Here is a 144,179-nt window from a genome sequence, read left to right as displayed (position 1 = left end):
TACAAGGGTGAGTCTCTTTATTAATCCCAACTTCTTCTAAATAATGATATGTGCTTTTAATCATGGTGCTTTTGTCGCAGAGCACAAGCGAAGAGAAGGAAAACCGGCGACCTATCTTCTGCTCTAAAAGTATCTGACGCCTTGGGCACGAGTACCTATGTCCCTGAGACTGATGAGGAGCAAACGACGGCTCATGATATTCCTGCGGATGATATCCTCGCAGCCCAGGATGACTCGCCCGTTATTTTGGGGGAAGCCGCTAATAAGGGTAACCCGCCAAGCCCTCTCAAGGTGACTGACGATCCAAGCGACGTCGTGGTCACCGGTACTGGATACTCCACTCCTCCGACTGCAGTACTTTCCAAGAATACATCCAAGGAAACTCGCCATTCTTCTGATAAAGACACAGACAACCTCAAGCTCCCCCAATACGAGAAGCTGGAATTCGACCAACTTTGTTCCGGCTTCGCCAGTCATCTAGAGAGGGATTATGAGATGAACAAGAGCTTGATTCGTCTTATGAGGATTAGGCATGAGGTACACATGTTCATGTATTTTCCTTCACCCATTAGCCTTCCAAGGGCCGGCTCATCTTTCGAAATATGAGCCATGTCTTGTGAGAAAAATCTTCAACCTGTAGCCCCCAAGGGCCGGTTCCTCTTTTGAAAGATGAGCCGGGTCTTGAATATAAAAAGTCTTCAACCTGTAGCCCCCAAGGGCCGGCTCACCTTTTGAAAGATGAGACGGGTCTAGAATAGAATAAAAACTTCGACCTGTAGCCCCCAAGGGTCGGGTCATCTTTTGAAAGATGAGCCGGGTCTTGAATAGAATAAAAACTTCGACCTATAGCCCCCAAGGGCCGGGTCATCTTTTTAAAGATGAGCCGGGTCTTGAATAGAATAAAAACTTCAACCTGTAGCCCCCAAGGGCCAGGTCATCTTTTCAAAGATGAGCCAGGTCTTGAATAGAATAAAAACTTCAACCTGTAGCCCCCAAGGGCCGGGTCATCTTTTGAAAGATGAGCCAGGTCTTGAATAAAAAGTCTTCAACCTATAGTCCCCAAGGGCAGGCTCATCTTTTGAAAGATGAGCTGGGTCTTGAATATGGTATGATTGTTAAGAAAATGACACATTAGCCCCCAAGTATCAGGAGTATTGCTTGCAGTAATGCTGAAACTTGTTTCCCCCAACTTGATGTGCAGGAGTCTATGACCCAGACTGAGTCGGCTGTAGCCGACTTAAAGAAAAAATCTACCTGACCAACAAGATGCACACTCCAAGTTGGAGAATAAATGTCGCTTAATTCAGGCTGAGCTGGAGAAAATGAGGGACGACCAGCAAAAACTTGAGAAGAATGCCAAAGCTGACCAAGCCGCAATTCTTAAGCATGCTGAGCAGGCTGAAGAAAAATTGGAAGCCGCCCAGCAGGAGCTTTCCGGCTTAAAGAAACATATTTCCAACATGACTGTCGCTATGTTTGGTAAACGTTAACCTTTGACTGTCGAATAATCAATCTGGTATCAATAGTTATCAAATACTGATGTGTCTTTTGCATGTGCCCGAGCCGCCAATCTACCAGATGACTGTATGGTGAAGTTAAAAGCAATATATACCTTCATTGAGAAGTTATACACTCGGGGCGTGCTGACAATTAAGGCAGTGATGGGCAACAAGGGGCCAGTGAGGACCATCAAGAAGATGCTCGGCTTCATGTCTACATTGCCTCCTCAGATAGAGGAATTAAAAAGATCAGCCGCCCGGAAGGGAGTTTTGAACACCCTGAGTCGGTGCCTAGCTTACGCCCCTGAGTTTAAACCCGAAGAAATAGCCGTCGGCTACCCCGAGCTGAAGGATGACGGGTCATAATTTACCAAGGTGGACTATCACCGAGTTATCATAAAATCTCGCTATGCGGTGACCCAACTGGTAGCCAGTTTGGACTTGAACAAATACCAAGCCGCCTATGACGAGAAGAAAAAGATGGTGACGCCTCCTTCATATGAAACTGCTAGCTTGGTTCCTAGTCGACCCAAGAATCGTTTTGATCTTGACATGGACCTATCTCTCTTCCGTGACGATGAAGATGAGTTCGTTGCCTTGTCCAAGTGTAATTGGAAGTTGGGCGACTTATGAATCAAAGGCGGGGAGAGCTCAAGGCAAGGTGACTCGGCGGCGTCCTGATTCGCCCATGGATCCTTCCTTCATTGGGGGATGAGACCCAATTTGGCCACGCGAGCCATGTAATAGCTTTGTTAGTGTTTGTGGAACAACAATTAGGTAGTAGTACCTTTTGATGGAAACACTGTTATTCCTTGAATCAATGCATGACTGGCCTTTTGATGGAACCACTAGCAGTCCTTGAATCTGTGCATGACTCGCTTGCAATTTTGATAAACTAGGGAATGTCATAATGTGACAAACAAGTTTTTCCTGATGTGTTAGGAAAAACAGCATCCGAGTCAGTAAGTGCATGGCCAGGAATAAACCAGCCCCCTGGATTATGGCAAAAAAAAGATATATCAGCCCCCGGGTTATGGCGAGAAATCAATGAGCCCCCGGGTTATTTCGAGAAATAAATCAGCCCGTGGGTTATGGAAAAAAATGAGTCAGGGCTAGTTATAATGAAAAAGCCGACTCAAAGATGTTTGTAAGAAACCTTGTGGTCTTGCCATCAAGAAGTAAAATTTTATCGACTGAGTGAGTTTCGGTAGGATAAGACGAGTTTGCAAAACTCTAGTGTTACCCTTAGAAAGCTTTTGCAAAAAGCCTTGTTTGGTTTTAGACTAGCTGATGAGCCGCGGGTCAAGCTTCCGTGAAGCAGGTTCAATGAACCAATGGTTTCTCTATTTCCCATGTGTGACTGGCCGGTACCTTTTATGTTTTAACCAAGGCGAGTTCAGGGTCCAAATAGCGGATTGACTCGCCACGAGTACATAGGTCCATGTGGCTACTTGTTCAACACATAGTCTAGTATAACCATTTGTAATGCGGTAATTTTTCGCTAGACAAGAGGGTATTCAGGCTGAACTCAATGAGTGGAAGCCCCCAAGTGACCTATGATTTAGGAAGAAACCAGGAATAGGGTCACAGAAGCGTATACGCTCTTATCATGAAACGACTTGGGGACTAGTAGCCCCCAAGTAAGTCGGCTTAATTCTCAAAACCACATAAGGCGCCTATGTTGAACCGTGCAACGTTGGAACATTGGTCCTCTTTGGCTTTATCAAAGCCCAGTTTTGAAGTAAGTGCAGCTTGGCGACTTCTGCTCTTTGACATTGATAGCATCCAAGTTTGGGCGACTTATAGAACAATAAAGGCTCATGCTTTAAAAAGCTGAAACGGCAAAGGACCCCGAAATTCGTGGGTGCCGGCTTTATTGCTTTCATAATTCATGGATTAAAATTTTCTGAAAACTGGTGAAGAAAAAAGGGGGAGCTCATGGCTCTAAGTGTAGTAAGGCCGCAGATGGGCTATGTTCTAGGGGCGAGTTGTCTCAACCTCTGTAGTTAGCCGATCAGGGGGAAGATCCACCAAGTAGTACGGGCCGTTCCGAAGAGCCTTGCTGATGACAAACGGTCCTTCCCATGTAGGTGACAGCTTGTGCATACCAGTATGATCTTGAATCATACAGAGCACCAAGTCGCCTTCTTGGAAAGTCCGGCTCTTGACCCGGCTACTGTCATAACGTCGCAAGTCTTGTTGGTAAATCGCCGAACGTGATGCGGCTAAGTCTTGTTCCTCTTCCAAGGCGTCCAGCGAGTCCTGTCGCGCCAGCTCGTTGTCCTGTTCCACGTAGGCGGCGGCTCTTGGAGAATCGTGTTTGATGTCACTTGGTAACACTGCTTCCGCTCCATAGACCAGAAAGAAATGAGTAAAACCCGTGGATCGATTCGGAGTTGTCTTGACACTCCATAGTACTGACGGTAGCTCCTCCACCCAACATCCTGGGGTACGTTCCAAAGGCACCATGAGCCGAGGCTTAACCCCTCGCAATATTTCCTGATTCGCCCTCTCCACCTGCCCATTAGACTAGGGATGTGCAACCGCGGAAACATCAAATCGGATATGCTCTCGTGAACAAAATTCTTGCATTGCACACTTGGACAAATTGGTACCACTATCAGTAATGATACTATGAGGATATCCAAATCTGAAAATTAGTTTCTTCAAGAATTTGACGGCCGTATCTGCATCACAGCTGCTAACAGGTTTCGCCTCGACCCACTTGGGAAATTTGTCAACCGCCACCAATAAGTGTGTCTTTTTGGTGGAACACATCTTGGAAGGGCCGACCATATCAAGCCCCCAGACTGCAAATGGCCAAGTGATTGGTATCATCCGCAATTCCTGAGCCGACACGTGCATCTGACGTCCAAATTTCTGGCAGCCATCACATCAGCGAACGATCTCTTCTGCGTCTGCGTGAGCCGTCAACCAATAGAACCCATGTCTGAAGGCCTTAGAGACCAAGGATCGGGACCCGGCATGATGACCACAGTCGCCTGCGTGAATCTCATTGAGAATCATGCATCCTCTTCATGGGAAACACATCTTTGAAATACCCCCGAGGTGCTTCGTTTGTGTAACTCGCCATTGTGTATAACCATGGATTTACACCGTCGGACAACCTGGCGAGCTAGTAACTCGTCCGCTGCTAACTCGCCTCTGGTGAGATATGCCATGTAAGGAATTGCCCAGTCTGGAGTAGTATGGAGAGCCGCCACTTGCTGAGACTCAGGGTCCGGTACACCTAAATCTTCCTCTGAAGGCAGTTTCACCGAGGGGTTATGCAATACATCCAAAAAGACATTGGGAGGAACTGGCTTACTTGTGAACCGAGACGGGAAAGAGCATCCGCCGCTTTGTTAAGTCGCCGGTCGATGTGATCCACTTGATAACCATTGAAGTGACCCGCCACATCCGCCACAGCTCGTTTGTAAGCCGCCATCAGAGGGTCTCGCGAATCCCACGTACCAGAGACCTACTGTGCCACCAGATATGAATCGCCCAGACACCGGACTCGCGTGAGATTCATCTCTTTGGCAAGTCGCAAACCATGGATCAAAGCTTCGTATTCCGCTGCATTATTTGTACATGGAAACATGAGTCGATGGACATAGCAAAACTTGTCACCTTGAGGCGAAGTTATCACCACACCAGCCCCCGAGCCTTCCAATTGCTTGGACCCATCGAAATAGATGGTCCAATAAGTGAGATCGGGTCTCTCCTCCGGGATTTGTAACTCGGTCCAATCATTGATGAAGTGCACGAGTGCTTGAGATTTGATAGCCGTCCGGGGCGTATATCGCACATGATGGGATCCAAGTTCGATGGCCCACTTAACAATCCGTCCACTGGCCTCTCGATTTTGTATAATGTCGCCGAGGGGGGCAGAGCTGATGACCGGGATCGGGTGTTCCTGGAAATAATGCTTTAGCTTTCGACTCGCCATAAACACCCCAAAAACCAGCTTTTGCCAATGTGGGTAACGTTGCTTGGAGAGGGTGAGGACTTCGCTGATGAAATACACCACTCGCTGGACCGGATACTCCTTTCCTTCTTCCTTCCGCTCGACAACTACTGCCACGCTGACCGCCTTGGAATTGGCTGCAATGTACAAGAGCATAGGTTCCTTGTCTGCCGGAGCCGCCAACACTGGCGGGTTGGCTAATTGTCGCTTCAAGGCTTCAAAAGCTTCATTGGCTTCGTCCGTCCAAATCAAACGATCAGTTTTCTTGAGAAACTAATAGAGAGGGATACCCTTTTCCCCAAGGCGACTTACAAAGCGGCTCAAAGCCGCAATTCGACCCGCCATACACTGGACCTGGTTAACGTTGGCCGGCTAGCCCAATGAGGTAATTGCCTCAATCTTATCTGGGTTGGCCTCAATGCCACGCTCCGACACCAAGAAGCCCAATAACTTCCCGGCAAGGACACCAAGGACGCACTTGGTGGGGTTAAGCCTCATCTAGTAAACACGGAGGTTGTCAAAGGTTTCCTTGAGATCTCCCAGGAGCGACTCCTTTCTGTGAGATCTGACCACGATGTCATCCACATAAGCGTGGACGTTACGGCCTATCTGGTTGTGCAAGCAGTTTTGGATGCAACGCTGATAAGTCGCCCCCGCACTCTTGAGCCCAAACGGCATGAACACGTAACAGAAAGCTCCGAAAGGGGTTATGAAGGATGTCTTCTCCTGATCCGCCACCGCCATCTTGATCTGATGGTATCCCGAATAGCGTCCAAGAAACACAGACGTTCACAACCCGCCGTTGAGTCAATAATTTGATTAATGCGGGGGAGGGCGAAGGGATCCTTCGGACAGGCTCGGTCGAGGTCAGTGTAGTCGATCCACATGCATAAAGTGTCATTCTTCTTGAGCACCCGGACCGGGTTAGCCAGCCATTCAGGATGGAAAACCTCGATGATGAACCCGGCGGCAAGTAGTCTGGCTACTTCCTCTCCAATCTCCTTACGACGCTCTTAATTGAATCTGCGAAGGTACTATCGAACCGACTTAATTTTAGGGTCAGTGTTAAGATGGTGCTCAACGGATTCTCTCGGTACACCCGGCATGTTAGAAGGTTTCCATGCAAAGATGTCCCGATTATCACGGATGAATTCGATGAACGCGCTTTCCTATTTGGGGTCTAGATCCGCCCCAATAGTGAACTGCTTGGTGGAGTCGCGAGGCGTAAAGTCGATAACCTTGGTTTCGTCCGTTGGTTTAAACTTGAGGGGCGGCTCAGATTCGATGGTTGGCCTTTTAAGCGGCGTCATGTCCGCCGAGTCAACATTAGATTGGTGATACTTGAGCTCCTCCACCATGCAAGCTGACTCGGCATAAGCCGTGTCTCCTTCTTCACATTCTTGGGCTATCTTCCTATCGTCGTTGATGGTAATAGGACCCTTAGGTCCAGGCATGAATCTGGCGTACGCCGGCCGTCCAAACAGCGCATGATAAGGGCTCTTGATTTTGACCACTTCGAACAGGAGGGACTCACTCCTGTAATTTGACTCTGTGCCAAAGGCCACGGTAAGCTTAATCCTCCCGATTGGATATGCTGACTTACCAGGGATGATGCCGTGGAAGACCGTGGATGATGGCATCAGCTCTTTCTCCAAGAGGTTTATCCACCGGAAAGTGTCGAAATATAGGATGTTGATGTTGCTGCCTCCGTCCATGAGGACCTTGGAGAGGGTGTATCCCCCGACTTGGGGAGCCACGACCAAAGCCAAGTCACCAGGGTTGTCTACACGGGGTGGATGGTCTTCCCTGCTCCAGATTATGGGCTGGTCAGACCAGTGAAGGTACCGAGGGAGCGCCAGCACAGCTAGGCTGAAGGTCCTATGCTTCACCTTGTGATCCCGCTTACAGGTGTTGGTGGTGAACACGTGGTACTGCCCGTTGTTCAATTGTTTGGGGTTATTCTGGAACCCGCCTCGATCTTCCTGCCGCTGAGGGTCCCCTTGCGGGGCAGGTTGCTGGAACACTCTCAGCGGGTGGTACTGCTGGTTGGGAACTTGGTACTGGCCAGCATTGGGGTGTGAACTGCCGTGTGGTCCTTGGTTAGAAAAACAGCCGAACGTGACTTGACGTGACCCGGATGCGCTGGGTTGTTCCTGTCGCTGGCCCTGCTCGCCACCTTGACCACTCCTGAGCGCCTCGGCCCGAAACTCCTGCATCACATAGCAATCCTCCCACGAGTGAGTCGCCGGTCCTTCCTTCATGGCATGCTACGGACACGGGCCTTTAAGCATCTCGTCATAATTGCGCGGTTTCTTCCCGCTAAAGTCGCGCTTCTTCTAACGTGGGTTTCTGTTCCAAGTATTAGTATTAGCAACAAATTCTGTGGGACCTTCCTGTTGTCTTTTCTTGCCGTGCCCACCATGGTGGTGGTTGCCCAGGCCTTGAAACTGAGAATGGCCCTTGTGTAACTTGCCCTTCCTAGCGGTAATAACTTTGTCGTCGTCCTCCCCAGGATCCTTGGTGTCGTCCGACTTGGCATACCTGGTAAGGGTATCCATTAACTCGCCCATGTCCTATACTTTTCGCTTAAGTCACCCTAGCTTTAGTACCAGAGGTTCGTAATGGCAGTTGTTCTCTAGGATCAACACCGCCTGAGCAGCCGAGATGCCTTCCGATGAGTGAATAACTTCCGCGACTCGTCGGGTCCAATGGTGGGCCGACTCATCCGGCCGCTGGAGGCAGTGCTGTAGGTCGATGATGGTCATCGGGCGCTTGCAGGTCCCTCTGACATTCTTGGTGAAGCACTCCTTTAGCTCCGCCCAAGTGTTGATGGAGTTGTGTGGCAAGTTTTTCAACCACGCACGCGCCGTACCTTCAAGCATCATGGTGAAGTATTTAGCGCAAACCGCCTCGTTTACGTCGTGCATATCCATGGCAAGTTCGTAGATCTCGATCCATGACCCTGGTTCGAGATCCGGCGAGTAATTGGGGACCTTCCGGGGCCCTTTGAAGTATTTCGGCATTCGCTCGTTGCGCAAGATCAACGCAAGGCACGATACCCCGATGTGCTTGCCCCCAACGTCCAGGGGCGTAGGAGGCGACGGTACGTAAGCCGGGTAAACCTGACCCACCGCGGCTGTTGGCTCTACTTGACGCGCAGCTCGTGCTGCATCCACGATATCTTGGGCTCGCGTGTCGGGCATCCCGAGCGGGTCGTGTTGAGGGAATCGCCGCGGCCCACTGGTTACTGCGGGGAAGTCCTCATGGCGACTTCTGGTGTGACTCGCCTGAGGCGTGGAGCGCAGCCAATCGAGGCTATGAGAATATTGCGCGTGCTGGACCACGGTCATTTTTATTATCTCGATGGTGTTCCTGGCCTCTATCTCGGCTGGGGAGTTTCCGTAGATCGGAAGGCACTCCAGGTGGCAGGTTCCCGCGAGCACATTGTCTACGGGATTCGGAAAGTGACCCCGTGGCATGTGGAAACGAGTCGCGTGGGCGTCCATTGGCTGAGGCGGCGGTGGATTGGGCGGTGGAACCGTTCCTCCCCCTGGGACAGTTTGTAAAGGCCGACCGGGACCTGCCCCGGGGGTTCATGGAGTGTCGAAAAGGTGAGTTGGGTGTAAGTCGCCCAGGATGCGCCCATGGTGCCTCCTTTGGTGGACAGCGTCGGACGCGTGCTGCCGCCTCTCGAGTCGCCATCCCTCGGTGTTCAACCGCTCCGTCTCTGCTGCAATTGCAGCCTGCTGCGGCTCCGCCCTGGCGGCTTCTGCTTCCATGTCCCCCTGCGCTTTGGCTATTGTCTCCTGCAGTTTGGCTAGCTCGGTGTTGACAGCCTCCTGATTCTTGGTTTTGACCGTAGTCGCCATGAGGCTGGCGACCTCCGCCGCCAGCTCCGCCATGGTTTGTGCTGGTTTAGATGTTCAACCGGTATCATTGTTGCCGGTCAGATTTTGCTGAGGCTGTGCTGACCCCGCCATGTAGATGGTGATTTGCCGACGGGATCTCTCGAAGACTTCGGGATCCATTGCCAATGACAGCCCTCCGAGTTGCCCTTCCTGGAGAGGGTGGATTGAATCCGTCTCCCCCACGGATGACTCGCCATCGGAATTAACTGGGTGATCTCCTAGACCGCCACTTCGTCCTGTGCGTCATTTCCCTGCATAAAACCGACGAAAGCGTGGCAACTCATGTCTCGCCATTTGATAGGGAGGACGTACCTGGCCGGCTCGACGATGTCGGTGGAGGTGTCTAACTCAGGTACTGGCGTCCCAATCATGCCGATGAAGATGTTGATCTTGCCGAAGGGGACTCAGTAGCCAGATTCGACTAAATCGGCTTCCGGCTCCCACAGTGAATTGTCAATGCAGTACCTCCGTGGAGGCTCTTCCTCATGATGCCGACCGCGTAGCTTTCTAACCCCGGTAGGGCTCCCTTCGAGAACTCAACTCCACCGTGCGCAGGCCCCACGGTGGGCGCCAACTGTCATGGTTTTGTCACGGCAGATGTCCTCGTGAAAGGACTTAGAGATGGAGCCATCGCACCTTGGTGGTGAGTCGAAGGGGGTGAACGAAAGCAAGACTCAGATTTACCCAGGTTCAGACCCTCGTGAGGAGGTAAAAGCCTATGTCCTGCTTTGTGTGTATTAATGGTGGTTTCGATTACAAGGAGGGCGTAACTCGCCTGACCTAGCTTTCAATTCTCTCTAACTCGCTTGACCACTCCCTGGGACTCGCCTTTATATACTGGTCGAGGCCCTAGGGTTTACAAAGTCCTGCCAAACTACTCTTTGTGGCTTTCCTTATCTCTAAGTCGCACTGTCCTCCACGATCAGGAGCTTTCTTTGCAATCCATCAACCGCACGATCTCTTGAACCGCCATCCAGCTTCTGGGCCACGGGACGCGCGTTAAATGGTAAGTCGCCCCTTTTTTGACCCAGCCGACTAAGGGCGGTTACCCGCAGGTAATATCCCCAACAGACTAGATGCACTTACAATCTCCCCCATTTTGGTGGTTGATGACAATTAGGTTAAGTCTTCAACGGGGATTAACAATATGAAGTGTAAATACTCATTTGAGGAATTTGAAATCAAGATTCAGAGAGACTCCCCCTGAAGATGTGCATATCTTGAGGATTTTTCTTTTCACAGCAAATGCATATTGATGATTTATATCATGGAGATCTCCCCCTGAGTCTTGTAAATCATGCATACATACGACATATAGTACGAAGAAATTGAGGATGCATGATCACAAAAGGTATGTGACGAATTCCAACATGTGCGCATTAATATCTTGAGGAATAGGATGCGAAGAAAAATGTTCAAAAGCGTCAGAGTACCATCGGGCTTAAGTTACAACTCATTACATAAAACACTTCAGAAGAGCCAAGAGTTTGTAACTTAAATAAAGTTTATAAGCCTCCAAAATATATCCCATGTGAAGACTAACTCTCAGGTTTCTCCCCTTTGTCATCAAGTGACAAAAAGGGACAAACTGAGGACTAACGCCACTTGAATACTTTCACTTCTTGGCAGTTGAGGAAGACACGTGAGGATTCTTGGGAGCAGACTTCCTCCTTGGACCTGTGGCAGTATCTTGCTGGTCTTCATCTGATTCAGCAGTGCGGAATGAAGAAAACGAACTGCCCTCAAGGTCTGGGACTGGAATTGGCCTGAATTTCTTCTTTGGTGGCCACAACCAGTCGAAGTCCTGTGCAAACTCCAATTCTTCAAGTTCTGCTGGAGTCTTCAAATGAGCCAGTGTGGCCCAGGTGCGATCAAAAAACTCATGAAGATAATGATGGTTAAGCTTCATGGCATTCTGTGTTTCATTGAGGGTTTTCACAATGGCGCCGAACTGGCGTTTGACCCACTTGTGATTCCGATCAACCTTTTGGTGAAGACTGAGAAGAAGCTTTCTGATATTCATCACCCTTGGAGCAACAGGACTTGGTGGATGGGTTTCAGTGTCATCCCATGAGGAATATGCATCCGGCTCTCGGAACTGGCTATCAAGGGGCCGACTGCCTTCATCAATAACAGACTTGCCTTTTCCTTCAACAGGCTTGAAAGTCTTCTTGTTGACCCTTAGGGGAGGCAAATAACCTTGATGATTGTTAAAATCAGCGTGATAGTTGATGCCTGACCTGCGTCTAATGAATCTCATGATCCATGGAGCGTAAATCTTCAGGTCAAAAGGGGACATAGCATTTTCTGCCAGAGTCCTCAAGAAGAAATCATGGATGTTGATGGGAATGCCATGGATGATGTTGAAGAGGATATTCTTCATGATGCCTACGACGTCTTCTTCATCATCATGACCCTTGATAGGCGCAAGAACACTTCAGAGGATTCTGTAAACCGTCGTGGGTTCGTACTTCAGCTCATGGACCAGGAAGGTTGTTCTTGGTGGTTGCCCCTTGGCCAAAGGCTTCATGAGGACTTCCATCAGCTTGTTTGGCAGCTCCCGTTCATCATACAACTTTACTGCCTGCTCTGAGGGAATTGACACAGGAAGTTCTCGCAGCAGCTCATTGGCAGGAGCCTTGAAGTGTGTGTGGTATGTCATCCAATCCAGCACCCAAGTGTTGATGTCTGTTGGATCTCCATAGATGTGCAGAGTTGCATAGAATTGAAGAACAATGTCGCTGTTCCAATGGCAGATATCAGAGCATATGGTATGCAGTCCTGCTTCATGAAGAACGTTGGGGACTGGAGCAAAGCACGAAATTTCTTGAAGTTCAACATGAGGAATATGCCTGTGCTGGAAAATCCTGTTTCTTCCACACAACACAGATGCATAGTACTTGAGCTGTGTCCTGGTCCAAAACTTCAGATGCCTGATGCGAGGCTTGTCATAGGGATTTTCTCCGATGAAGTACATGCGTTCTTCAAAGAAGGATTCCTTTTGAAACTTTGGCCGCTTGGAGTACGGCTGACGCTGCATCAGCTGAAGGTTTTGCTTCTTCCCTTGAGGAGAGAGAATCATCGCAGTTTCTGGATTGATGACGACAAGAGCATTCTCTAGATTTGGTGCAGGGGCATTATGAGGAATTTCATCTGCTTGTGCTTCAGGCTGAGGAGCTTGCTGTGGTTGAGGAATGTCATCAACGGGAGCCTCTGGTTCAGGATTTTGCTCAGGAGGAGGAATTGCTTCATCCTGAGCCTTAGGTTGAGGATTTTTCTCAGGATTTTGAATTTCTTCAGGCTGAGGGTTATTGCTTTGTTTTTCCTCAGCTTGAGGGGTTTGCTTGGTGGAGGAGCCAAATTCATCAGCTGGTTCAGCTGATCGTTGAGCAGTTTCTTCAGGAGGAATGAAGGTCTGAGGACTGTCATGAATCCGAATTTCCTCATCAGTGTGTTCTTCAGACTCAGCATTCTTCATTTCCTCATCAGTCAAGTGCTCCTTGTCTTCGCTTTCGAAGGGAGTCATCTCATAAGATGGAGCAACGTTGAGAGGCACAAGATCCAGAGGTGCATTTTCATCAAGAGATTTGAGGTGCTTGGCCTGAGTTGATTCTTGTGTTGAGGAAGCTTTTCTCTTCTTGGCTTCCTTTTCAGAAGCTCTGGTCTTCTTCACGTCTGATGCACCTGGAGTCATTTTCTTCACCTTTGAAGATTTTGGTGAATATGTTTTCTCAGCTGAAGCAGTTTCTTCAGCTCGAGCAGAGTCATCAGCTGGCTTAGAAGCATCAGCTAGAGCAGTTTCATCAGCTGTAGCAGAGTCATCAGCTGGAGTTTCCTTGGTAATTTCCTCAATAGCTAGTTCTTCAGCACAGCTTTCTTGAGGGATTTCCTCAGCATGAGCAGTTTCATCAGCTGGTTCCTCAATCTAAGGCTGCGGTGTTGTTGCTGGAGGGGCAGCCTTCTTGTTGTAATCATCAACTGCATTAGTAGGAAGTTTGATGAAACTTTTCTTGAGACTTTGACGATCAGAGAGCTTAGTGTACTTGTCAGTCAAAGTCTTCAATTCTGCGTCAGTGGACACAAGTGCATCATGCGTGAGGTTGAGGAGATTCTGTCTGATGAATTTCTCCTTTTTGAGCTTCGCAACCTTAGCTTGTTTGGCTTGCGTGTCCTTCCACTTGGCCTCGTTGATGAATGTGGCCACCATGTGGTTGATGCGTGGGGGAAGCTTCAAATCATCAATAGGAGTGTTGGGGTCCTCATACCATATGTTGATGTAATCCAAGAGGACTTTTGGGTCCATGGTCAGAGGAATGGTGCTGCCTGAAACTTGTGCTACCCTCTCCTGCTTGTTTCTGATGATGGCTTGCAGAGTCTCATCATCATATTCATCACTACCTTCTGATGCAGAAGGGACTTTGATGATTTTGCTAGGGCTTGGTCTGGTTCCTCTCCCAGCAGTCACCTTAGTCTTCATTGGAGTCGGTGAAGACTTTGTCTCGGAGCTTGTTGCAGACGGAACAGAGGAGCTGGAGACAGTAGGCAGTTGCTTCACAACCTGCTTCTCTTCAGGCGTTGAAGCCTTTGGTGGTGCTGAGGGTTTTGGTGCGGATGCTGGTGCAGCTTAGATATTTTCTCCTGAGGCTTTGAAGCCTTTGGTTTCGGTGGCACAGACTTCATTTGAGGAATGGCCGTACCAGAAGTTTTAGCTGCAGAGGAGGTGGCGGCAGTTGCAGCACCAGCAGATTCTTCATTGAGTTTCCTCACGGCGGCTTCTGCTTGCTTCTGAAGCTTTGACAAATGTTTTGAATTTTCTTCAGGATAGTCATCAATTGTCTTGAGGCTTGAGGGGTGTGCATCCTGATAATCCTCAAGAGGAGGCCGTTTGCCAGGAGGCTTTAGAGCGAATTTGTTCGCGTACTTGGGAGTGACGAATCTGTATTTTTTCCACTCCTTAGCCAACTGGCTTTCTATCTTTTGAAGCCTTATCTTCCTCTTAGGCATAGTCTCTTGCTCATCAGGAATGCAATATTCCAAGTATATATCCTCAGGGATATCAATGGCAGTGTTCTGCTCGAGCTTCTTGCCACCCTTTTTCTTCCTTTCATCTTCCATTTGCTTCAGCTGAGGCTTTTGCCAACGAAATTGAACTCTTGAGGATTCTGAACAAACTTGCAGATTTTCTTCAAGAAACGCTGCAAATGAGTTAAGTTGATGAGAACCTAGAGATTCATCAGCTAACATTTTTGTACCTGTGAACAGAGTATAGTTGCAAGGAATTTGGAGAGGTCATATGCGTTCTTAGATTTGATGAAATGAAAATTTTTAAAGTTGAGGAATTTGACCAGTGGATGAGGAATTCGTCTAAGCACACTATTCTTGGGTTCCAGAGTTGTACAAATTCCAAAATTTGCACAATTGAGGAATCTCGTGAAGATTTTTACATGCTTAATGAAATTCATCAGTAGTTGAGGAATAAGCAGTGTTTGAGGAAAAGAGACTAATGGATACTTGAGGAAAAACAGATTTCACACATCTAAGGTAAAATAATAGATCGAAAGAGCTGTAAAAATAGGTTTTTTATTTACCCTATATAGAGCGCACGAAGAACAGAGAAGGAAGTAGCAGTAGATGCTCTTCGGTGCGAGTCCACTGTGCCCTAACTCGGCAACAGAGGACAGCTACGGCGGCGACGGATGAAGATGATCCGGTTCCGACGTGATTTCGGCGACGGGGAGGTCGAGGCAGTCAAGCTTTTCCTCGCCGGTGTCAAGACTTCTAGCGGTGGCGCTAGGGCTTTTAAGCTTTGCTATAGCAGGATGGCGATGGGACGAAGAAGATTTTATCGAAGGGAGATGGGGACATATTTATAGCCAGGTGGTAACTGTTGGCGCGAAAGTATCGGACCGAAATAGCCCCTGTCTCTACGTCTCCGCAAGACACGTGTAGCCCATGACCTAAGCGGTGGAGATCGTGGAGATCATGGTTATCCGAACGGGGAAAGTGGGGTTCAGTTACTGTGTAACAAAAAAAATATTTTTGAAGATTTGAGGATTTTGTTACAAAATCATCAGCTGACAAGGACGTAGTGAGGATTTTGAAAAAAGTTTCAAGTAGAACGCATATGAAGAAATGAATAGGCTGGGTGGGAGTAGCATAGAGGGAAACTAGGGTCTGATCACATTCACTTAGATGAAATATCAAATTGAAGAAATAGCTATAAGTGAATGTTGTTGAGGACTTTGAAATCACAGTCTATCTAGGTAAACGAAAATCATCAAGTGTTTTTGAAGATTTTGATTAACTCGAGGATTTTGTGAGAAAGCGTCATGATGATGAATTTCAGTTTTGAAGAAAAACAAGTTTGAAGAACAACTGTTTTGAAGAAAATCAACTTTTGAAGAAATTCAGCTTTGAAGAAATTCAACTTGAGGAATTTCCAGTTGGGTGGTGGCGTGACCCACCATATAAGAATGTTGATTTCAGACGCCGCGTACAATTTTCATAGGGCCCTGAGAATCAATTTCTTCATTGATTTCCTCACACTAAGAGTGATATTCTTCATTGGTTGAAGAAAATCGATTCATCGTGTGTTGCACATCTAAGTCATCAATTTTGCATAAGTGTTAGAATGTGTGCATGTTTTTATAAAACATTTGAGGATTCTAAGATATTTAGCTCACACAGAAACTTGCAAAACCTTTTCTCGTCCAAGGGCTTAGTGAAGATATCTACCAGTTGATCGTTAGTCTTCACATGGTCGATGAGGATATTGCGCTTGAGGACATGGTCCCAAAGAAAATGATGACGAATCTGGATGTGCATGGTCTTCGAGTGTTGTAGTGGGTTGTATGCAATCTTGATTGCAATCTCACTGTCGTAGTAGAGAGGCACATTCTTCATGTTGATGCCGTAGTCCTTGAGGGTTTGCTTCATCCATAGCAATTGAGCACAGCATGAACCAGCAGCAATGTACTCAGCTTCGGCAGTGGAGAGTAAAACGCAGTTCTGCTTCTTTGAGGACCAGCAGACTAGTGATCTTCCAAGGAAATGACATGTGCTAGAGGTTGAGTTGCAACCCACACGGTCACGAGCATAGTCAGAATCAGAATATCCCATAAGATGAAGATTTGAGCCCTTGGGGTACCATAATCCTAGTGTTGGTGTGTGAGCTAAGTATCGAAGAATATGCTTCACAGCCTTATGGTGTGATTCCTTCGGTTTTGCTTCAAAACGTGCACACATGCAAACACTAAGCATTATATCTGGCCTAGATGCACACAATTACAGTGAAGAGCCAATCATGGAGCCATATACCTGCTGATCGAATTCTTTACCATTTTCGTCAGTGCAGAGGTGGTCGTTGGTAGGCATTGGAGTCTTGGCACCTTTGCATTCATGCATGTCGAATTTCCTCAGAACAACCTTGAGGTATTTCTCCTGTGATATGAAGATTCCATTGCGTTGTTGACGAATTTGAAGACCTAAGAAGAATTTCAGCTCCCCCATCATCGACATCTGATATTCTTCACTCATCATGTAAGCAAATTCATCACTGTAACATTTGTCAGTACAGCCGAATATGATATCATCGACATATATCTGGCACACAAATAGTTCATTATCATAGGATTTAGTGAAAAGAGTTGGATCGAGTGAACCAGGTTTGAAGCCTTTCTTCATGAGGAATTCCTCCAATGTATCATACCATGCCCGAGGGGCTTGCTTGAGTCCATAGAGTGCCTTTTTGAGTCTGAAGACTTTGTTGGATTCTTTGGATCCTCAAAACCTGGGGGCTGAGCAACATATACTTCATCCTCAAGCTTACCATTGAGGAATGCACTTTTCACATCCATTTGATATAAGATGATGTTATGATGATTAGCATAAGCAACTAGTATTCGAATAGCTTCAAGTCTAGCAACAGGTGCAAAAGTTTCATCGAAATATATTCATTCAACCTGTGTGTACCCTTGGGCTACAAGTCGTGCCTTATTCCTCACCACTTGACCATCCTCATCTTGCTTGTTTCGGAAAATCCACTTGGTGACGATGATATTGTGCTTGCGAGGATATGGTCGTTTGACGAGCTCCCATACGTCATTCAGCTTGAATTGAAGAAGTTCGTCTTGCATGGCTTGGATCCACTCTGGTTCCATGAAAGCCTCAGCAACTTTTGAAGGTTCTGTGATAGACACAAAGGAGAAATGCCCACAAAAGTTAACTACGTGTGAAGCTTTTGAGCGAGTGAGAGGACCTGGCGCATTGATGTCATTAAGGATTTTGTCAAGTTCCACTTCATTTGCAATCCTCGGATGAGCTGGTTGAGGATTTCGTCTGGGCTGGGGAATTGGTTCTAGAGCAATTTCCTCAGGAGCATCTTCTTGATTTTCATCAGTGCTGGGAATGATTTCTTCATCAATTTCCTCAGTGGGAACAATGTCTTCAGTAGATTTGAGCTTTATTGCTTCCTCAGGAGACAACTTATCTGGATCAGGAGGCAATTGCTCTCTTTGCGAGCCATTTGTTTCATCAAACCGCACATCTATAGTCTCAACAACCTTGTTATGATAGTTGTTGAAGACTCTGTAGGTGTGCGAGTCCTTTCCATAACCGAGCATAAAACCCTCATGTGCCTTAGGTGCAAACTTTGAGCTATGGTGAGGATCTCTAATCCAACATTTTGCACCGAAGACTTTGAAATAACTTACATTGGGTTTATTGTCTGTGAGGAGTTCATATGAGGTTTTCCTGAGGAATTTGTGAAGATATACCCTATTGATGATATGGCATGCAGTGTTAATTTCTTCAGGCCAAAAGTGACGAGGAGTCTGATATTCTTCAAGCATGGTTCTTGCCATCTCAACCAGAGTTCTGTTCTTTAGATTTGAGCTTTATTGCTTCCTCAGGAGACAACTTATCTGGATCAGGAGGCAATTGCTCTCTTTGCGAGCCATTTGTTTCATCGAACCGCACATCTATAGTCTCAACAACCTTGTTATGATAGTTGTTGAAGACTCTGTAGGTGTGCGAGTCCTTTCCATAACCGAGCATAAAACCCTCATGTGCCTTAGGTGCAAACTTTGAGCTATGGTGAGGATCTCTAATCCAACATTTTGCACCGAAGACTTTGAAATAACTTACATTGGGTTTATTGTCTGTGAGGAGTTCATATGAGGTTTTCCTGAGGAATTTGTGAAGATATACCCTATTGATGATATGGCATGCAGTGTTAATTTCTTCAGGCCAAAAGCGACGAGGAGTCTGATATTCTTCAAGCATGGTTCTTGCCATCTCAACCAGAGTTCTGTTCTTCCTTTCGACGACACCATTCTGTTGAGGAGTATAAGGAGCAGACAATTCGTGAGTAATACCGAGTTCATCAAGATAATTATCAAGACCAGTGTTTTTGAACTCTATTCCATTATCACTCCTGATGTGTTTGATCTGGACGCCGAAGTTCGTCGAGGCCCTTGATGAAAATCGTTTGAAGACTTCCTGCACTTCACTTTTATATAAAATGATATGCACCCATGTGTATCTGGAATAATCGTCAACCATGACAAAGCCATATAAGGATGTTGCATTTGTTAGTGTAGCATAATGAGTAGGTCCAAATAGATCCATGTGAAGCAATTCAAATGGACGAGGAGTGGCCATGATGGTTTTCGAGGGGTGCTTGGATCTAGTCATTTTCCAAGACTCACAAGCACCGTAGAGGTGGTCCTTGAGGAATTTGACTGATTCGATGCCGATGACATGCTTCTTCTTCGCGAGCGTGTGCAAAATTCCTCAGGCCTGCATGACCAAGTCTTCAATGCCACAGCCACCCTTCTGAGGTTTTTGCTAGTAGGCAAGTGGCTGGTTGAGGACATGTAGAGAAATCAACAATGTACAAATCCCCTCTTCTAACACCTTCGAAGACTTTGGATCTGTCAGATTCCATGATGACAACACATCTATATCTTCCATAGATAACAATCATATCAAGATCACAAAGCATTGATACTGACATGAGGTTAAATCCAAGGGATTCAACAAGCATCGCTTTGTCCATGTGCCTGTCCTTGGAAATAGCCGCTTTCCCAAGTCCCAATACCTTGCTTTTACCTTCGTCAGCATATGTGATTTGCTTCAGGGGTGATGGAGTTAGTGGCATATTCATCAGCAAGCCTTTGTCACCAGTCATGTGGTGTGTGCAGCCACTATCCAGAACCCACTCAGTACTCTTGGGTTTGTCATCATGTAGATGAATTAGTACAGCTTACCATCTCATATGCTTCAGACTTGAAGAATATGATATCAATTTCATCAGATAGGAATTTCATCATAAACAGAATTATAAGGTCATGTGAAATATTTCTATTTCATCAATATTGGCTTGCGTCCCATCAAGCGTTTTCCTCAGTCTCGAGAAAATTCTTCAGATGATGATTTTCATCTGGAGACCTGACCTGCAGAAGTGATTAGTTCAATTTCTTCACCACCCACATCTGAAGGGGTGGTAAATCATTTATCATCCTGCAAGCACCATATGAGAAAGGGGGCATTGAAGCTAATGCACTTCTTTTAACAGTAGGGGGTTAAAGTACTCAAATGAGTATGCAGGGAATTTATTTGAGGATATATGAACATAATGATTTGAGGCTAATGCACTTTTGGGAACCCATATTTTCCTCAGGGGAGGCCCATTCCTGCAGTTAGTTCCAACATATCGAGCAAATACTTTACCACGTTGATTTTTGAACAGTTTATAGTTGGAGTCAAATGACTCATCTGAGGAATAGGATAATTCACATGAAAATCATGTTAGATTGGATGGATTAAAAGGAGGCCCTTTAGCAGCAACCCATGAGGTTTTGGGATACTGCTCAGGTTTCGAATATGATCCATCAGCATTCAATTTCCTCTCAAAGGCAATTCCTTCTTTCCTCGGGTTCCTGTTCAAGATTTGCTTTTTGAGCACACCACAAAGGGTTTGGTGTCCATTGAGACTTTTGTATATGCATGTCACATACAATTCCTTCAGCCATGCGTTTTCATCAGTGACATTTGTGGTTTTCTCAAGTGAGGAATTTGACACTACAGGAGCAGTTGAGGAATTTGTAGCAATATAAGCATATGATGATTCTGGTGAAGAATTAGCAGTTTCACGTTCGATGCATTTAAGACATGGAGGAATGAATTCAGCTTGAGCAGTACTGATCTCTTGAGCTAGTAATGAATCATTTTCCATACGAAGATCATCATGAGAAATCCTCAGCTTCTCAAGATCAAGCTTCCTTTGAAGAAATTCATAGGAAATTTTCTCATGATAAGCGAGTGTAACATGACGATCTTTAAGATTATCCAATCTGGACTGAAGACTTTTCATATCTTCAATGAGGATTTGGGTAAGATTCATTTCCTCATTCAACGCATCTTCACTTCTATCTAGTAGTTTGTGAAGCTTTTCCAGGGCAGTTTGTTGTTTAGTGGCAATGATAGCAAGTTTAATGTAACTGGGTTTTTTATAATCATCAGGTTCATAGTCACTTGAATCAGAGGAGGAAGCATCATTCGGTACCTTTGAACCTTTTGCCATGAAGCAATAGGTTGGAGCGAGGTCATCAGCATAGTCATTAGTGTGGATGGTGTTATCATTTTCTTCAAGGTTGAAGATTGACTTGCTGACGAATGTGGTTGCAAGTGCAAGGATAGCATGTCCAGATTCTAAGTCTTCATCAGAACCCTCCTCTTCATCAAATTCCTCGGATTCTGCCTCAGAATCCATTTCCTTGCCAATAAGTGCCCAGGCCTTTTTGAAACTATTCTTCTTGTGCGATGCGGACTTTGAAGATGAGGATTTTGAAGATTTCTTCTTTTTCTTTGAGTCATCAGAACTTTCATCCTTGTATTTCTTCTTCTTTGATTCCTTTCCCCAACGAGGACAATCATCAATGTAGTGACCTGATTTCTTGCATTTGTGGTAGGTTCTTTTCTTGTAGTCCTCAGATGAAGATTCTGATTTCCTCATATCTCTTCTTGAATATTTACCAAACTGGCCACGTTGTGTAAACTTCTGGAATTTCTCACGAGCATTGCAAGCTCCTGTCCAAATTCTTCAGGATCACCAATGCTACCATCCGAGTCTTCTTCTTCAGATGAGGAAATTGCTTTGGCCTTCAGTGCACGTGGTCTAGAATAGCTTGGTCCATATAGATCTCTCTTTTCTTCTTGTTGGAATTCATGAGTATTGAGTCTTTCGAGTATATCAGCTGGATCAAGCATCTTGTAGTCTGGTCTTTCTTGAATCATCATAACTAAAGTATCAAATGAAGAATCCAAAGATCTTAGGAGTTTCTTCACAACTTCGTGATCTGTAATGTCTCGAGCTCCTAGTGCTTGCAGTTCATTTGATATGTCAGTGAGGCGATCAAAGGTATCTTGGCAGCTTTCATTGTCAAGCCTCTTGAAGCGATTGAAGAGATTGCGAAGAACATCAGCACGAGAATCACGCTGGATTGATACTCCTTCATTAACTTTGGACAGTCTTTCCCAGATAAGTTTTGCTGAGCCCAAAACACTTACTTTGCCATACTGGCCCTTGCTCATATGGCCACAGATGATATTCTTCGCTTGAGAATCAAGTTGCTTGAATTTCTTCACATCAGCAGCAGAGACAGTAGCAGTGACGATAGGGATGCCATGTTCCACAATATATCAGAGATCATTGTCAATAGCTTGTAGATGCATCTGCATCTTGGTCTTCCAGAAGGGAAAGTCATTTCCTTCGAAAGTATGACATCATGCAGTAACCTTGATCATGCTTGTAGTCGACATAACTAAAACTCCAGGTGGTTAAACCAAAATCACACAGAACAAGGGAGTACCTTGCTCTGATACCAATTGAAAGTGCGTTATATCAACTAGAGGGGTGAATAGGAGATTTTTATAATTTCATCACTGAGGAAATTCCTTTTGAGGAAATTCCTCACTGATGACTAACTTGCAGCGGAAACAGCATAAGCATCAGGAGTGCAAAGTATCACTACAACAGTTTTTCAGGGTGAAGAATATGGAAAACAGTTTGCACAGTACGCAGGCACGGAGTAAACAGATGAGGATTAACCCGCGTGAAGAATTTGGGGTTGCGGAATTTCAGAGAAAGTCTTTAGCAAATTCTTCAAACAGTGACAGTGAAAATCATCAACACACAATCTGAGGAATGTAAAGAGTTGAATAAATAGAACCCGTTTCACAGTGAAGACAGTGGTTGATGACCCAATTCCAACTGTTGTGACAGTTGTACATCTGGTTTGGAGCGGCTTGGTATTGAAACTGAAAGGGCGTTATATCGACTAGAGGGGGGTGAATAGGAGATTTTTAGAATTTCATCACTGAGGAAATTCCTTTTGAGGAAATTCCTCACTAATGACTAACTTACAGCGGAAACAGTAAAGGATCAGAAGTGCAAACGTTCACAACCGCAGTATTTCAGAGTGAAGAATGTGAAAAAAGATTGCACAGTGAGCAGGCACGCAGAATACGGATGAAGATTAACTAACGTGAAGAATTTGGGGTTGAGGAAATTCAGAGAAGTCTTCAGAAAATTCTTCAAACAGTCACAGTGAAAGTCATCAACACATAATACAGGGAAAGTAAAGAGTTGAGGAATTCGAACCCGTTTCTCAGTGAAGACAGTCGTTGATGACCCAGTTCCAACTGTTGTGACAGTCGTACATCTAGTTTGGAGCGGCTTGGTATTGAAACCAAAGGACACCCAGTCCCGGGACACACAGTCCCTACCGTATTCTCCTTGAGCTAAGGACACACAGTCCTCGCCCAACACTCGTGGTAAGTCTTCAGGGCAGACTTCCAAACCCTCACAAACCTCTTCACTCGATGATCCACAATTAACTGCTGGAACACTCTAGACCATGACGCCTAACCGTCTGGAGGATGCACAGTCCTCAAAGGTAAAAGGCTATAGTCCCACACAGGAACAACTTCTTCAGTGATGCTCAATCACTAGGTTTGGTTTGTGGTTTCGGTGGATGGTGTATTTCCTCACTGATGAATTACTCTCGAAGACTCTGAGGAATTTGGGTTGCTCTTATGACAAGTGTCAGTTTCTAACGGAGCAGCCAACCAGCTAGTGGTTGTGGGGGGTGGCTATTTATAGCCTGGAAGCATCCCGACATGATTTGACACTAATGCCCTTAAATAATATGACCGTTGGAGTGGATAAGACCAGTGACTTGGCGTGGTTATCGAAACGGTCGGAACCCTCAACTGTGAGATTCCTCATGTCACTCATATTCCTCAGTTGAGGCTTTTGGTAGGATTAGGCTTGGGATGAGCATCATGAGGAAATTCATTCCATAGTGTAACTTCGACCCCCTTTAACAGTACGGTGTTCCTATTACTCAAATGCGAAGAAAGTGTAAATCTGCATGCTTCAAATTCTTCAGAATGATTTTCTTCAGGAACCACCGGACTTCTCAATATCAGTATCTTCATGAGGAATATCAATTTCGTCGCAGATTCCTCGCGATCCATTTCTTCAGCTTCAGACCAATTTCTTCAACTGAAGACATATATTTTCAGGGGTCGATATTCTTCAAATATCTCAAACTCCTCAATGACTTATAGATCCTGTGTACACTCATAAACACATTAGAAACTTAACCTATAAGTCTTCAAACCACCAAAATCACTAAGGGGCACAAGATGCACTTACAGAAACCAAAAGACACACAGTCCCTACCGTATTCTCCTTGGTCTAAGAACACACAGTCCTCGCCCAACACTCGTGGTAAGTCTTCAGGGCAGACTTCCAAACCCTCACAAACTTGGTCACCTGGCGATCAACAATTGACTACTGGATTGCTCTAGACCATGACTCCTAGCCGTCTCGAGGATGCACAGTCCTCAAACGTAAAAGGCTTCAGTCCCACATAGGACGAACTTCTTCAGTGATGCTCAATCACTTGGTTTTCGGTTTGTGGTTTGGTGTTTGGGGTATTTCCTCACTGATGAATTACCCTCGAAGACTCTGAGGATTTGGGTTGCTCTTATGACAAGTGTCAGTTTCTAACGGAGCAGCGAACCCGCTAATGGTTGAGGGGGGCGGCTATTTATAGCCTGGGAGCATCCCGACATGATTTGACATTAACGCCCTTAAATAATATGATCGTTGGTGTGGATAAGACCAATGATGTGGCGCGACTTGCGGTAAGGGTCGGGACCCTCAACTGTGAGAGTCCTCATGTCTCTCATATTCCTCACTTGAGGCTTTTAGTAGGATTAGGCTTGGGTTGAGCATCATGAGGAAATTCTTTTCGATGTGTTACTTTGACCCCCTTTAACAGTACGGTGTTCCTATGAACCAAAAGTGAAGAAAATAAAATAGACAGAATAAATCTTCATGCTTCAAAATCTTCAACTTGTTTTTCTTCAGGACACACCGAATTCCTCACCTTCAATTTCTTCATGAGTAATATCAATTTCATCGCAATTTCTTCGCGATTCAATTCTTCAGCTTCAGACCAATTTCTACAGCCGAAGATATACATTTTTAGGGGTCGATGTTCATCGAATATTTCAAACTCCTCAGTGACTTATAGATCCCGTGTACACTCATGAACACATTAGATACTTAACCTATAAGTCTTCAAACCACCAAAATCACTAAAGGGCACTAGATGCCCTTACAGTAATATCATACTATGTTGACTCTTATGAGACTTTAATAAAAGCTTGAGTCATAGAGTTATGTTTTGATGCCATGTTGTATCTACACATATCGTGCATATTGTGTGTATCTTATGAAATGCATTATATGTGTGGGATTCGACACCTAGTTGTGTGCCTTTAGTAGTACTCTTTACGGGGAAATCCCTCTTTGTGCTTCCAGCGAGCCTTAGTAGCTTGCTACTGCTCCGGACACATTGATTGACCGGCATGTATCCTTCTTTGTTGTTGTGTCTGTCCCTTCGGGGAAATGTCATGCGGTGTAATGGAGTCCTTGTAGCTTGCTACGACTCGTCTACACACGCTAATGACCGACACCTGCTTTGCTGGGTTATGTATGCTTGTTCCTGTACAGATGTACCACTTGGGTTTATAACTAGTCATGTCGACCCGGGTTCTTTGTCGTTTGAATGCTAGCGACACATTCATATACGTGAGCCAAAAGACGCAAACGGTCCCGACCAAGGTAAGGTGCCAGTCGTGGAGTTTACCGAGCGTGAGGCTCCAAAGTGACGTGATGTGTTACAGGCTGGGTTCTTATGACTTAGGATCGGGGTCCCGACATGGGTGGCGAGGTTCGGGAGAAAATACATCACGTGCTGTGTCAAGCGCTCTTGAGCAATGACATATTGCACGAGCCTGATCAACACGGGGTCTCTCTCTGAACAGGTTCCCAAAAAAGATGCTGCTCCTCCGGGCTCTGCACGGCTTGGAAAATAAAAATACCCCCTTTCACTGGCATACGGTACTGCATATTGAAAACGAGTAACCACTTCGTAGGCAACAACCTCTATGGCCATTTTCAGGGTAGGCATAGATTTTCCGCTGAGGCAGATTTCCGTGGGGTCTTGGTTAGGGTCTACTAGGAAAATATGCACAACTGCCCAATATTTCGAGGTAGTGGAAGTGATCCTCGATTTGAACAGCTTGTATCGGGGTGGAAGGGAAGAGCCCATGGTACTGCGGGTAAAATCCCACAATACTTTAACAAAACTGCCCGGAATTGCATCCGGAGTTCTGAGGTAATTTAACTCCCTTGGGGTAGCATGGCAAAAGGTTGTGAAAGAAGTGCACAAGGTGAGGGGTGCTGGAAAGATCACTCGATGACCCTTATATAGGCAGGGTTGGGACACAAGCCGTAGGTTGGGTTGGTCTCTGTGGTTGGTTTCGCTTTAGCATGGTTTGGTCAAGGCCACAGATAAAAGTCCATGAAATGTGACACCTTACTGTAGTAGTCTGCTGGGAATCGGCTTCCCGCGGTTACGTCCAACTATAGTTATGCAGCCTAAAGCATACAAAGGTGACTACTTGCGGTGCTTAAAATAATGGCACAAAAAAACCTTGCCCATTTATTTATGAAATACCAGCTCATACATTATACGAAAGAGACTCTAAAGCAGGGTCAAGGTTAGTCTACTTCGTTTACATCTAGGTGGGCGGGTCTTGCAGACGTCGAGTTTGCTGGAACTACGGCGTCACGGTTGCTCGGGGAAGGGGGTGGTGCTACAAGGTGGGGGTAGTGGTGGTGTCCATTGCAAGGTATTGTGGCTACCGTTCCATTGGAGGAAATCCCCAAAATGCGGTGAAGCTCCTCCGGGGTAATAGGCGCATGATTTGGGTCGATAGCCGGGAGAGACCTCTCGAGCTCAATCCGTCTCCCAAACAACACTACATGGTTGCTGGCTTCGGGCTCCGCTTCTCTCCTCCTCAGACGAGCCAGCTCTGCACGAGCTGAAATCAGGTCGAGGGTGACCTGGTCGTACAGTGCCTCTTGTGCTCTTACGTAGCGCACAAGGTGCAATAGGGCGGGGTCGGTCTCATGATCTCCGCTGGCGACTTGGATCGGCCTACCATAACCTTCACAGCTAGGGTAGTAGTAGAACGAGCGACAGTTAACTCCTGGCAACAGGTGCCGGAGTTGAACTATTGCCTCTCGAGCTGCCAGCTCGATGGCTGCGGGCTCGTAGGAAGTTGTCCTTCCGGTGAACCGATGGGGACGCTCTTGGGTGATACTCCTGCCGTAGATGTGTACTGTGGCCCAGAAGTGACGAATGGCACCACTCTTATGCTCTTGGTACACAACATACTCCAGAGGCTCTTCCATGGCAAAGGCACGTCGGGTTAGGCTGGCTAGGATGGCTAAAAAACCTCCTTGGTCCGCAGCAGTGGCCTCATTGTGGACAATGGGGCCTGGACTCTTGAGGCGGTTGTGGTCGTGATGTGCTATGCTGAGCAATCGCTCCCTTTGTAGAAACAAAAACCTAGTCTTCTCTCGCAAGATTGCGAGAAAGGACAAAATAGTTGTGGGTCACTCGCGTGTGACCACACGGCTAGTCTGATAGGTTTGGCACCGATTTGCAAAAAGGTGTTGGCGAACACTACTCGGCCACTCGTTAGGACAGACTTGTCTGGTGGTTATGGCACTGGCTTGATGGGTGGTCATCTAGTGCTTATTGACCCGACTAAGATAGGATTAGCCAACGGTCAGCCTGGCTCTAATACCAAGGTTGTGGGGACCGTATTTTCTGGGATTTTAATTTCCCTTCAAACGGCCTTTAAGTATACCAGCCCCAGGAATATTGTTAGCCGGCACACCTTTCCTTGATATAAATGTCCAAGCAAAAAATACAAATTGAGGTACAAGACCGAGGTGGTCTAGTGAGTACATCAGAAGGATTCCTAGTGGTTGATGGCGGAAGCGGTTCGGGGATCTCCAACGTCTATGGGACTCCATTTCCCACAGGAAGAGTTCACCGGGTTAACTCCTATCTCATGCGACTGCTGTCCTTGATGCCTATGCTCCAGGTTTATCGTCAAGCTTATCCTCTCCAAGCTCGCAATCTGGCCAAGACAATAGTCAGGGACAAGCCAGTGAGTACTTTGAATGTACTCACAAACATCATGAAACAAACATATAATTGGTGGGTTAATTATACTCTTATAACAATGCCACCATACTTCGTCAACCCAGAAATACTACTCAAGTATTACTAGTGAAATTATAATCATACTGAAATTTAATAAGCAATCAATACGGGTAATAATAGCAGATGTAATGTAAAACATGCCACAGTCGGGTGTCTGAGCGACACCACATAAAGGGCCTATATGAGATAATAAACATGCCACAGTCGGCAATCTTAGTGACACCACATAAAGGGCTTATATGAAATAAAGAATATCCAGGAGGTTGAACTGTCCCAGGAATATTCAACAATAAATATCATAATGGTTAGTCCGTAGAAAATAATATTTGTAGTCATCCACCGTATTTCCCGATTAGTCTCATATTCCTTTAACTACCTCCAAAGACCGACACTTGTCTAGTCAACCAACGTCCTTGACCGCGGACACGGCTACTCGAATAGTTTTGACTCTGCACAGGGTGTACTCTTTACCCATAGTTCACGGTTTTAAATAGTCATCATGACTAATCACGTGTAGGGCAATTTAGAAGCATACACTCAGAACCAAGACACACCCATTTTACCTACGCGAAGCCCGGGTTCACCCGGACTACGCTGCCAAGGCAAAACCATATGATGGGGAGGCTCCAACCTCGACTAGAATGGGATCAAAAATAATTTATACCGCGCACTAACAGGGAGTGCCCTCCCTTCCGGTCCCAGACTGGAAACACCCATTCCCCCTGACCGTATGACTGGATTTAGTCCACGTCCATGGATACCTTCATCCCGACTCCTCTAGTGGTGTGTGTCACGCCCAAGATGCGACCCTATCCTCAATTTGGCACGAAGGCCTCGTCAGGGATAGAAGCGCATCTCGTCGTGTCGCAAGAATGGATATCGTTACAAGTACATGTACTGAAAAGAAGAGATATATATAGAGTTGGCCTACACTCGCCACAAGCTACATCAGAGTCACATCAGTACATTACATAATCATCAAGAGTAAGAGCAGGGTCCGACTACGGACGGAAACAAACGAGAAAAATAAGAACGACGTCCATCCTTGCTATCCCAGGCTGCCGGCCTAGAACCCATCCTAGATCGATTATGAAGAAGATGAAGAAGCAACTCCAAATGAACAATCAACACGCTCGCGTCAAGTAACCTTTACCTGCACCTGCAACTGGTGTTGTAGTAATCTGTGAGCCACAGGGGACTCAGCAATCTCATTTCCAAAGGTATCAAGACTAGCAAAGCTTAACGGGTGAGGCATCGTTAAGTGGTGAGGTTGCAGCAGCGGCTAAGCATATATTTGGTGGCTAAACTTACGAGTACAAGAAATAAGAGGGGGAAGACCTATGCATAGCGGACGTGGAACTATTGATGATCAAATGAATGATCCTGAACACCTACCTACGTCAGACATAACCCCACCGTGTCCTCGATCGGAGAAGGAACTCACGAAAGAGACCGTCACGGTTACACACACAGTTGGCATATTTTAATTAAGTTAACTTCAAGTTATCTAGAACCAGTGTTAAACAAAGCTTCCACTTTGCCACATAACCGTGGGCACGACTTTCCGAAAAGATTTAACCCTGCAGGGGTGCTCCAACTAGTCCATCACAAATTACCACAAGCCGCATAGAAATCCTCAATCACGAAGCTCGTGATCTCATCGGATTCCCTAGTGGAAAACCTCAACTCTGAGATTACCCAAAGCATCACCGGAATCCCGATGCACAAGATATCTCGTCAAAGGTAAAACTAATCCAGCAAGGCCGCCCGACGTGTCGACGATCCCGATAGGAGTCGCGTACCTCGTTCTCAGGACACGACGGATAAGCGATGCGTACAAGTGCCAAACCTCGAGTTTCCTCGTGGTGGCCCCGCACAATGCTGTGTTTTGGACCAACACTCATGAGGAGCACTGGCCCGGGGGTTGATTAAATTTCCTCGGGTTAATTACTCCCTATGCAGTTTATTAGTGATTAGGCAAATGTAGTACCAAAGTTGGGCCTTGCCAGACCAGCTTTAATCTAAAACAAATTATCAAGGGGGTCCCCATAACAACCCCGATCGTGTTAGGAGCGCTCGTTTATGGAACATAACACCGGTAGCCGAAAACTAAGGGGGCAAAGGTGGAACAAAACACCAAACTACAAAGGCCGAGCCTTCCACCTTTTACCAAGTATATAGGTGCATTAAATTAAATAGCATTTACATATGGTGATATAACAAGGAACCCATGTCTTCACATGGAAGCAAGTGCACCTGCAACTAGCAACGCTAACAACAGGGTTAAGCAAGCAGTAACATAGCCAATCAGTGGTTTGCTAGGTTGAACAGGTTGAGGGTAATCATGGCATTGTTGAGAGGCTGATAATTATCATGTGGTAGGCAACGAGACATAATCGATAGCATCGAAATCACTAGCATGGCAATGATAGTAATGGTATCTGGGGAAATGATCATCTTTCCTGAGATCCCGTTTGGAAGAAGAACAACTCGGAGAAGTCGACAAACCAACGTAGTCGTACGGGTCCTCACATTCCGACACGCTTGCGGAACTCTATCGAGACGGGCAAACCGGAAACAAACCTCAACACAAGTATTCACCACCACAAAGCAAGACATGATGCATACCCTAATATGATGCATTATCAGTTCAAAGATGCAAGGGATGGCATGGCAATTCATCTCACGCAAACTCTACACATTAAGTGAAGCTCGATATACAATGGGTTGCATATCGACGGAACTCCACGATTAATTATTTAATTCACTCCCAATTATTTACACGGCAATATTAAATTGTAGTTAACATGGCAAGGGTGAAGCGACGAACCTACATGACAACCTAGTCGACAGCACGTCGAACTTAGAACGGAGCTACGGCACAAGAACATGCAACACAAGCTTATATGCCATGAATGCGTCATGCATGCAAGACATCACACCACGGCAAGAAGGGAAAGAAGCAAGGTGTCGCCACGGCGAGCGAGAGGAAACCATGGCGGCAAATCAGAAACGATGCCACGGCAACGTTCCTATCCCGATAACTCAACGGGGTATCGTGCCAACATGTAGGAAGCGTGTGCAGGAACGCTAAATAAAGATGGGGTGATCCCGGTACCGGGTTCCCACATGTCGAGGGCACGACGAAAAGGAAGACAACGTGCATGGGAAAACAACGATGCATACATGCATTCAACTCAAACCACTCATACATTCGTACATCACTAGCACAGGGTACACGACATGTCCCCTCGGTATACCTTTGAAGCATGCATATCGGAGCGGAACGGGTCGTTGAAGGATATCAACGATCGTCGTGGTCGTCGTGGAAGTAGTCGTACACACGCCAGTAGTTGAAGTAGTGGTACACGGTCTCGTCGACGGTAGTCGTTCGCTCGGCGTCGTGGTTCTCAGGTCTTCGGCGTCGGTAGTCGTTCATGAATCCATAGATCTCCGGGGTCGTCGGGGCGTCATGGTACTCGCGGCGAACTTGTTGGTTCCACGACGGAGGGGAATGGCGCACGTGGCAACGGCAGGCGACACAACGGCAACGAGCGTCGATGATGGCAGCAAGCAACAAGGCATCTACAAGCAGCTACAAATAGCAACTAACAATCTAGCCTATCAACTACACCTAACAACAAGCAAGCAACAAGTAAGCTAGCAGGCAACAGCTAGCAACCTAGCAACAACATGCATGAGCACCTACCTGCAGCAGCAAGAAGCAAGCAACGGCTACAGCGGTAGCAGCTTGGCAATGGCAAGCAGCAGCAAGGCGCGATAGCAATAGCATGCGGCGGCATCGGCAAGCCACGACGCAGCAACAACAGTAGGTAACATCGACAGCAACAGGGTACATCATCCAGTAGGCACAGCGGCAAGGCAAAGAAAAACGGCAGCAGCTTAGCAACGCACGACTCGGCACCAGCGCAGCAACAGCAACGGCAGAGGCGTGCTACCTCGGCGTCGGCAAGGGAACGGGCAGTCACCGGCGAGCACGTGGAGGGAGGAGGTCGGCAGCGCGGCGACGGCACGGCGATGACGGCTCGTGGAACAGGGAGGCGACGACGACGGTCGTACGGGGACGCGGGCGCCGCGGCCAGCTGAGGACGACGCGGGGCTGATGGCGGCGAGGGGGCTCCATGGCGAGGCAGAGGAGGTGGCGCAACGCGGGGGAAGACGCGGCAACCAGAGAGGCCATGGCGAGCGGGGCCAGCAGGGCGCGGCGACCGGAGCGGGCGGCACGGCGACCTTGACGGGAAGGCCTAGAGGCGAGGGACGAGGCGGGGCCTCCACCGGTCGAAGGAAGAGGCGGCGCGCGGGCACGGCAGGGCGGCGTGGGCAGGACGGCGCGGCGACGCTGGCTGCTGGGTGCGGCACGGGAGGTCAGGATGGCCGGCGACCTGCGGTAGGCGAGGGCGAGGCGCCCGGCGCTTGGAGGCTAGGTGACGCGGGGGCGTGCGGGGCTGCTCGGCGGCGGGGCTAGCGGCCTGGGTGCAGGGAGGCTACGGAGGGGGCGAGGCAAGGGGAGGAAGAAGGGAGGAGGCGCTGGGACGGGAACGACGATGGGATCGGGCAAGGGGGAGCAACGGGCTAGGTCACGGGGAGGGAAGCTGGCCTTGGGCCGGCTGGCCTAGGCTGGCTCCTCCCCCATTTGGGTTTTCCTTTTTTTTTAAACCTTTAAAACCGAAATCTGTAAATAAAGAAAGGTTTTTAACAAAATAAAATAAACCAAAATAAATGCCTTTTGACCCCTTTAAAACAAACCCCAACTATAAATAGATTGGGCATTTTTAAAGAAATAAAAATGAAACCTGTTTTTAAAGAATAAAAATAAAACCCTTTTTTTACAAAAGAATAAAATCAAACTCCTTTTGACAAGAGAACAAAATAAAACCTCTTTTATTTAAAGATTAAAATAAAGCTCTTTAAAGAGGAAAAGAAAATGAGACGGATTTAAAATAAAAAAAATAAACAAAATCCAAGGACCCTTTTATTGAAAAGAAAAAAACGAACCCTTTTTAAATAGAGGTTTAAAACGGAAAATCTTAGCAACCGCAAAAACAAATAAGAGAGGAGAGGAGGGGAGAAGGTTTAGGTCGGCGGTGCAACAGGGTTAAGCGGTGGCTCTCACGCACGCATTCTCATCACGCCAACAAACGACGTCAAACTCACAAAGCACTAAGACCTAACAACAAGGAGCAACAAGCAACACCGACAAATAACACAGTTGACATGATGCCATGCATGATACGATGATGCAACTACATGACGATGCAACAAATAAAACTAAACACACGACGGAAACGGAATAAAGGGGGTATCTTCTGGAGCGTCGGCATCGGGCTGTCACAGTGTGTGACTGATAATAGGTCTGCAAATGACTATACGGAATCCATTATCCAGGAAGCTATGGTAGCACGCAAATAAAGAGACATACTGACAAGACTATATCTATGGTCGACTAAGGAGGCTTTAAGTATTACCTGCATGATTAGCACCAACAAGGTGCAAATAGAGTCACTACCTGTCCTAACATGCCTTGCTGACAACTCTCGTCCACAAGATGTCAATCCCACGGTGGTGTCTCCACAAGAAACCGAATTTTACTGAATCCCATCCAATAGGCATGTAGGGCAGAAAGGGGTGACCACCGTCCATGCACCACAACATAGCAATCCTCACTTTCAGCATCATGAAACCATAAGAACGATTGCCACATGAGATAACACCACATATATAACATAACCCTATGTTATCCTCACCAAGCAAACCACACATAACCGCGCTTTTACTCGTGCGGGCTATGGCTGGGGATGGGACGCTGACACGCAGGGCCCACGTGCAGGTTTGACCCAGGTCTTCTTCCTCCTCTAGCCGAAGGTAGGAGAGACCTCCAGCGAGGCTTGCCGGTGACATGGGCCTCCATTCGAGGAACCGAGGGCATAGGTGTGCTCAGTGGATCGAGGCGTATCCATTCCAGGGGCTTGGAGCTACGACAGATGCCGGGAACGAGCATCCCTTCCTCCACAACGGAGGAAGCTTCGGGTCCGACGAGGTGCTAGCTAGGAGGGGCTCTAGGTGCAAAACAAGGGGTTGGGAAGCTCCAGGAGGTTGCGGGGAAGCTAATGGTGGGCTTAGGAGGGTAATAGAGCTTTGGCTCGACTGGATTGACTAGAGGCACGTCGGTAGGGAAGACCACTGGAGCTGGAGAAGGAGGGGGCCTCGGTCCATATTGGAGCCGATGGGGCTGGCTACGACTTCGAGGGAGGGCTTGGGTTGCACTTAGGCCACTGGGGGTCCTATTTATAGCCCCGGAGGGTCGGTTCCGCGATGGAGCTGGATAAGCTCGTCGGAGACAACTCCTGACGGCGGCAAAGAAGCGGCTGGTGTGGCAACAGGGCTGGGGAAGCACTTGCTCGAAGCAGAGGAGTGGTCCTAGGGGCTGGTAGCACTCGTGGGCCGCTTGGGCGGTGCTGCATCGCTGCGCAGCTACTGCAGCCATCGACGGTCGACTCGGCTGCGGTGCACCAGGGGCAGCAGGGGCAGCAAGGGCAACAGGAGCGCACGGGAAGGTCATGCGAATAAGCTCACCCGCTATGGCCTCTACGAACAACAAGGGTGGCGGCAGGACTAGGATGCGGCGGCTCGGGCACACTGGTTGCAACGCGCGTGCTCCAGAGCATGCCTTGGCATGCCTGCCAGGTGCTCGATGAAACGCCATCGCTAGCTAGGGGCTTAGGCTAGAGGTGAAACTCCCCAGGATGGTTAAGGGCTCTACTAAAGCTCAGATAGACATGCTGGTTTGGTCCTGGGTTCAAATCCACCATACAAACAAAAGAGCTTGCCAATTCTGATCAGGGACACCAGGTGTTTGACAAAATGCTAAGGGCATCTAGGAGTACTTGCTATCCAAAAGAATTACCAGATAGGAGTCTCCTTGGATGCAAACAAATGTGGCATGGTTAGATTTAGCAACCAAACAACTTCATAATGCAACTATAGCAATAGTCCATTTCTGTACAGAAACAATGTGATGATGCAAGAGGGGTCAAAACAACTCAAATGGGGGTGAAATTTGATACTTAAGGGTTTTACACGGTGGACTATAAGTGTAACGACTAAGATGCGGCCCTTTCCTTATTTGGGGGCGAGGCCTCAAAAGGGGAAAGGGGCGCATCTACGTGTTTCACAAATGAGATAATCATCACAATACATAAATAAAGATTGACAAGTGGGGCATACACTTGCCATCTGTTAAGAATATATCATAGCTTACAGACACACATTATTCAGAGTAGCAGCAAGTCCAGCTATAGACTTAAACAAAAAAACGGATGATCTAACACATCCCGTATGCTAGCCCACGATCACGACCACGACCTCAGTCTTCCGGATAGTTCACATACAGACGGCCAGAGTCCTCATCGAACTCCCACTTCAACTGGTTGTCATCAGGATCTCCTGCATCGAGCGTACCTGAACCTGTTGGGGTTTGAAGTAATCAGTGAGCCACGGGGACTCAACAATCTAATGACCTTGGTACTGAATCTAGTCAAGTTATTAGGTCAGGAAGGTTTAGTGTATGGGTTGCAGCAACCTAAGCATATATGGTGGCAAACTTACGATGATCAGAGTGATTATATGGTGGTCTACGCGAGTGATCGAAGACTAGATGATCACTAAGTGATCCTGAACACCTACTTACGTCAAACATAACCCCACCGTGTTCTCGATCGAAGAGTGGTCTTCGAAGGAGACAATCACGGTTACGCACACAGTTGGCAGTTTTATTAGAGTTACTTTAAGTTGTCTAGAACTGGATGTTAACAAATTATCCATGTTGCCACATAACCGCGGGCACGGCTTTCCGAAAGATTAAACCCTGCGGGGGTGCTCCAATTAGTCCATCACAAACTGCCACGGGCCGCAAAGTAATCCTCTATCACGAAACTCGTGATCTCGTCGGATTCCTTAGAGGAAACCCTAACCTTTGAGGAGACTCAAAGTTTCACCGGGATTCCTATACGCAAGATATATCGCAAAGGTAAGACAAATCTAGCTGGACCTCCAGCTGTGTCGACGACCCCGATAAGAGCCGCGTATCTCAGTCTCAGGACACGACGGATGAGCGATGGTTACCACGCCAAAACACCGAGTTTCCCCGGGGAGCGTAATAAGCTGCTCTGGGTTGGACAAACACTCATGAGGAGCACTGGCCCGGGTTGTTGATTAAATCCTCGGGGTAGCTATTCCCTATGCAAATTATTATTAGGTGATTAGCAGATTAAAACCAAGGTTGGGTCCTCCCGGACAAGCCTTAACACTACATGACCTATCAAGGGGGTCCCCATAACAACCCCGGACATGTTAGGAGCGATCTATTATGGAATCAAACAACGGTAACCGAAACTAAGGCGGCAACAAGGGAACAAATCTACCGGCAAAAGGCTAGGGCTTCCGTCATTTACCAAGTATATAGGTGCATGAATTAAATAGCAGTGTAAAACATAATGATATCAAAAATACTCATGTTATCACATGAGACAGCTGGCACCTGCAACTAGCAAAGCTACTCATTAGAAGTTGAGCAAGCCTACTCAGCCAAACAACATTTGCTAGGAGACGGAGGTGTTTGGGGTTCATGGCAAAGACAAGTGGCATTTATATCAAGTGGTAGGCATAACAAAGCTAGATACGACATCAAGGTCACGGTCATCTTACATGTGATGTCTTCAGATTGAAACTGCTGTTGATCTTCCTGCACGTACTCGCTCTCCGATCCCGATGCTACTCAAGATAAAATAACAACCAATGAACACCAACACAACGTAATGCAACAAGCAATATGATGCATGTGTGAAGAAGGAAGCATGCATCACTATTCTAGTCACTTTCATATGCATTAGTTGAGTTAATTGAATTCTGTACAGAACCTCATATTAAGTTATCTTGACATGCATGATGATGGCACGATCATGTGTATCACGAGAAAACAATGCAAAAGCATATAAAGAACGTAGAGAACGGAGCTATGGATCAACCGGAAACTACGAAACAAGTTATGGAGACCTACAGTTCAAATCAGCCACAAGGCACTCCAATGGCACTCTCCTGGTGTTACCAGGTTTCCAGATGACTGATACGTCTCAAACGTATCTATAATTTTTGATGGTTTCATGCTGTTATCTTGTCATCTTTGGATGTTTTATGTACGTTTTGTATCTTTTTTGGGACTAACTTATTAATTCAGTGCCAAGTGACAGTTCCTGTTTTTTCTGTGTTTTTGGCTCTTTTCAGATCTGATTTTGGAACGGAGTCCAAACGTAATAAAATCCCCGAAATGATTTTTTCCCGAACGGAAAAAGATTAGGGGGCTTGTGGGCCAAGCCAGGAGGGCTACAGGGAGCCCACAAGCCCCAACTCCGCCACCAGGGGGGCGGCGGTGGACAGGCTTGTGGCCTCCCTGGCGCCCCCCTGACCTAGATCTTGCACCTATATATTCCCTAAAAATCAGAAAACAAATCAAGGGATCCACGAAAATACTTTTCCGCCGCCGCAAGCTGCCGTTTCTGCGAGATCTCATCTGGAGACCCTTCCTGGTGCCTTGCCGGAGGGGACTTTGGAGTTGGAGGCCTTCTACATCAACATCATCGCCCCTCCAATGACTCGTGAGTAGTTCACTTAAGACCTACGGGTCCGTAGTTAGTAGTTAGATGGCTTCTTCTCTCTCTTAGATTTTCAATACAAAGTTCTCCATGATCTTCACGGAGATCTATCCGATGTAATCTTCTTTGGTGGTGTATTTATCGAGATCCGATGAATTGTGGATTTGTGATCAGATTATCTATGATATATATTTGAGTCTTTGCTAATTTCTTTTATGCATGATTTGATATCCTTGTAAGTCTCTCCAAGTCTTGGGTTTTTTTTGGCCAACTAGATCTATGATTCTTGCAAAAGGAGAAGTGCTTGGTTTTGGGTTCTTACCGTGTGGTGACCTTTCCCAGTGATAGTAGGGGCAGCAAGGCACACATCGTGTAGTTGCCATCAAGGGTAACAAGGTGGACTCTGTCGTAGATATGAGATTGTCCATCTACATCATGTCATCTTGCTTAAGTCATTTCTCTCTTCTTTTGGACTTAATACACTAGAAGCATGCTGGATAGCGGTCGACGTGTGGAGTAATAGTAGTAGATGCAGAAAGTATCAGTCTACTTGTTTTGGACGTGATGCCTATAGATATAATCATTGCCATAGATGACGTCACGACTTTGCGCGGTCTATCAATTGCTCGACAGTAATTTGTTCACCCACCGTCTACTGGCTTTCATGAGAGAAGCCATTAGTAAACACTACGGCCCCCGGGTCTATTCACATCTATCGTTTCCACTTTCATTTTTTACTTTGCTTTGTTACTTCGTTGCTTTCAGTTCTCACTTGGCAAACAATCTATAAGGGATTGACAACCCCTTCATAGCGTTGGGAGCAAGCTTTTTTTGTTTGTGCAGGCTCTTGTGATACTCCTTCACTGGATCGATACCTTGGTTCTCAAACTGAGGGAAATACTTACCACCGCTGTGCTACATCACCCTTTACGCTTCGAGGGAACACCAACGCAAGGCTCCAAGGCCACGGGGGAAATCCTTTGCATATTTGCCTAGGAAGTCCCTTAAGGCGTAGCCGTAGTAGAAGGATTCCTGGTGTCGTCAACACACCTATTTCTGGCGCCATTGGAAGGTCTTTTGTTGCAGTAGCAATGATCAAGCAACCAAATACAAGTGGGGTGGTGCATTAGAACACACCACACCATCAACAATGCCCACACAAGCTTCAAGACAACAAAGACATGCAATCTGTTTTTAACAGCATCATAGCAGTTTTTCTACAATATTTAAAGTAGTTATAGCCATCCAAATGAACCAAAAATATATGAGGCAAAAGCCATTCAAAAGCTTTACAACCCTGAACAAGAAGTTAATACAAAGGAGTCACCCATGAGCAGATCTATGGACACAAACTTGGACAAAATATTACAGATTCTGGGACTTTGTGAAAATCACAGACTTTCACCAGCTGCTTATGCTCTGAAGCATTTTGGCAGCCTCCGAAATGATATCTACAGGAAGTGTATAAGCATGAAATTTAACAGGGAGCTAGACAAACACAAAATCTCACAAACTTTAGTTTGTTGCATGGGCTTATTCCCAACACAGGAGATAATGCAACCAAGACAACAGTGGAAGAAAATAACACCAGATTCCTAGACTTAGTGAAAATCACAGATTTTCACAAATATGTCAGTTTCAGCCAAGTGTCAACTTTGACAAGGCACAATGGGTGGATACAAATTCCTATGAACAAAACAAAGACCACATGCTGTAGAGGGGTTCACCCACTACTACTACATCAAGGATTCATCCTCATAGGGTCAAGGCACCACCTAATACAAAGCACTAAACATGGCATCATGACAAAAAATAACATTTTTATGAAGTTGCTCTAAAGTGAAATCTGATTGCACCAATGGATTCCTGGGATGATTCTACCCCAAAAACATATGTAATACCTGGGTACTTGCATGTATCATCTAGGCACAAAGCTAGCTCGAAAAACACACCTAGGATCCAATATGACATATAGGAACAATATCACATGTAAATATAGCACATGTAGCAACACCTACACCTACACATGCACCACACAAGCCCCACACACAACCACATCACTCCAATGTGGCAAGCATGAGGGGTTAGCCCTCATGCACAAGTGCATATGCACACTTACACACACATGCATGAGCACACATACACACATGCATGAGCACACTCACACACACACACACTACAAGATCAGGTGCAACATGGGGGGTAGGCCCTCTTGCACATGTGCATATGTGCACCCACATGCACACGAACACACACTCACATGTGTGCACACCTTCATGTGCACATACACACCCCACACACACACACATGCACTCCTGTGCATAAGCACACTCTCTCACACATACACACACAGTCACATGTGCTCACACCCACATACTAGGCATTAAAATAAACAACCATACTCTGGTTTTGCTAACAAAAGGACAAAGCATTACTTGCTGCACAAGAAAAGGAAAAGGGGAAAAATAAACAAGGGGAAGCAAAAATAAAATGGGGAGGCCCCTGGATTCGAACCCAGGACCTCTAGCACTGCCACACACAACCACACCATTGCGCTATCCTTCGGCTCTCGACAGAGGAGAGGAAGGAAACAAGGTAAGCTCTCTGCCAAGCACTGCTACTAGCGAAATCAACAGGAAAAATAAAAGGGGGGTCTGCGGGGGATCGAACCCCAGACATGAGGCGAACGAACCCACATGCACAACCAGTCGGGCTACGGACAATCACTTGACAGAGAGGGGTTCCTCGCTCTTTTGAGTAGGCCCCTCGACACTACCTTCAACTATGCTGACACAAACAGAGGTGGCCGCCGTCGAGCACACGGGGACTCATCGACGGGACTGACCACCGGCGAGGGATGCGGGGAGCACGGGGGTTCCATTCCCGAAGCTAGCGCGAGAAAATCCCCTACTTTGCACTGCTACTACTGCGAGGGACTACCGCGGCATCTTCTGCTCGTGCACCTATGGCTCAACTCCGGCAAGGCATTGCCTCGTCCATCTACACATGCTGACAGAGAGGGAGGAGCGGGGGAGAATGATGCACGGCTCACCTAGGGTCTAGGCGTCGATCCGGAGCAGGAGAGGAGGGAGGGCAATGAGCCGGAGCAGAGGAGCTCATCGGAAGCAGAGGAAGTAGCCGAAGTGGTGGACGTCGTGGAAGGAGACGTCGCCATCCAGTTGCTGCGGGAACGGCGTCTCCACGGCCACCGCGTGCTTCTGGCGCTAACGAAGAGGCGGAGAAGCACGATCTATTGACTGCTGCGAAGCTCACCGGAGCCCTTCCATGGCATCAGCGTCGAAGGGCTCCCCTGGCAGTGCGAGGGAGAGAGGAAGGGCGAAATGGAATGGGCTAGTGCTGGAGAGGGCAACGAGCCGCTTATATGGCCTCGGGATGCGCTCTTGGAGCCGCAAGATCGAGGGAAGGAGAGAATCGGTGGTGGAGGAGGAGTCGTACAGAGTGACGACAGCGAGGAGGAAGAAGGAGAGGTGAGCGGGCTGCACGGGGGAAAGAAGGAGATGGGCCAGGGAGAAGGAGGGAGCCAGCCCACGTGGCGCGTGATAACAGAGAAAAAAACAAAAGGTTTTCTCATTTTTAAATGACAACCCTCAAACAAAAAATGCACACAGCCACACACGGGTTTGAAGAAAACAAAATAAAAATACTTAGGGCATAAGGGAATCATGCCCTATTTAAATAAAATATATAACTGATTTTTGGAGCAACTAAATTAAATGCAAAATAGAATTTAATATGTTGTTTTGTTGGAAAAAAACCCTATATGGCTTAGGTTTTAAAACCCCAAGACAATACCCCTTCACACACAAGATGAAACAACAAATGATCAACATTTTTAAAATAGGTTTTAAACAAGTTAATTCATGAGTTCAAAATAATAATGGAGAAGGGGGTTTGAAACCTTGTTTGAAACACCTAGTTTGAAAACACCACCACATCAAACACAAGCACACTAGCATTCATCATGGATCAAGCAACAACAACATCACAATGGGATTCTCATGAATGCAATGAATGCCATGATGCAAGATGGAGACACAAAACAGAGCCACATGAAATGATAACTCTTATAGCATTGAAAACATGGTTCCAAAATAGGAAAGGTTCCCAAATATGGCAAGGGTTACATCTGGGGCATTACAAACTCTCCCACACTACAAGAAGATCTCTACCCGATATCTAGGACTGAAAAACTCTCGAAATTCGGAACGGAGGTGATCCTCGTGCTCCCAAGTGGCCTCTTTGTCGGAATGATGTGACCACTGCACCTTCAGAAACTTGATTGACTTATTGCGGGTCTTGCGCTCAGTCGTCTCAAGAACTTCAACTGGATGCTCACGATAGGATAGGTCGGGTTGAAGGTCGATATCCTAAAGATCAACTGTGTGCTCGGGAGTCCTTAAGCATCTCTGGAGCTGAGAGACATGGAACACGTCATGCACATTTGCGAAGTTTGAAGGGAGCTCTAATTTAGAAGCAAGGTCGCCTCTCTTGCCAACAATTCTGAAAGGCCCAACAAAACCAGGAGCAAGCTTTCCTTTGATGCCAAAACGCTAAGTGACCTTCATAGAAGACACTTTAAGATAGACGAAGTCATCGAGCTCATAAGACATGTCACAATGCTTGCTATCATAGTAGCTCTTCTGACGGGACTGCGCTTCTTTGAGATTATCCCGAATGACACGACACATCTCTTCTCCTTCTTCAATCAAGTCATTTCCAAGAATCTGACGCTCGCCAGTCTTTGACCAGTTAAGCGGAATACGACACTTACTGCCATAGAGAATCTCAAACGGAGCTCTTCCTGAACTTGCCTGATAGCTGTTGTTATAAGAAAACTCGGCAAAAGGTAGGCAGTCTTCCTACTTTATTCCAAAGGAAATGACATAGGCTCTTAGCATATCCTCGAAGACCTGATTGACTCTCTCAACTTGTCCACTAGTCTGAGGATGAAAGGATGTGCTGAATCGAATCTTAGTACCCATCGCATACTGAAATGAGTCCCAGAACTTGGAAGTAAAGATGCCTCCGTGATCCGAAGAAATCAGCATTGCAACGCCGTGCAAAGACACTATCCTCGAAGTGTACAACTCTGCAAGCTGAGCTGCCGAGATAGACTCCTTGACTGGAAGGAAATGAGCTACTTTGCTCAACTTGTCAATGACGATGAAGATGGCATCGCTACCCTTCTTGGACTTCGGAAACCCGGTGACGAAATCCATCTCAATATGGTTGAACTTCCACTCGGGAATGGGCAATGGATGCAAAATACCTGCTGGACGTTGATGCTCTGCTTTCACCCTTCGACATACATCACATTCATTTATGAACTGAGCAATTTCACACTTCATGTGAGTCCACCAGAAGGTCTGTTTCAAATCCTGATACATCTTGGAACTTCCTAGATGTATGGAGAGAAGACAGTTATGAGCTTCTTCCATGATAACCTTTCTGAGATCCCCTTTCGGAACGACAAGACGATCTTCAAAGAATATTGTATCTCTGGCATCAACACTAAAGCACATATATTTGGGAACTCCCATTGCCAAGCCAATCTTAACTTTCTTCACCATTGCATCAAGAAGTTCAGCTTGTCAGACCTGGTCTTCCAAGGTAGGAGAAATCTGAAGATTAGCAAGAAATCCCTGAGGTACTAACTAAAGTTTGAGCTTTCTGAAATATTCACAAAGATCAAGCTGGAGAGGCTTCAGAATGAGACTGTTGCAGTAAGCCCTCCTGCTCAAAGCATCTGCCACGACATTAGCTTTTCCTAGAGTGTACTCAATGCTCGGATTAAAATCTTGGAGAATTTCCACCCAACGAGTCTGCCGAAGAGTGAGGTTAGGCTGGGTGAAGCTGTACTTGAGACTCTTGTGATCGGTGAGCACTTCAACCTTTGTTTCCAACAAGAGGTGTCTCCAAGTCATCAGAGCATGTACCACTGCCGCCAACTCAAGATCATGAGTGGGGTAATTCTTCTCACTTGGCTTCAAGTGCCTCGAGGTATAAGCTACCGGTTTCTTATCTTGCATCAACACTGCACCAAGACCTTGAAGAGAGGCGTCGCCGAACACATGATAAGGTTTGGAGTCATCAGGAGGAACCAAGACTGGAGTAGAAGTGAGCTTCTCTTTGTGTGTGTCCAAAGCCAACTGACACTCTGGAGACCAGACATACTTCACACCCTTCTAAATAAGACTTGAGAGAGGCTTAGCAATCTTGGACAAATTCTCAACGAATCTTCTACAATAGCTTGCAAGCCCAAGAAAGCTTCGAAGCTGCTTCACATTTTGCGGAGGTTCCAACTCAACAATGGCCTGCACCTTCAACGGATCAACTTTGATACCCTCAGAAGAGATGATGTGCCCAAGGTAGACAACTTCTTTAAACCAGAACTCACATTTGGAAAACTTAGCAAAGAACTTATGCTCTCTTAGCTTATCATGCACAAGCCTGAGATGTTCTTCATGCTCTTCCTCAGTTTCCAAAAAGACCAGAATATCATCAAGATACAACAACACGAATTCATTCTTGAATGGGGAGAAGATATAATTCATCATCCGACCGAAGGTCGGTGTAGCATTGGCCAGACCGAAAGACATCACCGTGTACTCATACGAGCCAAATCTTGTTCTGAATGCAATCTTTGGAATGTCCTCTTCGCGAATGCGAATCTAATGATAACCCATCCTGAGATCAAGCTTCAAGAAGATCTTAGCCCCTTTCAATTGCTCAAACAACTCATTGATGTTAGGTAGTGGATACTTGTTTTTGATCATCTTCTTATTCAATGGGTGGTAATCCTTCTTCTTGATGAAAAGAACTCATTCCGTACCATCCTTCTTCTTGATGAAAAGAACTCCACAGCCCCAAGGAGATGACCTTGGTCTGATCAGACCCAGTCGCTCTTTCTCATCAAGTTGTTTCTTCAGCTCTTCTGGACCCAGTTTGCACACAGGCTCAGTGCCCGGTTCAAGCTCAGTTACGAACTCAACTACTCGGTGCGGAGGCATTCCTGGCAGTTCTTCCGGAAAAACATCTTCATATTCGTAGACCACTGGGACTTGCGAAGTTGGAGAGATCTCACCCTTCTCATTCAAGGAAAACAGACGGACCGTGTCATCACGCACTGCGAAGATAATCACTTCCTCCGAAGAATGAGTTGGTTCACAACCAATAGACGCCTTGTTCATAGCCAACCAATCCATCCCAAGGATCAAATCAATATCAGAGTTGCCAAGGACAATAGGAGAAGCGAGAAAGGCATAATTACCCATCTTGACAGAAACATCCGAAACCATCATATGAGAACTCATACGCATTCCCGGAGAAACCACAGGGAAAGGACTATCCAAGTGAATTGCGGGAATGTCATGCTTAGGAAGAAAAGGGCTCAAAATGAATGAAAGCGATGCACGAGAATCAAATAAAACCTTAGAAGGAATATCATTAACTGAGAGATTACCCATAATCATCACATCTGAGGAGTTCTCTGCTTCAGCTGCATTCACCATATTGACTCTCGCAGACCTGGGGTTGAACTTCACTATAGCATTGCTTGGATGCTTCCCTGGAGTAGGAGGCGGAAGACGCAGCTGAGAGGTGCACTTGTTGGCATAGTGACTCGTCTGCCCACACTTGTGACAAGTAACATCTGCCGACTGACGGAACTGCACCTGAGGATTCCCTTGCTCTTGCTGCTGAAACCTCTGCTGGAAAGCTGGGTTGGGTGGGTGGGAAGAACCACGGCCACCTGATTGCTTGAACTGCTGAGTCTGCCGAGAAGGAGGAGCAGACACCCAGTATTTCTGCTGCTTCGGAACCACCTGAGTTGAGGGCGACGAACTGGACTCTCTAAAACGCTTCCTCGAATTCTCCATCCTGAGAAAAGCTGCCCGAGCCGTGAGAGCCAAGTTATAGAACTTATCAAACTCATCGGGATCGTGCAAGGCGAGGGCCAGCTGCAAGTCCACTCTCAGACCACCTCTGAACTGATAGATCTTGCTCTTGTGATCTAGAATGTCCTGCAAGGCATATCGAGCCAGCTCATGGAACTCGACGTTGTACTTGTATACAGAGGAACCGCCTTGCTTCAAGCGTCTGAACTTCCCACACATCTCTTCTACAAAGCTAGATGGGATATAGTGAGACCTGAAATCTCTGCAGAACTCATCCCAACTAATCAATCCGCCACCCCTGGAGTCCTTCAACTGCTGCCACCAAATTGATGCGTGCCCCTGGAGCTGAAACGTTGCAAACTTAACGAAGTCCTCTGGACGGACATTGCTGCACTCAAAGTGTTTGTTCATGTCCTGAATCCAGTCCTCAGCGTCAAACGATTGATCACACGACGTGAAGGTCTTCGGCTTGTTTGCCAGGAATTGACTCAGAGATGCAAACTGATTACCACCATGGTTGAAATTGCCCTGCTGTTGATTGGTCCTCTCTTGCAAGAGCTGGATTAACATCTGGATGTTAGCATTTGTTGCAGCCATCACCGCTTGCCAAGCCTCTGCAGGAGGAGACGGCAGCGGAGGAGGAGGCACAGGGGGTGGTGGTGGAACATCAGCACCCTCGCGACCCGGATTCTAACGAGTTGGTGGAGCCATCCTGAAGACGGACAACTCATTAGACCAGAGAATGACATTGAAAGTAAAGCTGAATCAAAAGGCAGGAATATCTGAACAAGAATATTAGTAATTGCACTCGAACAAAATAGTAAGAATGCTTCCTCGAAGTGAATGTCGACAAAATCTGATTAAAGACCACTTGCAAACCAAGTATGAGCTAGAACTGCTCGGAACAAACGTATGATAGAGATTCCATCCGATATCTTCGTGGATATGATCGCACGGGCTCGAATTTGCAGTAGCCTTCCTGTGCAAGACAGTGCACATGACTTACGGAGCATCCCCGAGTCGTAGCAAGCTACATGGACTCTTTAAGACACAATGAGAACCGCTGTAAGACAACCATGAACAAACGTACCCACTAAATGTCGAATCCCAAACTCACATCATGCATCTGTAGGAACATTGTCCTATAAGTCACTACTTGATATCCCACATATGAATTCCCGAAATATCTGGTCATGCAATCTGGTACACGGATACAAGGAGTAATATGTCACACAACTCCTATACTAACCCGTCAAGTGTATCACATCCGTCAACACATAACCAGAATCTCGGACCTTCATCTACTACAGACCCTCATCATCACAACGATACAAAGTGTGGCGATACATCCGGAAGTCTCTGCACCAGTACTGGGGAAGCCGGACTCCTCTGGTCACAACTAGTATTGAAGCAATTACGAACATCCTCCGTCCTAAGATACTAAGAAATCTGAATGATGGCGATGTGCATAAAAATCCCCTGGATCTCAACTCCCAGGAAGAAATCAAGTCACACAGGAGGCACCAAGAAAGAACTCTGTCACATCATATCATATAGATTTCAAAATACCCGCGTGATCCTAAAAAATTTGAGCAAGAAGAGGAGTAGAATTAATATTTCCAGAGCATAGAAGAAGAGAAAAAGAAACCTACCCTCTGATATAACTAAGAATCAAAACATTTTGCTAGACTCGACTTGGCCAAGTTCGATCACTCAAAAGCTCATATGGTCGTAAGGCTCTGATTACCAACTTAGTAACGACTAATATGCGGCCCTTTCCTTATTTGGGGGCGAGGCCTCAAAAGGGGAAGGGGCGCATTGCTACTTCTCAAACAACGGCGCCAGAAATTGGCACGTTGACGGAGACTTGGCTTGCGTTGGTTTTTCCCTTGAAGAGGAAAGGGTGATGCAACACAGGAGCAGTAAGTATTTCCCTCAGTTTGAGAACCAAGATATCAATATAGTAGGAGAATCTCGTCAAGTCCAGAGTACCTGCGCAAACACAAAAGAGCTTGCACCCAACGCTATAAAGGGGTTGTCAATCCCTTCAAGAGATCTGAAGGCGGAAAGTGCAACGAAGTAAAAGAGTACGGCTGAAAATATGGTGTGAAGTAGACCCGGGGGCCATAATGTTCACTAGAGGCTTCTCTCAAAATAGTGAATATTACGGCGGGTGAACAAATTATGGTCGAGCAATTGATAGAACCGCACAAAGTCATTACGATATCTAAGACAATGATCATACATATAGGCATCACGTCCGAGACAAGTAGACCGATACTTTCTGCATCTACTACTATTACTCCACACATCGACCTCTATCCAGCATGCATCTAGTGTATTGAGTTCATGACGAACAGAGTAATGCTTTAAGCAAGATTACATGATGTAGAGGGATAAACTCAAACCAATGATGAAAACCCCATCTTTTTACCCTTGATGGCAACAACACGATGCGTGCCTCGCTACTACTTCTGTCACTGGGTGAGGTCACCGCACGGTATGAACCCAAAACCAAGCACTTCTCCCGTTGCAAAAATCATAGATCAAGTTGGCCAAACAAAACCCACAACTCGAAGAGAATTACAAGGATATTAAATCATGCATAAAAGAGATCAGAAGAAACTCAAATAAGATTCATAGATAATCTGATCATAAATACACAATTCATCGGATCTCAACAAACACACCGCAAAGAAGATTACATCTGATAGATCTCCATGAAGATCATGGAGAACTTTGTATTGAAGATCCAAGAGAGAGAAGAAGCCATCTAGATCCTAGCTATGGACCCATAGGTCTATGGTGAACTACTCACGCATCATTGGAGAGGTCATGGTGTTGATGAACAAGCCCTCTGTATCCGAATCCCCCTCCGACAGGGCACCAGAACGTGCCCTAGATGGGATCTTGCGGAGACAGAAGCTTGCGGCGACGGAAAAGTATTTTCGTTGATCTCTTGATTTTTTCTGGGATTTTAGGGAATATATGGGCAAAGGAGCTAGGGCAGGGGAGGCCCAGGGAGCCCACAAGACTGCTAAGCGCGGGCCCCCTGGCCGCGCCTAGGGGGCTTGTGGGGTCCCCTGCTTGCCCCTGCCTTGGTTCTCAAGCTTGACGCGTATCTTCCGTTTCGAAAAAATCTTTTCGGAAGTTTTATTCCGTTTGGACACCATTTAAAATCCTCCTCTGAAAAGGGTCAAAAACACGGAAAAAACAGCAAGTGGCACTTGGCACTGAGTTAAAAAGTTAGTCCCAAAAAAGATAGAAAAGGCATACAAAACATCCAAAGTTTGACAAGATAATCGCATGAAACCATCAAAAGTTATAGATACGTTGGAGACGTATCAAGCATCCCCAAGCTTAACTCCTACTCGTCCTCGAGTAGGGAAGTGATAAAGACTGAATTTTTGATGTGGAATGCTACCTAGCATAGTTGTCCTTTGTAACTTCTTTCATGTGACATGAATGTTCAGATCTGTAAGACTCAAAACAATAGTTTGCTATTGACATGAAAACAATAATACTTCAAGAAAACTAGCAAGGTAATCATGAACTTTCCAAATAACAAGGCCAAAGAAAGTTATCCCTAGAAAATCATATAGTCTGGCTATGCTCCATCATCCCCACACAACTAACGTAAATCATGCACAACCCCAGTATTGGCCAAGTTATTGTTTTCGCACTCTTACTTTCTCAAACCTTTTCCAACTATCACGCAATACATGAGCGTGAGCCATGGATATAGCACTATAGGAGGAATAGAGTGTGGTGGTGGTTGTGAGACAAAAAAAGAGGAGATGGTCACATTGACTCGCCGTATCAAAGGGTTATGGAGATGCCCATTAATAGATATAAATGTGAATGAGTAGGGATTCCCATACAAAGGATGCACGAGAGCTATAAGTATGTGAAAGCTCAAAAGGAGAACCAGTGGGTGTGCATCCAACTTGCTTGCTCACGAAGACCTAGGGCAATTTTGAGGAAGCCCTTAATTGGAATATATAAATCCAAGTTATATAATAAAGACTCCCACTAATATATGGTGGTCACAAAGAAAGAAGCTCTCAATCATGAAGAACAAGTGAGGAAAAAGATAGTAGCATTGTCCCTTCTCTCTTTTTCTCTCTTCTTTTTTTTATTTGGGCTCTTTGGCCTCTGTTTTTTCTCTTCTCTTTTTTTTATTTAGGCTCTTTGGCCTCTTTCTTTTTATTTTCTCACATGGGACAATGCTCTAATAATGACAATCATCACACTTTTATTTACTCACAGCTCAAAGCTTAGAACGATGATGACTCTATAGGAAATGCCTCCGGCAGTGTACCGAGATGTGCAACGATCTAACTTGGCGTATGACGTTGAAACATCTCGCTAGCTATCTTATGATCATGCAATGGAAATATGAGAGTGACGGCACAAGTCATGAGACGGAACGGTGGGAGTTGCATGGCAATATATCTCGGAATGGCTATGAAAATGCCATAGTAGGTAGGTATGGTGGCTGTTTTGAGGAAGGCATATGGTGGGTTTGTGCACCGGCGAAAATTGCATGGCACTAGAGAGGCTAGCAATGGTGGAAGGTGAAAGTGCATCTATACCATGGACTCACATTAGTCATGAAGAACTCACATACTTGTTGCGAAAGTTTTTATTAGTAATCAAGACAAAGTGCTAAACGCATACTCCTAGGGGAAGGGTTGGTAGGTGTTAACCATCACGCGATCCCGACCTCAACACAAAGGATGACAATCAATAGATCAATTATGCTCCGACTTCCTAACATAGCGGTTCACCATACGTGCATGTTACGGGAATCACTAACTTCAACACAAGTATTTCTAGATTCACAACACCCTACTAACATAACTCTTAATATTACCAAATCCACGTCTCAAAACTAATTGAGAGGAATCAAACTTTTCTTTATACTCAATGCACACGAAGATGGGAGTTTTTGTATCCTCTTTGGGTACCCATCACCTTCGGGACTACTTTCATAGCACAAACCAACTACCAAGTCACGCACCGCCGTGCTCTAAAAGATCTAAGTGAAGCTCATAGAGCAATATTATCTAGCTCAAAAGATATAAGTGAAGCACAATGAGCATTCTAGCAAATTCACGATGAGTGCATGTCTCTCTCGAAAGGTGTGCAGCAAGGATGATTGTGACACAACAAAAATAAAAGACTCCTATGGTACAAGACGCTCCAAGCAAAACACATATCATGTGGTGAATAAAAATATAGCTCCAAGTAATGTTATCGATGGATTGAAGACGCAAGAGGGGTGTCTTGGGCATCCCCAAGCTTTTTGGTGTCCTTGAATTTGGCTTTCGCAACAAGTATGGCATCTACGCGTTTCGCAAACGGGATAATCATCACAATACACAAATAAAGACTAACATGTAGGGCATACTCTTGCCATCTGTTAAGAATATATCATAGCTTATATACACACATTATTAGGAGTAGCAGCAAGTCAAGCTACAGACTTGAATAGAAAAACAGATGATCTAACACATCCCGTATGCTAGCCCACAATCACGACCACGGCCTCAGTCTTCTGGATAGTTCACATACAGACGGCCAGAGTCCTCATCAAACTCCCACTTCAGCTGGTTGTCATCGGGATCTCCTACATCAGGCATACCTGAACCTGTTGGGGTTTGAAGTAATCTGTGAGCCACGGGGACTCAGCAATCTAATGACCTTGGTACTAAATCTAGTCAAGTTATTAGGTGAGGAATGTTTAGTGTATGGGTTGCATCAACCTAAGAATATATGGTGGCTAACTTACGATGATCAGAGTGATTATATGGTGGTCTACACGAGTGATCGAAGACTAGATGATCACTAAGTGATCCTGAACACCTACTTACGTCAAACATAACCCCACCGTGTTCCCGATCGAAGAGTGCTCTTCTAAGGAGACAGTCACGGTTACGCACACAGTTGGCAGTTTTATTAGAGTTACTTTAAGTTGTCTAGAACCGAATGTTAACAAATTATCCATGTTGCCACATAACCGGGGGTACGGCTTTCCGAAAGATTAAACCCTGCAGGGGTGCTCCAACTAGTCCATCACAAACTGCCACGGGCCGCAAAGTAATCCTCTATCACGAAACTCATTATCTCATCGGATTCCTTAGAGGAAAACATCAACGTTGAGGAGACCCAAAGTTTCACCAGGATTCCTATATGAAAGATATATCGCTAAGGTAAGAAAAATCTAGTAGGACCTCCTATCGTGTCGACGACGCTGATAAGAGTCGCGTATCTCAGTCTCCGGACACGACGGATGAGTGATGGTTACCACGCCAAAACACCGAGTTGCCCCGGAGAGCGTAATAAGATGTTTGGGTTGGACCAACACTCATGAGGAGCACTGGCCCGGGTTGTTGATTAAATCCTCGGGGTAGCTATTCCCTATGCAAATTATCATTAGGTGATTAGCAGATTAAAACCAAGGTTGGGTCCTTCCGGACAAGCCTTAACACTACATGATCTATCAAGGGGGTCCCCATAACAACCCCGAACGTGTTAGGAGCGATCTGTTATGGAATCAAACACCGGTAACCGAAACTAAGGCGACAACAACAGAACAAATCACCCAGCAAAAGGCTAGGCCTTCCGTCATTTACCAAGTATATAGGTGCATTAATTAAATAGCAGTGTAAAACATAATGATATAAAAAATAGTCATGTTATCACATGAGACAGCTGGCACCTGCAACTAGCAAAGCTACTCATTAGAAGTTGAGCAAGCCTACTTAGCCAAACAACATTTGCAAGGAGAGGGAGGTGTTTGGGATTCATGGCAAAGACAGGTGGCATTTATATCAAGTGGTAGGCGGCGATCTTGTATCGAAGGAAACGTCATTCTAAGCATAACAAATCTAGATACGGTATCAAGGTCACGGTCATCTTGCCTATGATGTCTTCAGCTTGGAACTGCTCATGATCTTCCTGCACGTACTCTCTAGAATCCACGTACTCGCTCTCCGATCCCGATGCTACCCAATATAAAATAACAGCCAATGAACACCAACACAACATAATGCAACAAGCAATATGATGCGTGTGTGAAGAAGGAAGGATGCATCACTATTCTAGTCACTTTCATATGCATTAGTTGAGTTAATTGAATTCTTGACAGAACCTCATATTACGTTATCTTGACATGCATGATGATGGCATGATCATGTGCATCACGAGAAAACAATGCAAAAGCATATAAAGAACGCAGAGAACAGAGCTACGGATCAACCGGAAACTACAAAACAAGTTATGGAGACCTACGGTTCAAATCAACCACAAACACACTCCAATGGCACTCTCCTGGTGGTACCAGGTTGCCACATGATCAAGCAACCAAATACAAGTGGGGTGGTGCATTAGAAACAACCGCATTCACTTTAAATAGGGCACTACGTAATTCAGTTGAGATGACACCGTATGAACTATGGTTTGGAGAAACCTATGATGTCGTTTCTTAAAAGTTTGGGGTTGTGATGCTTATGTGAAAAAGTTTCAGCCTGATAAGCTCGAACACAAATCAGATAAATGCATCTTCATAGGACACCCAAAATAGTTGTGTATACCTCCTATCTCAGATCCGGAAGCAAAGTATTTGTTCCTAGAAACGGGTCCTTTCTCGAGGAAAAGTTTCTCTCGAAAGAATTGAGTGGGAGGATGGTGGAAACTTGATGAGGTTATTGAACCGTCACTTCGACCAGTGTAGCAAGGCACACAAAGTTGTTCCTGTGGTACCTTCACCATTTGAAGTGGAAGCTAATGATTTTGATCATGAAACTTTGGATCAAGTTACTACAAACCTCGTTGGTCGACAAGGTCACGTACTGCTACAGAGTGGTACGGTAACCGTGTCTTGGAGGTCATGTTGTTGGACAACAACGAAGCTACGAGCAATGGAGAAGCGATGGTGGGCCCGGATTCCGACAAATGGATGGAGGCCATGAAATCCGAGAGAGGATCCATGTATGAAAACAAAGTGTGGTCTTTGGAAGAACTACTTGATGGTCATAAGACTATTAAGTACAGATGGATCTTTAAAAGGAAGACAGACGATGATGGTGAAAGTCACCATTAAGAAATCTCGACTTGTCGCAAAGATGTTTCCGACAAGTTCATGGAGTTTACTACGATGAGATTTTCTCAGTCGTAGCAATGCTAAGAGTCTGTTGGAATTATGTTAGCAGTTGCTGCATTATTTATGAAATCTTGCAGATAGGATGTCAAAACATTGTTTCCTCGATGGTTTCCTTGAGGAAAGGTTGTATGTGATACAACCAGAAGGTTTTCTCAATCCAAAGGATGCTAATAAGTATGCAACCTCCAATGATCCTTCTATGGACTGGAGCAAGCATCTCGGAGTTGGAATATACGCTTTGATGAGATGATCAAAGTTTTTGGGTTTATACAAGGTTTGTGAGAAACTTGTATTTCCAAATAAGTGAGTGGGAGCACTATAGAATTTATTATTAGAATATGTTATTGACATATTGTTGATCGGAAATAGTGTAGAATATCTGGAAAGCATAAAGGGTTGTTTGAAACGAGTTTTTCAAAGGAAAACCTAGATAGAGCTACATGAACGTTGAGCATCAAGATCTGTGGAGATAAATCAAAGCGCTTAATAGAACTTTCAACGAAATACATGCCTTGACAAGTTTTTGAAGGAGTTCAAAATACATCGGAAAATAAGGAGTTCTTGGATGTGTTTTAAGGTGTTACTTTGAGTAAGACTCAAAGATCGACCACGACAGAAGAAAGAGAAAGGACGAAGGTTGTCCCCTATGCCTTAGCCGTAGGCTCTACAGTATGTCATGTGGTGTACTGCACCTGATGTGTGCCTTGACATGAGTCTGTCAAGGGGTACAAAGAGTGATCCAAGATTGAATCGCTCAACATCTGTCGAAGTTATCCATAGTAACTAGTGGACTAAGGAATTTTCTCAATTATGGAGGTGATTGAAGAGTTCGTCGTAAAGAGTTGCGTTGATGCAAGATTTGACACTAATCTAAATTACTCTGAGTAGTAAACCGGATTCGTATACTGGAGGAGTCATTTGGAATAGTTCCAAATGGCGCGTGGTAGCAGCATCTATAGGATGACACAGAGATTTGTAAAGCACACACGGATCTGAAAGGTTCAACCCGTTGACTAAAACCTCTCTCACAAAAAAGACATGATCAAGCCCCGCAACTGTATGGGTGTTAGATTCATTACAATCACATAGTGATGTGAACTACATTATTGACTCTAGTGCAAGTGGGAGACTGTTGGAAATATGCCCTAGAGGCAATAATAAATTGGTTATTCTTATATTTCCTTATTCATGATAATTGTTTATTATCCATGCTATAATTGTATAGATTGGAAACACAAATACATGTGTGGATACATAAACAACACATTGTCCGTAGTTAGCCTCTAGTTGACTAGATCGTTGATAAAATATGGTCAAGGTTTCCTAGCCATAGACAAGTGTTTTCACTTGATAACGGGATCACATCATTAGGAGAATCATGTGACGGACAAGACCCAAACTATAAACGTAGCATATGCTCGTGTCAGCTTATTGCTATTGTTTTCTGCATGTCAATGTATATGTTCCTATGACCATGAGATCATGCAACTCCCGGACACCGGAGGAATACCTTGTGTGCATCAAACGTCGCAACATTACTGGGTGACTATAAAGGTGGTCTATAGGTATCTCCGAGGGTGTCTGTTGGATTGGCATGGATGAAGATTGGGATTTGTCACTCTGTGTGACGGAGAGGTATCTCGGGGCCCACTCGACAATATAACATCAGAACAAGCCTTGCAAGCAATGTGACTAAGGAGTTAGTCACGGGATCTCGTATTACGGAACGAGTAAAGAGACTTGCCGGTAACGAGATTGAACTAGGTATGGAGATACCGACGATCGAATCTCGGGCAAGTAACATACCGAAGGACAAAGGGAACAACATATGGGATTAACTGAGTCCTTGACATAGAGGTTCAACCGATAGAGATCTTCATAGAATATGTAGGAGCCAATATGGGCGTCCAGGTGCCTCTATTGGTTAGTGATATGAGAATTTCTCAAGTCATGTCTACACAGTTCTCGAACCCGCAGGGTCTGCACACTTAAGGTTCAGTGACGTTTTGGTATAGTTGAGTTATAGGTGTTGGTAACCGAAAGTTGTTCGGAGTCCCGGAAAAGATCCCGGAAGTCACGTGGATCTTCAGAATGGTTTGGAGGTAAAGATTGATATATAGGAAGACATGTTTTGGTCATCAGAAAAGTTTCGGGTACTTTGGTAGTGTACTAGGAGTGACGGGGGGGGGGGGGGGGGTACCGGGGAACATCGGGAGGGGTGTCATGCCCGGAGGGGCCTCATGGTGTGTGGGAGGAGACAAACCAGCCCTAGTGGGCGGGCCTAAGCCCCCACTAAGGCCCATGAGGTTTGAGAAGGAAAAATCCCAAAGGTGGAAGAGGAGGAAGGGTTTCCAAATGGAGAGGAGGAATCCTACTCCTTGTAGGATTGGAATAGGACTCCTCCACCTCCAATTTCGGCCAAACCTTGAGGGTTTGAGGCTGCCTCCTCCCCTCCGTCCCTCCTATGTATACTAGAGGAATTAGAGGCAGCCCTAACCCTAATTGCCACATGCTCCCTCTACTTCATCTAGATCGTTTTCTCTTCTAGTCTAGTTCGGCGGTGCTTAGGCGAAACCCTACCGGAATAGTTCCACCACCATCACCACCACGCCGTCGTGCTGGAGAACTCATATAACTCTCCGCCCGTCTTGCTGGATCAAGAAGGCGGTGATCGTCATCGAGTTGTATGTGTGCTGAACGCGGAGGTGTCGTCCGTTCGACACTAGATTGGTATTGATCATGATGGGATCGTCGGACGGATCATGATGAGATTGTGGGACGGGCTTCGATTTGGATCGCGAAGTTGTTCCACTACATCAACCGCATTATATACGCTTCCTCTTAGCGATCTACAAGGGTATGTAGATTGACTATCCCCTCTAGTAGATGATCATCACCATGGATAGGTATTGCGTGTGCGTAGGAATTTTTTTGTTTCCCATGCAACGTTCCCCATCATTTCCATCCTAAGTGCTTGGCTAACCCGATGTTGTGCTTAAGAAAAATGGCATGTAGCATATGTGTGTGGATTAACGGATCTTAATAACTCTTGCCTGGATGATCGCTTTGCCCTCCCATGTATTAACCAAATCATTGATGCAGTCGCGGGTTGCGAGAGTCTGTGTTTCCTGGATGCATATTCTGGTTATCATCAGATAAAGATGGCGGTTGAGGACCAGGAGAAAACAACTTTTATCACGCCCTTTGGAGTGTTTCACTATGTGTCTATGCCTTTTTGGCTCAAAATTTCTCAAGCGACTTACCAGTGGTAACAGCATAATCTTCCCTAAGTTGTTTTGATGCTTGATTACAACACCTTTGCGGACTAATCGTGTGCTTTTAGCTTTCAGAGCTTATCATGTGTCATGAGACGGTTATTCTTCCCCTTGGATGTTAAATGAGAAGACGGAGTGCTTTGTATGATTTAGTGTTGGTGGACCTGAGTCCTAGGATAGTCCATACTATCAAGAGGAGGTCCGCATTTGGAAAAGTTAAGAGAATCATGCACGTACACATCCTTCGCCACCTTTCCTTCTCTTCTCTTTGGAGCTATCATCTTGTTGTATAGTAAGAGGAAGTACCGCTCGGAGTCGGGAGACAGTACCGCTTGCGCGGTACTGTCGCTCCCTACTTCCTTCACATCTTCCGCTTAACTTTCTCGATATTTCAATTATGTTTAGCAATTGTTTAGTAAGTGGAAGTACCGCTCGAAGTCGGGCGATAGTACCGCTTGTGTGGTACTGCCGCTCCCTACTTCCATCCCAACTTCTTCTTAACTTTCCCGATATTTCGATTTTGTTTAGCAATTGTGTTTGAGCATAAGTACCGCCATGAGCGGTACTTCTCCTCTATTTCTTCCCTATCTTGTTGAGCGGTAGTACAGCTGACCGAAGCGGAAGTAGTGCACCAGCGAAATTTCCGCTCCTCTTCTCCTATCTATTTGACTACCCGGCCCATTTCTTCCGTGCAAGCGGAAGTAAGCGGTACTACCACTCCTGCACAGTTTCTGGGAAGAAAAAGGTCACTTGGTTTCCCGCACTTCCACCAAGAGAAATTTGATTCCCCCCACTAATCCCTTGCGGATCTTGTTACTCTTGGGTGTTTGAGCACCCTAGACGGTTGAGGTCGCCTCGAAGCCATATTCCATTGTGGGGAAGCTTCGTGATCTTGTTGGGAGCTTCCAATTAAGTTGTGGAGATTGCCCCAACCTTGTTTGTAAAGGTTCACTCTCCGCCTTCAAGGTCACCACTTAGTGGAATCACGGCACATCGCATTGTGTGAGGGCGCGAGGAGAATATGATGGCCTTAGTGGTATCTTGGGGATCATTGTTCCTCCACACCGCTCCAACAAAGACGTACTTCCCCTCAAAGGGAAGGAACTTTGGAAACACATCCTTGTCTTCATCGGTTCCACTTGTGGTTATTTCTTACCTTTACTCTTATTTACTTCTTGCTTATTATTATTGTTGTTAGCATCATATAGGTTGCTCACTTAGTTGTATATCTAGTAAACCTGTTTTTTGCTAAACCTAATTTGTATCAAGAAATGTTTAAAATTAGTTAGTTGCATATTCACCCCACCCCCCTCTAGTCAACCATATCGGTCCTTTAAATTGCTATGAGAGCCTCGTCTTTTTATTCAGGGTTTCACCACCCAGAGAGTATTGTTGACGATGGGGGTAGTCTGAGGGACTTGCTGGAGGCGGTTGTTGCGAACTCGGTCTCCCGTGAGGACCTAAATGAGGCCATGTCTACATTTCGATCCTGAGTGACGATCGAGGTCAAGAACGTGCTTAAAAATTTCCTTGATATTTACAAATCGTCTACCGACCCATTGTTTGTGACTAATCCCACAACTTTGGATACGAGGGACAATTCCGAAAAGGAAAATGCTAGTAGTGAAAAAATTAAATTGCCTGAAGGAACGAGTGGGGCAAATACCTTTTCCTCGGTTCCTCCTCCAGTGGTCTATGGAGGACCGGTCCACCCACCGCATATTATTAATCTCGGTCCTCCAACTAAGTTTTTTAATAATGATTTTGCTAACTGGGTTTTTTGTATGAAGGCTCATTTGAATCACAGCTCAACGCGACTTTGGGGAATCATCGAGCAAGGCTACTACCCTCATGATCCAAGAAACCTCACTCCAAGAGAAGAGGTTGACAATCAGCTCAACCATTCACTCTTGTTCATCCTTCAAGCGTTTGTTACCATTGAAGATCTTGCTCATTTGCATCCCTTCACTCGTGCCAAAGATTGATGGGAGCACATCATTTCCATGTACATGGGAAGTTCTAGTATCAAACGGTCAAACTATGAAGTGATACTTGATGAGGCCGATGAATTTGTTATGATCGAAGATGAAGATCCTCGTGAGCTATACCTAAGTGTGATGATTCTTGTTGTCGCTCTTCCAGATCATGGAAGTAAGGATGTGGATGACAATTGGATCAAGCGTAAGTTTCTCAAGGCTACTATTCCCTTCAACAAATCCATGTCCTTCTACATCCGTCAAAGGCCATACTTTCACTCCTTGTCTTCAAGTGATGTGTTGGATGAGTTTATTGCCATGATCATATTGAACAACACTGCTGACAATGCTCTTGCTCGTGTTCAGTAGTCAAGAAAAGACTCTCCCAACATTGCCTTAAAGGCCAAAGCTGAATTGGAGGAAGATGAGGAAGAAGAAGAGGAATTGTGCCCCAAACACACCAAGTATGCTTATCACGAGCATATGGCTCTTGCCTCAAGACAGTTTTGGGTCAACAAGAGAAAATAAAAGCCAAATTTCTCCAATAACAACTCAAATGGGCCCAAAGTCAAACAACGTGTGAGGACTCGCTACAACTGTGGCTTTGTGAGTCACTTTGTGGCTGATTATCCTTTTGAGAAGAGGGAAGATAATGGTGTCAAACTTATTCGGAAAGACAAGGCCAAGCCCTTCACCAACAAGAACAACTTCTTCAAGAACAAGTCCCAAAAAGTGTTGGTGGATCAAGAGGAGTACCTCTACGATGAGGATGAGGATCATGACGCAAGTCATGAAATGATAGGGATGGCCACCATGGACATTGCATCCTCTTCTCCAAGCAAGGTGTCCCACTTCAACGCCACCAACGAGAACCACATTGACAAGTGCCTTATGGCCAAGGTATCCAACAAGGTAACAACCAACATTAAAACCTCCAACCTTAATGCTACCATGTCCACTACCTCTGTTAGTGGTGATGAAAAGGAAGAGGTAGAGGAGGAGGAAAACTCCTTTAATAAATTCATGAGACAACTCAAGTGTAAATCCAAGAAGCATTTTGTGAGGCTAATGACCTCATTTTATCTCATGAAGAAACTATCTCTACATTACAAATACATAGTCGTGACTATGCTGATGAGATTGCGTATCTTTCTATTGCTCTCGAAGAAGAGCAAGGACTTCGTTTGACTCTTGAGGAGTCACACCATGATGACCTTGCTAAATTAAAGAAAGACCTAGATCGTGCTCTTGTTCTTACTCCTATGCTTCAATCCGAATAGTTTGCACTTGGGCTTAAACATGTTAGACTCAAGGAAGAGCTTGCAGCACTTGACAAGGCTCACAAGGCCTTGAAGAATGTTCGTCCATCTTTAAAAGAGTCTCATGCTCAAATCCAAGTAAAACTCACTAACGAAATAACCACTTGTTCTCCATTTGTTTTAATTGATAATGTCCATGCTACTAACTCTTGTTGTGAGCATGCACACTTGTGGAAGAGAACACCAAATTAAAAGAGCAGCTTGAGAAAGGCCTTGTGACATGCATCCAAGGTCAAAAGACTCTTAATGACCTTTTGAGAAGTCAAAAGGAAGTGGTTGCAGAGGAAGGAGTTGGGTTTGCACCCAAGTCCAAGAAGAACAAGAAGAGGAAGACCAAGCAACATCCTGAGCTTATGGAAACCTTTTGTTAAAACTGGGCAGGGTACTCATGATAAGAAAAAGGACCACGCTAAGGGTGGTAATGCCAAGAAGGGAAAAACCCCTCTACCCAACACAGCCGGCGACTTCAACCCCTCTTATATTTTATGTCATGCCAGTGATGGGAATGTTTTTGCTAAGTTTGTTGGTTCTTGTGGTGAGCACATTGAATGGTCTATTTGGGTTCCTAAGACCCTTGTTACTAACCTAAAAGGACCCATTAAAGAATGGGTACCTAAATCCAAGCATTGATCTTATGCAAGAGTTTGCTTCCGGTGGGGTGTCATTGTTGCTTGATAGTGGAGCAACAAATCATATTACCGGAAGCAAGGACTTGGTGGTGGATGTTCATCCCGACCCATCCATTGCCATCAAAGTCTCCTTGGTGATGATGCGATTTCAAATGTATTGGGTCTCGGCAAGGTGGAAATTTCTCCGGAACTTACCATTGAAAAGGTTATGTTTGTTGAGACCCTCGCATACAATTTACTCTCCGTTCATGAACTTGCACTTATGGGCTTTAGTACCTTCTTTGGCATTGACTCTGTGGCCCTTCTGTGGAGCAAGACTCTTAAAGTAGCCTTTGTTGGGCATGTCGAGAATGGTCTCTGTGTGTTAACTTTTTGGAGTGACCCACTAAGACCGCGACTTGCCTAATGGTTAAGGTTGATGTGGGACAGCTTTGGCATCACCGGTTAGCCCATGTCCATATGAGATCTTTGCAAAGTCTCCTCGAAGGGGATCATGTTCTTGGACTAACAAATGTGAGTTCCTCCAGAGATAGTGCTTGTAGTGCCTGTATTGAAGGAAAGATTCATGAGACACCTCACCACCCCACAACTACCATCTACTCAAAAAGGACCTTGCAGCTCCTCCACATGGATCTCTTTGGTCCTCCATCCTATGATAGTCTTGGGGGAAGAACGTATTGCTTGGTGATAGTGGATGATTACTCAATATATACTTAGGTATACTTTTTCAAGAGAAAGAGTGAGACTCAACAAACCATCATCGACTTTACTAATGAAGCTCAACGACAACATAATGCAAAGATATTGATGATTAGAAGTGACAATGGCACTGTCGTGGGAATAATCCTAACAATATTACTAGGGGTACGAATGAAGGGGCAAAGTCTAGCTAGGCATAGTGGATACACTCAGATGTACGAGTTAGGGCCCAACTCCGGAGTGGTAAAGACCCTACATCTCGATCCCTCAGGCTGGTGTTTTCTTACGGGGTGTCTAAAAGTACGGAATGATTAACCCTTGAGCGGGACCCCGGGAGTGGCTTATATAGAGTGCGCCATGGCCGATCGAGCACCATCACTAGGGCATTTAATGCTAATAACTACGGGAGATCCTAGAAATGATGGCTTTAATTACAACGTTACTCGTAACACGGGTCTTCATGGGCCTTCAAGAAGGTGTTTAAGTCCTTGGCCGTTGGAGTCCCTTCGTTCTCCCTGCCTTGCTGTCGACCGATTGCTAGGGAGCGTCTGCCTGTCGCAAAGCAGGCCGGGTGACCTCATGTGACTGAGTGAGGGCACAATGGCCGAGTGAGGTTGAGACTATCATGATGACTTGTAGGAGACTAATGGCCTAACGGGTACTTAGGTGGGCCCTATGGAAACGGGTTTGTAGGCCTACCCCTTAAGTACAACCCGTCAATAATCCCCAAATCAGTAGAGGTTTTATGGCCAAGTGAATGACTCCCTTGGTGTCTCGGAGACACAGGGGTCGCCGTCAGTGGTAGCGTCATTCGGACTCTTAGATAGCCACTACGGATTCAAGAGCAAGAAATCCCGAATGTCCGCGCGTGCGGGTAAGTTCACAATCGGTAAGATCGGGCACCTTTCGGGAAGATTTGTTCAATTATTCGGACGATCATGGGCCCGAAGGTCCATGTATCCTATCGGTGAGCTGGAACGGATCCCACTCATACGGGGGAAGGGGCGGCCTCATCGCGTTTTTTATGTTGCCTGAATGATTGGGGTCCTGTGGAGGTGTAGGCGAGAAGAACGCTCGGCCCTTCTCGTCACACGCGATGGACGCGGAGTCCATTTGGGTCGCGAGGGGGATCGGTTTTCTCCAAAGATTTTGAATTGAAGGCACGCGCAGGGGCGGCGAAATAGGACGCAACTTGGTTAGTGGAGGTAGTGGTGCGGCGCCCCAATTTCCGAGCCTACGTTGTCACGAGCATATGGTTAGTGGAGGTAGTGGTGCGCACGCTGTCACCGGGATCCTGTGGATCTTCCTCGGGGAGGCAGTGCACTTGATGGGGCATCTTCTTCGGTGGCATTTAAGGCCTTCAGCTGAGGGGGGGGTATTGTGCCTCAAATCCAGACTCTTATCTCCCCGTCTCCAAGCTTCACAGCTGAAACCACACACCGCATTCCGGTGTCGGTGCCTGCTCGTCCCTCCCCTCCATCGAGCGCCATGGCGAAAGGAGCGATGGCAAAGCCGAGCGAGCTAAGAAGGGATCATGCGGATCTTCCTCGAGCACCGGAACGCTCCCGCCGGGCTGGATCCAGGGCGATTGGATGCCGTCATGGATCATGCCCGGGTGCCTATAGGAGCTGGAGGGCGAGGGTCTCATCGCTCCGGGGAGCTCGCGACTGCCCGGCACCAGCGAGTTCGAGCCAGCACCGAGAGATGATGAGCGAGTGTTGCTCGTTACCCACGTCGAGAGAGGTTTCTCCCTACCTCCACATCCTTTCCTCCGAGCTTTCTTAGCCTTCTTCGGTGCACAGCTGCACCATCTTCCTCCGAATGTTGTCTCCTACTTAGCTTCTTTTGTATCTCTGTGCGAGAACTTCCTCGGTTGCCATCCACACTTGGGTTTTTTCAAACACCTGTTTACTTGTCGAGTGATAAATTTTAAGAAGTCCTCTCAGTCGGGGGCAAAACCAATGTAGTGTAGCTCAGTGGAGGGCAAGGTATCCAGCTCACGGGTAAGAGTAGCTTCCCTCAAATGAGCTTCCCCGATTCAGTGAAAGGGTGGCACAACTCTTGGTTCTACTGCCAGGATGTTCCTATTGGCGAGGGTCATTCGATTCTTCCACCATATTCCACTAATAGGATTTTGTCGGCTCCTGCCTTGACCGTGTCGAAGGCGGAGAAAGTTGATTTAGAGATTCTGGTGATTGCGCTGGTTGCTGTGATGCGCAAAGGCCTCAATGGAATGGACCTCCTAGAAGTCTTCTTCCAACGTAGGATCCAGCCACTTGAGGCCAGAGCCCATACCATGTGGATGTAACAGGGGTCGGATGACCAAACTCTTGTTCACTCGGAGGAGCTCACGGAGCAGCAGCTCGAAGAAAAGATCATGGCCATGCCTCCTTTCTCAGTGGAGATTACAACGAATGAGGTGAGCTACTGCCCTTTATGTCCGAATGATTTTCTTCATTGTCTCAGTACTTGTTTATACCGTGATCTTCTCCATTCGATAGGCTTTTACCGGGCTAGTCACCTCTGTCCCACTGGTTCACCGAATGCCCACTGATGTGGAGAGCGACACCGAGCGCCCGGAGGGCTCGGATGCAGGTGACGATGAAGATGAAAATGATGAAGACAACTACGAGGAGGTGGAGGAGAGTGACGACGATGATCAGGGGGGTGAGGCAAAGTCCTCTCCGTATGATGAGGTCTCGCTCGAGGCCCACAGCAAGGCGCACCAGGATCCGGAGACCCGTGCTAGCACCTTGAGGACCTCGAGGGTGATAAAGCCGACTGTATTGGCAATGCTGGCCCATAGTTCCAAACGGGGCTGAAGTGAGGATACGACGCTGCTAGAGAAGACTGCCAAACAGCCAAAGGTCGTAAGCTCCAAACCTAGGAAGGTTGTCCTGTCGTGCATCAAGGTCGATGTGCCCGTCGCTTCGGTGTAAGTTTCGTCGTCGAATGACTTTGTCTTTGTTGGCTATGTTTCACTGAATGATTGTTGTATTCTTGTTGTGTTCATTGCAGAGCCAATACTTCGAGCACTTCTCTGGAAGCCAAGGCTACTGACAAGGGGAAAACTAACGTTGATGCTCCTTCTTCCAGAGGTAAGTCTTGACTTTTCTGAAGGTTCACTCGGTATACAATGCTTGGCCATTTACTCCTTGTGAACATGTGCAGAACCACGGGATGTGATTGAACTCGACCCTGGGGATCCTTCTGCATGTTAAGAGGCAACCAAGCAGGCCACCATTCCGAGCCGAGTGGCTGCGGGGACCAAGACTTTCATGGCCCGTGAGACCACCTCGTCCGAGATGTCACTCGGAACGGGTTTGTTGCCTCCTCCATCAGATCGGCACATGTTCTAGCTCCACCACAGCCTAGAGGATCAGGAGGAGGCATGCAAGGAAGCATTGGCTCAGCTAGAGCTGATGGTCGAACAATTGAAGGAGGTGTAAGACGCCAGTGAGGTTGTGGCCAAGAATGTTTGGGTAAGTTTGAATCCGAGTGGGTGTCCCGAGTGAGTACACACCCACTGGGTGTTGGTGTTGCTTCTCAGTGGGGGCACGCTGAGCGCACCCACTTGGTGTAGTCCCCGAGGATATGATCGACTGTGGGAGTTGGTGATAGTCTTAGTTTCTATTCCCATTTAGTAGTAGTTAACACGGTACGGAGCCTTGTCTCCTCTTATCCTTCGAGTGGGGGCGCGCTGAGTGCACCCACTGGGTGTAGTCCTCGAGACTGCCGTCGACTCAGGAAGTCGGCGGTAGTCTTAGAGTTGTTTTTGTATTTTTGCTAACTTGACCTTGCTGTCGGCAGACTTCTTGTGGTCCCAGGGACCGTACCAAAGCGGCGGATCAATACTTGTTGGATTTGCGCCTCAGCCTCGAAGCTGAAAATGCCAAGTGCACTCGTCTCGAGCAGGAGAAGATAGTTGTTGAAGGTAAACTCTACTGACCGAATGAATCTTGAATTGATTTTCTTTCCTGTCCGACTGAGGCTATCTTGCCGGATCGTCTTGCCGAGAGGCCCTCAAAAGGAGGGATGAAGAATTGGCGTCGTCCCAGAAGGAAGCCAACCAAACACCAAGGCGGCCGAGGCCAAGCTGAAGACCATTGAGAAGCTCGAGGAGGATAACCGACTCTTGAAGGTGGCTGCTGAAAAGACTGTAGGAGATATTGCTGACCGAAGAAGAGTTATGCCGAGTGGGAGACCAAGTTCCTGGAGGTCGGTGCCAAAAGAGCCGAGCTGGAGAAGTTCGTTGAGACTTCAGCTTAGATCTCGTCGACAAGCTCAAACGTATGGTTGAATCCCGAATGATTTCTGTTGTTGTATTGTCATTTTCAAGTGTTGATTCTCATCCTTTGTCTTTGATTGAATTCAGATTTTTGTGTCGATCTCGAGGAGGAGACGACTTCGATTGAGAAGGAGCTGAACTCGAAGACTGGGATTATGAAGAACAGTACTGCCATCACTCTCCTCCGACTAGAAGCTCGCATTGATTACGCATTGGGCTACTTCAGATGGATCCATTCGGCTATGGCGGAGGTTGATGAGGAGACCGGCCCTGAAGAACAACCCATGAAGGATGCTCACACGATTGTTGATCGAGCAAAAGCTATTCCCAGGCACCTTCATTCTTGGAAGAAGTCGGCGGCTCGTGCTGGAGCGGACATCGCCCTCTCGCTTGTCCAAATCCACTATAGGGAAGTGGACGAGGATAAGGTGAAGAACCTCCGAGTGGTCAAACGGAAGAGCCTCAAGTTTGAGGACTTCATTGAGATGTTTATGGAGGCGGCTACCCAGATCGCCGAAGGCATCGACCTTGATACCTTCGTGGAGGCAGTGGGGTCTCCATCCTTCAAGTGATTCTCGAAAAATAGTCTTAAGTTTCAATTCGCCTCGGTATGCTGAGTGATTTTATATAACCCTTTAAAATATGAGTGAGCCTTGAGCTTTCTCGCATGCACCTTTTGTTTGAACTAAAGTGCGACTTTGTTTGCTTTGAATTGCATTTGCATTTTTCTATCCTTGTTTGGATTTGCTTTTACTGAGATAAAGACTGCTTCATGACCAAGTCCCCGAGCGTGGAGGTTCGTCGTCACTCGGGGGATGTCATTCCTTAGACAAAAACGGATTTTGTTGCTTAAGGATGATCGTTCTGTTCATCTTAGCATCCGAATGAAAGTCTTGCCTTCATTCGGGACCACTATAACTTAGGCGAAAGCTGGTTCGCAGCTAAGCCCCCGAGTGTGGAGATTGTCCACATTCAAGGAAGGGTCTACCTTAGGCGAAACAGGTTCGCTACCGAGATGATAGTTCTTTCGAACTTGTTCATGGCCATGTCCATCATGGCGTGCGAATGGCGATCGCGTCTTCATTCAGAGATGCTTTGACTTAGGCAAAAGCTGGTTCGCAGCTAAGCCCCAGAAAATGGACGTGGCCCTCACTCGGGTCAGGTTTTACCCTTGGCAAGAACGGGTCCGCAACTAGGAATGATTGTTCTGTTCATCTAGGCGTCCGAATGAAAGTCTTGCCTTCATTCGGAACCCCTATAACTTAGACAAAAGCTGGTTTGCAGCTAAGCCCCTGAATGTGCAGGCTGTCCACATTCGGGGAAGGGTCTACCTTAGGCGAAACAGGTTTGCTACCGAAATGGTAGTTCTTTCTAACTCGTTGGTCGCCCTGTCCATCATGGCGTCCGAATGGCGATCGTGCCGTCATTCGGACATGCTTTGACTTAGGCTAAAGCTGGTTCGCAGCTAAGCCCCCGAGCGAGGACGTGATCCTCACTCGGGAGCAAGTTTTACCCTAGGCGAGAATGAATCTGCAGCTAGGAATGATTGTTCTGTTCATCTTGGCATCCGAATGAAAGTCTTACCTTCATTTGGGGCTGTTGTAACTTAGGCGAAAGCTGGTTCACAGCTAAGCCCCCGAGTGTGGAGGCTATCCACATTCGGGGACGGGTCTACCTTAGGCGAAATAGGTTCTCTATCGAGATGATAGTTCTTTTGAACTCGTTGATGGCCCTGTCCATCATGGCATCCGAATGGCAATTGCGTTGACATTCGAGGATGCTTTGACTTAGGCGAAAGCTGGTTCGTAGCTAAGCCCCCGAGCGAGGACGTGGTCCTCACTCAGGACAGGTTTTACCCTAGGCGGAACGTATTCGCATCTAAGGATTTCACCCACTGGTGGTGTGATTCACCGGAGTGAGGTACTTGTGAATAGTTGAAGAAAGGAAGCCTTTTATTCTTCTTGGCCATTCGGATTCATTACATGAACGAAACAAGTATGTTCTATCTGTAGAATTTGCAGAGTAGGGCCGCATTCCAGGCCCTAGGCCCTTCCACTCCTTGCTCAATTTTGTAGAGAAGGTTGGATCCATTGTATAGGACTTCAGAGGTGACATAAGGCCCTTGCCATGGACGTGCCAACTTGTCAGGTTTCTCTTGATCCAGTCGGGGGACCAGATCTGCCTCCTAGAAGGCGCGTCCTCTGACTTGTCTGTAGTGGTAGCGCCTCAAGTCTTGGTGGTACGCGGCGGACCGAATGAGGGATAGCTCTCTATCTTCTTCCAAGAGATCCAGGTTGTCTTGACGTGAAGCTTCCGCTTCAGCTTCATTGTACTGCTCCACTCGGGGAGAGTTGTGATGCAAGTCACTCGGTAGGACTACCTCAGACCCATACACCATGAAGAAAGGGGTACGATTGGTCGATAGATTCGGAGTCATCTGAATGCCCCACAGAACGGAAGGTAGCTCCTCTACCCACGCACCTGCGGCTTACTTGAGATCCCTCATCAGACAAGGGTTTAGATCCTGTAGGATCATGTCGTTTTCCCGCTCCAGGATCATGCCGTTTGCCCGCTCTGCTTGTCCATTCGACTACGGGTGAGCCACGGAGGCATAATTAACCCGAGTGGCTTGAGAATCATAGAACTCACAAACTCGTCTGAGTCAAAGTTGGTTTCGTTGTCGGTGATGATCTCATGAGGGATTCCGAACCTGAAGATGATGTGCCGAATGAAGCTGAGTACACTCCTTGAATCCAGGTTTTTTATGGGCTTCACTTCGACCCACTTGGCGAACTTATCCACCACCACTAGCAGGTGGGTGAATCCACTCATCCCAGTTCAAAGTGGGTCGAGCCCCCACATGGCAAAGGGCGAGGTGAGTGGAATCGTCTTCAACGCGGATGCGGGCTTGTGTATCTGATTCCTGTAGAACTGGCATCCAACAAAAAGATTGACCATGTACTTTGCAGCTTCCTTGGCTCGGGGACAATAAAACCCTGCTCAGAAGGCCTTGGCCACCAATGTCGAAGAGGACGTGTGGTGTCCGCAGGTTCTCGAGTGAATCTCATGCAAGACTTGAAGACCTTCCTCTCGGGAAATGCACTTTTGGTTGACTCATGTGGCGCTTTTCTTGTATAGTCGATTGATACATCTCCGTCGTATCTACTTTTCCGAACTCTTTCGCCCATGTTTTGGACTCTAATTTGCATGATTTGAATGGAACTAACCCGGACTGACGTTGTTTTCAGCAGAATTGCCATGGTGTTGTTTTTGTGCAAAAATAAAAGTTCTCGGAACGTCCTGAAAATTTACGGAGATTTTTTCTGGAATAAAACAAAAATACCTACGCAAAGATCCACCGGAGGGGGCGTACCAGTGGGCCACAAGCCCACAGGCCGCAGCCACCCCCTACGATCGCGCCATGCATGATTGTTGGGCCCACGTGGCACCACCGCCCCCAATCTCAGCTCTATATCTTTCGTTTCGCCTGGAAAGAAAATCAGAGAGAAGGTTTCATCGTGTTTTGCGATACGGAGGCGCCGCCACATCCTGTTCTTCATCTCGAGGGCAGATCTAGAGTCTATTTCGGGCTCCAGAGAGGGGAAATCGTCGCCATCGTCATCATGAACCTTTCTCCATTGACAATTCAATTATGCTCTTCATCGTTCGTGAGTAATCTCATCGTAGGCTTGCTGGACGGTGATGAGTTGGATGAGATCTATCATGTAATCGAGTTAGTTCTTGACGGGGATTGATCCCTAGTATCCACTATGTTCTAGATTGATGTTACTACTACTTGGCTATGCTTAATGCTTGTCACTAGGGCTCGATTGCCATGATTTCAGATCTGAAACTATTATGTTGTCGCCAATATATATGTGTTTTAGATCCTATCTTGCAAGTTGTAGTCACCTACTATGTGTTATGACCCGGCAACCCCGGAGTGACAATAGCCGGAACCACTCCCGGAGATGACCATAATATGAGGAGTTCATGTATTCACCACGTGTTAATGCGTTGGTTCGGTTCTTTATTTAAAGGAGAACCTTAATATCCCATAGTTTCCATTAGGACCCCGCTGCAATGGGAGGGATGGACAATAGATGTCATGCAAGTTCTTTTCCCTAAGCACGTATGACTACATACGGAATACATGCCTACATTAGATTGACGAATGGGAGCTAGTCACATATCTCTCCGTGTTATAGCTGTTACATGATGAATCACATCCGTCACACTCATCCATCACCGATCCACTGCCTACGAGTCTTTTACTACTGGTTCTTGCTACATTACTTTGCCTAGGCTTGTCCCTTGCTACAAAAGGGATTGGGCCACTTTGCTGCCGGTGTCACTACTGTTGTTACTTGTTACTTTGTTTCTACTGCTACTCCTGTTCCTTGCCACTTCGCTGTTACTTGTTGCAAGATCTTTTCCGACACTGTTGTCGGGGAAGAATAGTTGCTCGTCAACGTACCCTTTTCTGGCGCCATTGATACAACAGTTAGGAATAGTCTGCCATCAACAGATCGTTTCTGGCACCGTTGTTGTCATACTACCTTGCTACTGATACTTTGCTTGCAGACACTAATCTTTCAGGTGTGGTTGAATCTGACACATTCAGCTGGTAATACTTGAGAATATTCTTTCGCTTCCCGTCTTGGCAAATCAACAAATTTGGGTCGAATACTCTACCCTAGAAAACTGATGCGATCCCATATGCTTGTGGGACATCAAGGTTTTTTATGGCGTCGTTGTCGGGGTGGCACAGCTATATTCTCTGACTCACTTGGGATTGACGTGTGCTGATAACTATGTGGAACCCTAAAGACCCAAGAACTAAAATCCTACCTTCCACTACGAGGAGAGGTAAGGAACTGCCATCTAGCTCTGCACTTGATTCACCTTCAGTTTTGAGTAAGTTTGCGACTTCGCCTCCTCCTAGAAATCTTGATATGTCGCGTGTGCTTGATGATGCTACTTCTGCTGCCCATGATGCTTATGCTGTTATGCTTGATACTATGCCTGATGATGCTATGCTTGATACTACTTTGCCACTTGGTGCCCTTGATGCACATATTGCTAGAGTTGCTGCTAGATGTGATGATACTTCTGAAACTGCTGATACTATTGAAGTAGAACCTGCTACTATGCCTGAATTGCCTGTTATGCCTGATACACGCTATGTTATGGAGGGAGAGACAGCTGAGGATTTTCTTGCGTGTAAGGATAGCTATGATGTTCAGAAACTTCTGCGCAAGTGGAAAGAAAAATCTCTGAACGCTAGGATGAAATACGACCCGAAGTTTTCCACTTCACCTATCTTTGTGACCGATAAGGATTATGAATTCTCTGTCGACCCTGAGTTAATCACTCTTGTCGGATCTGAACCCTTTCACGGTTACGAGTCTGAAATGGTTGTAGCCCATCTTACCAAACTGCAAGATATAGCCACCCTATTCATGAGTGAGGAAAAGATCCGCCACTACTATATCCTCAAGTTGCTTCCTTTCTCGCTAAAGGTTAATGCTAAGACTTGGTTCACTTCTCTTGCTCCTGGTTGCGTGCGTAGCCCCCAGGATATGGTCTACTACTTCTCTGAAAAATATTACACTGCCCATAAGAAGCAAGCTGCCTTGCAGGAAATATACAACTTTGCTCAAGCTGAAGAATAGAGTCTCCCACAAGCTTGGGGGAGGCTCATCCAGTTACTGAATGCTTTGCCTGATCACCCTCTTGAGAAGAATGAAATACTTGATATCTTCTATAGTGGACTTACCGATGCTTCCAAAGACCACCTAGATATTTGTGCCGGTAGTGTTTTTAGAGAACGAACTGTAGAACAAGCTGAGATTCTGTTGAATAACATCTTGTGCAATGAGAATGCTTGGAGTATTCCCGAACCACCTCCTAAGCCAACTCCGAAGAAAAGAGCTATTATATTCCTCAGTCCTGAAGATATGCAAGAAGCCAGAAAATTTATGCGAGAGAAAGGCATTAAATCTCAAGATGTCAAAAATCTGCCACCTATCGAAGAGATCCATGGTCTCGATAACCCAATACAGGTAGTAGAAGTAAATTCTCTGTGTAGGTTTGATGAGAGTGATATTCCTTTTGATAAACCTGCTAGCTTATGTCTGAATGACTTTGATTACTTTCTTGCCAAACAACAGAGTTTCAACGATTATGTTAGCAGACAATTCGAAAAGAATGCTCGTATGCTTAGTCATTGAAGTGCTTGTGTGGACAGAAATGTCAATGATCTTAAGCTTCTGAGTAAACATGCCTCTATGGTTACTACTCAGGTAGAACAAGTACTTAAAGCTCAAAATGACTTGCTCAATTAGTTGAATGACAATTCCGTCATAGTCGTCACTAGAGGCGGAAGAATGACCCAGGAAGCTCTGTATCATGAGGGTCTTCCGAAAAGAATTGAACAAGATTCTCAAGGAGTTAGCACTGATGAACCTAGTCATCCTAGAAAGAAGAAGAAAGATGATAGGAACCTGCACGCTAGCAACCCTGTTGCTGCTACACCTGAGAGTCCAAACGATGCCTCTATCTCTGATGTTGAAACACAATCTCGTGATGAACATGAGCCTAATGATAATATCAATACTGATGTTCATGTTGATGCTCACCTAGCAATGAAAAGGATGTGGAGATTGAACCTAGTGTTGATCTTGATAACCCACAGCCTAAGACTATAAGATACGATAAGAATGACTTCACTGCTAGGACGCACGGTAAAGAAAGGGAACCGTGGGTTCTGAAACCTATGCCCTTTCCTCCTAAACCATCCAAGAAAAAGTATGATGAGGATTTTGAGTGATTCATTGAGATGATCAGACCTGTCTTTCTGCAAATGCGTTTGACAGATATGCTCAAGATGTCTCCGTATGCTAAGTACATGAAAGATATTGTGACTCATAAGAGGAGGATACCTGAGGTTGAGATTTCCACCATGCTTGCTAATTACACTTTCAAGGGTGGAACTCCGAAGAAACTAGGTGATCCCGGTGTGCCCACTATACCTTGCTCCATTAAAGGCAACTACATTAGAACTTTGTTGTGCGACCTTGGAGTCGGTATTAGTGTTATGCCTCTCTCTCCTTATCGTAGACTTGAACTGGATAAGTTGACACCCACTGAAATCTCTCTGCAAATGGCTGACAAATCAACTGCTTTCCCTATCGGCATTTGCGAGGATGTGCCTTTTGTGGTTGCTAACACCACTATCTTAACAGACTTTGTTATCTTGGATATTCCCGAGGACGATGCCATGGCTGTTATCCTCGGAAGACCCTTTTTAAACACTTTAGGGGCTGTTATAGATTGCAACAAAGGAAATGTCACTTTCGATGTCAACGGTAATGAGCATACGGGTGCACTTTCCGAAGAAACAATATCCAGTACATTGCATCAATACTATCGAAAAAACTTCATCGATTCTTATTGGGAGCTTTGAATGCCCTATTCCTCGTGTCAAAATGAAGTATGATTTGCTTGTCGGGGAGATAAACATCCCCATTGAGGTGACCTAGTGACTATTCGAAAATTATGTGTTCTCTTTTGCGATTCAAAAAGGTTTGTCGAGGGGATTTGATCAACCCCATTGACGGATTTCTTTCGATGACCATGAGATGGATGAATCGGGGAGTCACAATCCTCTGTTCCAAGCTTCCACTTTCGGTTGCTTAGAAGAAAAATAATAGGTTTAGTTTAGTTTTCCATGTTTTCTGTCTTAGGGTCCGGTAGAAAAGTACCCCGAAAATCAAAGTTCTCCGAACGCTATGAAAATCAAGTATGATTTCTTCTGGAATATTTGAAAAATACTGGGACAAAGAGTCTATCTGGGGGCCACAACAGTGGGCCACAAGCCCTAGGGGCGCGGGCACCCCCCTGGTCGTGCCACCCAGGCTTGTGGGGCCCACAGGCACCCCCTCCACTCATTCTTGCTCTCATCCGCTTCTCCTACCTCCAGAAAAAATCGTTTCGTAGCTCAAACCCGTGTTCTTGCTCCTCTTGCTGGGATTTTCCATCTCTTTGCTCAAATCACCGTTCTCCGAACTGTTTTGGGGAAATTACTCCTTGGTAAGTGACTCCTCCATTGGTCCAATTAGTTTTTGCTCTAGTGCCTTATACTCCGCGTATTTTTGCTGCCTTGGTGACCATGTTCTTGAGCTTTGTATGCTGATTCTAGCTGGTCCCAAGTAGTTTTGATGCGTAATATGGTCTCTAGGCACTAGTGGGAGTAGTTGCTACAAATTTAGTTGAACCTTGTTCACCTTTCCTTTGGGTCACTGAAAATTTCAGAAAAGGAAGATGTTCAGGAGAAACTTTCATGGTGGTTCCTCAAGCAAGAGATGTCCCCGTCTTGCGATGCAGGAGCCTGATCCTTACCAACCTAGGGACGCGCTGGTTCAACCATGTGAATGGCCTTCTGATGAATTTATGATTGAGGCAGGCTTCAAAGATGAGTTTGATGCATTTGTTCGCAACGTTGGACTCGAAGAATTCATCTCCGATAAATGTGAACAGTATGTTGCTCTCACTGCCTCTTTTGTTCGTAGATTCAAATTTTCAGCCGGCCGTGAAACATCGGTACTGTTTGATCTCTATGATAAATACTATACCATGGATTTAGAGGATTTCAATCGAATTTGCAAAATACCTACTTGGGGTAGCCTAAGTGATCCTCCTAAATTTTCGGTTAGAGATTTTTGCGCTGGTATTACAGTTGGAGAAACTAGAGACATTACGCAAGCTACCACGGGGAGTATTCATTTTCCTGCCTTGCATTACTTTGCCCTCGTCATAGGCACATGCATTAATGGCAAGATTGAGCATTGTCACCTCTGCGCACCCGACCTTAGTATCCCGAAGAGCGTAGTGACGGGTGACAAAAGCTTCAACATGGGAGCTATTATAGCAAGGAGGTTGAATAAGAATGCTATTGAAGGGGATTTCTTTGGTGGGATCTATGCCACTCGCATAGCAAATTTCCTTGGAGTACCCATCCGTGAAGGAGATCCCCCGCTCCATACAGCTTTCCCTGACCGCGTCCCTTTGACACGCTACGAGTTCCTTGAGAGGGATGATGAATCCCTCCTATACCGTTTGATATTTAACCGACAGCATGTTTTCCATATTACCCTTCCTGCTCCTGCCTTCTATGACTTTCACGTAAAACAGAGATATTACATAACCAGAGGAGAGGCAGAGGAGTATGAGAGGGAGGCGAAGGCTGCTCGTCTCCGTGAGGCAGCTATTCAGGCAGTGGCTGCAGCACTCCCGTATAACCCCGATTATGATTTTGGGTTTCGCCAGGACCATCCTTGGGAGTAGACCAAGTTAGGCCAAAAGCCTAAGCTTGGGGGAGTACGTGTTCTCACCGACTTTACTTTCTTGCTTATGCTTTCATTTTGTTATCCAGTGTTCACACTTTGCTACTTTATCATCCATGCTAGTTTATTTTATTTTCCTCGTTTTCTTTTCGTGTGTCTGTCTAGTTTGAGAAAAACCAAAAAGATTTTATTTTTCTTCTTTTGCTTGTTGGGAGCTTTACCGTGTAGATAGTTTTATTTTTCTTTGGGTCAAGGTACAAGATATTGGTTACAATGTTTAGTGGATCTTGCATGCATACCTGTTTAGCTTTCAAAGAGCCATATTACTTTGTCTTCTCCTTTGTGTTTGCCTGCAGATTCCAGCTTTAGTCCAATGCACGAGCACGCTTATTATTGTTCACATCATTCGGTCGTGCAAGTGAAAGGCAATAATGACGATATGTGATGAAGTGACTGAGCCTGGAAAAGCTGGTATGAACTCGATCCATTTTGTTTTTGTAAATATGACTAGCTCATCATGTCTGATTCAGCTTTGTTGTGAGAGAAACATGTTTGCAATGACAACTTAGAGATCATAGTTGCGTATGCCATGCTTACTTAGCTAGGAGCTTATAATGGTTTGTCTTGGTTGCCAACGTGAATGTTGAGATGACTATGATGTAGTATGATAGGATGGTATCCTCCTTTGAATGTTTCAAGTGGCTTGACTTGGCGCATGTTCACGCATGTAGTTGAAACAAAATCAACATAGCCTCTATGATGTTCATGTTCATGGCGATTTGTGTCCTACTCATGCTTGCACTCAATGTTAGTTAATCTCAATGCATTTTTATGACTGTTGTCGCTCTCTAGTTGGTCACTTCCCAGTCTTTTGCTAGCCTTCACTTGTACTAAGAGGGAATACTGCTTGTGCACCTCCATAAACCCAAAGTTGTTCCAGTTGAGTCCAGCATACCTACCTATGTGCGGTATCTACCTGTCGTTCCAAGTAAATTTGCATGTTCCACTCTCTAAATCTTCAAGAAATAATATGTTTTGCAAGCCCGAACCGCTCATGTGGTGACAGGGGGATACTGGTATCTTCCATGCTAGGCATGTTATCCTCGATATGTGTTTATTCACTATCATTCACGAGAAAGGGGCCGGTAATTGGAATTCCCAGTTCCATGCTCAAATCAAAAAGATAATTGCAAACAAAAATCCCCCAGGATTGATGTTGGTATGGATGGTACCCGAGGATTCGGCTAGCCGTGGAGTGTGATTTATTGGTGGCGGGGAGTCAAAACTTTACTTTTCTGTTTGGGAACCGCCTATAGCATGTGTAGCGCGGAAGATGTTGAGAACTCTTAGTCATTGCGTTGACAATGAAAGCGTGCCACCCAAAATTATTATCTCTGTTTCCAAAGCTTGAGCTCTAGCACCTCTGCAAATCAATGCTTCCCTCTGCGAAGGGCCTCTCTATTTATGTTCTTGTTGAGTCATCCTCCTCTTACGAAAGCACTAATTAGAGAGCACCTCTGTCATTTTTATGCTTTTCTTTTAACTGTGTTGAGTATGACTATGACTCGATCTTCATTGCCTTGAATTACAATGTTTAGTCAGCCCTTGGTCTTTGAAGGTGATCTGCATTTATGTTTTGCAGCCTCAGAAAGAGCTAGCGAGATACCATCTATTCGTACCGCTTCATGTTGTTTTGATTTAAGTGTTGACAATTGAGGCTTATTATTATTTGCTCACTAGTTGATTATGCCATTGATATGAGTTTACCGTGAGACCTAGATGTCATTTGCTTATGTGGTTTGATTGTGACCTTGCTGAAATTTTGGCTGTGAGTTAGACATAGTTGCAACAACAAGATCAAACAGAGTTCGTCAAAGTTTTTCTTTTGTCTCTCTCAGTTTGTCAACTGAGTTGCTTGAGGACAAGCAAGGCTTTAAGCTTGGGGAGTTGATACGTCTCCCTCGTATCTACTTTTCCGAACTCTTTTTCCCTTGTTTTGGACTCTAATTTGCATGATTTGAATGGAAGTAACCCGGACTGAGGCTATTTTCAGCAGAATTGCCATGGTGTTGTTTTTGTGCAGAAATAAAAGAACGTCCTGAAAATTTACGGATATTTTTCTGGAAAAAAAGAAAAATACCTGCGCAAAGATCCACCGGAGGGGGTGTGCAAGTGGGCCACAAGCCCATAGGTCGCGGCCACCCCCTATGGTCGCGCCATGCAGGCTTGTGGGGCCCACGTGGCACCACCGCCCCCAATATCAGCTCTATATCTTCCGTTTCGCCTGGAAAAAATCGAAGAGAAGGTTTCATCGCGTTTTGCGATAAGGAGGCGCCTACACATCCTGTTCTTCATCTCGAGGGCAGATCTGGAGTCCGTTTCGGGCTCCGGAGAGGGGAAATCGTCGCCATCGTCATCATCAACCTTTCTCCATCGACAATTCCATGATGCTCTTCATTGTTCGTGAGTAATCTCATCGTAGGCTTGCTGGACTGTGATGAGTTGGATGAGATCTATCATGTAATCTAGTTAGTTCTTGACGGGGATTGATCCCTAATATCCACTATGTTCTAGATTTACGTTGCTACTACTTGACTATGCTTAATGCTTGTCACTAGGGCCCGAGTGCCATGATTTCAGATCTGAACCTATTATGTTGTCGCCAATATATGTGTGTTTTAGATCCTATCTTGCAAGTTGTAGTCACCTACTATGTGTTATGACCCGGCAACCCCGGAGTGACAATAGCCGGAACCACTCCCGGAGATGACCATAGTATGAGGAGTACATGTATTCACCGCGTGTTAATTCGTTGGTCCGGTTCTTTATTAAAAGGAGAACCTTAATATCTCGTAGTTTCCATTAGGACCCCACTGCCACGGGAGGGATGGACAATAGATGTCATGCAAGTTCTTTTCCCTAAGCACGTATGACTACATACAGAATACATGCCTACATTAGATTGACGAACGGGAGCTAGTCACATATCTCTCCGTGTTATAGTTGTTACATGATGAATCACATCCGTCACACTCATCCATCACCGATCCACGGCCTATGAGTATTTTACTACTGGTTCTCGCTACGTTACTTTGCCTAGGCTTGTCCCTTGCTACAAAAGGGATTGGGCCACTTTGCTGCTGCTGTCACTACTGTTGTTACTTGTTACTTTGTTGTTGCTGCTACTGTTGTTCCTTGCCACTCCGCTGTTACTTGTTGCAAGATATTTTCCGACATTGTTGTCGGGGAAGAATAGTTGCTCATCAACGTACCCTTTTCTGGCGCCATTGATACAACAGTTAGGAATAGTCTACCGTCAACAGATCGTTTCTGGCACCGTTGCTGTCATACTACCTTGCTACTGATACTTTGCTTGCAGACACTAATCTTTCAGGTGTGGTTGAATCTGACACATTCGGCTGCTAATACTTGAGAATATTCTTTCGCTTCCCATCTTGGCGAATCAACAAATTTGGGTCGAATACTCTACCCTTGAAAACTGCTGCGATCCCATATGCTTGTGGGACATCATCGATCTCCAAAGAACTCGAAAGCCTTAGACCTCCGAACGATTTGATGGACTTCTTGTTTGTATTTGGGGAGTTCTTGCTAGAGCAAGTAAGCTAGGTAAGGCTGCGTCCACTCGGGCGTGATGACCAGCATCTCGTGGACGAGGTCGACCACGACCGGGACTTCGATATCAGTCAGATTCGATGGACCGATTGCTTGTGGGGGCTCTTCCGTGAAGGGATCTTCCTTGACTGAAGGGGTGCGAAGATGTTTGAGGAACACGCCCTTCGGAACAATCCTCCGAGTGGAATCGAGTTTCACCAAGTCATCGGCTGCTTGGTTCTTAGCTCGGGACACGTGATGCAGCTCCAACCCTTTGAAGTTCTTCTCCAATATTCTAAATGTGTTGCAGTAGACTGTCATTGCTAGGCTGTGAATGTCCCATTCCTTCATTACTTGGTTGACAACAAGGTCTGAGTCGCCATAAACCATCAAACGGTGGATGCCGAGTGAGATTGCCATGTGGAACCCGTACAGGAGGGCCTCATACTCGGCTTTGTTGTTGGACGAGTTGAAGTGGATCTGGAGCACGTAGCTTAGTCGGTCTCCGTGGGGGAGACGAGAACTACTCCAGCCACCGAGCCATGGAGCATTTTAGAGCCATCGAAGAACATGGTCCAATGCTCAGGGATGCCCGGAGGCGGCTGCTCTTGCTCTATCCACTCGGCAAGGAAGTCCACCAAGGCCTGAGACTTGATTGCTTTCTTGGCTTCGAACTTGATCTCCAGCGAGAGGAGTTCAATCACCCATTTGGCCACTCGGCCCATAGCATCCTGATTGTGCAGTATTTTCGCCAAGGGAGCATCACTCATGACTGTGACCGAGTGAACTTGGAAGCAATGGACCACCTAGTTCACCATGATATATATCCCGTACACCAACTTTTGATAGTGTGGGTACCTCTGTTTTGAAGGGGTCAAGACTTTGGAGATATAGTAGATTGGCCTTTGCACATTGTGTGCCTTGCGTGCCTCGTCGCGCTCGATGGTGAGAACGGTGCTAACCACTTGGCTAGTGGCAGCGATGTACACGAGGAGGGGCTCCCGGCTGCTTGGAGCAGCTAGCACCGGTTGGGTGGAGAGTAGGGCCTTGAGTTGGTCGAATGGGACCTCCGCCTCATTGGTCCACTTGAATCCGTCGGATTTCTTCATCAATCGGTAAAGAGGCAGAGCCTTCTCGCCGAGTCTTAAGATGAAGCGGCTCAGGGCCGCAAGGCAGCCCGTAAGCCGTTGCACATCGTGGATGCGCTTCGGTCATCTCATATGGACGATGGTGCCAATCTTGTGGGGGTTGGCGTCGATACCTTGTTCAGAAACGAGGAATCCAATTAACTTTTCGGCTAGTACGCCGAATGTGCACTTGGCCGGATTGAGCTTGATCCCAAAGTGCTGGAGGTTCGCGAAGGTTTCGATGCGGTCAGCCCGGAGGTCGGAACCTTTCCTGGACTTAACCATGATGTCGTCCATGTACGCTTCGACGTTCCAATTGATTTGCTCTTGCAGGCACTTTTTAATCATGCGCTGGAAAGTGGCACCAGCATTCTTGATACCGAATGGCATCGTGATGTAGCAAAAGCACCCGAAAGGGGTGTTGAAAGCTGAATTTATTTCATCTGGTTCGTACATTCGGACCTGGTCGTACTCGGAGTACGCATACAGGAACGACATTCGTTCACATCCAGTAGTCGAATCTATGATCTGATCTATGAGAGGTGAAGGGAAGTGATCCTTCGGGCAGGCCCGATTGAGGTGCTTGAAGTCAATGTACATTCAAAGTGAATTGTTCTTCTTTGTCACCAAGACCATGTTCGCCAACCACTCGGAGTGTTAGACCTCGCGAATGAACTCAGCAGCTAGGAGACGAGCGATCTCCGCGCCAATAGCCCTGCACTTCTCTATGGAGGAGCGGTGCAGGTGCTCTTTGACGGGCTTGACTTTTGGGTCCACTCGGTGGCGATGCTCAGCCAGCTCCATGGGAATCCCAGGCATGTTAAAAGGTTTCCATGCAAAGATATCCTAGTTCTCACGGGGGAACTGGATGATCTCGGATTCCTATTTCTCCCCGAGTGAGGTGGAGATGTTCGTCGCTGAAGCACTCCGATCTGTGGGGTGTATGTGGACTTGCTTCGTCTTGCCGGCCGACTGAAAAGCGGATTCAGTAGTTGGCCGCTTCGCTTTGAGCAGATGTGAAGTGTCCAGTCCCTTCTTGTACCCGTTTAGCTCGGCCGCGAGGACCTGCTCGTTAGCGATCTTCGAGCCTTGCAGGAGGCATTCTTTGGCCACCTTCCGATTGCCACTGACTGTAATCACGCCATTCAGCCCTGACATCTTAAGTTTAAGATACACGTAACATGGACGAGCCATGAAACGTGCGTATGCAGGCCTACCCAGGATGGCGTGATAGGCACGTCAGAAGTCCACTACCTCGAAGGTCAGCTTGTCCTTCCTGAAATTTTTCTCGCTGCCGAATACGACATCCAGAGCGATCTGGCCGAGTGATTCGGCCTTCTTCCTAGGGATGATCCCGTGGAAATGCATGTTGCTCTTGCTCAGCTTGGACATCGGAATGTCCATGGATTTTAGAGTGTCTGCATATAAGATGTTGAGGCCGCTGCCTCCGTCCATTAGGACCTTCCGCAATCGGAACCCGTTGACTGCAGGGTCTACCGCCAGCGCCTGCCTCCCGGGGGTGGCTAGGCTGGTTGGGTGATCCGATTGGTCGAATGTGACATGCATCTTTGCCCAGTCAAAATACTTCGTGATAGTCGGGGCTGCCATGTTCCCCTCACGATTGATGACTTTCAATCGCCTCTTGCTCTCAATGTCAGCAAAGATCATGAGGACCTTCTTGATTTGTTGGTACCCGGGGGTACTCTCGAGGCCGTCCTCGTCCTCCTTGTCCCCAGAGGGTTCACGTCCCATCTCCTTCTAGAGCAGGTGACAATCGTGAGTCGTGTGCTTGGCGGGAATGGTCTTGCTACGGTGACAGAAATATTCTGTCGTGTCTTGACATTGCGTTGGTTTTTCCCTTCAAGAGGAAGGGCGATGCAGCACAGGAGCAGTAAGTATTTCCCTCAGTTTGAGAACCAAGGTATCAATCCAGTAGGAGAATCTCGTCAAGTCCAGAGTACCTGCACAAACACAAAAGAGCTTGCACCCAACGCTATAAAGGGGTTGTCAATCCCTTCAAGATTGATTGCAAAGTGAGATCTGAAGGCGGAAAGTGCAACGAAGAAAAAGTGTAAGGCTGAAAATATGGTGTGAAGTAGACCCGGGGGCCATAGTGTTCACTAGAGGCTTCTCTCAAAATAGCAAATATTACGGTGGGTGAACAAATTACTGTCGAGCAATTGATAGAACTGTGCAAAGTCATGACGATATCTAAGGCAATGATCATACATATAGGCATCACGTCCGAGACAAGTAGACCGATACTTTCTGCATCTACTACTATTACTCCACACATCGACCGCTATCCAGCATGCATCTAGTGTATTGAGTTCATGACGAACGGAGTAATGCCTTAAGCAAGATGACATGATGTAGAGGAATAAACTCAAACCAATGATGAAAACCCCATCTTTTTACCTTTGATGGCAACAACACGATGCGTGCCTCGCTACCCCTTCTGTCACTGGGTGAGGTCATCGCATGGTATGAACCCAAAACCAAGCACTTCTCCCATTGCAAGAATCATAGATCAAGCTGGCCAAACAAAACCCACAACATGAAGAGAATTAGAAGGATATGAAATCATGCATAAAAGATATCAGAAGAAACTCAAATAAGATTCATAGATAATCTGATCATAAATCCACAATTCATCGGATCTCGACAAACACACTGCAAAAAAAGATTACGTCGGGTAGATCTCCATGAAGATCATGGAGAACTTTGTATTGAAGATCCAAGAGAGAGAAGAAGCCGTCTAGCTACTAGCTATGGACCCGTCGGTCTATGGTGAACTACTCACGCATCATCGGAGAGGTCATGGTGCTGATGAAGAAGCCCTCCGTATCTGAATCCCCCCTCCGGCAGGGCACGAGAACGTGCCCCAGATGGGATCTTGCGGAGATAGAAGCTTGCGGCGGTGGAAAAGTACTTTCGATTATCTCCTGATTTGTTTATGGAATTATTGGGAATATATAGGCGAAACACCTAGGGCAGAGGTGGCCCAGGGAGCCCACAAGCCTGGGAGGCGTCCCCCCTGGCCGAGGCTAGGGGGCTTGTGGGGTCCCTGGTGGCCCCCTTCCTTGGTTCTCAAGTTTCCCGATCTTATTTTGTTTCGGAAAAAATCTTTTTGGAAGTTTCGTTCCGTTTGGACTCCGTTTAAAATCCTCCTCTGAAAGGGGCCAAAAACACGGAAAAAACAGGAACTGGCACTTGGCACTGAGTTATAAAGTTAGTCCCAAAAAGATATAAAAGGCATACAAAACATCCAAAGTTTGACAGGATAATAGCATGAAACCATCAAAATTATAGATACGTTGGAGACGTATCAAGCATCCCCAAGCTTAACTCCTTCTCGTCCTTGAGTAGGGAAGTGATAAAGTCCGAATTTTTGATGTGGAATACTACCTAGTATAGTTATCCTTTGTAACTTCTTTCGTGGGACATGAATGTTCAGATCCGTAAGATTCAAAACAATGGTTTGCTATTGACATGAAAACAATAATACTTTAAGAAAACTAGCAAGGTAATCATGAACTTTCGAAATAACAAGTCCAAAGAAAGTTATCCCTACAAAATCATATAGGCTGGCTATGCTCCGTCATCTCCACACAACTAATTTAAATCATGCACAACCCCGGTATTGGCCAAGTAATTATTTTCGCACTCTTACTTTCTCAAACCTTTTATAACTATCACGCAATACATGAGCGTGAGCCATGGATATAGCAATGTAAGTGGAATACAGTGTGGTGGTGGTTGCGAGACAAAAAGGGAGGAGATGGTCACATTGACTCGGCGTATCAAAGGGCTATGGAGATGCCCATTAATAGATATCAATGTGAATGAGTAGGGATTGACATACAAAGGATGCAGAGCTATAAGTATGTGAAAGCTCAAAAGGAGAACTAGTGGGTGTGCATCCAACTTGCTTGCTCACGAATACCTAGGGCAATTTTGAGGAATCCCATCATTGGAATATACAAGCCAAGTTATATAATGAAGATTCCTACTAGCATATGGTGGTGACGAAACGAGAGGCTCTCAATCATGAAGAACATGGTGCTATTATAAAGCACAAGTGTGGAAAAACATAGTAGCATTGTCCCTTCTCTCTTTTTCTCTTTTTTTGTTTTGTTTATTTGGGCTCTTGGGCCTCTTTTTTCTCTCTTTTTTTTATTTGGGCTCTTTGGCCTCTTCTTCTTTTTTATTTCCTCACATGGCACAATGCTCTAGTATTGGTGATCATCACACTTTTATTTACTCACAGCTCAAATCTTAGAACGATGAGGACTTTATAGGAAATGCCTTCGGCAGTGTACCGGGATGTGCAACGATCTAGCTTGGCGTATGATGTTGAAACATCTCGCTAGCTATCTTACGATCATTCAATGGCAATATGAGAGTGACGGCACAAGTCATGAGACGGAACGGTGGGAGTTGCATGGCAATATATCTCGGAATTGCTATGAAAATGGCATAGTAGGTAGGTATGGTGGCTGTTTTGAGGAAGGCATATGGTGGGTTTGTGCACCGGCGAGAATTGCGCGGAACGAGAGAGGCTAGCAATGGTGGAAGGTGAAAGTGCATCTATACCATGGACTCACATTAGTCATGAAGAACTCACATACTTGTTGCGAAAGTTTTTATTAGTAATCGAAACAAAGTGCTAAACGCATACTCCTAGGGGAAGTGTTGGTAGGTGTTAACCATCGCGCGATCCTGACCGCAACACAAAGGATGACAATCAATAGATCAATTATGCTCCGATTTCCTAACATAGCGGTTCACCATACGTGCATGCTACGGGAATCACTAACTTCAACACAAGTATTTCTAGATTCACAACGCCCTACTAACATAACTCTTAATATTACCAAATCCACGTCTCAAAACTAACTGAGAGGAATCAAAACTTCTCTTTCTACTCAATGCACATGAAGATGGAGGTTTTTGTATCCTCTTTGGGTACCTATCACCTTTGGGGACTAATTTCATAGCACCAGCCAACTACCAAGTCACGCACCGCCATGCTCTAAAAGATCTAAGTGAAGCACATAGAGCAAAATTATCTAGCTCAAAAGATATAAGTGAAGCACTATGAGCATTGTAGCAAAATCACAATGAGTGCATGTCTCCCTCAAAAGGTGTGCAGCAAGGATGATTGTGACACAACAAAAAGAAAAGACTCCTACGATACAAGACGCTCCAAGCAAAACACATATCATGTGGTGAATAAAAATATAGCTCCAAGTAATGTTACCGATCGATTGAAGACGAAAGAGGGGATGCCTTCCCGGGGCATCCCCAAGCTTAGGATTTTTGGTGTACTTGAATTTGGCTTGGGATTCCATGGGCATCCCCAAGCTTGAGCTCTTTCCACTCCTTATCTCTTTGTCCATGAGAACATCACCCAAAACTTGAAAACTTCACAACACAAAACTTAAAAAGGAACTCGTGATAACATTATCACAACAAAACAAACTACCACCTCTTTTGGTACTGTAGAAATCTTGATTTCTATTTATATTGGTGTTAGATTACTGTATTATCATTTTTCCATGGCTAGTACCCCCCCCCCCCCGATACTATCCATAGTTTCATCAAAACAAGCAACCAACTCAACAAAAACAGAATCTGTCAAAATCAGACCAGTCTGTAGCAATCTGTATACTTCGTATACTTCTGGTACCTCAAAAATTCTGAAAAATTACGAATGCCTGGGAAAAAGGCATATAAACCAAAAGAAAACAGAATCAACTCAAAATCTCTTTGTGAATAAAAATGAAAAATAATCGTCTAAGCGAAAAGTTTCTGTCTTTTTCCAGCAGGATCAAACAACCATCACCAAGACTAGTCATAAAGGTTTTGCTTGGCTCAAACACAAAAAGAAACACAAAAGACACAATCACAACAGAATTATGATAGAGTGGACGCAACAAAACAGAAAGAAAAAGATAAATTCATTGGGTTGCCTCCCAACAAGCGCTATTGTTTAACGCCCTTAGCTAGGCATTGATAAATCAATGATGCTCACATGAAAGATAGCAATCGGACACGAAGAGAGCATCATGAAACATGTGACAAACATATCGAAGTATAACATACTTCCTATGTATAGGCATTTTATAGGAAAACAGATTGTGACAACCAATAGTTACCATATGCAAGGAACAAGAAAGAGACAATATCAATCTCAACATAACGAGAGGTGATTTTGGTAACATGAAAGTTTCTACCACTATATTTTCCTCTCTCATAGCAATTACATGTGGGATCATAATCAAATTCAACAATATAGCTATCACAAAGGATATTCTTTTCATGATCCAGATGCATGCAAAGTTGACGCTCTTTAAAAATAGTGGGATTATCATCAACTAAAGTCATGACTTATCCAAACCCACTTTCAATCTTGATGCAAATATCATATTCATCATGAGGCTTAAACAAATTTTCAAGATCATAAGAAAAATTATCACCCCAATCACGATCGTTGCAACAAGTAGCGCACATAGCAAAACTAGCATCCCCAAGCTTAGAGTTTTGCATATTTCTGGCATGATTGTCACTAATAGAATTTATAGTGAAACCATTGCAATCATGCTTTTCATTCAAGGAGCCCTCGTGAATCACTTCATAAATTTCTCCATCACGATTTTCAGATTCACGCATCTCAAGCAAAACTCCATAAAGAAAATCTAGTGCACAAAACTCACTAGCAATTGGTTCAACATAATTGGATCTCTTAAAGAGATTGGCAAGTGGATGAGGATCCATATCACTAGATTTTCAGCAAGCGAAGATGCAAACATATTGAAGGCACAAAGCACACAAGCAAAGGAAAGCAAGCGAAAAGGCAAATATTTTTGTAAATTTTTGTTTTTCAGAAGTGGGGGAGAGGAAAACGAGAGGCAAAAAAGTAAATGCAAGAGATGAGTTTGCGACACTTACTTGGATGAGTTCTTGACTTGATCCTCCCCGACAACGGCGCAAGAAGTTCTTCTGATACGGCGACAGAAATCTTCTGTCGTCTATTGAGCTTGCGTTTGTTTTTCCCTTGAAGAGGAAAGGGCGATGCAGCACAGGAGTAGTAAGTATTTCCCTCGGTTTGAGAACCAAGGTATCAATCCAGTAGGAGAATCTCGTCAAGTCCAGAGTACCTCCACAAACACAAAAGGGCTGGCATCCAACGCTATAAAGGGGTTGTCAATCCCTTCAAGATTGATTGCAAAGTGAGATATGAAGGCGGAATGTGCAACGAAGAAAAAGTGTAAGGCTGAAAATATGGTGTGAAGTAGACCCGGGGTCCATAGTGTTCAATAGAGGCTTCTCTCAAAATAGCAAATATTACGGTGGGTGAACAAATTACTGTCGAGCAATTGATAGAACCACGCAAAGTCATGACGATATCTAAGGCAATGGTCATACATATAGGCATCATGTCCGAGACAAGTAGACCGATACTTTCTGCATCTACTACTATTACTCCACACATCGACCGCTATCCAGCATGCATCTAGTGTATTGAGTTCATGACGAACAGAGTAACGCCTTAAGCAAGATGACATGATGTAGAGGGATAAACTCAAACCAATGATGAAAACCCCATCTTTTTACCCTTGATGGCAACAACACGATGCGTGCCTCACTACCCCTTCTGTCACTGGGTGAGATCACCGCACGGTATGAACCCAAAACCAAGCACTTCTCCCATTGCAAGAATCATAGATCAAGCTGGCCAAACAAAACCCACAACTCGAAGAGAATTACAAGGATATGAAATCATGCATAAGAGAGATCAGAACAAACTCAAATAAGATTCATAGATAATCTGATCATAAATCCACAATTCATTGGATCTCGACAAACACATCGCAAAAGAAGATTACATCGGATAGATCTCCATGAAGATCATGGAGAACTTTGTATTGAAGATCCAAGAGAGAGAAGAAGCCATCTAGCTACTAGCTATGGACCCGTAGGTCTATGGTGAACTACTCACGCATCATCGGAGAGGTCATGGTGTTGATGAAGAAGCCCTCTGTATCCGAATCCCCCTCCGATAGGGCACCAGAACGTACCCCAGATGGGAACTTGCGGAGATAGAAGCTTGTGGCGGTGGAAAAGTACTTTCGATGATCTCCTGATTTTTTCGGGAATTATTGGGAATATATAGGCGAAAGACCTAGGGCAGAGGTGGCCCAGGGAGACCACAAGCCTGGGATCGACTCCCCCCCCTGGCCGCGGCTAGGGGGCTTGTGGGGTCCCTGGTGGTCCGTGCCTTGGTTCTCAAGTTTCCCAATCTTCTTCTGTTTCGGAAAAAATCTTTTTTGAAGTTTCATTCCGTTTGGACTTCGTTTAAAATCCTCCTCTGAAAGGGGTCAAAACATGGAAAAAAACAGGAACTGGCACTTGGCACTGAGTTAATAAGTTAGTCCCAAAAAGATATAAAAGGCATACAAAACATCCAAAGTTTGACAAGATAATAGCATGAAACCATCAAAAATTATAGATACGTTGGAGACGTATCAGGTCTCCCCCTTGTAGTCCTTCCTCGAGTGGATCGGACATGGCTGGTCCAGCAGACTGCTCTTGGGCTCACCCTTCTTCTTGCCTGCCCACTCTTTCTTCTTCTTTTTGGGCTTGGCCTAGCTCTGCCCCGGGACAGCAGCTACTTCGGCTTTGCCTGAAGCATCGCCCTTTACCTTTTTCTTTTTCACGGTGTTGCTCGAGTGAGGGGCATCACTGGCTCAGCCTTTACCGCTGCGGATGCGTTCTTCCTCTTCGCCATTGGCATACCAATTGGCAATCTCCATGGACCAACTAAGCGACAAGTCCCTCAATTGGCCGAACTTGAGGGTCAGCTCTCGCAACTGAGTGCCTGCCTTGAAGGCGCACACGGCTTGATGCTCGGTGACATTCTCCGCGGTGTTGTGCATAGTGGTCCACCTCTGGATCTATTCTCGAACAGTCTCGTTGCTCTTCTGAACACAATGTTGCAGCTCTCTCAAGCCTCAGGGACGCTTGTAGGTGCCCTCGAAGGTTTTGATCAACACTCGGGCAAGGTCACCCCATCTGTGGATGCTGCTGGAGGGCAGCTAGTTAAGCCAAGCCCGAGCCGACCCCTCTAGCATGAGGCATAGATGCTTCATTGCGACAAAGTCATCACCACCACTGATTTGGACGGCCACTCTGTAGTCCTCGAGCCAAGTCTCCATCTTGGAGTTGCTGTTGAGCTTGCCGATCCCCGTAACCAATCAGTAATTTGAGGAGATCTCCGCTTCTCGGATGTGCTGACCGAAGCACTCGAAACCAGACACTCCTCGGCCAGCTCGCGAATGGTCGATAATGTTCTGTGTGATCACGGACCTAGCATTGAACTTGGGAGCCCGATAGGCATTGTCCCCATGGCCTCGGTGCCGATTGGGGCTTGGCGTGTTTCAAGGGGACGGTGGTCGAGTGAACCACTCCTCGAACATATCACATGACCGGACATAAAGAAGTGTACCATGAGACCACACCAAACCGTGGACCTCGAAGGGTTTTGACTTTTGGAGACAAATCCAAAGGTAAGGTACTTGGTCTTGGTAAGGTGGACATATCTCATGATAGTTCCATTCAAAATGTCATGCTTGCTGAATCCCTTGCCTACAATCTTCTTTCCGTATCTAGACTAGCAGACTTTGGTTTCAATGTGCTATTTACCAAAGTTCACTACCAAGTGTTTCATAGTGACAATCATAACATGGTGTTTATTGATTTCCGTATAGGTGATCTATACATTGTTGATTTCACTAAAGAATCCAAACCCCGTACATGTCTTATTGCTAAATCTTCTAAAGTTTCGTTACGGCATAGAAGGTTAGGACATGTTGGTATGTGTAATATTGACAAACTTATCGAAGGTGATCATATTCTTGGTGTTAAAGATGTTATCTTTGACAAAGATAGACTTTGTAGTGCTTGTCAAGCAGGAAAGGAAGTTGGTGGAAGTCATCCCGTGAAGAACATTATGACTACAAGAAGGCCACTCAAGCTGCTTCACATGGATCATTTTGGAGCAATGCTTACAAGAGCCTCGGTGGAAATTCTTATGGTTTAATCATTGTTGATGATTTTTCCAGATTCACGTGGGTATTTCTTCTTGATGATAAGTCACAGGTACAACAGATCTTCAAGAACTTCGCTCAGAAAGCCCAAAATCAGTTTGAAGTGAATATCAAGAAGGTTCGAAGCGATAACAGAACGGAGTTCAAGAACACAAATGTGGATACTTTTCTTGAGGAAGAAGGTATTTCACATGAGTTCTCGGCGACGTACACGCCTCAACAAAATGGAGTTGTTAAGAGGAAGAATCAGACTCTCATAGAGATGGCCAGAATGATGCTTGATGAATACAAGACGCCAAGACACTTTTGGGTAGAAGCCGTGAAAACAGCTTGTCATGCCATAAGCCGACTCTACTTACACAAGCTTCTCAGTAAAACGACATATGAGCTACTCACCGGTAACAAACCCCAAGTTGGATACTTTTGAGTATTCGGCTCTAAGTGCTACATTCCTTATAAGCATTGTCGCGCTAAATTTGCTCCTAAATCTCATGAAGGTTTCCTACTCGGTTACGGCTCAAACTCTCACACTTACCGTGTCTACAACAGCTTCACTCGAAAAGTTGAAGAGACAGTAGATGTGAAGTTTGATGCATCTAATGGTTTGCAAGTCGAACAATTGCCAAATTATGTAGGAGATAATGAACCTTCGGAAGCCATCCAAGATCTACCTATCAGCAAGATTCGTCCCATGGAGGTGGAGGAAAGTACTTCATCAACTCAAATGGAAGCTCCTACTTCGCGTCAAGGAGAACCACATAACAACATGGAGGCATCCACAAGCGGTACACGACATGATGAAGAAGAGGAAGAAGTACATCATGATGATCCACGTTAACCTTCCTCGCTACCACCTCAAGGAAAAGACACCGTCAATGACAACGAGCAAGAAGACGATGATGAAGAAGCTCCACCATCCAACAAGAAGAAGTTGTCAAGAGTTAGAGCAAGAGTGGACAAAGATCATCCGCTGAATCAAATCTACCGTGACATAAAATCGGGAGAATCGCTCGCTCTAAATATCGTTTAGCAAACTTTTGTGAGTATTATTCTTTCATCTCTAGCATTGAGCCTTTGAAGGTTGAAGCTGCCCTTCAAGACCTGGATTGTGTGAATTCCATGCACGAAGAGCTACACAACTTCGAGAGGAATCAAGTGTGGACACTTGTTAAAAAACCCGAAGGTGAGAAAAACATCATTGGTACAAGATGGGTGTTTCGGAACAAGCAAGATGAAGATAGACAAGTTGTACGCAACAAGGCGCGTCTCATAGCCCAACGATACACACAAGTTGAAGGTATGGACTATGGTGAGACTTATGCCCGTGTTGCTAGACTTGAAGCCATTCGCATTCTTCTCGCTTATGCCAATCACCATGATATTACTCTTTAACAAATGGATATCAAAATTGCTTTTCTAAATGGTGAAATCAAGGAGGAAGTTTATGCTAAATAACTTCCTAGCTTTGTAAACCCTAAGAAACCTAATCATGTTTACAAACTTCGTAAAGCTTCATACGGTCTTAAACAAGCCCCTAGAGCTTGGTACAACTGTCCAACGAAGTTTCTCGTAGAAAAGGGTTTTGAAATTGGTAAAATTGATAAAATCTTATTCACTAAAAGAATTAATCGATGTCGGTGCACTAAAGATTGTGGTCTCCAGTGCCTCGGACTAGTGCACGGACACCGGCAGCCCCTTTGAAGCGGCAAGGCACGTCGCTGGAGCTTAGGGTGTAAGCGAAACTCAGAAGCCGCCAAGTACAGATTGCAAGCCCCCCGCAAGCACTCACTTCCTGGGAATGAAGAAAAGGCCCCGTCAGGAGCCCCCTACCGGGGGGAGATAGAAAATACCAAGGCGAGACCCTCCTGCCAAGGAAGGAGGACTGAGCCCCGGCAAGCCATCCTTGCCGAGAAGATTGAAAAGGCATCGGCAGGCCATCGCCTCCCTGTCGAGAGGACCAAGAAGGGCCCCGGCAAGGTAACCCTTGACGGGAGAGAAGAGAAAGCCCGAGGAGAGGCATGGGCCCAGGGCGCCTTCGCGTCCTGACAACGCCTTCACTGATGAACATGCCACCGTCGTTCCATGGACCACGCGTCCGCCCACATGCGAGCGCAACACCCCAAAGTTGCCACGAGTGGGTATGTGTCCAACCCCTCCTGACGAGGTCAGGGGAGTTTGTCGAAGCATTAAATGTCGCAGTAACACTGTGGCTATCGGTCGGCGATGTTCCACTCGTGAACCACCTTTCACCCACTCAGCCACTGTGGTAACCCCTTCGCCAATAAAGGAGGCCCAAGGCTCAGTAGTAGGGCTTTTTGACTAATCGAAAGGCTGTAAGAGGGACAGATCTACAGTAAACTAAAAACGAATAACTAAACACAAGCAGGAGTAGGGTTTTACACACAACGTGGCACAAACCTGGGTAAAAACAATCTTGTCGGGCCCTGACTGTTGGTTCTGCTCTTGCCGCGACCTCTCTCCTTGCCAAACCAACAAAAGGGGACCGTTGAGGCCCCCATAGGTGTCGATCCTTTCACCGACATCTTTGGCGCACCAGGTAGGGGGATCGCCGGAAGCAGGCCATCGTTAGTGTCACGCCCAAGATGCGACCCTATCCGCAGTTTGGCACGAAGGCCTCGTCAGGGATAGAAGTGCATCTCGTCGTGTCGCAAGAATGGATATCGTTACAAGTACACGTACTTAAAATAAGATATATATATATATATATATATAGAATTGGCTTACACTCGCCACAAGCTACATCGGAGTCACATCAGTACATTTCATAATCATCAAGAGTATGAGCAGGGTCCGATTACGGACGAAAAACAATGAGAAAAATAAGAACGACGTCCATCCTTGCTATCCCAGGCTGCCAGCGTGGAACCCATCCTAGATCGATGAAGAAGAAGAAGAAGAAGAGGCAACTCCAAATGTACAATCAACACGCTCGCATCAAATAACCTTTACCTATACCTGCAACTGGTGTTGTAGTAATCTGTGAGCCACAGGGGACTCAGCAATCTCATTTCCAAAGGTATCAAGACTAGCAAAGCTTAATGTGTGAGGTATGGTTAAGTGGTGAGGTTGCAGCAGCGGCTAAGCATATATTTGGTGGCTAAACTTACGAGTACAAGAAATAAGAGGGGGAAGATCTACGCATAACGGACGTGAACTACAGATGATCAAATGAATGGTCCTGAACACCTACCTACGTCAGACATAATCCCACCGTGTCCTCGATCGCAGAAGGAACTCACGAAGGAGACAGTCACGGTTACGCACACAGTTGACAAGTTTTAATTAGTTTAACTTCAAGTTATCTAGAACCAGTGTTAAACAAAGTTTCCACGTTGCCACATAACCGCGGGCATGGCTTTCCGAAAAGGTTTAACCCTGCAGGGGTGCTCCAACTAGTCCATCACAAATTACCACAAGCCGCATAGAAATCCTCGATCACGAGATTCCTTAGTAGAAAACCTCAACTCTGAGATTACCCAAAGCATCACCGGAATCCCGATGCAGAAGATATCTCGTCAAAGGTAAAACTAATCCAGCAAGGCCGCCCGACGTGTCGACGATCCCGATAGGAGCCGCGTATCTCGTTCTCAGGACACTACGGATAAGCGAAGCGTACGGTGGCCTGATAGAAATCTCCCGAGTTGCCCCGGGTTGGCCCCGCACGGTGCTCTGTTTTGGACCAGCACCATCAGCATTGGCCCTCCCTGTATTATGTAGAATTACTCCTCGGGTAGCGCTAACTCCCTATGGATTTGAGTATTATCAAAATTATTATGTTGGGCAAATAGTACCAATGTTGGGCCTTGCCAGACCAGCTTTAATCTAAAACGAATTATCAAGGGGGTCCCCATAACAACCCCGATCGTGTTAGGAGCGCTCGTTTATGGAACATAACACCGGTAGCCGAAACTAAGGGGGCAAAGGTGGAACAAAACACCAGGCTAGAAAGGCCGAGCCTTCCACCGTTTACCAAGTATATAGGTGCATTAAATTGAAGAGCATTTAATATGGTGATAAGACAAGGGACCCATGTTAACACATGGAAGAAACTGCACCTGCAACTAGCAACGCTAACATAGGGTTAAGCAAGTAGTAACATAGCCAATCAGTGGTTTGCTAGGTTGAACAGGTTGAAGGTTTCATGGCATTGTAGAGAGGCTGATATTTAACATGTGGTAGGCAACCATACATAATCGATAGAAGCGATAAAACTAGCATGGCAATGATAGTAATGGTATCTGGGGAAATGGTCATCTTGCCTGAGATCCCGCTTGGAAGAAGAATGCCTCCGTGAAGTAGACGAACCGACGTAGTCGAACGGGTCCTCACAATCCGGCACGCTACGGAACTCTATCGAGACGAAGCAAACCGGAAACACAAATCAACACACAAAATTCACCACACGATGCAACAACACAAATGATGCATGAGCAGCTGAATACATGCAAGTCACGGCATGGCAAATCACACAAACAAACACTACACATTAAGTGAAGTTCAATATGCAACGAGTTGCATATTGAGCAAACTCCACATATGAATTATTTAGTTCACCCCCGGTTATTTACACGGCTATATTAATGTTGTCATACATGCAAGAGGTGAAGCGGAAGTTAAACTACCTATCTAGACATTTTAAATGAGGTCAGAAATGACATATAGCATCTCCGAGACGACCTCACATGTTAATTTACAATTCTGTCCAGATCTGAACTAACACATTTAATTAGTTGTTAAACAGCAAAACAAATAGGTTCACGTGATTCTACGCGTCATTACAAGCAATCTACACTTAAAGAACATCTCCAACGGAGCTACGGAACAAAAGTTACAAGCACCGCAAGACATGATGGCATGAATGCAATATGTGTGCAACGATAGCCACGAGCACTTCAAAACAAACAACCAGCAAGAGAAAATGAAACTACACGAGATTCTAAGCAAGTTTCATGTAGGACATGATCAAATCGGAGCTACGGTTCAACATCTACGAGCAAAACAAAAAATCACTACAAACTGCCAAAATCAGCCACATATCATTTTCTACGCCCCACAACTATGGGCTACACTACTCCGATAAACTCAAGCAAGGCATGACACAGAAGAGGGCAAGAAGCACTACTACAAACAACTAACAACAACTAGCATGGCAGCAAGGAACACTACGAAAACTAGTCACAAAATGGCTTCCCACACACTATTTCAGACTTAGTGAAAATAACACCTCATGAAGGTGCAATTTTTGGTCTGAAGGCATATTGACAGCAGCAAAACGAATAGCTACAAGACTCCAAATGGCATTAAAATTCACAGCATGCTAGAGAAACACAAGGGCTACAACTAACTCCATTGGACCAACCTCAAAAGAGCTACAGAACACAAGATAGAAGCAAAAAAAAACAGCAGCAAAATATAACAGATTCCAGACTTAGAAATATTTCAGCACCTCCAAATCAGCACTATTTCTAGCAACTTGAGAGCAATCAAACCACACCTAAACATGCATTTCTATTGCAACCAAAAATACCACGGGCTAGTCTAAACACACAAGAACAACTCCCTAGTTGACAACTCCGTCAATCGAAGCACGGAATAAATCCTACGAAATAAACAAAAGGGCATCACGGAAAAATATCGCGCGAACTAACTTGCTACAATGCTAAAACTAATTGCACAGAAAAATCATATGGATTTTTCTACCCCGAAAACATATAAAATATGTGGGGTTGCACAACAAAAATAAAGCCACACATAAATGCGAGATAATAACCTAGACACGAAAAAAAATAAACTAGCGGCAATCCCTACATGCAAAAATACCAATGAGCGCTCTAAAATACATGGAAAAGTGGTTCCTAAAACATGGGCATTTCTACCACGGCATACGAGCAATCCGGACACGCACGAGAAATAATACGGACTATATCCTATTGGGACAGCACGTACATCTATGCATATGGTGTCTCAAACTACATGAAACAATTATGCAAGTTGTAAAATCGGATTCTACGTGAAAAACTACATGAAAAACATATCTATTACGTCGCGATCCGACAAACGGTTTAAAAGCTACGAACGATCTAATATACGCTAATTTTCTGGAATTTATCTAATTCTGAAAATTCTAAAAAAAACTATCGGGCCGAATTGCCTAACGGGCCTAACAGGCAGCGGCGCTATTTGCTATAACGCGCCATGTGCGCGGGATAGAGGACAGGGGGGGTGCTCACCTTGGGCTTCCTGGAGCTGGCTTGGGCCGGAGTTCCTAGGCCGGAGGGGAGGCAGCGCAGTGGGGAGCTTGCTACGTGGGCCAAGTCAACGGGGCCGAGGAATGGCGAGGCGGTGGGGCGCTGGTGGGCCGGCCCACGCGGGTGAGGAGGCGGCACGCGCTCGCTCGGTCTCCTCGTCCCCTCGACCAGGAGGCCACGACGGTGCTGGCAGGGCTGGGCACCGACGGGGAGGCTCAGGCGACGGGAGGAGGCGGAGCCGGCCGGATCTGGCCGGACCTCGCCGGATCCGACCGCCGGCGGGGCGAGGTAGCAAGGTGGCGACGGGAGGAACGGGGACCCTCGCGACGGGGTTGCAGCGGCGTGGCTCCACGGGAGCAAGGACTCCAGCAGGTGGCCCTGGCAGAGGACGACGTGGGGCTCCGGCGACCGGGGCTCGCCGTACGGCGCAGGTCGAGGCGGGAGGCGGCCCAGAACGGCGCGGCACGAGGGGGCGGCATGGCCTGCGGTGGCGCACCGGCCAGGGCAGGCGGCGGCGGTTGCCTCGGGCCGAGATGGGCTCGGGAGGGCCTGCATCGGGCTCGCGGGCCCGGCGGCGGCGCAGAGAAGGAGATAGAGGTGGGAGAGGCAATAAGGGTTAGGATGGCTGCGCGGATTTCGAGGCAAAGGGGGGTGGTTGCCTAAAAAATAGGAGGATGGGTCTATTTATAACAAATCAGGGGGCTAGGTTACCCAGAATTCCGTTCCGGATCCAACCATGCGGTCGGATTCGGACGATTCCGAACGCGGGAACGAGCGAGTGGCTGTGTAGAGGGGATATCCGGAGATGAGAGGGAGAATGGGCGTCACGGCAACGATTTATAGAACACCGACAACCGTCCGACGGATAACCGAAGACGGTGCCACTACGATCGACCGTTCGGGTACCAGACGGTCTCCGATCGTGACGAAATTCGACAGGCGTCCTAGCTATAACTAATCACGACCGCATGCCAACTTTCACCCCAATCAGAGAAAGTTTTATGCACACTTTTAAAACAGTGTTCGAACGATGTCGTGGGCGCGTGCGTGTGTGGTCGGGCTCCGAACGGGCAACGACGAGAACCGGCAACTATCAACGGAAGCAAGTTTCAAAAACTGGCGGCAACGGAGATGTCGATGCAATGCAGATGATGCGAATGATGCGATGATGATGCGACAAATGAAAATACCCACACGGCGAAAACGGAAAGAAAAGGGGAATCTTCTGGAACGTCGGCACCGGGCTGTCACAACTCTCCTACACTACAAGAGGATCTCGCCCCGAGATCCAAGAATGGAAGGGGAGAGGATGAGAAAGCAAGAGGTAAAACTTAGTCGCTTCTTTGACAAACGAGTGAAAACAACAATCCTTGAAGGTTGCAAAGAGATGAGGACTGATATGAGAAAGAAGCAAGAATTCACGGAAAATTTCGGCAGCACTTCGGTGGGAAAATGGGACAAAAAATTCGATAAGAAGGAGGAATTAGACAATATTCATAACAAACAAGTAACTAGAACAAGGGAACACCATGATCTTGGTAGAACAACATTATATACCAAAAGAGCAACATCACAATGTCTACGGAACAATAGAATAGGAACTAGCTCATACGGAAGAAGAGAATAAAGAAAAGAATGACAACTACTAACTCCAATGAACTAGGCAAGCATCCTTGGAAGAAGAATTGGACGGAGTTGTTGGACAAACAACAACGAAAAGAACAAGATAGTAGTGGGCTTATGGAAACCTTTTCAAACTAATGAAGTGACAACCAGCCACTAACAGAAACAAGGATTGTTTGGGAGAAACAAGATATGGACAATTTCTTACACCAAGAGGATACATTGAGAACTTGGATTAATGACAAGCACCATGATAGCAACAATCCATAGGAAAAGTTGTAGGTGAAATTCAAACCAAGATAGCTCAATTAAGAAATCATGGGTTGAAAATATCTCATGATCAAAGAGTTGGTGGTTTTAATTATCTCATACTTGAATGGAAGTCTCTTCGACGCTCCTACACTAACAAGAATGCTATAATACCACCTCAAAGGATAAAGGAATAACAAATGCACTTGGAAATACAAGAGAAGAAAATTTGAGGTTCTCCAATAAGAATCTTGAAGAAAACTTGAGAATGAATTGATATGATGATGAACCGCCATGAAGGACCTCCGTATGAATGATGCAACGATATGAAGGTAGAAAAGAATAAGATTATGACCTTGCCAAGATTTAGATGAAGCATCACAAAGGGATACTTAAAAGAACTTAGAACTCCGGAAAAGAAAGATAAGCACCTGAGAAAAGAATCGATATCATGAGTCACTCCGGAAGAAGAATTGAAATCTCTTGGAAGAAGGAAGAACAAGAATAAGAATTATGTTATGCTTATCCTTCATCAAGTTTAAATGATGACAAGCAACGGATTTAGCATACAACTTATTATTCTTGAAGGAACCTTGAAGAGATAGAGAGATAAGCACCACTTGAAGCAAAATTGACGGACGCACCGGTAAGAATTCGCAAATAAATGGGAACACCACGAATTAATGGAGATACAAGAGAATGAAGAGATCATAAGCCACCTGAGAGAAGACAACTTAAACAAGGCAGCGGACAATCGAGAGACGAACGAATAGACAACAATTGAGAACAATTGAGGATGAAAGCTAAAAGCTGAGAACGAAGATTCTGTTGGGGAACGTCGCATGGGAAACAAAAATTTTCCTACGCGCACGAAGACCTATCATGGTGATGTCCATCTACGAGAGGGGATGAGTGATCTACGTACCCTTGTAGATCGTACAACAGAAGCGTTAGAGAACGCGGTTGATGTAGCTCGATCCGCCCCGCGAACAATCCTGCGATCAGTCCCACGATCTAGTACCGAACGGACGGCACCTCCGCGTTCAGCACACGTACAGCTCGACGATGATCTCAGCCTTCTTGATCCAGCAAGAGAGACGGAGAGGTAGAAGAGTTTTCCGGCAGCGTGACGGCGCTCCGGAGGTTGGTGATGATCTTGTCTCAGCAGGTCTCCGCCCGAGCTCCGCAGAAACACGATCTAGAGGAAAAACTATGGAGGTATGTGGTCGGGCAGCCGTGAGAAAAAAGTCATCTCAAATCTGCCCTAAAAGCCCCATATATATAGGAGGAGGGAGGGGGACCTTGCCTTGGGGTCCAAGGGACTCCCAAGGGGTCGGCCGAGCCAAGGGGGGGAGGACTCCCCCCCCCCAAACCGAGTTGGACTTGGTTTGGTGGGAGGAGTCCCCCTCCCTTCCCACTTCTTCCCTCTTTTTTTTTTCTTTTCCTTTGATTTTCTTATCTTGGCGCATAGGCCTCCTTGGGGCTGTCTCACCAGCCCACTAAGGGCTGGTGTGTCCCGCAAAATCCTATGGGCTTCCCCGGAGTGGGTTGCCCCCCTCCGGTGAACTCCCGGAACCCATTCGTCATTCCCGGTACATTCCCGGTAACTCCGAAAACCTTTCGGTAATCAAATGAGGTCATCCTATATATCAATCTTCGTTTCCGGACCATTCCGGAAACCCTCGTGACGTCCGTGATCTCATCCGGGACTCCGAACAACATTCGGTAACCAACCATATAACTCAAATACGCATAAAACAACGTCAAACCTTAAGTGTGCAGACCCTGCGGGTTCGAGAACTATGTAGACATGACCCGAGAGACTCCTCGGTCAATATCCAACAGCGGGACCTGGATGCCCATATTGGATCCTACATATTCTACGAAGATCCTTATCGTTTGAACCTCAGTGACAAGGATTCGTATAATCCCGTATGTCATTCCCTTTGTCCTTCGGTATGTTACTTGCCCGAGATTCGATCGTCGGTATCCGCATACCTATTTCAATCTCGTTTACCGGCAAGTCTCTTTACTCGTTCCGTAATACAAGATCCCGTAACTTACACTAAGTCACATTGCTTGCAAGGCTTGTGTGTGATGTTGTATTACCGAGTGGGCCCCGAGATACCTCTCCGTCACACGGAGTGACAAATCCAAGTCTTGATCCATACTAACTCAACTAACACCTTCGGAGATACCTGTAGAGCATCTTTATAGTCACCCAGTTACGTTGCGATGTTTGATACACACAAAGTATTCCTCCGGTGTCAATGAGTTATATGATCTCATGGTCATAGGAATAAATACTTGACACGTAGAAAACAGTAGCAACAAAATGACACGATCAACATGCTACGTCTATTAGTTTGGGTCTAGTCCATCACGTGATTCTCCTAATGACGTGATCCAGTTATCAAGCAACAACACTTTGTTCATAATCAGAAGACACTGACTATCATCGATCAACTGGCTAGCCAACTAGAGGCATGCTAGGGATGGTGTTTTGTCTATGTATCCACACATGTAAAAGAGTCTTCATTCAATACAATTATAGCATAGATAATAAACCATTATCTTGATACAGGAATTATAATAATAACTATACATTTATTATTGCCTCTAGGGCATAATTCCAACAGTCTCCCACTTGCACTAGAGTCAATAATCTAGCCCTCACATCACCATGTGAATTACATTGTAATAAATCTAACACCCATACAGTTCTGATGTCGATCATGTTTTGGCCGTGGAAGAGGTTTAGTCAGCGGGTCTGCTACATTCAGATCCGTGTGCACTTTGCATATATTTACGTCCTCCTCCTCGACGTAGTCGCGGATGAGGTTGAAGCGTCGTTTGATGTGTCTGGTCTTCTTGTGAAACCTTGGTTCCTTTGCTAAGGCAATGGCACCAGTGTTGTCACAGAACAAGGTTATTGGATCCAGTGCACTTGGCACTACTCCAAGATCCGTCATGAACTGCTTCATCCAGACACCCTCCTTAGCCGCCTCCGAGGCAGCCATGTACTCCGCTTCACATGTAGAATCTGCTACGACGCTTTGCTTGGAACTGCACCAGCTTACTGCACCCCCATTAAGAAGAAATACATATCCGGTTTGCGACTTAGAGTCGTCCGGATCTGTGTCAAAGCTTGCATCGACGTAACCTTTTACGGCGAGCTCTTCGTCACCTCCATACACGAGAAACATCTCCTTAGTCCTTTTCAGGTACTTCAGGATATTCTTGACCGCCGTCCAGTGATCCACTCCTAGATTACTCTGGAACCTACCTGCCATACTTATGGCCAGGCTAACATCCGGTCTAGTGCACAGCATCGCATACATGATAGAGCCTATGGCTGAAGCATAGGGGACGGAGCGCATATGCTCTCTATCTTCATCACTTGCTGGGCACTGAGTCTTACTCAATCTCGTACCTTGTAACACTGGCAAGAACCCTTTCTTGGACTGTTCCATTTTGAACCTCTTCAAAACTTTATCAAGGTATGTGCTTTGTGAAAGTCCTATCAGGCGTTTTGATCTATCCCTATAGATCTTAATGCCTAGAATGTAAGCAGCTTCTCCTAGGTCCTTCATAGAGAAACTTTTATTCAAGTAACCTTTTATGCTCTCCAAAAGCTCTACGTTGTTTCCAATCAGTAATATGTCATCCACATATAATATTAGAAACGCCACAGAGCTCCCACTCACTTTCTTGTAAATACAAGATTCTCCAACCACTTGTATAAACCCAAATGCTTTGATCACCTCATCAAAGCGCTTGTTCCAACTCCGAGATGCTTGCACAAGTCCATAAATGGATCGCTGGAGCTTGCACACCTTGTCAGCATTTTTAGGATCGACAAAACCTTCGGGTTGCATCATATACAACTCTTCCTTAAGGAAACCGTTAAGGAACGCCGTTTTGACATCCATCTGCCAGATTTCATAATCGAAAAATGCAGCTATTGCTAACATGATTCTGACGGACTTAAGCATCGCTACGGGTGAGAAGGTCTCATCGTAGTCAACTCCTGGAACTTGTGAAAAACCCTTGCCACAAGTCGAGATTTATAAACGGTCACATTACCGTCAGCGTCCGTCTTCTTCTTAAAGATCCATTTGTTCTGAATAGCCTTGCGGCCTTCAGGTAGTATCTCCAAAGTCTACACTTTGTTCTCATACATGGATCATATCTCGGATTTCATGGCTTCTAGCCATTTGTTGGAATCTGGGCCCACCATTGCTTCTTCATAATTTGCAGGTTCATTGTTGTCTAACAACATGATTGACAAGACGGGATTACCGTACCACTCTGGAGCAGCGCGTGATCTCGTCGACCTGCGTGGTTCAACAGAAACTTGAACTGGAGTTTCATGATCATCATCATTAACTTCCTCCTCAACCGGCGTCGCAACGAAAGAGGTTTCCCCTTGCCCTGCGCCACCATCCAGAGGGATGAGAGGTTCGACAACCTCGTCAAGTTCTATCTTCCTCCCACTCAATTCTCTCGAGAGAAACTCCTTCTCGAGAAAAGTTCCGTTTTTAGCAACAAACACTTTGCCCTCGGATTTGAGATAGAAGGTGTACCCAACTGTCTCCTTTGGGTAACCTATGAAGACGCACTTTTCCGCTTTGGGTTCCAGCTTTTCAGGCTGAAGCTTTTTGACATAAGCATCACATCCCCAAACTTTAAGAAACGACAACTTTGGTCTTTTGCCATACCACAGTTCGTATGGTGTCGTCTCAACGGATTTTGATGGTGCCCTATTTAAAGTGAATGCAGTTGTTTCTAATGCATAACCCCAAAATGATAACGGCAAATCAGTAAGAGACATCATAGATCGCACCATCTCTAACAAAGTACGATTACGACGTTCGGACACACCATTACGCTGTGGTGTTCCAGGTGGTGTTAACTGCGAAACAATTCCACATTGTCTTAAGTGAGCACCAAACTCGAAACTCAGATATTCACCCCCACGATCAGACCGTAGGAACTTGATCTTCTTGTTATGATGATTTTCTACTTCACTCTGAAATTGCTTGAACTTTTCAAATGTTTCAGACTTGTGCTTCATCAAGTAGACATAACCATATCTACTTAAATAGTCAGTGAAGGTGAGAAAATAACAATATCCGCCGCGTGCCTCCACGCTCATCGGACCACACACATCGGTATGTATGATTTCCAACAAGTCACTTGCACGCTCCATTGTTCCGGAGAACGGAGTTTTAGTCATCTTGCCCATGCGGCATGGTTCGCACGTGTCAAGTGAATCAAAGTCAAGTGACTCCAAAAGTCCATCACCATGGAGTTTCTTCATGCGCTTTACACCAATATGACCCAAGCGGCAGTGCCACAAAAACATGGCGCTATCATTGTTTACTCTAACTCTTTTGGTCTCAATGTTATGTATATGCGTATCGCTATCGAGATTCAATATGAACAATCCTCTCACATTCGGTGCATGACCATAAAAGATATTACTCACAGAAATAGAACAACCATTATTCTCAGACTTAAAAGAGTAACCGTCTCGCAATAAACAAGATCCAGATATAATGTTCATGCTCAACGCAGGCACTAAATAACAATGATTTAAGTTCATCACTAATCCCGATGGTAGTTGAAATGACACGGTGCCGACGGCGATTGCATCAACCTTGGAACCGTTTCCTACGCGCATCGTCACTTCGTCTTTCGCCAGCCTTCGTCTATTCCGCAGTTCCTGATTCGATTTGCAAATGTGAGCAACAGAACCGGTATCGAATACCCAGGCACTACTACGAGAGCCGGTTAAGTACACATCAATAACATGTATATCAAATATACCTGATTTTTCTTTGCCCGCCTTCTTATCTACCAGATACTTGGGGCAATTGCGCTTCCAGTGACCCATACCTTGCAATAGAAGCACTCTGTTTCAGGCTTAGGTCCAGCCTTGGGTTTCTTCGGCGGATTGGCAACAGGCTTGCCGCTCTTCTTCGAATTGCCCTTCTTGCCTTTGCCGTTTCTCTTGAAACTAGTGGTCTTGCTCACCATCAACACTTGATGCTCTTTACGGAGTTCAGACTCTGCGACTTTCAGCATCGCAAACAACTCGCCGGGAGACTTGTTCATCCCTTGCATGTTGTAGTTAAACACAAAGCCTTTATAGCTTGGCGGCAGTGATTGCAGGATTCTGTCAGTGATAGATTCTTGCGGGAGTTCAATCCCCAGTTCAGCTAGACGGTTTGAGTACCCAGACATTTTGAGCACATGTTCACTGACAGACGAGTTTTCCTCCATCTTGCAAGCATAGAATTTATCGGAGGTCTCATACCTCTCGATCCGGGCGTTCTTCTGAAAGATAAACTTCAACTCCTGGAACATCTCAAATGCTCCATGACGCTCAAAGCGACGTTGAAGTCCCGGCTCTAAGCCATACAAGACTGCACATTGAACTATTGAGTAGTCCTCCTTACGTGCTAACCAAGCGTTCTTAACATCCTGATCAGCCGTAGCGGGTGGTTCATCTCCTAGCGCAGCATTAAGGACATAATCCTTCTTTCCAGCTTGTAAGATTAGCTTAAGATTACGAGCCCAGTCTACAAAGTTGCTTCCATCATCTTTCAACTTAGCTTTCTCTAGGAACGTATTAAAATTCAGGATGACACTTGCGTGAGCCATGATCTACAACACAAATATATTAAAAGTGGACTTAGACTATGTTCAAGATAATTAGAGTTCAACTTAATCAGATTATATGCTAAACTCCCACTCAAAAAGTACATCTCTCTAGTCATTTGAGTGGTTCATGATCCACTTACACTATCCCAAGTCCGATCATCACGTGAGTCGAGAGTAGTTTCAGTGGTAAGCATCCCTATGCTAATCATATCAACTATATGATTCATGATCGACCTTTCGATCTCATGTGTTCCGAGGCCATGTCTGCACATGCTAGGCTCGTCAAGCTTAACCCGAGTGTTCCGCGTGCGCAACTGTTTTGCACCCGTTGTATGTGAACGTTGAGTCTATCACACCCGATCATCACGTGGTGTCTCGAAACGACGAACTGTAGCAACAGTGCACAGTCGGGGAGAACACAATTTCGTCTTGAAATTTTAGTGAGAGATCACCTCATAATGCTACCGTCGTTCTAAGCAAAATAAGGTGCATAAAAGGATTAACATCACATGCAATTCATAAGTGACATGATATGGCCATCATCACGTGCTTCTTGATCTCCATCACCAAAGCACCGGCACGATCTTCTTGTCACTGGCGCCACACCATGATCATCCATCAACGTGTTGCCATCGGGGTTGTCGTGCTACTTATGCTATTACTACTAAAGCTACATCCTAGCAAAATAGTAAACGCATCTGCAAGCACAAATATGTTAGTATAAAGACAACCCTATGGCTCCTGCCGGTTGCCGTACCATCGACGTGCAAGTCGATATTTCTATTACAACATGATCATCTCATACATCCAATATATCACATCACATCATTGGCCATATCACATCACAATCATACCCTGCAAAAACAAGTTAGACGTCCTCTAATTTTGTTGTTGCAAGTTTTACGTGGTGACCAAGGGTATCTAGTAGGATCGCATCTTACTTACGCAAACACCACAACGGAGATATATGAGTTGCTATTTAACCTCATCCAAGGACCTCCTCGGTCAAATCCGATTCAACTAAAGTTGGAGAAACCGTCACTTGCCAGTCATCTTTGAGCAAAGGGGGTTACTCGTAACGATGAAACCAGTCTCTCGTAAGCGTACGAGTAATGTCGGTCCAAGCCGCTTCAATCCAACAATACCGCGGAATCAAGAAAAGACTAAGGAGGGCAGCAAAACGCACATCACCGCCCACAAAACCTTTTGTGTTCTACTCGAGAAGACATCTACGCATGAACCTAGCTCTGATACCACTGTTGGGGAACGTCGCATGGGAAACAAAAAATTTCCTACGCGCACGAAGACCTATCATGGTGATGTCCATCTACGAGAGGGGATGAGTGATCTACGTACCCTTGTAGATCGTACAACAGAAGCGTTAGAGAACGCGGTTGATGTAGTGGAACGTCCTCACGTCCCTCGATCCGCCCCGCGAACAATCCCGCGATCAGTCCCACGATCTAGTACCGAACGGACGGCACCTCCGCGTTCAGCACACGTACAGCTCGACGATGATCTCAGCCTTCTTGATCCAGCAAGAGAGACGGAGAGGTAGAAGAGTTTTCCGGCAGCGTGACGGCGCTCCAGAGGTTGGTGATGATCTTGTCTCAGCAGGGCTCCGCCCGAGCTCCGCAGAAACACGATCTAGAGGAAAAACTATGGAGGTATGTGGTCGGGCAGCCGTGAGAAAAAAGTCCTCTCAAATCTGCCCTAAAAGCCCCATATATATAGGAGGAGGGAGGGGGACCTTGCCTTGGGGTCCAAGGGACTCCCAAGGGGTCGGCCGAGCCAAGGGGGGAGGACTCCCCCCCCCCGAACCGAGTTGGACTTGGTTTGGTGGGAGGAGTCCCCCTCCCTTCCCACTTCTTCCCTTTTTTTTCTTTTTCTTTGATTTTCTTATCTTGGCGCATAGGCCTCCTTGGGGCTGTCTCACCAGCCCACTAAGGGCTGGTGTGTCCCCCAAAAGCCTATGGGCTTCCCCGGAGTGGGTTGCCCCCCTCCGGTCAACTCCCGGAACCCATTCGTCATTCCCGGTACATTCCCGGTAACTCCGAAAACCTTCCGGTAATCAAATGAGGTCATCCTATATATCAATCTTCGTTTCCGGACCATTCCGGAAACCCTCGTGATGTCCGTGATCTCATCCTGGACTCCGAACAACATTCATTAACCAACCATATAACTCAAATACGCATAAAACAACGTCAAACCTTAAGTGTGCAGACCCTGCGGGTTCGAGAACTATGTAGAGCTGACCCGAGAGACTCCTCGGTCAATATCCAACAGCGGGACCTGGATGCCCATATTGGATCCTATATATTCTACAAAGATCCTTATCGTTTGAACCTCAGTGCCAAGGATTCGTATAATCCCGTATGTCATTCCCTTTGTCCTTCGGTATGTTACTTGCCCGAGATTCGATCGTCGGTATCCGCATATCTATTTCAATCTCGTTTACCGGCAAGTCTCTTTACTCGTTCCGTAATACAAGATCCCGTAACTTACACTAAGTCACATTGCTTGCAAGGCTTGTGTGTGATGTTGTATTACCGAGTGGGCCCCGAGATACCTCTCCGTCACACGGAGTGACAAATCCCAGTCTTGATCCATACTAACTCAACTAACACCTTCGGAGATACCTGTAGAGCATCTTTATAGTCACCCAGTTACGTTGCGACGTTTGATACACACAAAGTATTCCTCCGGTGTCAGTGAGTTATATGATCTCATGGTCATAGGAATAAATACTTGACACGTAGAAAACAGTAGCAACAAAATGACACGATCAACATGCTACGTCTATTAGTTTGGGTCTAGTCCATCACGTGATTCTCCTAATGACGTGATCCAGTTATCAAGCAACAACACTTTGTTCATAATCAGAAGACACTGACTATCATCGATCAACTGGCTAGCCAACTAGTGGCATGCTAGGGACGGTGTTTTGTCTATGTATCCACACATGTAAAAGAGTCTTCATTCAATACAATTATAGCATGGATAATAAACCATTATCTTGATACAGGAATTATAATAATAACTATACATTTATTATTGCCTCTAGGGCATAATTCCAACAGATTCTTCTAAAATGATGGCCTTCGGAGGATCGAGAAAGAAAACAACTCAGAAAAGCACCGGATAGCACGAAAGAGATTACTCATGATTGGAACCAATAAGATAATGCCACAAAGCTGAAATGAAGAATCTGCAAGAGAATGGACCAAGATTCGAGAGAAACACTCCTTCGGTCTTGAAAGAAGAGAATGAAGACGAGAAACAACACCAAGAATACTGAGACACTCCGGAATAATGAAGAATGAAAGGTTGAGCAAAATATGAGAATTAATTCCAATTGATATTGGAGAAGGGATATGACTGATGAAATTCATACTTACGTCATAGCTGAAAAGAATTAATGATCTGTGGAAAGATTACAAGAGCTATATAAGATCCTGGGAAAAACCTGTGGGTTATGGGCCCACTCAAATAAACCACCGTTGAAAAGATTGCTAGAACGAGAAATATTGCACCGGTATAAGAAAACAAGATGAGGTTAGCACCTCGAAATAACTGAAGGATTGAAAACCAGAACTTCTGAAATATTTTCAACACTCCGGATAGAAAAGAGATGAATGAACAAGATAGGCTGATAAAAATCTCAAACATAGGAAAGAATTGCAAGGATGAAAATGATACGATGACACGGACAACTAAACTGAATTCACCGGATAAATAACAAGACTGAATAAGGATGAACATGAAGCTCCTGAGAATCTTCACAATGTATCACCGGGTAAGAGAGAAAAGAACACATACCGGAAGCACCATGAAAGAAAACTCTTGGATGAAAATCCAATCACTGAATAAAAGGGTAGGAGGGCGGGAAAAAACAAAGATAACTTGGGACAGACGAGATGAACTCCGGAAAGAATTAAGAGAATGATCTGCAAAAACTGGAGAAGATTGATTCAGTGAAGAGAAGCACACCGGTTGAAAAAGAATTAACATGACGACTTCAGTTGACAAGAATTGACATGACAATTTAAACGAACAAAAGAATTTGCATTCTCACATGCAAATATGAGAACACCTCTTAGGAAGGATCTGAAATCACCACTTAACATCGAAGCAACACAAATTACCATATTCCAACAAATAAAGGGTGAGGCTTATTAAACAAGCCAGAACAAACTCATGAGAAAGATTTCGTCTGATATTTTCGTGGACAGGAATCAAGATGTCGAACCCCAACCTAACATCATGCATTTGTTGGAAGATTGTCCTATAAGCAACTACTTGAATTCCCACCTAAGAATTCCCGAAATATCTGGTCATGCAAACTGGTACACGGATACAAGGAGTAATATCACATAGCTCCTATACTAACCCGTCACCTGTATCACATCTGTCAACACACAACCAGAATCTCGGACCTTCATCTACAACAGACCCTCGTGATCACAACGATACAAAGTATGGCAGTACTCCCGAACAATCTGCACCAGTACTGGGGACATCGGGGTTATCTCGCCACTACTAGTATTGAAGCAATTACGAACATCTTTCGTTCTGAGATACTAAGAAATCTGAATGATAACGATGTGCTCAAGAATCCCCTGGAGCTCAACTCCCCTGAAACTCAAAGCAGATAGGAGTCACCAAGATAGAACTCTGTCACATCGGCATCATATAGATTCCAAAACTATCCGCGTGATCCTAAAAAAATTTGAGTGAGAAGAGGAGTAGAATTAAATTATTACGTCAAGATTCCTCACCAGAGCAAAGAAGAGGAGAAAAAAGAATCCTACTCTCCGATATATAACTAGACTCAAAGCAGTTTTTCACTAGACTCGAATCGGCCCAGTTCGATCAATCAAGGGGGCTCCTAGGTTGGTACTGCTCTGATACCAACTTGTCACGCCCAAGATGCGACCCTATCCTCAATTTGGCACAAAGGCCTCGTTAGGGATAGAAGCGCATCTCGTCGTGTCGCAAGAATGGATATCATTACAAGTACATGTACTGAAAAGAAGATATATATATATAGAATTGGCTTACACTCGCCACAAGCTACTTGAGAGTCACATTAGTACATTACATAATCATCAAGAGTAAGAGCAGGGTCCGACTACGGACGAAAAACAACGAGAAAAATAAGAACGACGTCCATCCTTGCTATCCCAGGCTGCCGGCCTGGAACCCATCCTAGATCGATGAAGAAGAAGAAGAAGAAGAAGAAGAAGAAGAAGAAGAAGAAGAAGAGGCAACTCCAAATGTACAATCAACGCGCTCGCGTCAAATAACCTTTACATGTACCTGCAACTGGTGTTGTAGTAATCTGTGAGCCACAGGGGACTCAGCAATCTCATTTCCAAAGGTATCAAGACTAGCAAAGCTTAATGGGTGAGGTATGGTTAAGTGGTGAGGTTGCAGCAGCGGCTAAGCATATATTTGGTGGCTAAACTTATAAGTACAACAAATAAGAGGGGGAAGATCTACGCATAACGGACGTGAACTACAGATGATCAAATGAATGATCCTGAACACCTACCTACGTCAGACAAAACCCCACCGTGTCCGCGATCGCAGATGGAACTCACGAAGGAGATAGTCACGGTTACACACACAGTTGACAAGTTTTAATTAAGTTAACTTCAAGTTATCTAGAACCAGTGTTAAACAAAAGTTTCCATGTTGCCACATAACCTCGGGCAAGGCTTTCCAAAAAGGTTTAACCCTGCACGGGTGCTCCAACTAGTCCATCACAAATTACCACAAGCCGCATAGAAATCCTCGATCACGACACTCGCGATCTCGTCGGATTCCTTAGTGGAAAACCTCAACTCTGAGATTACCCAAAGCATCACCGGAATCCCGATGCACAAGATATCTCGTCAAAGGTAAAACTAATCCAGCAAGGTCACCCGACGTGTCGACGATCCCGATAGGAGCCGCGTGTCTCGTTCTCAGGACACGCCGGATAAGCGAAGCGTACGGTGGCCTGATAGAAATCTCCCGAGTTGCCCCAGGTTGGCCCCGCACGGTGCTCTGTTTTGGACCAGCACCATCAGCACTGGCCCTGCCTGTATTATGTAGAATTACTCCTCGGATAGCGCTAACTCCCTATGCATTTCAGTATTATCAGAATTATTATGTTGGGAAAATAGTACCAATGTTGGGCCTTGCCAGACCAGCTTTAATCTAAAACAAATTATCAAGGGGGTCCCCATAACAACCCCGATCGTGTTAGGAGCGCTCGTTTATGGAACATAACACCGGTAGCCGAAACTAAGGGGGCAAAGGTGGAACAAAACACCAGGCTAGAAAGGCCGAGCCTTCCACCTTTTACCAAGTATATCGGTGCATTAAATTGAAGAGCATTTAATATGGTGATAAGACAAGGGACCCATGTTAACACATGGAAGCAACTGCACCTGCAACTAGCAACGCTAACACAGGGTTAAGCAAGCTATAACATAGCCAATCAGTGGTTTGCTAGGTTGAACAGGTTGAAGGTTTCATGGCATTGTAGAGAGGCTGATATTTAACATGTGGTAGGCAACGAGACATAATCAGTAGAAGCGATAAAACTAGCATGGCAATGATAGTAATGGTATCTGGGGAAATGGTCATCTTGCCTGAGATCCCGCTTGGAAGAAGAATGCCTCCGTGAAGTAGACGAACCGACGTAGTCGAACGGGTCCTCACAATCCCGCACGCTGCGGAACTCTGTCGAGACGAAGCAAACCGGAAACACAAATCAACACACGAAATTCACCACACGATGGAACAACACAAATGATGCATGAGCAGCTGAATACATGCAAGTCACGGCATGGCAAATCACACAAACAAACACTACACATTAAGTGAAGTTCAATACGCAACGAGTTACATATTGAGGAAACTCCACATATGAATTATTTAGTTCACACCCAGTTATTTACACGGCTATATTAATGTTGTCATACATGCAAGAGGTGAAGAGGAAATTAAACTACCTATCTAGACATTTTAAATGAGGTCAGAAATGACATATAGCATCTCCGAGACGACCTCACATGTTAATTTACAATTCTGTCCAGATCTGAACTAACACATTTAGTTAGTTGTTAAACAGAAAAACAAATAGGTTCACGTGATTCTACGTGTCATTACAAGCAATCTACACTTAAAGAACATCTCCAACGGAGCTACGGAACAAAAGTTACAAGCACCGCAAGATATGATAGCATGAATGCAATATGTGTGCAACGACGGCCACGAGCACTTCAAAACATACAACCAGCAAGAGAAAATGAAACTACACGATATTCTAAGCAAGTTTCATGTAGGACACGATCAAATCGGAGCTACGATTCAACATCTACGAGCAAAACAAGAAATCACTACAAACTGCCAAAATCAGCCACATAGCATTTTCTATGCCCCACAACTACGGGCTACACTACTCCGATAAAATCAAGCAAGGCATGACACGTAAGAGGGCAAGAAGCACTACTACAAACAACTAACAACAACTAGCATGGCAGCAAGGAACACTAGGAAAATAAGTCACAAAATGGCTTCCCACACACTATTTCAGACTTAGTGAAAATAACACCTCATGAAGGTGCAGTTTTCGGTCTGAAGGCATATTGACAACAGAAAAACCAATAGCTACATGACTCCAAATGGCATGAAAATTCACAGCATGCTAGAGAAACACAAGGGCTACAACTAACTCCATTGGACCAACCTCAAAAGAGCTACAGAACACAAGATAGAAGCAAAACAAAACAGCAACAAAATATAACAGATTCCTGACTTAGAAATATTTCAGCACCTCCAAATCAGCACTATTTCTAGCAACTTGAGAGCAATCAAACCACACCTAAACATGCATTTCTATTGCAACCAAAAATACCAGGGGCTAGTCTAAACACCCAAGAACAACTCCCTAGTTGACAACTCCGTCAAACGAAGCACGGAATAAATCCTACGAAATAAACAAAAGGGCATCACGGCAAAATATCGCGTGAACTAACCTGCTCTAATGCTAGAACAAATTGCACAGAAAAAATCATATGGATTTTTCTACCCCGAAAACATATAAAATATGTGGGGTTGCACAACAAAAATAAAGCCACACATAAATGCGAGATAATAACCTAGACACGAAAAAAATAAACTAGCGGCAATCCCTACACGCAAAAATACCAATGACCGCTCTAAAATACATGGAAAAGTGGTTCCTAAAACATGGGCATTTCTACCACGGCATACGAGCAATCCGGACACGCACGAGAAATAATACGGACTATATCCTATTGGGACAGCATGTACATCTATGCATATGGTGTCTCAAACTACGTCAAACAATTATGCAAGTTGTGAAATCGGATTCTACGCGAAAAACTACATGAAAAACATATCTATTACATCGAGATCCGACAAACAGTTTAAAAGCTACAGACGATCTAATATACGCTAATTTTCTAGAATTTATCTAATTCCGAAAATTCTAAAAAAACCTATCGGGCCGAATTGCCTAACGGGCCTAACAGGCAGCAACGCTATTTGGTATAACGCGCCATGTGCGCGGGATAGAGGGCAGGGGGTGCTCACCTTGGGCTGCCTGGAGCTAGTTTGGGCCGGAGTTCCTAGGCCGGAGGGGAGGCAGCGCAGTGGGGAGCTTGCTACCTGGGACAAGTCAACGGGGCCGGGGAAGGGCGAGGCGGTGGGGCGCTGGTGGGCCGGCCCACGCGGGCGAGGAGGCGGCAGGTGCTCGCTCGGTCTCCTCGTCCCCTCGACCAGGAGGCCACGGGGGCGCTGGCAGGGCAGGGCACCGACGGGAGCTGCTGCAGGGGGAGGCTAAGGCAACGGGAGGAGGCGGAGCCGGCCAGATCTGGCCAGACCTCGCCGGATCCGACCACCGGCGGGGCAAGGCAGCAAGGCGGCGACGGGAGGAACGGGGACCCTGGCGGCGGGGTTGCAGCGGCGTCGCTCGACGGGAGCAGGGACTCCGGCAGGCGGCCCTGGCAGACGACGGCGCGGGGCTCCGGCGACCGGGGCTCGCCGGACGGCGCAGGTCGAGGCGGGAGGCGGCCCGGGACAGCGCGGCGCGAGGGGGCGACATGGCCTGCGGTGGCGCACCGGCCAGGGCAGGCGGTGGCGGTTGCCTCGGGCCGAGATGGGCTCGGGAGGGCCTGCCTCGGGCTCGCGGGCCCGGCGGCGGCGCAGAGGAGGAGAGATAGGTGGGAGAGGCAATTAGGATTAGGATGGCTGCGCGGATTTTGAGGCAAAGGGGGTGGCTGCCTAAAAACTAGGAGGATGGGTCTATTTATAACAAATGAGGGGGCTAGGTTACCCGGAATTCCGTTCCAGATCCAACTGTGCGGTCGGATTCGAACGATTTCGAACGCGGGAACGGGTGAGTGGCTGTGTAGACGGGATATTCGGAGATGAGAGGGAGAACGGGCGGCACGGCACCGATTTATAAAACACCGACAACCGTCCGACGGATAACCGAACGGTGCCACTACGGTCGACCGTTTGGGTACCAAATGGTCTCCGATCGCGACGAAATTCGACAGGAGGCCTAGCTATAACTAATGACGACCGCATGACAAGTTTCACCCTGATCAGAGAAAGTTTTACGCACACTTTTAAAACAGGGTTCGAACGATGCCGCGGGCGCGTGCGTGTGTGGTCGGGCTCCGAACGGGCAACGACGAGAACCGGCAACTATCAACGGAAGCAAGTTTTGAAAACTGGCGGCAACGGAGATGCCGATGCAATGCAGATGATGCGAATGATGCATTGATGATGCGACAAATGAAAATACCCACACCACGAAAATGGAAAGAAAAGGGGAATCTTCTGGAACGTCGGCACCGGGCTGTCACAGTTAGCGTCGTCCCGATCCGATGAGTTGTTTGACGGCTCCACGGATCTCAGTTCGCCGCAGCATCTTCCCAAAGTGGAGGAGGTAGTGGCTGCTCTGCCCGCACGCGAGAGCTCATAGCGCCTCCATAGGTGCTATGCGAGCGCGGGTGGAAAGAGCAGAAGCCCCGAGCTTTGCATCGCCCGGCCAACACACCTCCTTGGAACACTCACGCTACTATCGAGGGCGTGACGGGGGGCTTCGGCCACGCCTCCAACGCTTAATCCGGCCGTCGCACATCTCTGGAGTGCTGCATGGTCATCGAGAACGCGTTGAGGCCCCAAACCGCCCCTTTTATGCGCCCTCCGGCTCGCATTTCTCCTTGGAGTGCTGTGACCCCAGAAAGGTTTTCTCGGGGGCTCCGCTAGAAAATCTCTTGCAAAAGAGATGAGAAAGTTATGCGCCCCAGCGTGCCTCTTTCCTTCAGAGTGGCCAAAGTCCACCGGCGAGAACCTCGTCGGCAAGGAGGCCGCTGGAGGCAACATCAGCTTGCCGGGGGTATGGATATACTCCCGGACAGCACCTTCAGACGCTGCGGCTAAGAATGCCGCGACGCACGAGAGAAGTACACAGACAAACTTTTTGCCACACTCTTGGTAGATTAGTTGCATCCATTTGAAGCATCAACTTTTGTATGAAGATCCCTTGCGCGGATGGACCTTGCTAGGATCAGTGCACTCCGACTTCGTTTCGAGCCTGTTCAATGACTTGAGCGGCCAAAGAGCGCCCTCATCTCATTTCGAACTCGTTCAACATTTCGTACGGCTACGTAGCACCGTATTTCGCCTCGAGCCGCGCTCCACGATTTACATGGTTGCACTGAGTGCGGCAAGGAGTCTTGCTGGTGACGACTTCCTATGTTGAGTTTTATGAGGATCCGCTCCTCTAAGTACTCGCGGCAGGATAATTCAAGCTGGCAAGCATCCGGAAAGTGTAAAGGAATAATCATACAAAATGAGAGTCGTATAAAGGATGCATCTATTCATTCATTTGTCTGAATACATTCGATTCCACTTACAAAGCATCATTGCCCTAACCTAAAGACTTTGTCTTTTGAAGAGGGACGACCTATGCGGAGGAGCGAAGTTCAAGAAGGAAAAAATGCGGCAGGACCCTCTGCGCAACCCAGGCTGGATCCTCCTAGGCCACCATTGCGCAGTGGAGAACGGGGCGAGGAGAGAAGACGGAGCCGAACTCCGGAATTTCCCCGAACCTGGGTAAAAACGACCTTGTCGGGCCATGACTGTTGGTTCTGCTCTTGCCGCGACCTCTCTCCCCGCAAAACAAGCAAAAGGGGATCATTGAGGCCCCCATAGGTGTCTATCCTTTCACCAACAATGGCAAACTATTTGTGTGCCAAATATATGTGGATGATATTATCTTTGGTTGTACTAACCCACATTTTAGTGAAAAGTTTGGAAAGTAGATGTCAGAGAAGTATGAGATGTCTATGATGTGTGATCTAAAACTCTTCCATGGCTTGCAAATCAAACAATCGAGAGAAGGTATGTTTATCTCTCAAACCAAGTACACCAAGGACTTGATCAAGAAGTTCAACATTCAAAAATGCAAAGGTATGAGAACCCATATGCCTCCTAGTGGACATGTTGAACTCACTAAGGAGGACAAACCAATTGATCAAAATGTTTATCGATCAATTATTGGTTCACTGCTACATCTATGTGCCTCTTGTCCTGACGTCATGTTGAGTGTTTTCACGTGTGCCGGATACCAAGCGGCACCAATAGAGTGTCATCTCTTGGCTGTTAAAAGAATCGTGAGATACCTAATACATACACCAAACTTTGGCATATGGTATCCCAAGGGATCTTCTTTTAATCTTGTTGGCTATTCCAACTCAGACTACGCCGGGGACAAGGTTGATAGAAAATCCACCTCGAGGACATGTCAATTTCTTGGGTGATCTCTTGTGTCTTGGTCATCCAAGAAACAAAACTTGGTGTCTTTATCTACTTCTAAAGCTGAATATATAGCTGTCGGATCATGTTGTGCGCAATTACTATGGATGACTCAAACTCCTAAGGATTATGGATTTCATTTAAGAAAAGTTCCATTATTGTGTGACAATTAAAGGGTTATTAAATTGCCTATAATCTTGTACAACATTCTCAAACAAAATATATTCAAGTGCGACATCATTTCATTCGTGATCATGTTGGTAAAGGATATATAGATCTTAAGCTTGTTCGTACCGACAAATAATAACTGATATATTTACCAAATCACTTGATGAGAAAGTATTTTGTCATTTGAGGAGTGAGTTGAACATCATTGATGCTTCCAACTTGAGATAGACTCACAAGAATGCATGCAAGGGTGTGAGCATGATTGTCTATTCCTTGATGCTATAGATATGAAACTATCTTATATCTCGGAAAACTATGCTCCCTTGTATTGCATCTAACCTTTTGTAGGTACTTGAAAGAACAACACTCCACAAGACTGCCATCAACTCACATCAAAAGCAATATTGACATATCAAAGTATCAACAATCTTTTCTTCGGTGGTATAGGAAGAAGACAACCAAAATCATATACTTGACAATTATATGATAATGAAATTCACTCATGTCATATGGATATATTATGTTCTTCCTTGCATGACTAACCATTGTAAGCAAAAAGTGAACCAAAACGACAAGGATAGCTCCCAACTCAAGATGATCTTCGTCAACTTGGAGCATCCACGACAAATTCACCTAGATGCCATATCATCAACATCATTCGAAGGTATGTACTCATATCCTTGATAAAGCTTTACACCAAGACATGAGGTAAAGCAACTCAAGTCATATGAAGACATTAAATGCTTAATTGAAAAACGGTAACCCCATTTTTGTGCTTAACGATGAGTATGACCTATGATCAAGCATTCTTGCTTGACTCCTCAAGTCATATATTCTAATATAAGTGACCTAGTCACCGCCCCACATCTAGATGGAGATTCTTGTATGGTTCACATTTCTCATTACATACTTCCTTGGGACCATTTGACTCTCATCTATATGTATATATATTTCAAAAATAAAAAAATGGTGTTGTTTTATGTTTTCTGTCTATTTTCAGTTATGGAGTTGATTTTCGATGCAACTCGGTCTCACCGATCTCGGAAACACGGTCCAATCGATTTCTCCGAGAGGCCTAATTTTCATTCTCGGTTCTACCGAATCACATTGCCTCGGTGACTCCGATATTATCATTCCCTTTAATTTTCAGATATTTTCTGGAGTTTTGCCTTAGAGGGAGAAAAATTTTGAATGATCCCATGTTTCATTGTCTTCTAAGATTTTATTGAAAATTCTAGGAAACAAAATTAATTTTAGCATCATTTTCTAGGGGGGGAACTCTTCTCTAGGGAGAGAAAAAATTCAATGATCCCACGATATAAGAAGGAGAATCATCCAGGATCCCTAACAAGGGGGAGATAGTTAAAGGAACTTCTATTCATATAAAAGGGGGAGAACATTCAATGAAACCTTACCTGCCATCTAAGGGGGAGAAATTCAAATGAACTCTTATTTCATGTTCAAAGAACCCTTATCAAAGAGAGAAGAATCCAGGATCCCTTTCTCTCAATGAGCCCTTACCCTCTGACCTCTTAGGCAATTAATGCCAAATGGGGAGAAATAACAAACCTTCCAATGAACCTATATAAAGGGGAGAAATATCATTAATAATCTTACACAAAAGAGGGAGAATAGGGGGAGACATGTGTTCCTAAGGGACGGTTTGACTAAGGGGAGATCTACCTAAGGGGAGATATATTAAATCCTACACATTAAGGGGGAGAGAGAGATAAAAATGTTTCACATATCATTGCTTTACTGTCTTTTCATTGAAATTGTGTTTCCCTATGTACTCCCAATATCTACATGCTATGATTCACTGGGAGATGTAGTCACATATTCATTCCCTAGGGAAGAAAGATCTAAATTCTCTTGGAGACATATTTATCATCAAGTCCTATTTTAAATATGTCTTCAATATCTTGATACTTTTGAAGCTCTTTGCATCTTTACAATAGAGTACTCTTGTGTTATCTAAAATTTGTTTTCCCAAGTGTAATTTTGCTGCTAAGACGCTCAAGAACATCAAGGTTAGTATATGCATCATGTCCTTGTTCATGATAATCTCTTGTTTCTTGCACATATTGTTTGCAAGAGTGAGTCATGGGCATGGAAGTTCTACATTCACATATGCTTGATGCATATAGCCAAGATCTATGACTTCTCTTGTCCTTGTACCTTGTGTGTGCCCATGCATTCCAAAGAAACTATCCTTTAAAAGGGATTGCACAAATTAAGGGGGGCTTGTACTGGTCATGAATCTTTCAAAGCTGTCATATTATAATGCCTATATTTATTTGAAGCTTTCATTGTATGTTTTCATCAATTACCAAAAATACTCAGTCATTTTCCCACATAATACTATTCAAAGGGGGTGCGGTATTCAAATGAATTGGTTGCTCAAGTGCTCAGAGATAGCCACCAAAAATACTCACCCATTTTCCCACATAATACTTTTGTCCAAAGCCACATATCCAAAATCTGTGCCACCAAGTTTTCAGACTTGGCCCTACCGATTTTTGTCGAGGACGACACATATGGGAGCACTAGGTGCGGGAGCGTCGGCTGCCGGAGCACTCCTCCTTTTGGGAGACATGGCGATGAAGAAAAGTTGGTGCGGTGATGGCTACGTTAGATTAACGCGATCTTCCACCCCCTAGATGGCGCGCCAAAGATGTCGGGGACGCCACCTATGCGAACCTCCAAGGATCCCTTGATCGTTTGGCGGGGAGAGGGGTGGCGCCAAGACCCGAGCTAGCGATCTACGCCGGGAACATTTTTACCTAGGTTCGGGCCACTTAGTGCGTAAAACCCTACTCCTGCATTGTTTGTTGTATTAGGTGTAGCTGTAAAATTACTCGCTACAGTGATTGCCTACTGGCCAATGCCCAAAGTGTCTAACACCTTAGAACTGAGCCTTGGTCCTCCTTTTATAGGCAAAGGGGTCACCAATAGTGCTCAATAGTGGGTTCACGAGCTACACAGTGAACATGGTTCACTATTATCCATCTACTGCGATGTCAGGGGCAGTAAATGCTTTGTCGATCTCCTGACCTGCATCAGGATGGTATCGACACGTACCCAGGTGTTTCAACAACTAGATGTTGTGCTAGCGCATGAGGGATGTGATGTCGCTGTGGTAGCAGTGGCATTGTGGCAGGAGGGAACACGTGGTGGTGAAAGGGGCTTGCTGGGCTAGTGCCCTCACCAGTCTTCCTTCCCAGAAAGGAAGGCTTGCCGGGGCCTTGTCTATCTTCCCGGCAAGGAGGACTCGTCGGGGCCTTGTCTATCTTCCCGGCAAGGAGGACTCGTCGGGGCCTTGTCTATGTGCCCAACAAAGAGGTCTTGTCGGGGCTTGGATGTCTTCCCGACAAGGAAGGCTTGCCAGGGCCTTGTAGCCTAGAATTCTTCTTCACACCCTTGGAGGGGTGTGCCCTTGGTAACCTTGGGGATTAAGCTTCCTGCCAGTCTTCGTCGTGCCTTGCCGTCCAAGGGGTTGCCGCCCGCCCGTGCACGTCTGGGGCACACGAGACCCCAGTCTTCAGTGCACTGATGACCCACAAGTATAGGGGATCAATCGTAGTCCTTTCGATAAGTAAGAGTGTCGAACCCAACGAGGAGCAGAAGGATCTGACAAGTGGTTTTCAACAAGGAAAAATCTGCAAGCACTGAAATTGTCGGTAACAAGTGATTATGTGGTGAGATGATTCGTAGCAAGAAACAAGTAACAAAAGTAGCAACGGTGCAGCAAAGTGGCCCAATCCCTTTTGTAGCAAGGGACAAGCCTGGACAAGGTCTTATAAGAGGAAAAACGCTCCCGAGGACACACGGGAATTTCTGTCATGCTAGTTTCATCATGTTCATATGATTCGCGTTCGTTACTTTGATAGTTTGATATGTGGGTGGACCGGCGCTTGGGTACTGCCCTTACTTGGACAAGAATTCCCCTTATGATTAACCCCTCTCGCAAGCATCCGCAACTACGAAAGAAGAATTAAGACAAAGTCTAACCATAGCATTAAACTAGTGGATCCAAATCAGCCCCTTACGATGCAACGCATAAACTAGGGTTTAAGCTTATGTCACTCTAGCAACCCATCATCTACTTACTACTTCCCAATGCCTTCCTCTAGGCCCAAATAATGGTGAAGTATTATGTAGTCGACGTTCACATAACACCACTAGAGGAAAAACAACATACAACATATCAAAATACCGAACGAATACCAAATTCACATGACTATTATTAGCATGACTTATCCCATGTCCTCAGGAACAAAAGTAACTACTCACAAAGCATAATCATAATCATGATCAGAGGTGTAATGAGTAGCATCAAGGATCTGAACATAAACTCTTCCACCAAGTAATCCAACTAGCATCAACTACAAAGAGTAATCAACACTACTAGCAACCTTACAAGTACCAATCGAAGTCGCGAGACGGAGATTGGTTACAAGAGATGAACTAGGGTTTGGAGATGAGATGGTGCTGACGAAGATGTTGATGGTGACGAGTCCCCTCCGACGAGAAGAGTGCTGGTGATGGCGATGGCGACGATTTCCCCCTCCGGGAGGGAAGTTTCCCCGGCAGGATCGTCCTGTCGGAGCTCTAGATTGGTTCTGCTCAAGTTCCGCCTTGTGGCGGCGGCGAAACCACGAAAAAGCTCCCTTCTGATTTTTTTTCCTGGACAAAACCCTCCATATAGAAAACGAGGGGGGCAAGTGGGACAGCAGGGTGCCCACAAGCCCCCATGGCACGGCCTGCGGGGGTGGCTGCACCGTGCAGGCTTGTGGCCACCCCCTGGCGCTCCTCTGGCACTTCTTCGGGCCAGTATTTTTTATACATTGGAAAAAAATCTCCGTTGATTTTCACGGCGTTTGGAGTTGCACAGAATAGGTATCTCAACTTTGCTCCGCTTTGAGGCCAAAATTCCAGTTGCCGGTATGCTCCCTCTTCATGTAAACCTTGAAAAATAAGAGAGAAAAGGCATAAGAATAGTACCATGAAGTGAAATAACAGCCAAAGAAGCGATAAATATCAACGTGAAAACATGACGCAAAATTGATGTATCAACTCCCCCAAGCTTAGACCTCGCTTGTCCTCAAGCGAAAGTCGATCTCAATAAATATGTCCACATGTTTAGGGAGAGAGGTGTCGACAAAACAAGATACGAACATGCATGCATCCTGATCAAGATCAGAACAGCATACCAACATATAATCTCTCATGCTAAAGTGATAATTCCTTCACAAAGTAAAGCATGGATCAAGAACCTTACCGAGAAGTAACAACCGATAGCCTTTAGTCATTAAAGCAATTGCAATTTATCACAACATCATAAAGAATCAAATAAGAGCTTGTAAAGCAAATCCACATACTCAATCATTCTTTCATTCTCTACAATTGCTACAACTCACGTGGTACTCATGAGATCAAAGTTTCAGCTGGACATAGAGAAAGATAGGGGCTTGTAGTTTTGCCTCCCCACTGCTTACCTCAAGGGTAATGTCAACAATAATAATTCATGAATGCCTACCTCCAAGTTGACATATGAATATAGATCTTTCCCAAGCATGTCATGGTAGCCAAGACAAAGGCAAAATAAGGAATTGGTGAAGATCACCATGACTCTTTCAAGGGCAAAAAGTAAAGGTACAAGATAGGCCCTTCGCAGAGGGAAGCAAAGGTTGTCATGCGCTTTTGAGATTTGGATGTGTGTCCTCTTAGTGCGGAGGAACGTCACTTTATATTGCCTCCTGTGATAAAGAACTTTATTATGCAGTCTGTTGCTTTTATGACTTCCTCATCACAGGTTCTTATAAAGCTTATTTTTCACACAGTAATAGGTCATACATATTAGGGAGCAATTTTTATTGCTTGCATCGATGACAACTTACTTGAGGGATCTTATTCAATCCATAGGTAGGTATGGTGGACACTCATGGCAAAACTGGTTTGAAGGTTTATGGATGCACAAGTAGTATCTCTACTTGGTGCGGGAGATTTGGCTAATATGAGGTGGAAGCAATCGTTTCATGCTAAGGGATCTCTAATCATATAACATTGTTCAGAGCCAAGCAAACACAATCCATTACGTTGTCTTCCTTGTCCAACATCTACTTCTAGGCATGCAATAGTTTGGTGAGTGTTCACAATCATAGATGGTGTCAGAGATGATATATATGTGAACCTCTCCTTCCTTATCACTTCCTATTAATTGGAACAATGACCAGGGTCTACGTTTGCCTACCCTCAACAAGTTTCAATCCTCATTCTTTTTATACGTGAAGCCATCACTTCCCATAAGATCACTACATGATCTTTCATGCTTTTGTTCTATTCTCACTCTTTTGATCATGGCAAGAGGCAAAACCCTTCAACTAAGACACTCTTTATTATATGGCTCACGAGCAAGAATACATCAGGGGTGACACAATGCAAAACTCAAGACTAAAACACTAAGACTTTTAAACTACTAGAAAAAGAGAAAACTGAAAAGGAAAACTAAAACAAAGGTAAAGGCAAAAGATGTGATGGTGATACGATACCGGGGCAACTCCCCCAAGCTTGGCAAAAGCCAAGGGGATTGCCCATACCAATGCTCAGTTGTCTTCCTTTGGTGGTGATGGTGGAGTTGTTGAAGCGGTCTTGAGCTTGTCTAATTTCCATTTGAGCATAAAATTCTACTCCCTCAGATCATCATTTTCCTCCTCCAACTTCAACACTCTTTGGCAAAGCTCCTGCTTACTCTCCTGCAAGAAACAAGAAGGGATAAACAAGGTCTTAGGCTTCTTTCTTTGGTCAAGGAGGCTTGACTTCTTGAACTCCACATGAGTGCGTCCAGGTTGAGGTAGAGGAGCCTCCTCTTCATCAGAACTCGTTTGTTCCTTCCCCTTGGGATCAGAGTCTTCCTCCTCATCGGTGGTCCAGCCATATGGTTCCAAGTCCCCATAGACCTTGGGGTTAGCAAGGTAATCAGCCACATAGCTCTCCCCCTCTGAATCCTAAGAAGACATCTTGACCTAGATTTGCGGCAAAAAATAGGCTCGAAACGAAAAACAGAGGAAATCTGCGTGATGCGGGGTCAGACCAAACGGAAGTATATATAATGCTTTTGTCTAGACCAGAAGGAGTCCCCTGCACGAGAACGGAGTCCGGGAGGCGCACGAGGTGGCCACAAGCCCTCACGGCGCGGCCAGGGGGTGGGCCCGCGCCGTGCAGGCTTGTCGCCTCCTCGCGCACTTTCCGGACTACTTCCATTTTTTGTATTTTTTCAAATATTCCAAAACGGAGAAAAATTCCTATTGGAAAAGTTTTGGACTCTATTTTCTTACTGAAACACATACCTCTTTGTTTTCGGAGTCTGAAACAGGCTGATAAATATCCCTTAGGTATTCTTCCGGAGTTATGGTATTGATGATATTGCTTTCAACATTTATGGGAGTACCTGAGATATAATGATTGATTCTCTGCCCATTTACCACTCTCGGACAATTACCTTCCGTGTTGTTGATCTTGATAGCACCGGAACGATATACTTCATCAACAACATAGGGACCTTCCCATTTAGAGAGAAGCTTGCCTACAAAGAATCTTAAATGAGAGTTATATAGCAATACATCATCACCTACATTGAACTCACGCTTTTGTATCCTCTTATCATGCCACCTCTTAAACTTCTCTTTGAAGAGCTTGGCATTCTCATATGCTTGAGTTCTCCACTCATCAAGCGAGCTAATGTCAAATAACCTCTTCTCACTGGCAAGTTTGAAATCAAAGTTGAGCTCTTTGATTGCCCAATAAGCTTTATGCTCTAGCTCAAGAGGTAAGTGACATGCTTTCCCATACACCATTTTGTACGGAGACATGCCCATGGGATTCTTATAGGCAGTTCTATAAGCCCACAGTGCATCATCGAGCTTCTTAGACCAATTCTTTCTAGACCTGTTGACAGACTTTTGCAGAATCAGTTTAATCTCTCTATTACTTAGCTCTACTTGACCACTGGACGGAGGGTGATAGGGAGACGCAATTCTATGGTTGACATCGTACTTAGCAAGCGTTTTACCGAAAGAACCATGAATGAAGTGTGAACCACCATCGGTCATTAGATATCTAGGGACTCCAAATCTAGGGAAGATAACTTCTTTCAGCATCTTGATAGAGGTTTGTGATCAGCACTACTAGTGGGGATAGCTTCTACCCACTTAGTGACGTAATCAACAGCAACTAAGATGTGTGTATACACGTTGGATTTTGGAAAAGGTCCCATATAATCAAAGCCCCAGACATCAAATGGTTCAATAACAAGTGAATAGTTCATAGGCATTTCCTGACGTTTGCTAATATTGCCTATTCTTTGACATTCGTCATAAGACAAGACAAACTTACGGGCATCCTTGAAGAGAGTGGGACAATAGAAACCTGACTGCAATACCTTGTGTGCAGTTCTATCTCCCGCATGGTGTCCTCTGTTGTCCTCGGAGTGACACTTCTGTAGGATCTGTCCATGTTCATGTTCAGGTACACAACATCTAATAACACCATCTACTCCTTCCTTATAAAGGTGAGGATCATCCCAAAAGTAGTGTCACAAGTCAAACAAGAATTTCTTCTTTTGCTGGTACGTGAAACTAGGTGGTATGTATTTGGCAACGATGTTGTTTGCATAATCAGCAGACCACGGTGCACTACGTGAAGCATTGATGACATTCAGTTGCTCATCGGAAAAGCTATCATCAATAGGTTGTGGGTCATCAAGAACGTTCTCCAACCTAGACAAGTTATCCGCTACTGGGTTATCAGCACCCTTTCTGTCAACAACGTGCAGATCAAATTCTTGTAGCAAGAGAACCCATCTGATAAGTCTAGGTTTAGCGTCCTTCTTCTACATGAGGTACTTAATAGCAGCGTGATAAGTGTGAATAATGACTTTGGAATCAACAATGTAAGACATGAACTTTTCACACGCAAACACGACTGCCAAAAATTCCTTCTCTGTAGTAGCATAGTTTCTCTCGGCACTGTCTAGAGTTTTACTAACGTAGTGAATAACATTCAACTTCTTTTCAACTCTTTGCCCTAGAACAGCACCAAAGCGTAATCACTAGTGTCACACATGATCTCAAAGGGCAAGTTCCAATCAGGTGGTTGAACAATAGGTGCAGTTATCAAAGCCCTCTTAAGTATTTCGAAGGCTTCCTCACAATCATTGTCAAAAACAAAAGGAATATACTTTTGCAAGATATTGGTAAGAGGCCTAGAAATCTTAGAGAAGTCTTTGATGAACCTTCTATAGAAACCAGCATGACCAAGGAAACTTCTTATCCCTCTGATATTTGTGGGGTATGGCATTTTCTCGATTGCATCAACCTTATCCTAATAGACTTCAATACCTCTTTCGAAAATTTTATGTCCTAAGATGATGCCTTCATTAACCATAAAGTGGCACGTCTCCCAATTCAAGACAAGATTGGTGTCGTTACATCTCTGCAAGACCCGATCAAGGTTGCTGAGGCAATCATCAAAGGAAGACCCGTAAACGGAGAAGTCATCCATGAAAACCTCGACAATCTTTTCACAGAAGTCAGAGAATATAGCCATCATACATCTTTGAAAGGTGGCAGGTGCATTACATAAGCCAAAAGGCATACGTCTATAAGAAAAGGTACCGAAAGGGCAGGTGAAAGTGGTTTTCTCCTAATCGGATTGTGCAACTGGTATTTGGGAGAAACCAGAATAACTGACTAGAAAGCAGAAGTGTGTGTGTTTGGACAGCCTTTCTAGCATTTGGTCGATAAAAGGCAGAGGGTAATGATCTTTCCTAGTGGCCTTATTCAACTTCCTAAAATCAATCACCATCCTATAGCCAGTAATAATCCTTTGTTGGATCAACTCATCCATATCATTAGGGACAACGGTGATGCCTCCCTTCTTCGGAACGCAATGCACCGGACTCACCCAATCGCTATGAGCAACAGGATAGATAATACCCGCTTCCAGGAGCTTTAGTATTTATTTTCTCACTACTTCTTTCATCTTAGGATTCAATCTCCTTTGATGATCAGCAACTGGTTTGAATTCAGGATCAGTTTTGATCTTGTGCTGGCATAGAGTGGGACTAATGCCCTTAAGATCATTAAGAGTATATCCAATAGCAGGATGGTGCTTCCTCAGAGATTTTAGTAACTTCTTTTCTTCCTCCTGTGAGAGGCTAGCACTAATAATAACAGGATATATCTCCTTTTCATCAAGATAGGCATACTTAAGAGTATCAGGCAACTGTTTAAGCTCAAACACAGGATCACCCTTTGGTGGGGGTGGATCCCCAAGCAGTTCAACAGGCAGATTATTCTTAAGGATAGGATATTGTTCTAAGACAACTCTATCTATTTCAGCCCTTTCATCCATATGCATATCATTTTCATGCTCAAGCAAGTATTGCTCTAAGGGATCAGAAGGAGGCACGGCAATAGAGGCTAAGGCAATAGTTTCATCCCTACTAGGCAACTCCTTTTCATGAGGTTGTCTACCAAACTTAGAGAAATTGAACTCATGTGACACACCTTCAAAGCCAACAGTGATAGTTTGCTTCTCACAGTCAATATGAGCATTGACGGTATTGAGAAAGAGTCTGCCAAATATAATGGGACAAAAGCTATCTTGAGCGGTAGCAAGAACGAGGAACTCAGCAGGATATTTCGTTTTACCACACAAAAATTCAACATCCCTAACAATTCCCACAGGGCAGACAGTATCTCTATTGGCAAGCTGAATAGTGACATCTATAGGTTCTATCTCAACAGGTGCAATCTCATCTTTGACTTCATCGTATAAGGATTGAGGTATTGCACTAACACTAGCACCCAAGTCACATAAACCATGATAACAACAATCTCCTATCTTAACAAAAACCACAGGCATGCCAACGACAGGCCTATGTTTATCTCTAACGTGAGGTTTAGCAATTCTAGCAGCATCTTCACAAAAGTGAATATTATGTCCCTCAACTTCTTCAGATAGAAGATCTTTGGTAATATCAATGCTAGGTTCAACTCTAATTTGCTCAGGGGTGTAGGTGTTCTAATATAGCCTCTACGTATCAAAGTTGAAGCTTTGGAATGATCCTTTATCCTAACAGGCAAAGGTGGTTTCTCAATGTAAACACTGGGTACCACAGGATCATTATAGGCATTGACTCTCTCTTCAACTGGAGTGGGTTTAACTATGTTGACTTCTAAAGGAGGATGAAATTTAAACCACTTCTCTTTGGGGATATCAATATGAGCAGCAAAAGATTCACACAATGAAGCTACTATCTCAGAGTCAAGTCCATACTTAGCGCTAAAGTCACAAAAAGTATGTGTCTCAACAAAGGATTTAACGTAATCAAAAGTGAAATTCATACGTGACTCCTTACCTTCTTCAAGCTCCCAATCTTCAGAGTTGCGTTTAATTCTCTCCAATAAATTCCATTTGAAGTCAATATCTCTCTTCATAAAAGAACCGGTACAAGAAGTGTCAAGCATGGTGCGATCATCATGAGAAAGCGGAGCATAGAAGTTCTGAATGATAATTTCTCTCGAGAGCTCATGATTGGGGCATGAATATAGCATTGATTTAAGCCTCCCCCAAGCTTGAGCGATGCTTTCTCTATCACGAGGCCAAAAATTATAAATATAGTTCCAATCACAATGTACTAAATGCATAGGATAAAACTTTTGATGAAATTCCAATTTCAACCGATTGTAGTCCCATGATCCAGTATCATCACATAGCCTATACCATGTCAACGCCTTATCCTTCAAAGATAAAGGAAAGACCTTCTTCTTGACCTCATCCTCGGGCACACCTGCAAGCTTAAATAAACCACAAACTTCATCTACATAGATTAGATGCAAGTCTGGATGTGATGTTCCATCTCCTGTAAAAGGATTAGCCAGCAGTTTCTCAAGCATACCCGAAGGAAATTCAAAGCAAATATTTTCAGTAGGTGCAGCAGGTTGAGGATCAACTATTTGTGCTTCCGTTCGAGGTGAAGATACCCCGAACAAGCCCCTCAAAGAATTAGTATCCATAGTGACAAGTGACAAGAAATTTCAGCACACTATATGAATGTTTCCTTACCAAGTTCCACTTACCAAAGGCGCTTCACTCCCCGACAACGGCGCCAGAAAAGAGTCTTGATGACCCACAAGTATAGGGGATCAATCGTAGTCCTTTCGATAAGTAAGAGTGTCGAACCCAACGAGGAGCAGAAGGATCTAACAAGTGGTTTTCAGCAAGGAAAAATCTGCAAGCACTGAAATTGTCGGTAACCAGTCATTGTGTGGTGAGATGATTCGTAGCAAGCAACAAGTAACAAAAGTAGAAACGGTGCAGCAAAGTGGCCCAATACCTTTTGTAGCAAGGGACAAGACACACGGGAATTTCTGTCATGCTAGTTTCATCATGTTCATATGATTCGTGTTTGTTACTTTGATAGTTTGATATGTGGGTGTACCGGCGCTTTGGTACTGGCCTTACTTGGACAAGCATCCCACTTATTATTAACCCCTCTCGCAAGCATCCGCAACTACGAAAGAAGAATTAAGACAAAGTCTAACCATAGCATTAAACTAGTGGATCCAAATCAGCCCCTTACGAAGCAACGCATAAACTAGGGTTTAAGCTTCTGTCACTCTAGTAACCCATCATCTACTTACTACTTCCCAATGCCTTCCTCTAGGCCCAAATAATGGTGAAGTGTTATGTAGTCGACGTTCACATAACACCACTAGAGGAAACACAACATACAACATATCAAAATACCGAATGAATACCAAATTCACATGACTGTTATTAGCATGACTTATCCCATGTCCTCAGGAACAAAAGTAACTACTCACAAAGCATAATCATAATCATGATCATAGGTGTAATGAGTAGCATCAAGGATCTGAACATAAACTCTTCCACCAAGTAATCCAACTAGCATCAACTACAAAGAGTAATCAATACCACTAGCAACCTTATAAGTACCAATCAGAGTCGCGAGACGGAGTTTGGTTACAAGAGATGAACTAGGGTTTGGAGATGAGATGGTGCTGATGAAGATGTTGATGGTGACGAGTCCCCTCCGACGAGATGAGTGTTGGTGATGATGATGGCGACGATTTCCCCCTCCGGGAGGGAAGTTTCCCCGATAGGATCGTCCTGTCGGAGCTCTAGATTGGTTCTGCTCAAGTTCCGCCTCGTGGCGGCGGCAAAACCACGAAAAAGCTCCCTTCTGATTTTTTCCTGGACGAAACCCTCCATATAGCAAAAGAGGGGGGCAAGTGGGCCAGCAGGGTGCCCACAAGCCCCCATGGCGCGGCACGGGGGGTGGTCGTGCCGTGCAGGCTTGTGGCCACCCCCTAGCTCTCCTCTCGCACTTCTTCGACCCAGTATTTTTTATATATTGGGAAAAAAATCTCCGTTGATTTTCATGGCGTTTGGAGTTGCGTAGAATAGGTATCTCAACTTTGCTCCACTTTCAGGCCAAAATTCCAGTTGCCGGTATTCTCCCTTTTCATGAAAACCTTGCAAAATAAGAGAGAAAAGGCATAAGAATAGTACCGTGAAGTGAAATAACAGCCAAAGAAGCGATAAATATCAACGTGCAAACATGATGCAAAATGGACGTATCATGCACCGACAGGATCCCCCGGGCCTGGGCCACATACGCATGCGAGGCGTTGTTGGGCCAGGCCCAAAAGTGGCGCACGGGCCCTGCGACGGAGTATCTTGTAGGCTGGAGTCGTTCCTAGTGGTCTTTCCCCACATTGCGCATTGAACGCACGAAGTGGGGAGGCGTGCGCACAGTGGACGAGATGGACACGTGCACGCAGAGCCGTTGGTTGGGTACGCAAGGGTCGGCCCATGCCCCCCCCCCATAAGAGGGGGGATACGCACGCGCACGAGCCCATTGCCCCAGTTCCTTTCAATCTCGAAGCCGCCGCCGTCTCCTTCCTTCAGCTAGAGCTTTCCTCCTCCCCCCCCCCCCTCCCTCATCTTCAAAGTTGTGGTCCGGGCAGCCGCAGCTTTAGTCACCGGTATGGCGCCGAAGGGAGCCAAAGGCAAGAAGGGGATGCCCGCTGCACGGAGAAGGAGCTGGCGAAGATGCGGAGGGAGTTCGCCAATTTCTCCCCGGAGCCTGATGCTCTCATTCTAAAGCAGCGCTACCAGTTCATGTGGGCAGCTCGGACAACGGCGCATCCGGCCACCCGTGTGACCACAGGAGAGGCCGGCGGTGGCCGAGACTAGTATCCTTTCTTCGCCGACTACTGTGGGTTTTCCCGCCTTTCTCTGAATTCTTCATCGACATCATGCACACCTATGAATTCCAACTTCTAGACTTCACGCCGAATGTGGTGACATGCATGTCCATATCCGCACATCTCTGCGAGAACTTTGTCGGGATACCCCCAACACAGCCCTCTTCCATGATTACTTCACTCCTCTCATCCCGGAAGGGGACGCCCTTTCGGGCTCCATTACATGGATCCCAAGGCCCGGATATAAGGAGATATACCCGGACGGGGCCCTTCACAAGAAGTGGGAAGAATGGCGGGGGAAATGGTGTTGGATCCGTGAAGAGGGGTATCTGCCCTTTTGTGAGCTCAGGACCGCCAAGATCGAGTCCCGCGACAAGCACTCAAGTGATCTCGCCCCAAACGATGATAAGCTGACCGTCGCCATCAGCAGGATCTTGCATCTTAGGGTCGCAATGTTGACGATGGAGATGGTGGGCGCTGACTTCGTCCGCAAGCGCATCGCCCCCCTCCAAAATAGGGGAGGAAGGTTAGCCTGTGCCTTTGTGAATGCCTCGGACATAATGCGGCTTCGGATGGGTTTGAACAACAACTTGACGATGATGGAACATGCATTTGTTTGCTAGAAGTTGTTCAAATCCGATTCAAGGGCCCGGCTACCGCCGTGCGTCATACCCTTGTGCAACAACTCGGCCTTAGGCGCACTCACGGCAACGATGCAGGAGTGCAATGCCCATGGCGTGGTCGCAACCTGGATTGAGCCCAAGGAGGAGGATGTTCTATCTTTCTTTGACTGCTTGTCGGAGAAGCCCATCAAGGAAGAAACCAGCCTTGTCCGCAACACTACCCCCGGGGGCCCTTCGGAGGAACGAGCGCCCGACGAAGAGGAGAAGGAGAAGGAGGAAGAGGAAGAGCCTCTAGTCCGTCGGAAGTCTAAGAAAGTGCTTCGACACGCCAGCTCCAATCTCCCCATCGAGCAAGCTCGCCCACCGCGCCCGTCAAGCGTCCCAAGGCGACATCCCCTTCGACAGACACCACAGCGGATGTGGACTTTGATCTTTCGGCCTTCAGCTCAGGGGAGGACGAAGAGTATGTGTCTAACCCTTTACATCCTTAAAACCCCTTGCTTCATACTCTTGCTCATCTGCTGCCGGCTTTTCTCCCTAGGGACACGGAAATGCTGGCCCAGAGGATGGCGAAAAGGGCCAATGTGTCGACAAACGACGGGCCCTCGGCAAGTGCCTCGGAGGTGCCGCCGGCGACTTCGGCCACTCAAGTGCCCAGCCCCCGGCAAAGCCCCGAGCGTGAGTCGCCGAGGCCCGCGACGCCCGAAGACGAGCCCCTGGCAACTGATGTTGCTGTAGGGGGGAAAGTTACCCCTCATCAGCTTGACGAGGGTGAGTGTCCCGGCAAGGAACATCTGCGAGCTTTTATTCTGTTTTCTTGGATATTCATCTTGTTCTGATCATCTTCTTCCTTATCATGTGCCCCAGATTCCTCTCCTACGGAGGATATGAACGTCGACTCTGTCATCGAGGAGACCGCATGGGTCGCAGGTGCTGAGGTCGACAAGGTTGCCTCGAGCGAGGCCGCCGAGGAGGCACGGGAACGAACAACTCAGGAACCGACGGAGGAGTCCATCGAGGGACTTGAGGCACGCGTCGGCGACTCCTCTGCTGTTGGGTTTAAGGAGGTCGTACTGGATGAGGAGCCCCCTCTTGCCGGTGAGGACGGTGACGATGACCAACCTTCCATGTTTGAACCCCGCCAGCCAGCGAGTACCTTCGCGTCGGCGAGGTTCTATTCATCAACCTGTCGGGGGTGGATCGCATAGGTACAATCACGGAGGGGGAGAGCTTCGATGCCGAAATCTCCGCCGGTGCTGGGCTCGAGATCTTGGGCAGAACAGAGACCAGCAGCGGGAAACTCAGCGAAGAGCATCTCTTCTAGTCCATGAGGAACAACGTCAGCCAGCTACAGGCTCTCTATCGGGCCCGGAGGGAGAAACTAGACTCTCGGGAGGTGATCGTCGAGGCAGCGGAGGACACCTTAGAGAAGCGCTTCGAGGAGACGCAGATTCATTTCACCGAGGCTCACCACAAGGTGAAGGACGAGCGTGAAAAGCTCAGGGCCGAGCGGGACGCGCTGCTTCTGAAGTCGTATGACGTCCGTAAGGAGGAAGAAGAGGCCCGACGTCGTATCTCCGACGAGGACGTCCGCCTCAATGTGCTTCGGATCATCCTCAACTCCCACAAAGAGGAACTCGCCAATCGTGAGGAGGCACTCAGTGAAAAGCTCTGCACCAAGGACGAGGAAGTCGAGAAGCTCGTGGCGCAGCGTACCCAAGAGCTGACGGGTCAGCACAAGGGTGCTCTCGCTGCCCAAGCTTTAGAACACAACAGCAAGCTACAGAAGGTCGCCGACAAGGCTGCTACTGCTAAGGTTGCCAGGGACGAGCTCGCCAGCAAGGTGGAGAAGCTGGAAGAGAACCTTGAAGGCCTTGGCAAGGAGATCTCAACCATCACAGCTGAGAGAGAGAAAGCTCTCTCCAACTTGACGGAGATCCAAGTTCCTGTTTCCGACAAGAGTGCTCAACTTCACTCCGCCAATGCCTCCCTCGCTACCCTGCAGGATAAACTGGCTCCCCTGGAGCAGGCCCTCGAAGAGAGCAAGGCCCGTGAAGGGCTCTTGACCCAGAAGCTTCTCGATGCGACAAAGCAGCTCGAGATGGCCTCCATCGCCCACGAGGATTATACACATGGTGTGGAGTTGTGGACCGATCGCCTTTTCAATGCCGCAGAGAGGATCGTCGTGCAGCTATCTTCTATGGATCTTCGGAGCTTCGGCTAACATTTGGGCCCAGAGGTGTCTCCAAGCGCCAAGTTGACTCTGTTCTTCGAGAGCGTGGTTATTGCCCTAAAGCAGCTCCAAGATGTCCAGGCGGCGCGCCTGGTGAACGAGTCCCGGAGGTTGTGCTGGGGTGCCTTCCTCAAGGTCCTCACCAAATTGGTGTACAGGAATCCCGGCATCGATCTCACCATGGGGCGTTTTCCGAAGGAGGTGGACCTCAAGGAGCTCGAGAAGCTGTTCATGCCTATCGTTGATAAGGTGGACCAGATCAAGAGGGTGCAAGGCCCGTGCCGGGATTAATTCCCTGTGCTTTCATGTTGCTGCAACTTCGAACTAAGTTGTTGTATCTTGGTTATAATAGTTAGTATTGTAATATATTTGATATTCTTGATAAGTATCACCCCCTCTTTTAGTCGCTCTTTTTGTATGGCTCGTCCTTGTGTTTTGCTAGGGATTTGTCGGCTCAACTCGCCTTGCTGCGAGTGCCTCGAGGAGTGGCTCTTGCCGGAATCATCACTACCCGCAAGACACTTTGCTTTCCCCTGGGCCTTTCCATAGGTTGTCAAGCACGATCTTTCTTAAACAGAAAGAGCATACAGGATGGGCCGCTTAAGTTATTGAGTGTGCTTCAAGACAACGCTTAGGAGGCTTGCGACTAAGTTTCCCTGGGCACAGGTTTTCAATACAAAAAAGCCGAAGACACGTGAAGGGGAATGATGTATCTACTCGACAACTTACTCAAAGTTTTTGCAACTTATCTCGAGGTTGCGGTACTTCTTTATGTCTTGAGTAGATCATCCTTGTCCTTGCTGTTGCCATGGGTGTCCCCACTATCCCCCCCCCCCCGCGGCAAACTTGTGCGCGGGGTTGTATCTGTCTTTTGAGAAAAAGAAAGAAGAGAAAATAGATGTTTGGACCTTGGCGCTCTATTAGTTCACGCGTTTCACAAAATCTTAGATTATGCATGCATATGATCTAACATGGAAATCTAAATGATGATGCGGAATGCTAATCTTTATTCAACTGCACACAGGGTCTTCACCTGGCTTTGTACAAAGTATTACATGCAACTTCGGCAAGACTTGTACAAAAGGTGGTCACCGGTGGACCCGGCAACCTCTCCCTACGGGTAGAACTTTAGAACATGTTCAATGTTCCAGGAATTGATCACCGGTGTGCCATCTTCGGTCTCTAGGCGGACAGCGCCGGGCCTGGTGACTCGTACTACCCGATATGGGCCTTCTCACTTTGGCGTCAACTTGTTTGAATTCTTGGCCGACTGAACGTGCCGAAGAATAAGGTCGCCTTCCTCAAGACTTCTGGCTCTTACCTTGCGGCTATAGTAGCTACGCAAGGCTTGCGGATAGCGAGTGGCTCGCACAGCCGCCTGAATCCGGTTCTCCTTGAGGAGCACTTCATCATCTTGACGCAATTGCTCTTGCTCAAGCTCATCATAAGTGAGCAGCCGAGGTGATCCATAAATGAGTTCCGTGGGAAGAACTGCCTCTGCCCCGTAGACCAGGGAGAAGGGTGTCTGGCCGGTGGCTCGATTTGGCGTCGTTCTAGTCGACCAATGAACCACCGACAGTCCATAAATACAGTGCTTTCCATGTCTGCGCAGCTTGTCAAAAGTTCTTGTCTTGAGCCCCCGCAGCACTTCAGCATTTGCTCATTCAGCTTGACCGTTGCTCCTTGGATGGGCAAGAGAAGCGAAGCATATTTTGCTGTCGAGGTATTGGATGTACTGCATGAACGTGCGGCTCGTGAACTGGGTGCCATTGTCCATGATAACCCTGTTCGGGGCACCAAAATGACAGACTATCCCCTTGAAGAACTTGACAGCTGACTGCGTTGTCACCTTTCTCACTCGTTCCACAACGGGACACTTTGTGAACTTGTCAATTGCAACGTACAAGTACTCAAAGCCCCTGGCAGCGCGGGGGAAGAGGCCGAGGATATCGAGCCCCCTGGCCGAGAATGGCGAGGAGAGAAGGATCGTTTGGAGAGCCTGGCTTGGCTGATGAAGCTTTCTTGAATGGAACTGGCATGCTTCACACTTGGTTACTAGTGCAGTTGCATCCTGGAGGGCTGTAGGCGAGAAGAAACCTTGTGAGGATGCTTTGTTGACACGGGCCCTTAACCCTATGTGGGAGCCACATATCCCCCCATGTATCTCGGCCAACAGCTCCAGTCCTTCTTCCTGAGGAATGCATTTCAATTTCACGTTGTTGAGTCATCTTCTGTAAAGGGCATCTTCCACGAACCGGTACATGCTAGACTGACGGGCTACCCTTTTTGCTTCTTCCTGCTCTTCGGGCAGGTCCCCAGTTTGGAGGTACCAGACTATGTGATGTGCCCATGCCAGAGCGCGAGGCTCGACGGCAAGGACTAAAGGCATATCCTCTGCCGGGGTAGTATCCCCCCCCCGGCAGGCTTAGCATCTCCTCCGGCAACTTCTTCTCCGGCAAGATCCTTGCCGGGACTCCTTGCCAGGTCTGCCAGAAAATACTGGCCGGAGTTCAGCTTCCTTCTCTTGTCTCGCTTGGTTCATGGTGTTACGGAGGGTTGAGTCAGTCGTAGCACAAAAGTTCCTGGTTCCACGGGTAACTTACGAGTTGCACGCTTTGACAGGTCGTCGGCGATGGTGTTTTCGGCATGGAGGATGTACTCCGTCTGTAGACTGTCAAAGCGCTCTTCCAACTTCCTCACTTCCTCCACATAAGCTTCCATCAGTGGGCTATGATAGCCTTTGTTGACTTGCTAGACAACTAGTTGTGAGTCACCTCTGACGATGAGCTTCCTGATCCCCAGATGTGTCGCGATCCTAAGACCGGCAAGTAGCTCTTCGTATTCAACGGTGTTGTTGGTTGACCTCTCTCGAGGAAAGTACATCTGGATTACGTATTTGAGGTGTTCTCCAGTAGGTGCGACTAGCAGCACGCCGGCCCCAGCACCTTGCAGTGAGAACGCTCCGTCAAAATACATGATCCATTCCTGGTTAGATTCCTTGCTGGGAGGGTTGATTCTGGCATTTCTTCTTCTGGCGTCGGAGTCCATTCGGCAATGAATTCCGCCAAGGCCCTGCTCTCGATGGTCAATGTGCTTTCGAACATGAGGCCGAAGCTGGATAACTCCAACGCCCACTCCACGATCCTGCCAGTTGCATCGGGGATTCGCAAACCCCTTTGCAGCGGAAAGCGAGTGACGCCGGTGATCTCGTGTGCTTGGAAGTAGTGGCGTAGCTTTCTCGAGGCCATGAGGAGGCCGAAAAGCAATTTCTGCACTCCAGAGTATCTCATTTTGGCCCCCTGCAAGAGGGAGCTGGCGAAATAGACTGGGCGATGCACCAACTTTTTCTTTTGCATTGGCCCGCCCATTGGCGGGGCTTTCTCTTGATCGCTCGTGGACTCTGCCGAGGGTCCTTGGTTGCCGGTACGCGCTTCCTCGCTTGATGGTGTCTCTTTTGCCGGTGTATCTTTGTCGTCTTCCCTCTGCACCACCAGGGCAGCATTGACCACTTGGTTGCTCGCCGCTAGATACAAGAGCGGTGGTTCTTCTGGTCTAGGCGCTACCAGGATCAGCACAAAGGAAAGGTATTTCTTCAGGTATTGTAGCGCCTCTACCGCCTCGGGAGCCCATTCCATTGGCCCTGCTTTCTTCAATATATTGAATAATGGCAGGGCACGTTCGGAAGACTTGGAAATGAACCTGCTCAGGGCAGCTACACAGTCGGCTAGGCGTCGCACATCCTTGACGCGCTTCGGTGCCTCGATTTGCTCGATGGCCTTGATCTTGTCGGGGTTAGCTTCGATCCCGCGTTGAGACACGAAGAACCCGAGGAGTTTGCCACATGGGACACCGAAGACACACTTTTCGGGATTGAGCTTCAGGTTGATCTTGCGCAGGTTGGCAAATGTCTCTTCCAATTCTTGCACGAGTGTTGATTTGTCCTTGGTCTTGTCCACTATGTCATCCATGTAGGGTTCTAGATTCCTGTGGAGCTGGGGCTCAAAACCAATTTGGATCACTCTTGCAAACGTGGAACCGGCATTATTCAACCCGAAGGGCATTCGCACAAAGCAGTATGTGCCACAGGGAGTGATAAATGCGGTTTTCTCTTCATCCTCCTCGGCCATAAAGACCTAGTGGTACCCTGAGTAGGCGTCGAGGAAGGACAGCAGGTCACAGCGAGCTGTGGAGTCGACAATGTGGTCGATGCACGGCAAGGGCAAAGGGTCTTTTGGGCAAGCTTTATTGACATCAGTAAAGTCGATAATGAGCCGCCACTTCCCATTCGCCTTGCGCACTACAACCGGATTGGCTAACCATGTAGGACGGATGACTCCCCTAAACAAGACCCGCTGCTTCTAACTTCTTGATCTCCTCGGTAATGAACTCTTGCTGTTCCAGGGCTTGCTTCCACACCTTCTGCTTGGCCGGCGGTGCGTGGGGGAAGACAGTGATATGGTTCTCAATCACCTCCCTGGGAACACCGGGGATATCTGATGGTTGCCATGCAAACACATCGAGATTCGCCCGCTGGAAGGCGATGAGCGTGCTTTCCTATTTATTGTCAAGGGTGGAACTTATGGTGAAAGTTCCACCCATGTCATCCTCCCTGGCGGGCACCTTCTTGGTCTCTACGGCGCGGTCCTGGACTTCTTGTTCTGGGCAGTGGATCTCTCTAGCGCGTCCTTGCCGGCAACGTAGCACTCTGGTGAGGCATGCTTGCCTGAGACAGCGTCGGAGGCCCTCTTGCCGGCCTTCTTCTGCCCGGGGGTCCCAGCAGCGGCAGAAGGCGCCTTGGCGGCAGGTGCCGCCACTTCCTCCCGGTAGAGGCGGTTGGTGCACATGAGCGCAAGCTTCTTGTCGGCGTTGATGACGATAACGCCGACCGGCCCTGACATTTTCAGGGTGTTGTAGGCGTAGTGGGAGGCCGACGTGAATTTGGCCAGCACAGGAGGCCCGAGGATCCCATTATATGTGAACGGGTTGTCAGCAACGTCGAAGACGACTTTCTCCGTCCGATAGTTCTGGTCGCTACCGAAAGTTACCGACAGCTTGATCTTCCCCTTCGGCTCGATCTTCCCGGGGTTGATCCCTTGCAACGTTCTTCTTTCCTCGAGATCTTCATCAGAAATCTGCAACCTTCGGATCACGTCGGGTAAGATGAGGTTTAGACTGGCCCCGCCATCGACCAACATCTTCGTCACCTTGAGTCTGCGGATTATTGGGGAAACCAACAACGGCAAACATCTGACTGTTGTGACGCGGTCTGGATGGTCCTCAGAATCAAGGATGATCGGCGTGTGCGACTACTTCAACGGTTTATGGTCGCCGATGGAGGGCTTTGTCGCGATCACTTCACGTGCGTACTTTTTCAGTTGGCGGTGGGAAGAGTGCAGCGACGTGCCTCCATCAAGGCACATCACATCCGTCGCCCTTTGGAATTCGTGGTCGCTAGATTCGTTGTCTGGGCAATCCTCATCCTCATCCTCCTCCTTCCTTTCCCAAGCTTGCGCAGGCTTCACCTTCTTGTTCTTGGGCTTGCCGGGGTGACCCCCTTGGTCGCCCTTCTTCTTGTCAGATCCCTCACCACCATCTCGGGCCTTCTCCTTATCACGCCTTTGGTACTCAGCCCTCTTCTTTTCGGCAAGTTGTTCAACCTGCCAGAAGTGTTGGAGGTCATGGCCCTTGGTGCGGTAGATCTTGCAGTACTGGGCACCGGAGCCCTCTGGCTTGTCGGCGGCCGCCAAGGCATCGCAAGAGCCGCACCCGGCAGCATCCTTCCCGGGGGCCTCAGCCTTCGCCTTCTTGAATGTGTCGGCATCGCTGGATGTCTCAACGGCAAACACAGATTTGCCTTTCCGCTTCTTGTTGCGCAAGTTCCCCTTCTTCACGGGGGCGTTGGCGTATTCATCTTCGGAGTTAGCCTCCGCACCGGTGCCTTCACCGGGAAGCCTCCTCCCTTATTCCATTCGTGCACACTTGTCCGCCAGGGTATAAAGCTCGACGACATCGCAGACCTTGTTCATCGCCAGCTCCTCGTGCATCTTCCGGTTGCGCATGTTCTGATGGAACGCGCTGATGACGTGGCTGGGTGAACATCCGGGATGTTGTGTTGTATGCGGCTAAATCTCTGAATGTACTTGTGCAAAGTCTCACCCTCCTTCTAAGGGATGATGTGCAAGTCACTCTCTTGGCCAGGGGCTCGGTGGCCGCCCGTGAAGGCGCCAACGAAGTACTGACACGGCTCCTTCCAGGAGGAAATGGAGTTCTTGGGTAGGTGCGTCAACCATGACCGCACGTTGGGCTTGAGCACCTATGGGAAGTAATTGGCCAATATCTTGTCATCTCGGCCCCCGGCAGCCTGCACCGCAGAGTTGTAAATACTAAGAAACTCCGACGGGTGGGTAAACGCTGGACAGCCCACCTCATAAGGCAGGTCACCAGGCTGCCCCGACGTTGGCGTGTCCACAGTGGATCCAGCACGCCTGTCTTATTGACGGCGCGTCTCTCGCCGTCGCTCAATAAGAGTACGTGTGTCCTCCTTGCGCCGTTCGTGAAGAACATCTCGTTGGTCGCGACGGGTCCATGGGTTAGAAGACCCGGTCGAATCGTCAGAGACGATAACTTATTGCCGCCGCCGTGGGGGAGAATGTATCGTGGCGGTGGCAGCCCCGACCTTCTCGGTATGGTCGGGGGCGTGCTAGGTGGAGGGTCGTTTCGACATCCCTGACTGCTGCGGCCCGTCCTCGTTGGCGAGGGTGATGAGGTTCTAGATGGTGGCCCTCCACTCCTCGAGCTTGTTCGCTATCGGGGGAAAGTCCAGGAGCAGTTGATCTCGCTTCAGAGCTTCCGCCGGCATGGGTGGCGGCGATATGTGCGAAGACCGTGAGGGGTTCTTACTTCTAACTATGTCAGAAGGAGCGCCCCCTTGGTCCCGCAATGGTGCACCACCCCGTACGGTTCCAAAGCGTGAGTGTCGGCCTTGTGTGTCCTGGGAACGAGGTCGAGGAGTTCTTCGTGGGGGTGGTGAATCGTCGCCATTCTGGCTTGGTCCGCCGCGCGCGGCCTGGGAAGGCCGGGCGTGTGCATCTGCATTGGCGTCTTGGAAGGCACCCTCACGTCCTTTGAAGTAGCCGCGCCGCCTGTAGGCTGTGCAGCTGCCTCCTTTGATGTAGCGGCGTGTGGATGGTCGTCGTGGCTGCGGACGATATCACTCGCCTGGGTTTGTTCTCTAGAATGTTGCGGAAGTTCAGGACCCCCGCCACCTTGTACTGCGCCCGCACCCTCTCCCATCCATGCCTGGGCAAGAGCACTGGGTGCGGTGCGTCGGCTGCCGGAGCAGTCCTCCTTTTGGGAGCCATGGCGATGAAGAAAACTTGGTGCGCTGATGGCTAGGTGAGATTAACGCGATCTTCCACCCCCTACGTGGCGCGCCAAAGATGTCGGGGACGACACCTATGGGAACCTCCAAGGATCCCTTGATCGTTCGGCTGGGAGAGGGTGGCTCCAAGAGCCGAGCTAGCGATCAGCACCGGGAACGTTTTTACCCAGGTTCGGGCCGCTTAGTGCGTAAAACCCTACTCCTGCATTGTTTGTTGTATTAGGTGTAGCTGTAGGATTACTCGCTATAGTGATTGCCTACTGGCCAATGCCCAAGGTGTCTAACCCCTTAGAAGTGAGCCTTGGGCCTCCTTTTTATAGGCAAAGGGGTCACCAACAGTGCTCAACAGTGGGTTCACGAGCTACACAGTGAACAGGGTTCACTGTTATCCATCTACTGTGATGTCAGGGGCAGTAAATGCTTTGTCGGTCTCCTGACCTGCATTAGGATGGTATCGACACGTACCCATGTGTTTCGACACCTGGATGTTGTCCTGGCGCATGAGGGATGCGTTGGCGCTATGGTAGTTGTGGCACTGTGGTAGGAGGGAACACCTGGTGGCGAAGGGGGCTTGCCGGGCTAGTGCCCTCGCCAGTGGCTTAGTCTGCCTTCCCGGCAAGGAAGGCTTGCCGGGGCCTTGTCTATCTTCCCGGCAAGGAGGACTTGTCAGGGCCTTGTCTATCTTCCCGGCAAGGAGTACTCGTCGGGGCCTTGTCTATCTTCCCGGCAAAGAGGACTTACGGGGGGCTTGGATGTCTTCTCGGCAAGGAACGCTTGTCGGGGCCTTGTAGCTTAGACTTGTTCCTCACACCCTTGGAGGGGTGTGGCCTTGGTGAGCTTTGGGATTAATCTGTCTGCCAGCCTTCGTCATGCCTTGCCGTCAAAGGGGTTGTCGGCACCCGTGCACAAGTCTGGGGCACAGGAGACCCCAATCTTCAGTGCACCGACAATTTTCAACCCAAACAGAACCCTATCCAAACCTACCATTTCGGTACAACTGATTCTGCATCGGTGCTACCGAGTTCATGTGACCAACTTTTTGTTGCCTCGGTACACAAAATCAGAATTTCCAAGTTTTGGTATATGTGTCACCGAGTTGGGCCATCTGACTGTTAGCCACCTTTTTGGTTCCACTGAGTTGTGTATATCGGTCTCACCGAGATTCAAAAGTTGCTGCCTTTTGTGCAAGTTGGTACCACTGAGTTTATGACTTCAGTGTCATTGAGTTGGTCACTTTAGGTGTAACGGTTGGATTTTGGGTGTTGCCTATATATACCCCTGCACCTACCTCTCATTCGTAGAGGAAGCACTCAGAACAGACACTTCATTGCCAAAACCATTTTTCTGAGAGAGAGCCACCTACTCATGTGTTGAGATCAAGATATTCCAATCCATCCATTTGAAACTTGATCTCTAGCCTCCCTAAGTTGCTTTTCGCCAAATCAATTTCTCCTACCAATGCCTATACTATGACAGAGTGATTAAGTGTTGAGGAGACAACCTTTAGAAGCACACGAGCAAGGAGTTCATCGTTCTATCAGATCTATTACATTTTGGAGGGTGGTGCCTCCTAGATTGGTTAGGTGTCTCTTGGGAGCCTCCTACTTCATGTTGTGGAGTTGAACCAAGATGTTTGTAAGGGAAAGGAGATCGCCTACTTCGAGCAGATCTACCGCGAGTGATGCTAGTCCTGTGTGGAAGGATGCCGTGGTGGAATAGACAAGGCCGCTTCTTTGTGGACTCCTTATGGGTGGAACCCTCCGTGGACTCTCGCCGCCGTCACCCTCCATGGGTTGAAGTCTCCGCTAACATGGACGTATGATAGTGCCACCTATCGGAACCATGCCAAAAATCGTCATGTCAACTTCTTCGCATTTGATCTTCTTAAACTCTACTCCTTACTAAATGTGCAAAGTCTTTACTTTCTGCTACCATATTTGTTGACTAGAATGTGTAGGGTGCACCATACATGTTAGAATCGCTAAAATCTGCCAACCATTAAATTGGGAAAATGCTGGGATTTTAATTTATGCAAGTAGTCTATTCACCCCTCCCCCCTCTTAACACCACTTTTATCGATCCATCGTATGACCTTGGATTTTAAGTTGGGAAAATTGAGCCCACTCTTTTTACTAAGAAGGTCAAGGGGAGCTTGTTCATATGCCAACTATATGTTGATGATATTGTCTTTGGTTCTCCTTACAAAGCTTTGAATGAAGAATTTGCCGCACTAATGACTAAAGAGTTTGAGATGTCTATGATGGGGGAGTTGAAGTTTTTCCTTGGATTCGAAGTTAGGCAATGAAGTCAAGGAACCTTCATCAATCAAGAAAAATATACTCAAGACATGCTCAAGAGGTTAAAGATGGATGATCTCAAACTGGACAAGGCCAACACTCACATGCCTCTCAACTGCCATCTTGACCTCGATCCCAATGGTAAAGTTCTCGATCAAAAGGTATATAGCTCTACTATCGGATCTCTACTTTACCTTTGTGCATAGATCGGATATTATGTTGGGTGTGGGAATTTGTGCATGATTTCAATCCGCACCAAAGGAAAGCCACTATGTGGCAGTCAACCGAATCTTTCGATATTTGGCTCATACCCCAATTTTGGCTTATGGTATCCCAAATGTTCTTC

Source organism: Hordeum vulgare, chromosome 3H, assembly GCF_904849725.1.
Source record: "Hordeum vulgare subsp. vulgare chromosome 3H, MorexV3_pseudomolecules_assembly, whole genome shotgun sequence".
NCBI lineage: Eukaryota > Viridiplantae > Streptophyta > Magnoliopsida > Poales > Poaceae > Hordeum > Hordeum vulgare.
The sequence above is the reverse complement of the archived record's forward strand: the minus strand, read 5'-3'. Positions refer to the sequence as shown.